The 133,845-nt window shown below is 32.9% G+C and overlaps 3 protein-coding genes and 1 long non-coding RNA gene across 4 annotated transcripts in view; 3 read left to right on the plus strand and 1 right to left on the minus strand.

The window, feature by feature from the left end:
* Positions 1-63,034: 63,034 nt before the first annotated feature.
* Positions 63,035-71,430, plus strand: LOC127730022 (uncharacterized). Its single transcript, XM_052238071.1, has 3 exons — positions 63,035-63,250; positions 67,654-67,920; positions 71,044-71,430. The coding sequence occupies exons 1-3, from the start codon at positions 63,139-63,141 to the stop codon at positions 71,322-71,324; spliced, it is 660 nt and encodes a 219-aa protein (XP_052094031.1). The 5' UTR covers positions 63,035-63,138; the 3' UTR covers positions 71,325-71,430.
* A 981-nt stretch (positions 71,431-72,411) lies between these two features.
* Positions 72,412-77,996, plus strand: LOC127730016 (uncharacterized). The gene is made up of 4 exons (XM_052238062.1): positions 72,412-72,553; positions 72,978-74,177; positions 74,855-75,017; positions 75,908-77,996. Exons 2-4 carry the CDS (start codon positions 73,194-73,196, stop codon positions 76,213-76,215), a joined length of 1,455 nt encoding a protein of 484 aa, XP_052094022.1. The 5' UTR covers positions 72,412-72,553; positions 72,978-73,193; the 3' UTR covers positions 76,216-77,996.
* A 2,872-nt stretch (positions 77,997-80,868) lies between these two features.
* On the plus strand, positions 80,869-121,608 carry LOC127730031 (uncharacterized). Its single transcript, XR_007994937.1, has 3 exons — positions 80,869-81,138; positions 88,184-88,532; positions 120,621-121,608. It is a non-coding gene; the product is annotated as an uncharacterized LOC127730031 (long non-coding RNA).
* Positions 121,609-130,725: 9,117 nt separating this feature from the next.
* LOC127730002 (outer dynein arm-docking complex subunit 4-like) overlaps positions 130,726-133,845 on the minus strand; it is a 22,596-nt gene continuing 19,476 nt past the window's right edge. The window contains exons 10-11 of the mRNA XM_052238008.1: positions 133,679-133,747; positions 130,726-132,247 (exon numbers count right to left, since the gene is read on the minus strand). Of these exons, the coding sequence (XP_052093968.1) occupies positions 131,844-132,247; positions 133,679-133,747 (473 nt within the window). The 3' untranslated portion in view covers positions 130,726-131,843. The remainder of the gene's footprint in view (positions 132,248-133,678; positions 133,748-133,845) is intronic.

A 133,845-nucleotide genomic window follows, 5' to 3' on the forward strand; every position in this document is an offset into this window, starting at 1 on the left:
AACTCTCCACCAGAGACCAAAAGAGATAGAAGTTAACAACAATGAACAACTTAGTTAAGCTATTAAGTAGTTAGTTAACGCCACTGCCGGATCACTATCCCTATGTCTCAGTTTCTGCGACAGAAGTCGCAGGCTCGACAAAAACTTTTGCCATGGAAACATGTGCATCAGTAATGTCTCAGATTCTAAATTCTCCAAAAGAATATACTTGTATTCTGTGAATTTTTGTTTCATCTGTAAAATTGTAAATATTAATTTTCGAAGCAATAAAATGATTTAAAGAAATGAATTTATATATAATACGTATATTTATACGTCTTCGTACCTACTTATTCATATAGCTGGCAGATACTCTAAATTTCCTACAATACATTTTCACAACATAAACAATGCAGTGCCTGGATTCTTCTTAAATTACACAGAATGAAGCTCTTCAAATGAGACTACCGGCCATTTGTGTAATTTTTTGAAATGCCTCACATTGTGTCATGCACAGGTCTTTTTTAGCTGACTTTACATTATGAACATTGCTAATCGTTGAAGGTCTAAGGGTGACCTGTAGTTTATAACCTCATTGTTCTTTGGTCACAGGTGTATAGTTTAAAGTAAACAGGTAAAAAAAAGAAAATTTTCAACACTTCTTACATTTTTAAAAGAGAACATGGCAGATATTTAGGTGAACTCATCGAGATATTTAAGTCCAATTGTCAGATATTTCAGTCGACATGTCATATTATAAATATACTTTAAAAAAAGAAATTGGTATGATCTCATTTCTTTTATATGGAGAATTGAGATATCAGTTTTTCTATTGTTTAATATACAATAGAAAACATTAATCTATCAAAATAGAATGATACTTGTATGTTGTGTTCCATACTGTTTGTTTTTGCTAAATTAGTAACATTATTAATGGATCCTACATTATGCAGATCCGTTGTGCATGTATGTCTGATGGCATATATATATATATATATATATATATATATATATGCATTTTAATGTAGAAATAGAACACACTTTCACTTCCCATTTTAAATATATTGTCAACATTTTTATGAATTCTGTATTTTGGCCTTTATTGACTGGTTTACTACATAATATCTCAGTTGCTACATGCTCAAATTGGCTATTTTTTATGTTAAAAGTAAATTCATTGTGTGATGAAATAATTGTACCAAATTACATTTTGCCATTTAGGGTAAAAATATAACTTTGATTGTAAAAGAACTTTTTGTCAATCTGAACTGTTTTAGCATACTAGCCTGATTTGAATTAATCTTCTTTGTAGACTTTTTAATTCTGCCCATGAAAAGAGTCTAGTAAAACACACTGGTATAACTTTATTATAATGATTCTGCAAAGTGAATAAAATTTCAATCAATAATTACACCTTATGTAAGAATGCTGCATTTTGATTGGTTGATAACCAGTGTATTTTTTGCATATTCTAACCTTTTTTCTTCATTTCAAAAGAATTTGCCTTTTTTCACCACTGCCGGTGAATTTGTCGCAAATACCATGGTATTTGCCATTTTAGATATTCCTTTTTTACCCTCGCGAGCCTCTTCCCGCCAAATTATTCGGAACGTTTCTCTCTTTATACCGATTATTAAGGCAACGTGATTAAGCAATATTGATTGATAGAGATAATCCGAATACTGTAAACAAAAATGTCAGCTCACACGGCTGCAGGCGGTCGTGAGTTAGAAAGATTTGGTACTGATGAAGATGACGATATCGATGATTTGATGAATGATGTGTTGGCAAAAAAACACTAAAAAATCAACCAAGTTTGCATTAAAACTAGTTTATGACTACTGTGTGTCTAAAGGGTTAGACGCAAACATCGAGGACAGAAGCCCAGCCAGTCTGAATAATTTGTTAAAGGAATTTTATGTAAACATAGCAAATGAAGATTACTATTCCAGGAGTAGCTTTTGTGTCATTCGACAGTCCATCAGTAGACATTTAAAGCAGCCGCCACACAACAAACCCTTTGATATTATAACTGATACTGCATTTACTACGGCAAACAACGTCTTCAATGTGCAAGAAAATTAGGAAGGAAGGAAAGGGACAAATTAAACATAAAAAGTCCGTTGCCAAAGGTGATATTAAGAAACTGTATGAACATCCACGTGCATTCAATGTTAATTCACCTTCTGGACTATTAAATAAAGTGTGGTTTGAGGTTCTTTTATATTTTTACCGCTGGGGGCAAGAAAATCTCCGTGAAATGAAGCCACAAGACTTTCAAATTTCTGAAGATGATGAAGGGAAAGAATACGTACACAAGATTTCATCTGAAATGACAAAAAACCGCCAGGGAGTAGAAGAAGAAGACTTTGAGCCGGAAGTGGGCAGAATGTATGCCACAGGAACCCCAATGTGTCCAGTTTTGTCTTTCAAAAAGTATCTAGGTAAATTTAACCCAAACCAAACTGCATTTTGGCAGAGACCAAGATATTCTTTTAATGAAGAGGATGAAATATGGTACGAAAATAAACCCCTTGGGAAGAACACTTTAGGAAGTATGATGAAAAACATTTCTGAATCTGCAAAATTATGCAAAACATATACTAATCACTGTGTGCGAGCAACGTGTATAACTGTTCTTAGTGATTCTGGATTTGAAGCTAGACAAATCGTAACTATTTCAGGCCATAGGAATGAGCAGAGTGTACAGAACTATGTTCGTGACACATCCACAGCGCAGAAGCGTGACATGTCTGCTTCAATTTCGTCGTATTCAGCTGCAAATTCAACTGCAAATTTAGATCAAAACAATAACAATGAAAATATAAATAATTCTGTATTTGATGTCAATGAATCAGATTTAAGTGAAGATCATCAGTGTGATAACATTTTTGAAAGTATTCCACAGGGAGAAGCTGAACTACACCCTCTTTCCGACTTAACCAACAGAAATCCAACAGCACAGACTACTGGAATGAATAAGCACCCTATCGTGTTTAATAACTGTAATGTTACCATTCACAATATTTCATAAAATTCATGTTTTGAACATTTATAGTTGACACTGTTATTTTTCATGTTTCTGTTTGTATTACACATGGAATATTCATTTTACATAGTGTTTTATTAAACAAAATTAAAGTTTATCCATCTTGCACTCAATTTATTCACATAAAATATTTGTTGTGGTATAATTCCTAATGAGATCATGTAATTATTCACAAATGCAAATTATGCATAAACATGTTTATGGATTACAGCTTACTACTTCTGGTAACAAAAAGATTTCCTTTGACCTGTACAGACAGTTATAATCAAAATAGATTCGGTGTAATTAAACAGATATATCATGTTATGGAGGGGTATTTGCGAAAAATACCAGTTTGGGACCAAATTTCCCGAGCCGAAATTTTACAGTCCCTCGACTGGTATTTTTCGCAAATACCCCTCCATAACATGATATATCTGTTCAATAGTGAATTGTAACTGTTTAAAATGTATTGTTCAATATGAAACTTCAACCTTTATCATATTATTCTACACAGCTTGATACATGTATGTGTCTAGTTTTAAACGACCAATCATAATTAACAATTATTTATACTTATTTCCCAGGGTTATAACCAAATGCTGACCGGTCAGTAGCAATTTCACGAAAATAGGCCTAAAAACCATACAAATTTAAAGACATTTTACGACAAGACAGGTGTTCCTGCTTGGCAGTAAACAGTTTTGTTTTTTCCTGAAGATTCTGCAGGATCAAATTGGAGGGTCTGGATGGGTTTCAAAGAATAGAGAATAATGTGCACAATACATGTAGATAAAGTAAATAGAAAAATAGACAAAACAATAAAGAATAATGGTGTGTTTAATTATAAGAAATACAATAAAATGATATGAAAAAATACAGAAAAAAGAAATGAAGGACCCTCCATCCAGACCCTCAGGTAGGAAGGTAATTTTGTGAAATGATTTATTTTTAGAAATAATTTGTACAGCCTATATAGGGATACGTTCTAAACTTTAACGGTGTGCACACTTAACTAAAAATGGCTGGACTAAACGGTGCTTCCATAAAATGTGTTTTAACAAGTTCATGTTCTTGCCCAAATAACATATACATTTATAATTTCATTATATGAAATTTCTGTGGAATGACCCAGTACTTAGGAATCGGTGCGAAAAAAAACATAGTAATACAAATCCTTGATAAAACTAACTAAATGATTCTTATTGTTCGGAAACAGATGATTTGTCAAGAACAATCAACAATTCTAAAAGATGATAAGAAATTCTTAAGAGTAAAGAATGTTCTGGATAGGTCTTTAAACATTTTGATAATAAACCACGACTCCATTATGCTGTTTATATGATCAATTGAAACAATCCTGATATCTATCTCTAGATCATATTATTAGGTACAAACCAGTGATTATATTACAAAAGTATGCAATCCACATTTCTATCCAATCCATTTGTAGTTTAACTATAAACAAAGAACATCAGTTTCCAAAGTGTGTAACGATTTTTCTTTTTTCAATTGAACATATTTTACTTTAAAATGTTTTAAAGTATTTTTTTTCAGATTTTATCCTTGAGCTGTCTTTTTATTTCAAAAAAGACGTTGAAGAGGGAAATGTTAGTTTGTTTTTTTTTGTTTAATAGTTGTTTCTTAGTATAATTTACATATGTAATCTTTCAAATAATATAATGTATATTGAGTATATAAAGTATATTAAAGTAACCCTGTCAATTGGAACGTCACTTTCCAGTGCCTTCATTGGAATTTTCTTAATGTATAATTACCTTTATAGCATGACCGTATATCAAAACACCGAAGATAACAATGATTTTCATCAGAGCCTGTTTCATCATAACCGTAATTTAAATCGCGACAAATTATAATATCGTGGAAGAATTTGAAACGATGCTCAAGTATCGTAATCATTTCGGTAAGGAAATGTAATCGAAAAGACGCATGCAAGGTGCGTTTTCAATTCAATTGATTGAAATATTAGAACAAATATTAAAAATAAACCCCTACAAATTGCTTTAAAAAATCCATCATAATAATCAGTACTTGAGAGATAAAAAGTGTATAAACATTTTCTCTAATCCTTAGCCGATTTATACTTTTTTAATTATCAACGAGTGGTTCGTTTAATTTCGGCTCATCATTGGTTTAAAATCAAATTATGAAGCAAACATATTTTTTCTTTCTTCTAAATTAACTATCTTGACGTAACGGGAAAAGGCGACCATGCTTGATGACGACACATAGAAAGAACACATCTTTCTGCATACCATTGAAAAAGGAAAGATAAAGTTTGAAAACAAATTGTCTTTAAATCATTAGAGAAACAGAATCCACCACCAAATTTCGTGCAATACTATATTTCTGCACTCTCGACCGTTAAATTTTAAATATCTAAAACGCTCGGCAGGCCTTGCGTTTTAGATTGCAAAATTTTACTGTTTGTAGAGGAGAAATATCGTATCATACTCAATGCAGAAGTAGAATCTATGTAAAGCCGCTTTTACAAAATTGCTGATCAATATTCCAATTACAAACAAAATGTGAACTTTGCGGAATTTTGGGTCCTCAATGCTCTTCAACTTCGTTCTTTGTTTGACCGTTTTAATTTTTTTGATTCGAGCGTCACTGATGAGTCTTTTGCAGTCGAAACGCGTGTCCGACGTACAAAATATTAATCCTGTAATCTTCGATGAATTTATGTAAACAAACAGATTCTTTATACAATATGAATGATAGAATAACTTTTATATGAACAGCTTTTTATGTATTACAAATGCTCTTAGGTAGCTTATTCACAATTTTACAAAAAAAAAAACAACATATTTATGAAAATTTGATATTTCTGACCTTGAAAGATAAATTTGTGTTTGTAAAAAGCGAAATATTTATATAAATTTGAAATTCCTGATCATGAAAGATTATAAGATACCGCTTTTCAGTCATCGTAAAAATAATGAGATTTCAGGTACCGCTTGCTTTTTTAAAATTTTGTGCAGTGTTTACATCAAGGGTTTTCTACTCTCAGATATAGATTCTCCTCGCCTTAATTGACACATTTTATTTTATTTGAGTTGATATTCGAACGGCTTTCATTCGAGCGTCACGGATGAGTCTTATGTTGACGAAACACGCGTCTGGCATACACAATTATGAGCCTGATATCTGTGATGATTTTTTAAAATATTTAAACGTTTTCCAAGTGTCGCGAAAGTTACTGTTTTGTAGTAAGCGTTTTGATGCAATGGTCACACAGGAACATGCTAAAAATTTAAGTGATTGGTTTTTTTCCTCCACATTGCACAATCCAAACTTTCTAAAACTCTTTTACATTGACTTATATATACCGCGTATAAACAATATCAAAAACGTTTCTAGCCAAATGCCTTTAGTCTTTTTTTTTTATGGAGAACACCGTCATATTCATTAAACAACGTACCAAAAGCTACCAACATGTGTAGCAGATGGGGAAAATATGTAATTCGAATACCCATAATTATGAACTCCCATCTTTTTTTTTATGGAGAACACCGTCATATTCATTAAACAACGTACCAAAAGCTACCAACATGTGTAGCAGATGGGGAAAATATGTAATTCGAATACCCATAATTATGAACTCCCATCTTTTTTTTTATGGAGAACAAATTGTGGTATTGTTATTGATTAAGCCGTTAGATTTATTGTTTGAATTGTTTCACGTTTCAGGGCCTTTTATAGCCTACTATATGGTATGGGTTTTTCTCATTGTTGAAGACCGTATGGTGACCTATAATTTCTTATATATCTTTCTCCTTTGAACTCTGGTGGATAGTTGTTTCACTGGCAATTAATGCCACATCCCCTATTTTAAATAGAACTTAAAACCAATAAGTACAAAAGTACTCCAATAACCGTCAGAGTTTCATTAACTTCGATACCAATCAAAATAAAATATACATCATTCAACATGCACAGAAAATAAAACGTATGTTGGTCTCATGTTTTATTCTTGCTATTTCAAATTTATAGGTTTTCACTAGCAGGGAATTTTGAATATTTTAAGGAGTCATTAATTTCAGAGACATATATGGTATATGTCTGTTAGTTCATGTCAGTTTATATATTAAAAATTTCAACCAAATACTGAGTTCATTTGTTCTGCAGACTTCAAAATAGTGTAAATAGTTCTGTTAGTACTTCACCGGTTGTCATTTTCACCATGGGAAAAATTACAAAAACCATGCAAGAATTTGAAGACATATCAGGGTGAAACACAACCAATAAAAGTGCTGCCGTGGTGCACTTTACATGTAGCATGTGATTATTTCCTAGATTCGAAGACCATGATAAACGAATAAATGATCATCACAAAAATTATTTTCAATAAACCTGTATCATTTCGTTCGTTTTTGTGCATTGAAAATTCTGTACAGGTTTCTGCTGGCCATCGAACAAGGTCTTGTCTCCCTTCTGGTATGACGCTAAAGCTTTTGTCACAGTTAGGTACAGCAACCAATATTAGAGTACGATGGCATGGAAAAATATAGGCAGATTATGTTTTTGAATTGACTTTCTGGAAACTTGTCAGTGGTTGTCTTATGTGATAACTTCACGTGGTTCGTATTCAGTATCGCACAAACAGAGAGAAAAGAAAAAAGTATCTTCGGACCTTACATATTGTAAGGACATATATATATTGTTTGAGACCAAATGTCGACCTCCAGATGACTTATAATTTTGTTGTATTGTTGGCTTGCTGTGTCATTAACATATTAATAGCTCATATTCATCTCCTTTTATTCGCAATGAATTTAAGATCTTGGAAGTTCACTGAAAGGATTCGATTTGAAAAAGGGATGAAAGTTTTTGAGAACATCTATGTACTATTATTCATCTGAACATTAAAAATGACGTATGTACCAGTTATCAACTGATAAATCTATAGTATAACTTAGTGTAAGGCATATTAACATTATTATGATGAAATATATTTAAACAACTACTATCATTTTTAGTACATTTTTCTTGTTCAAATTGCAAAACCTCTCTAGCTGCGCCCACGAGACCCCCTGCCTCGGTAGTAACAGAGGGCATGCTACGCCACTGTTCACACTCTAGTAATTTCATGCACTCTGTTAATTTTGTTTTTAAGCTTTATTGTATATTTAATGTGTGCAATGATTATAGAGCTACTAGATTTTGTTTTGTTTCCTTCTTTCGAAAGTATTATATAAACAACAAACAAATTGAAATTTAACTGATTATTTGTAATTGCATTTTTTTAACATTATATATATTTTATCCAACGCAATCATAGGTTTGAACGTTGTTTTCAATTTAGACTTGTTTATATTATTTCGTTTGGGCTTGTATTATATTTGCCTTCGGGTTTATATGATCCGTTCATCCTATTTTGACTCTTTCAAAATTCAAGAGTCTATCCTTTTAAATTATATGGCCTTCCAAATACCGTTTAGATTTCTAACATCACTGAAGAGACATTAATTGTCAAAATCCGGATATGGTGTACAAATTTTTGCCCTCATGTTTGCGGTATACCATCTTTTCCGCAAGTTTATTGTTTTCTGTTTGGTAATAAATTAACAATAAGATCTATTTTGTTACATCTTGTGATCCGTTTATTTGGCAATCGCCAATGGCAATCAGCAGGGTTTAAGGACATCAGTTGTTCGACCTGCTAGTCAAATGCGTTTTGTTAAAATATACTTTTTCACTCATTTGGTCTTTTGGAAAATGTTGTTTGTGCTGTATTTAGACCCCTCTACCAAGAAATTTGTTTTGCATGCACACGTATAAAAATTGCGGTTTTTATCCAACGCAATCATAGGTTTGAACGTTGTTTTCAATTTAGACTTGTATATATATATATATATATATGAGGGTCTGGATGGTCGGGTCCTTCAGTTCTGTATTCTTTAATTTTTTAAGCAACTTATGTCTATTTTTTATAAATTTTGCTCATTATTCTCTATTCTCTATATTTCAGCACCTCATTATTCTCTAATTTGTTTTTTGGCCTATTTTTCTCAATTCTTTAAATTTTTAGTCTTTTATTCTGCACATTTTGTACATTATTCGCTATTCTGTAAACCCCATCCAGACCCTCATATATTGAAATACAAGCACCATCAAGTGATAAGTATAACAGCTCAAAGAACATAAATTGGGAAAAAAATACTGCCAATTGAATTGCATGTATGTTATTGTCGATATTCAATACTTATAGAACTGAATGCCATGATGATAGACATATCTTTAAGCACCAATTTCTGGAAAGTCCATGTTTACATGAACCCGACTTAAAGTACAATGTTCTTTTCTAATCTATTCAATGAACCCTTAAGATCGTCTGGTGTCATCATAATTATCTGAGGCCTCATTATTATCAGAGGAATACACATTATCTGTTCATCATGCAAACTGAAAAATAAAATAGAGAAGCAAAAATTTGATTATGAGAAGGTGTAATGGCCTGACCATCAAGTTTAACCGACGATTGGGCTCAAACAAAAAAGACTATCAGGTGCTGATACTTTATTCCTAAACCAATCTAACAAATGGTAAAAAGCTGAAAATACAAAATAAAATACAATTTTACAATGTGTTGAATTGATGTTATAATGTATGAATGTCAAATGTAGATAATAGCACAGTCCGTAGAACGCGAAATAAAGCTGCAATTATAAAGGTGAAATTTCCTGTATATCACGGATAAAGAGTTCAATTATGTGAAGAACGATTTGAAGGCATCAAATACAAAGTTATAAATGTAACTCACTCTGTGGTTAGCCATGAATTGTGTCCTAGATGACGTTTGTCCTCAGAATGTTCTCCAGTACTGAGATGACCTTGCAGTATTCAGTTAGAGGTACGTGTAGGAAAGGGAATGGTAACGATGATACGATGTTTTGACATTCTATACGGTTTAAAGATGAATAATCCTCCTAGACGGGAACACATAAACAGATTAAGAATATAATCAAACGAACTATATAAATTGAGGAAAGGCGTAACAGAATACTCCCCGTCTGATGTCTATCTGATATTACTATTCCATAAACTAATCGCATATGAATACAAGATAAATAAATAAGTCCCAACATAAATTGAATATGTACAGGTGAAATGTCCACTATTGGTCGTGTGAGAAATATCAGGTCTCAACTTACGACTTTTCACTATAAAGTTTCCTGAATAAATTCATTCCACGGGAAACTGGGTTTGGCACAGTTTCGTGTCCTATAGAAGAATGATGTCTCGGATGAGATTGTTGTGTTCTGTAGAATGTTCCATTACTGCTGTATCGATAATAGGAACTGTTTTCTCCAACGTTGTAAGACGGCGATATCCTCCGGTAAATATGACGGGAGTTAGTACTTTGTCCTCGTCTGATTTGGCGAAATGTCACATCTTTGCGAGTCTCAGACGAAATTAAGCGTTTCGTCCTAACGTTCCATCCTGCGGATCTAGTCGCTCTATCTGTAAAGTGGCGTCCTCGATGTTTGATTTTGTCGTAGTAATGTCCAACAAAAGGTGTTACTTTGTGATGATGTCCAAATAAGACCACCGGTTCCTTTTCACTAATATTCAAGTCAGACTTGACGATACTGCTTCCTACTCGGAGTAGAAGTTGATTGTTCAAAGGCAGATTGAGATTGGCAATCGGTCCTTCTTTCGGAGGTTTGTGAATGCGACTGATTTCCTCTCCATGAACTTCAGGTCTTGTTGATTTCGGAATGACATTTTCTTTATCCATAGAATTTTCTATAGAAGTCACAGATTTTGCTTTTAGTGACACAAGTGCTGTCCCTTTAGAGAAATTCGTGAGTTTACCAGGTTTGGTACTAGGTCCAGTACACTCAAGGAATTGTATGGAATGAGATTTTGCAACCTTGGTATTCGAATTAAAGTATTGGTCGTTATCCTGAACAACAATTGGATTCTTGTCCTTGAAGGCTATTTCCGGTCTTGAGGCAACACGTTGTTCTGGTTCCGTGATTGACTTCAAGCGGAACAGTTTGCTTGTCAATGTATGTATTTCCAATTATGACCCAACCAAGTTTCAACTTTTGGGCAAATGGAGTTCTGGATGGTCCTAGGCGTTGTTGAAGGACGTGGTGTGCCTCTATAAGGTCTATTCCTATTAAGAGAAGAATTTGACAATGTTCCTCTATTGGTGGAATGCTTCCTCTGAGTTCTTTTAGATGAAGATGATGCATTGCGACTTCAGTAGTAGGAATTTCGTCTCGATTATTGGGAATATTATTACATTCAATTAATGTAGGCAGATCAAATTGTACGTCACCATGTACAGATTTTAAGACGAAATCTTTTCCTCTTTTCCCGGAAGTAGCTACTCTGCCGGAGCATGTTGTAAGAGAGTAGTTTTCAGGTTTTTCCCGAACGTTGAACAGACTGAAGAATTCAGGAGAGGCAAGAGAGCGGTTGCTTTGGTCGTCAATGATGGCGTACATCCGGATAATTTTGTCTGTCCTGTCCTTGTGGTACACATCCACAGGTACTATCTTGGCACACTCTTAGGATCCTTGTGGATCTCTGTGCAGGTTGAACTCACAGAGGTTAACTTGATTTCAGCCGATTCTTTTGGCTCCCCGCCGTAGATTGTTCCAGGCGAATTATCTTGAGAAATGGTGTGTGGATGCACCCTTGTTATGTGTAGTGCGGTGGTGTGTCGTTGACTTCCACACTCGTTACAACTGATGCTCGCGTTGCAATCACGACTTATGTGTGTGGTTGACTCACAGCACTTGTAGCAAACATCGTTCTGTCTTAACAGTTCCTTGCGTTCCTCGATAGATTTGACCCGGAACGCTCGGCATTCGTTTAAAGGATGCTTTGTATTATGCAAAAAGACTTTGTTGTTCACGGCTGTCTCTAGGTTGTTGTTCAACTGCTGTCTTAAGGACGTTGACTTTAGAATACGTCTGAGGTGTGAACTTTGGCGCAGCACCTTTTGTATTTGGTGTGACTTTTGACCCAAAGATGAACCCAGGATCGTTCTTAATTCATATTCATATTTAGACTTCTATCTTGAAGCCCTTGTTATCCACTTTTCTTGGAGTCCGTATTGCAGTTTTTCCACAATAGGATTTATCCCTGACGAAGAGTCGAAATAAGCTAGCAAACATCCCAGCTTGGGATTTTCCTTGTGATACACTATTTCTGATACTAAGCATATCAGACAAGTCGTAAAGAAGTGCGCTGTCTTTGTTCGTCAGTGTTGGAAAGTTGACAAGTTTGTTGACGAGAGACGCCTCCAACATTTCTGGAGCACCATATCGGTCGTCAAGTCTCTCCCATAGTCTCTGTAGGCCTCTTGTTGGGTTGTTGGCATGTGATGCCCTTATACTCATGGCATGTTTGGCAGACTCTGGTCCAATCCATTTAATAAGAAGGTCTATCTTTTCTGAGTCCGAAACTTGTAATTCGTCTATGACGTTTTTAAAGCTGGCTTTCCATGGATGGAAGGATTCTGCCCGGTCGTTAAAGCTTGTTTGCCGGGAGAACAGTAGGTCCTTACGTAGGAGAAAACTAGTTATCTCTGATGTAGGATTGATTTGTTGCAGGTGTGCAGCAGGGGTCTCTTCTATAACGCCTTGTTTTTGGTATGCAACAGGGATCTCTTCTGAAACGCCCTGTTTCCCTATGCCAGTTATTGTTCCCAGATCTGGGAATACATTAACTTCTAGTGACTTAGCATGTGAAGGCAAGACCGCAGGTGTCTGTGATGGCAAGTTCAATGCCACGGATGGCACGAACTCAGGCGCTTCTTGATTAAGCTCAATCTTAACCGGAGTTTGTTTTATCTTTTGAGGGGCTGTCACTTCCTGTATGGCAGTTGGTACATGATGTTTATTGACGAAATCTTGCACACGCTGGAGCGGGTTTTCCGTTTCGTCGGGGAGATCGCTTTATTCTTGGCTGCCGTCGTATTCCAGGATACGAGCCTTGGCTTCTTCGGCTGCAGCTTCTCTCTGTGCTTCGAGAAGGTTCAAGTTGGCCTTTAGTTCAGCCTTTTCCCGGCTTACACGTGCAGCCTCTTGTTCTAGTCGAGCTTTTCTGCGTATTACCTCTTGTTCTAGTTGAGCTTTCCTTTGTGCTGCCTCCTGTTCCATTTGAACTTTTCTTTTTGCAGCCTCTTGTTCCATTTGAACTTTTTTACGTAAGGCTTCTTGTTCAATTTGAACTTTTTTACATAAGGCTTCTTGTTTAATTTGAACTTTTTAACGTAAGGCTTCTTGTTCTGCTTTAATGGCTTGTTGCTCAATTTCGGCTTTGATTTCAGTTTGTCTAAACAGAGCCTGTTCCTCTAATAATGCCTCCTGTTTAATGATCAAGGCATGTTTTTCGGCAAAGGCTATTTTTGACTTAGCAGCCTCTGCTTTGGCATGCTTCCTCCGTGCTAGGCTTGACATGTCTGATACATTGAAGCTTCCGCTGTGTGAGGTGTTCTTACCCTTGGAAGTCCTCGTTTTAGTGGATTTAGCCGTTGTCAGAGCGAGGCGATGCTCGTGTAATGTTTCCATGACCAGGTCCACTTTGGACAGACGAATATCTGTTGAAAGGTTACATGTATCAATGTCTTTAAGACTATCCAACGTTTTTGTATTCTTCAGAAATATCAGGTACTCGTCTATCAGCCTGTGATAATTAGTACAGGCTTGTACGATTTTGTCCTGTGCTTTTAGCAATTGCTGCAGCTCGCTAGGAGGCGTGGCCACTTCCAATAACTGGAATTCAATACTTGACCAGAGGGCCTCTAGTTCTTGATATAACTTGTCACGTTTTTCTGTGTATGCTCCTCTATCTTTATCCATGAGTTCACGTACTCGCCTAGTCTCGGGAAATTCCTCTAAGTGTGCAACGTCAGACGGAGTATCGACAGGCTGTCCGGCATTTATAGGCAATTTCGCTCTTTTTTGGAGTTCTGTTTCTTGATGCTCAGAGTCGTCTTGGCGTTCGTCGTGTTCAGGATCCATGTTTTTTTTAATCAAGGTTACTAACGGATAGTAAGATTAAAACAAACTGTTTCCAACGTTGGTGGTTTGCTGCCTGGTACACACAAGCTGTGTTGCGTACTGTCGATGTAACAGCTACGAGCGATGCTACGTTGTCGTTCCTTGTCTGGATATGTATAGACAGGTTGTCGTCAATTTACTGTACGTCAAGGGATGACGCGTTCTTGCAGGCAGGTTGTAGATGTAGAACTGACGTGGAGTGGCGGTATCTGTGAGACACAACAGGCAAGTTGTAGACTTTTTACTGTAATGGCCTGACCATTAAGTTTAACCGACGATTGGGCTCAAGCAAGAAAGACTATCAGGTGCTGATACTTTATTCCTAAACCAATCTAACAAATGGTAAAAAGCTGAAAATACAAAATAAAATACAATTTTACAATGTGTTGAATTAATGTTATAATGTATGAATGTCAAATGTAGATAATAGCACAGTCCGTAGAACGCGAAATAAAGCTGTAATTATAAAGGTGAAATTTCCAGTATATCACGGATAAAGAGTTCAATTATGTGAAGAACGATTTGAAGGCATCAAATACAAAGTTATAAATGTAACTCACTCTGTGGTTAGCCACGAATTGTGTCCTAGATGACGTTTGTCCTCAGAATGTTCTCCAGTACTGAGATGACCTTGCAGTATTCAGTTAGAGGTACGTGTAGGAAAGAGAATGGTAACGATGATACGATGTTTTGACATTCTATACGGTTTAAAGATGAATAATCCTCCTAGACGGGAACACATAAACAGATTAAGAATATAATCAAACGAACTATATAAATTGAGGAAAGGCGTAACAGAATAGAGGGGGTTGTAAATTTGAAGTGGAATGAAAACTGAGTGGGGACACATTTGTATATGTTTGACCTAATTAATTCCATGAGGAGCTTATAATCATAAAATCAATCAAATATTTCTTTACAGTGCTTCATCTACAAATAAAAAGGAGCAAGACACTTTTTTTAAAAGGGGGGGGGGGAGATTATATTTCTTTTCTTGTTGTCTAAATTTTTGTGTGTATCTATTTGGGCCTAGTAACTTTATCTAATGGTACCAGATTAAAAAAAATATAATGGAATTCTCACAGACTTCCGTAGTTCGACATTTTTCTATCGAATATATGGGTGTTACAAACTCTTCTTCGACAGGCGGCTTGTTACTTGAGAATGTCATGCGATGAATTGTCACCTGCGGTTAAATTTCAGCCCAGGAATTTTCACAGAAGGAAGGTGGCTGTCGTCATTCCTGTGACCAAGAGGAAAACAGAATTGGGAAGTTCACGGCGATCTTTGAAATTCAGTTCGTCAAAAATTCGAAAAGAAAAAACTTAACTGCAACTGAATTTCCACTCGCCAATCAACTTGAAACAGGCTAGTTGATTGCCAACCTGCTATCGTAGTTATCCGTGACCTTAACTTACATGACTTACGTTTTTAAATTCCGAAAAAAAATATTATTCATAATTAATCTCGGGTATTTTGTAGTAATGTTTACAATATGTACGAGATTAACGCGTTTTCATTGATTGAAATAAATATCAGCCCTCTAAATTTTCTATGGATTGAACTAAGATACTGTCTCGTGTAGATTTGTTTTGATTTTTACTTACGCGCACAGCATCCGCGAATAGGCTGTGTGATACCATTTTCACAATGAAATTGAATTCAATTGAAGTGTCTGTAAACATTCATTCCATTTTCATTTAAGCTGTAAGATTATCAAACAAGTAGAAACTCAAAATTTAAGAAGCATCTTACTTAAATTAGTATTCAAACATTAGTACTACATTATCTAGTAGTAGAACACACATCCTAAAAGAATCTAATCTGGCTACTTCCGGTTCAGGAAGCCGATGCCATAGGAAAGTGTTGCTATGGCAAACTTTCCAAAAAAACAAAAAAGACTGAAACCCTGATGTGAAGAAAACATGATTTATTTCGCTGGTATGTATTACGACTACCGAGAAACATATAATTTATAGAACAGATCAAAAGGTATAAACATAGACTTATCAATGTACCTTGAAATTACTCTTATCTGCTTGCGCAATGTTCTTATCGTAGCTGCAAAACTGACTATCAGTTTTCAGGAAAAATCCATTTCAGATATATAAAAAAACAAAACTTAGAGACAAAAATTGACAGAACCGCAAAAAAATACGCATTTCAATTGTCACGATTTGAAATAAACTACAATTGCTGAGGGAACCCATCACATACAATACTCGACGCAAGTACTAGTATGCGGGTAGTGAAACCACAGAGTTGGATACTTTTTTTCACGTATATCATTGTTCGTAAAAAAGATGCTCTGTCAATCTTCTTTTTCACAGCAACCGAACATAAAGCGTTTCTTTTCTATACAAGAGTCAATGATACAAAACATATATTCTATGGGATGTCCTGTCTAGTTAAAAGGCGAAAGAATGAATAACAGATGCCACGATTGTTTGAAACAGAAAGCTATTTTTCAAAACTGTCTTTCACGTTTCCGTCTTTGGCATTTTCAGATCGCCAACGACCATGAACTTTGAAAAGCCTATTTGAGACACAATTGCTTGATGCTTGACTTGTAAACTATGCACCCCAAATTGCTTTTTGTCTAAAACTATTGCACTTAAAGCTTTAAGCAGAATTTCTGTAGCTCTAGTATAAGATAGAGGCATATTTACTTTACTCAATATCAAAGTATCTCATTTGAGCTGAAAGGAACGACAAATGTTCTCTGATGAATTAATCTTAAGCCTTGCAAATCACAACAGTGTTTTGAAAAATTAACAGGACAAGTCGGCATATCCGTACATTTTGTACTTTCTATCATAACTATGCTACCTTGTCTTTAAATATCGGTCTTGCTATTGTGAATACTTATTTCATCGTGTGTATTATGAAAGTTGATATAACTCATTCTTATATGCGATAGTTCTTTGAATTCAAAAAACTCAAGCATAAGCTAATATTAACATACAAAGTAACCTACAGTTATACAAGTTAGAATTATCTTGATACAGGTCAAATTGTTTAATAATAATGTCCGATGCAATTGGTTTTTTTTTTTTCCTACTGGTTTCGCCAGAATTCTTTTACCCCCTTCTAAGACAACGTTAGGAAGTGACCTGCAACAAGGGTTTGGATATACAAACATTTTGTGATACCACTTAACTGAGTTAGAGTAATGCATGGACACTGAACACACTGGTTGGATTAAATCTGTGAGATACAAGGAAACCGTACACACACTCGCAGGCAAAAATTTTAAATCATTTGTGGAATCTTAATTACTCTTTTTAGCCATATCAAAACTGCAAAAGCGGTATTATGTAAACCAGATTTGCGCCAGAGTTTGTAGAAATATGTTGAAAAAAATTAAAGGGGTTTCATACTCAACAAAATTATTCACTAAAACTAGCAAACTTTCCGGTGTCAACGGATACCAGCATCGGCCAGAAAGCTGCAGATTTCCACTTCGGGATAACCAATATACCTATGGCTTTAATAATTGAATATAATTAGCAGTATGAACTATGAGCTATTAAAGATACAGGTGGTATAAGCACATTATTATCGCTTGACCAATCAAACGTGAAGGCATCGATACTGTTGGTTAAAGGATCACAGAAGATTGAATTATTCCTTGTAAGTTTAGTATTGTTACTATCAGCAAATCGATCTATGCTAAAAGATCCCCATAATTCATTAAAGTAATGGTAAACTCTGTCCGACACCGACCAATCATCAAAATCAAAGAATTTACTATACTGATCCGCGGAAGTATTCAAAGTTCTTGGTATCCATTCGATTTTCAAACAACTCGAGTTTTCTAAACAAAAATTTAAAAAAATTTCCATAGCAAGATTGTTTCATAATACCAACTTTGATATGTGAGCTACATTTTGGTTATCATTGAATAGTTTAACATATTTATTTTTATAATGATCGGGAAAAATCACTGCCTTAAGCTCTCTTCACGTTGACATTTTGAACTTTTCTTCATATGTCCACATCTGATGCACAATTTGATCAGAAAAAATGCATAATGTAGCCAGCACCCGTATATGAACTTGTACTTATAAAATAACCTCTCGGATGTCTCTGAATTGGTGATAACACACAATTAGGCAAAGATGCTAGGGAAGAATGCAAAAGTTATAGAGTCCCAAGAGGTTCGCTCGTTTACTAAGTGATGTACATGTCAATTCTTCATATATCACCTAGTGCGGGGGATATTGCAACTTTCCTTGCGGTCATATTACTAGGAAGCAATAAAATTCAAAATATTCAACATGTTCCATTCGGGTACGCTTTAAATACCCTTATGTAGATCAAATACAAAACCAAGCCCAACTTTGTTTTGGCTTCCACATACTTTTTTCATAATTTGGCAAAAAAATCCAGCAAACAATAAATCTGACAAGACCTCCTTAGACATAATTCTTCAGTATCTTCAAATCCGAGTCCATCATCTAGATATACTATAATTTGGAATCCTTTACTACGCCAAAATTTTACTAAGAGGCGTACCATTTTAGTGAAAATATAACCAGCTGGGCTTAACCCAAAGGGTGAAGCTGTAAAAGTTTAATATTTAACCTTACTTTCACTTTTCAATGAAAACCAAAGAAACTTTAGTTATTCAGTAAAACTGTATGCATATCTATATGATGGTACCCGTGTCTCAAATCAAACTTAAATTCAAAATTTGTTTTTGCTGCATACGTTTTGGCCTCTTTTAAACCCTCATACTTACATTTAGATAACACTTTGTATTATTTGACATGTCTAAGGTCATAAATCAGTCTTTCCTTGCTAGACGACTTTACCGACAACAGAATTAACAACAAAAGGGACAGTGCTATCTTCCTTACTCTCGGTTTACAAAATCTTTGTTTTCAAAAGCAGATCTATCTTTATTCAAAAATACAGAAGGAGGTGCATCGGTTAATTTAAAAAAAAAATAACAAGATTTAATTATAGGTAAAACAATTTTTTTTTATTTAAACTATCGGCAAATAAAAGTTTTTCTTTCAAAAGTTGTAAACTATTGTATAATCGACCGTTTACATGATAAACTTTTTAATACTTGTATGTGTCTAAACATATTAATGTCTATCAAAGTTTATACCACATTTGGAACTACTGGTGTTTTTTGACTTGTTGGCTTTTTTCGCGGCAGTTGTCCTGTGTCACCACAGTAGTAGCAGATGTCTTTGAGAGATGACTGACCCCTTCTTTGCTCTAAAGGTTGAGGTGCTGGATCGTGAGTCATTGTATTTTGGTGTTGGTATAAATTCTTTTTTCATGTGTTTCGCTAAATCAACGAAAAAGTTTGCAAATGTTTTCGACATATCTTTAGGTGCGACTGACTTTCTTTTACGCATAGCCCTGGTTTCGGCTTGTCGTAGTCGGCGCTTTTCATCAGAATTATCAGCAAAAGGGTTACCTTCATACTCGCTGACGGTGTCCCAACCATGCTTGTCACCAATCTTGATAATTTTGTCGTCAGCAGCATCATCTTCTTGAACGTTTTCAACAGTTATTAGGGCAAAGTCACGATTATCAGTAAGACTTTTCCTGATCTTTCAAAGTCAATAAAATTGGTTTACAGTTACACTAGGCGGCATATATATTAATACTATCAAACGAATATTTTTGAAAATCATTTTTGACATGTACGAGGGGTGTAAAGTGTCACTTTACTGTCAAAAATTAACAATAATCAACGGCAAAGGTCGGGTGCGTTAAATAAACCAGAGTAAGGTAATATGTAAATTGGTCACAGTTAGACTAGGAATGGATATAAAATAGAATATTATTTAAAAAGTGTATCTATGACAAATTTCATTTTCGATAGGTACTGGGGATTTGAAGTGTCACTTTAATATCGAAAATCAACATTAATCAATGGCAAAAGGCCAAAGGCCGGATGCGTTATATACAATTTCCGGATATTTCAATCAACAGGAAATTAAGCACAGAGTAAATTAATATGTAAATACAGATATTATTATTTAGAAGAATCTGTGGAAACTTTTTTGTCTTCAATATGTACGGAGGGTTCAAGATAACAGTTTGATATTCAAAATATATATAGCAAAAGACTACCGCGGGCCGCATAAATAACAATAAAACTTGTCTGATCTTTCAAAGTCTATAAAATTTGGGTTACAGTTAGGCTAGGAATGGACATTAATGCAATCAAAAACATCTCTGGAAAATTTCCTTTTCGATTTGTGATTGGGACTTAAAGTGTCACTTTACTATCAAATATCTACGAAAAATTACGGAAAAGAACCGGTTACGTTATAAAGACCTTCATTATCTTTCAGAGTAAGTTTATATAAAATACAGATATAATTAATTGGAATTTGAGAAATTTTTTGTCTTCAATATTTACGGAGGGCTCAAAATGCAAATTTGATACTCAAAATATATTCAAAAGACTAACGGGACCTAAAATGACAATAATCGAGACTTGCTAATCTTTTGAAATCTATGAAATTTGGGTTACAGTTAGGCTAGGCATAGATATAAATACTGTCAAAAGAATACCTTTGAAAGATTTCATTTATGGTATGTATAGTTGGGACTTAAGGAGGTAGACCTGGGGTATGGGAGACAACTCTTCCAAATGTATTGGAAGTCATTTGTGCGTTATAAACTACCACTTATTGAAACAATGATAACGCATTTATGTTATTTACATTAGATTATGAGAATTACGCAGCAGCATCTAAAAAAATTGGACAAGTTTGACTCCACCAAGCATTTAGGTATTCAATTTTAATAGATTCAAAAAGCAAAAGCTGAAAATGTAGAAAAATAACATTTTAACATGAAATGCTTCTGAAAACTTTGTCTTTGAGAATTCTGGGAATGACTCATGACATCATTTAGATAAATCTTGGAAGGTTTAAGAAAAATTGAACTGGAACAAAATGAATTGAATAAAATAGTTATTTTTTTCAGTGCTAAACAATAGGCTGTACTAAATTTTATGTCTCTGGTTTGCAAATACAAACGGCAATATTCTAGGAGATATGATCTGAAAAAACATCCTAGTACAAGCTAAAGCTAACAGATAACCTACATAAGCACAAGATAGTCAGAACGTATGTTTATGTGCAATAGGCTACATTGAACTTGTAAATTCGTCCGAAAGCTACTCGTTTCATACTGAATAATACTGTTTTTCCTTATAAACTTGACTACAGTTATTATTGAGATCATACAATTTTCACTTAAGCACACAAAAATAATGAACAAACAGAGACTAAAGAAGGTTTTTCCAAAAAAAAAAATGAAATGTGTCCACAAAATTATTTTGTTTTCCTTATGTCTGTAAACTAAATTGTTTGTAATTTTTGTATTTTTCTTGTAAATTTCAAACGGTCAAATTCTATAAAAGTTTGATATTTGCAAGTGTGTAAACAATTATTTTTTCATCAACTTTTGCAAGTATTAAACCATAATTTTTCTGACCAAAATTTGAAAATTAGATGTGTGTCTAAGAGTGCCAGAATTTTTTACTTATTCTATAATTTTAAACCATTAATTCAGATTCAGGCTATAAATATTACCACGACATTTCAGAATTACTTCAATTTATGTTTCCAATACTTAACAGTTAGGGATATTCCTATTGAGAACATAAAATACACAATAATATATGCTTACTCGTGTTTTCGACTACTTTTTGTGACACCCCAATACAAGTCATATTCATTATACCCTTACCATAAAATGGAACGGTGAGTTTCAAAAAGACTTTAACAGATGATGCATGGACCTCTTTCTTTCAATGGTTTAAAAATAAGAAACATTAAAAAAAATGTCTTTTGAAAAAAATATTTGTTATATGTACGTAGGATTTAAAGTGTCACTTTACCATTAAAATTTAACCGTCGAGCGCATTTAATAGACCTTCCTGATCTAGTTCATATAAAAATACAAATATTGTTTACATGAATGTTTGGAAACTGGTTGTCTTCAATATGTACAGCAAATGCCACTTTGATATTCAAAATATCATATCAAACTAAGTAAGAAATTACATGATACTGATGGTTTGGTTGTTCGCTATCTTTAATCAAGTTGTCTCGTAGAATTTGCATAGGCCCTTCAATAAACATTAATGTTTCCGTTAATCTGACACATCTTCTACCTTCGCAACTAAACCTTGGTTTTCGAACACAATTCTTTCTACAATGTTGATCCTGACAGTTAAAATTTAGTTTAAATTACGTCTGTGATCAATGTGAATATCGTTCTTTCTCTGTCGTTAGCCAGGGACTAGATTGTAAAATTGGCAACCTCACCTCTTCTTATACACGAATTTCAAAAATTCCTGAAATAAAAGTAACAATTTTCAACTATATCGCGATGCATGAGACATATATATATAACTTTCTTGCTGTTTTAAACAGTTTACGTCAAGTTCAAATATCGTTCCTAAATGATTAGAAAATTAGATTCGTTTTGTGTTGATGTCGTTATCATGTTTATATCTCAGATAATGTTTTCTATTTTCATTATTTAGATAGCGAATTTTTGACGATTGCACGTTTTGACCATGTTCATTTTATAGCAGCTGTTTATGACTTTTTATAACGGTTTACTACTGATCTGGCTGTGTATGATCTCAAAAGACTACAGGGTAGTGCTTATATGACAGTGTGACCTTCCTGGTCTTTCAATGTCTTTAACAATTGAGTTACAGTTAGCCTAGGCAAAATTTTAGGTACTGTTTGGCTAGGAATTATTAACACTTTTATCAAACGGATTTCGTTGAATTTTTCACTTTTGACATGATCGGAGGCTTTAATGTGTCACTTTACTATAAAAAAAAAAAGAAGAAAAGAAACGGAAATCAAACAGATAAGAGATGATGCGCTTTAATGACCGAGTCTCGCTGATTTTTCAATCGTCATAAAATTTCTCTTTGATGTTATTCATAGATATAGGAAGATGTGGTATGAGTGCCAATGAGACAACTCTCCATCCAAGTAACAATTTATAAAAGTAAACCATTGTAGGTCAAGGTACGGCCTTCAACACGGAACATTGGCTCAGACCGAACAGCAAGCTATAAAGGGCCCCAGAAATTACTAAATAAATGTAAAACCATTCAAACGGAAAAACCAACGGTCTAATCTATATAAAAACGAGAAACGAGAAACACGTATGAACTACATAAACAGACGACAACTACTGTACATCAGATTCCTGACTTAGGACAGGTGCAAACATTTGCAGCGGGATTAAACGTTTTAATGGTACCAAACCTTCTCCCTTTTCTGAAACAATAGTATAACATCACAACATAGAAAGACACACTATAAAATATCAATTGGAAGGCTTAACTCAATCAAAAAACGTAAATTAACACCCAATGAACGAATAAATTTGATCTGTGATACCTGAATGCAAATACATAGTTCATAAAAATTATAAGGGATAAATAATTATGGTCAAAGGTAGATAAACAGGTTTAAACAAAGTTAAAGTATGATACCACTGTGAAATGTTAAACAATTTTTAGAAAATCATCACTTTTGAAAAAACCTGCGTCATATTATACACAGGTAAATGAAAATAATTTTGTTGTTAAGTATACTTCTTCTTCTGTGTGTATAAAATCTTCCGTTTAGGAATACCAAGAAATTTCTTTAATATCATTAAAACTAATCTAACACTTGGTACATATGGGGTGAATATCAACAATAAAACTATACAATTAGTGCTAGATAAAACTTCCTGTACAGGTGCAAGAACAGTATTTAAGGAGAAATGAAATAATTTTGATGTTCATAGTACAAAGAAGTGAAAATTTGTAGTAATTCCAAATAATCAAAGCTGGTATATAGACAAGATCCATGTTAACATTAAATAACAAAAAATCATTACAAATAGTATCAACAGGTCAAATTAAAGAAAGTACGATTTGAGAGTACTCGCAGTTACTGACAGCTAGTTAAAAGCCAAAACAATTAATAATAAAAAATCATGCATCAGAGACTGAAATCAACTAAAACACATCCCAGGGATTTAGTAACAGTCAAAGAAGACATGACTTGTGCAATGCCAAAAATAAATGTATCGACAGGTAGTAGGATCACGGCCGACACTCGGTTAACCGAGAGAATTGTCGGTTAATCTATATTGAGTATGCGGCTATATGGGCGGTTGGTCTGTTAATCGGGTCGGTTATACGTCTGTTAAGAGTAAAACGCACAATTTAAATGTTCAACTCTGTTGAATATACAGATTTTTGGCATATTATAAGAACCAAATAAAAAAAAGAAAAGTGTCTGACAAAATGATATCTATCATAGAACATTTTCCACCTGTTAAAACATTTCATAGTCTGCGCAAACTTCAGTAAAACTAAAATGCGTCGCGCAAGTATGTGGTATTTATGCTTATACGCAAATTAATTGTTTTAATAAAAGGCGAAACAAACAATTTTAGATATCATTTAAAGGACACAAAATAGTACTTTGGTTCTAAAAAATAAATTGACATTAGTAAATATTTCATGATTGTAATATAACGTGAGTAATACCACGTTTTAGTGACTATTAGGGGAATAAAGTCTGTTAATGAGTTGGACAATTAAGATTGTGTCAGTTAAGAGTTATTTAACCACGACAATAGTTTTGCTACCTTTATAATTTCCCATTAAAAAAGTTAAGAATGAGATGTACTTGAGTAAAAAAAAATTACAATACGGTGCAACAGTATCCTTGTAGTAAGAGCATTTTTATTTTGACTTTCTTTGCATTTTATTGAAAGGTGTGTCACTGAAATATAGCGTGATATGGATTGGCCGCTGGAATATGCATGAATTTATTATTAATGTTTTCAATCAGCCTTGATTTTTGTGTCTTTTCAAAGAAGCACGTTCAAAAATCCGACTGAAAGTGTCTGTCTTATACAACACCGGGTACATATAACGTGTTGTCGTTCTCATATGGACATGATATTTGCCACTGGACGTTAAACCCTAATTCGTCAGCATCATCCTATTGGTTCTTTTGTTTTATTACTTAATCGTATGTTGTTTACAAAACATTCTAAAGAAGTAAATGGAAAGAAGCGAATGCAGCTACATTTTTGTCACCAATTTGAGTAGATTGCAATCCGTTACTGTTTCAACCACCCCCTACCCCTGAAATTTTGTTTTGTTTGCACTTTACAATATTTACTGAGCTATCAGATTCAGCGGTTGACAGGAGGCCAATGTTTATCGGACTCCAGTCTCAAATAACATAAAGTGATATACAGTAAAAAGTTTGCAAAGCATCTATATAGATATCGTTGTCTATACTATTAGTTTAAAAATAAGGAGATGTGGAATAAATGCCAAAATTGTTTTAACAATCATCTTGGAGGGTCTAAATAGTAACAAGGGGTGTTTCATGTCTGTATTCTTAAACAATTGTTATTTTTCTCTCTTTTTTAGCAATGCATCAATCTCTACTGTCCTTATCTATTATTCTATATTCTGCGTCTCCATCCAGATTCTCGTGTGTACCATGAGGGTCCGGATTGGGGGTGTTGTTTATTTCTGTATTCTTTAAATTGTTATGTCACTTTTCTCTACATTTTATTTATTTTTCTCATTATTCTTTCTCTATTCTTTATATATATTTTAGCATCCCAATATTTACTGGTGTTTAGTTACATTACGACGTTTATCTCTGATATAAAAAAGCAGATGTGGTATGATTGCCAATGAGACAACTCTCCACAAGAGACCAAAATGACACAGAAATTAACAATTATAGGTCACCGTACGGCCTTCAACAATGAGCAAAGCCCAGACCGCATAGTCAGCTATAAAAGGCCCCGAAATGACAATGTAAAACAATTCAAACGAGAAAACTAACGGACTTATTCATATATAAAAAAATGAACGAAAAACAAATATGTAACACATAAACAAACGACAACCACTAATTTACAGGCGCCTCACTTGGGATAGGCACATACATACATAATGTGGCGGGGTTAAACATGTTAGCGGGATCCCAACCTCCCCTTACCTGGGACAGTTGTATAACAGTACAACATAAGAACGAACTATAAAAATGATGTATATACTGGTTACCAATGTAGATGACAAATTGGTGTCATTCATAACAACGAAACAGAATTCACATGATATATGCGACCATTCTTGAATGAAATTGATATTACTTTAATTTTACACTTTTTGAAACCATTTTTATCAATTTCCAATTTCCATTGTCTAAATTTATGTTTCATTGTTCATGTGTTGTTTCCGTATATTTTAGCCACTCGTCTTGAGCCTACCCATTTGATCCGATAACTCCCCATAAAGCAATCAAATTATATTTTCATTACCATTCGTAACTCTTAACAGACCAAATAACAGACCGGGTTTTATACATCCGACCCATTAACAGACCAGGTTTTTAATAAAAATTGATTAATATCACCAAAATACAGATTTTCGTGTAGATTTTTCACACAATGATATTAATATGGTTAACAAACATAATGCCTGTCTTTTTTCGATGTTCAAAATATTGCATGCAAGTAAATTCAGCCAAGTTGTCATTTTGTGTACATTTTGTGTGTGTAAAATGTGTATAAATTTATTGATGAGTAACCCGCCTTTTCATTTTATTGATTGTTTATCGAAGCTAGAAAAAAAATAATTACACCACTGGATTCAGTACATTGAATTGTTTTGTCAGACATGAATAATTTTATGATAAAAAATATATTTAAAAAGTTATACAATGAAACATACTGAACTTGCAAGTATTTTCTCGATAACACCTGATTAACAGACTTTAGCCAACCCAATTAACAGACCAACCGCCGATATAGCCGCATACTCAATATAGATTAACCGACCAATCTCTCGGTTAGCCGAGTGACGGCCGTGAGGATAGTTAGGAGTGACTTCTTTATAGATAAAAATGAACGTGTGTGTGTCTCTATACATCCCGTTTGAAAAGAAAATACAAATTTAGTTATGTTTTAATTTGCTAATGACAAAATCGATATTAGTGCCAATGTAAACTATATTCAGAGATCTAATTACAACATTGGTACGATAACCCTTACTAATAAGTTTGTTTAAAGGTTCAATGAGTTTACACGGATCATATAGTGATTTCCGCACTTTAAGTACAATATTACCATAAAATTTAGGATGTGAAATACCATTTTTAATAAGTTTTCTACAGGTACAGCCAAATTTACTAATCAAATGAAAGAATTTAGTAAAAGTTTTAAGTAATTTATGGTAACGAAATCCCTGACTTAATAATTTACCAGTGATGCATTGATTACGTTCGTTAAAATCTATGACATCACTACACACACGGGCATACCGAACGAGTTGGGATATATAAACACTGTATGATGGAGCCAAAGGCACATCGCCGTCTAAAAAAGGAAAATTAACAATAGGGAATGAAAAATAGTCTCTTTTGTCTTAAATTTTAGTATGGAGTTTCCCTTTAGAAATTGAAATGTCTAAATCTAGAAAGGGACAACTGCTGCTGTTTATGTTAGATTTTGTTAAAGTAAGTTCTTTTGGGTAAATTTCGGTAGTATATTTAGAGAACTCTGGATTATTTAACGAACAAATATCATCCAGATAACGGTAGGTATTGTTGAATGTATCAACCAAATGTAACAATGATGTGTCTTTACTGAGTTTGGTCATAAACTGAGATTCATAGCAATACAGGAATAAATCTGCTATTAAAGGGGCGCAGTTAGTGCCCATAGGAATACCTACTACCTGACGATATACTTTATCGCCGAAACGCACATATATGTTATCTAGGAGAAAATTTAAAGCTTCAATCATATCCTCACATTTCCAGTAAGTGTATCTAGCATACTTTCCTTTCGTTACAGAAAAAGGCTTTAAACGAGTTACAGCAAATAAATTTACAATGAGATTTTTCGAAAGACCATTTTATTAAAAATGAAAACTTTTTCTTTATTAGATTGTGTGGAAGTGTAGTGTAGAGAGTAGAAAAATCATAGATGTCAACAGAATTAAAAGGACCATCAAAAGCATGTATTTTATCTAAAACCTCTAAAGAATTTTTAACACTCCAAAAATAATTAATACCATTATTTTCATAAGCTTTATTACAAAAGTTAATAACCAGTTCTTTGATAGTAGTAAGGGAGGTAGTAAGAAGCACTGATAGATTAGTAGTAGAACACTTACTAGATGCGTAGATGAAACGGAATTTAAATGGTTTTTTGTGTAAATTCAGTAACCAGTACATGGTAGGGACTTTCAAATGTTCGGAAGAGGCTTTAAGCTGGGTAGTGGCAGTGATATGCTTGTTAACGATTTGACTCTCAGTGGTGCGTCCGGACCTGAATGTAGAGGAATTGATAATTTCGTTTTGAAGAACTTCCGTGTAGTATATGCGTCATACCACCACTACATTATTGGCTGCCTTGTCTGCCGGTACGAACACAAACCGCACTGCGAGTACTTGGAGTTTATTTTTTATTCTAGAAATGGGAATATCATGGACCCTATTATTAATTTCAGAATTGTTTTCAAAATGAGATATTCGAATATTAACAGTATTCATAATTTTATTCAAATAACTGTCTAGAGATTTTTTATCAGATTTTTTACGTTTGCACCAATTTTTACAGTAGGCAGACAGAGCGTCTTTAATTACCTGACGACACTGTTTCCAATCTATTATAGATGGAGGACGGTATTTCGGTCCTTTCTTTAGAAAAGTTTTGACCTCACGTCTTCGACGATGTTGAGGTCTCCTGTAATAACATGACCATAGGGAACATATCTAAAACTAGATATACATATGTTTGCTAACTTTATGCATAATTTTATGAAGATTGAGTAATCAGGACGGTGAAAGACCTGGGCCCTTTTACCTGAATTTTCGACGATTCTTAATTGCAATGTGACTCTTTAAACCCTCCTTACATATCGAAGAGGAAAGGATTGAGGACAATCTTTTAAACAGTATCTGTATCTATACTTAAGTTTAATTAAGCCAAATTTTATTTACATTGAATGACCAGGAGTGTCTCATGGTAATTTATTCAGTAGACATTAGCAATATATTTTTAATATCAAACTGGCACTTTGAGTCCTTCGTGCATATCGAAGAAAAAAGTTTGGATAAATCCCTCTTGATTTCATTAGTACATATATGTTATCTATATGCCTAATTTTATGACGATTCAGTAATCAGGAAGGTCTACACAATCCATTGGCCTTATTACCTGAATTTGTAACGATTTTTAATTGCAAAGTGACGCTTTAACTGGATATAAGAAGATGTGGTCACAGTACGGTCTTCAACACGGAGCCTTGGCTCACACCGAACAGTAAGCTATAAAGGGCCCCCAAAATTACTAGTGTAAAACCATTCCTTCTTTTCATATTGAAGATGAAATGTTTCTAGGACTTTTTTTAATCATTTCTGTATCTATACCTAGTCTAATTGTAAGCCACATATTATTAATATTGATTGACAATGAGGGCCCCACGGTCAGTGTATCCAATATCATTTTTCATTTTTTAAGAAGCATCAAAATATATGTTTATTTGTATGCTGTATGTTAATATCGAGATACAATGAAATTTTATAATATTGTATCAATTTATACAAAGCGATCTTGATCTTACGTTAATTTATCTTGGAACAGACCGACCAAAATGTTAACTTAAGAACAGGTCTAGTTCAATCGAGGCAGTCCAGGTCGACGTGAACTTGTATGCAGGACTGCTTTCAAAGTAAATATCACAAACTAGTTAATCTTAGTAGCGGACCTGTCAAATATAAAAAAAGAAGATATGGTATGATTGCCAATGAGACAACTCTCCACAAGAGACTAAATGACACAGAAATTAACAACTATAGGGCACCGTACGGCCTTCAACAATTAGCAAAGCCCATACCGCACAGTCAGCTATAAAAATCCCCGAAATGACAATGTAAAACAATTCAAACGAGAAAATTAACGGCCTAATTTATGTACAAAAAATGAACGAAAAACAAATGTGTAACACATAAACAAACGACAACCACTGAATTACAGGCTCTTGACTTGGGACAGGCACATACATAAAGAATGTGGCGGGGTTAAACATGTTAGCGGGATCCCAACCCTCCCCCTAACCAGGGACAGTGGTGTAACAGTACAACATAAGAACGAACTATAAAAATCAGTTGAAAGAGGCTTAACTCATCAGATGGATAAAAATACAAATACTACTAAGTTTTTTTTTCTGGAGTCAGAAGACAGTCCTATGACCTGGTCTGCTTTTACGATTAACTTGACCATGGTTCTATGACTAGTCTGAGCAGTCATAAAACCTCTTGCAAGTTAACTTTAACCAGTCAAAATGTCGTGTCATCAAGTAAATTTCTGTACAGGTTTGACCGCACTCATCTAATTATATTCAAAATAGGCTATTTTCTCGCTGTGTTGAAGACCCATTACTGTTTTCTGCTCTTTGGTCTGGTTGTTTTCTGCTCTTTGGTCTGGTTGTTTTCTGCTCTTTGGTCTGGTTGTTTTCTCTTGGACACAATTCCCGTTTCCATTCTCAATTGTATTATACATTTGAATGCATTTCACATATATAAACGTATGAATTAAACAACAAAAACTCACGAATATGTTGCAGAACATTTCATTTTTAACTATTTGTTTTATTTTATTACATTTTTCAACACTGTATAGATAACGTTTGTACACTAGTATTCATGTCAGATTGTTGTGATTTTGTCAATTTGTAAATGTATATATTTATTTGTCTTTTTTTAATGCTTCATAGAATCAATAAGTGCCAGAGCTCCTGTCATGGAAACGTAACGAATAAGGATAAACAACTTGTTTGAGTACCTCCTGATGATAACCTAGCCATGGAGCGTTTCGGATGGTTTCCAAAATTTAGTCCCAGATATGCAGACAAGTACTTACTTTTCAAAGAACAAGAATTAAGATCGATTATGTAGAATGTATTTGACATTTTGCCTCCTTGATATATTCTCCTGCTGATTGTTTTCTACATTTAAAATAAAAAACCTAAAAGGCCACTGTGATATATCATCTTCATTTCATAATCATAAAAAACTACACTGAAATCGCCAAGCCATTTTAAGCCAAAGTAAGAACCCTTTTCAGTATGCCTGTTATGAAGAATGTGATTTTTGTTGCCTTCTTATAAGACTAAATGCCTGATTTTTTTTAACCAATTTTAGCGTTTTGTGTCCAATTATTTCGTATATTAAAACATCATGATACGATCTACAAAAAGTCTGCATGACAACAAAAAAACACATTTTATAAATTTCATGCGTCCGAAGCGCTTTCCTGGATTAACCTTCACTAAAAACGCTCAAAACAGAAATTGATAATTGACTCATTGACTTCCCTAAACACTGTAATAGACCTTTTAGAAGAACTTTAAACAGCAAAACCACCTACAAGAAAATGTCGAAAAAAAATCGAGTGGCGGAAATCGTCAAATAAATCTTTATAGGAGTAATTGTCCTTAAACATCTCAACCTTATTTTAAATGGATCTAATTCAAACGCAGTTGAAATATTACTTAGTTTATAAAAGAGACCTACCACTAACTAAAGGATAAAGATCATAATGTTGCATGTTTTGCCCATGCAAGTGATTAGAGCCTTAAAGTTTGTGAGATTCTATTTTATAACCAAACACTTAAATAATTTTACAACTTCGTTAACACATCAATTTCGTCAGCAAGTTATGAAGGACAATCCCTCTCATCTATTTACCAATTATGATAAATTTCTCCTCTTCTATATACCCTTTGTTACTTGACTGCTGTTCTATGTTGCATATAAAGATAAATAACGTCTCTAAAACTAGTTATCTCGTCAAATTTTAATGGGCATTAGTCAGGGACCCTGTCGGTAATTGTCTTTATTAGTCCATGCCGGCAAAGCCGAAACGGACTTTAGGTTTGCACTCCATCCGTCTGTCCGTCCGTCCATCCATCTGTCCGTCAGTCCGGCAAATCAGTTATCCTCACTTTTTTTCTTCGGGCTTGAAGATATTGATTTGATATTTGATATATAGTTTTACCATGACCAGTTACAGATCAAGTTTGAATTTTGTTTCGGTCTGATGATTTTGTGCAGAGTTATGGTTCTTTGACTTAGAAAATTCACGCAAGAAATCAGTTTTTCGCACTTTTTTCATCATGCTTAAAGATATTGATTTGATATTTGGTATATAGTTTAACCATGACAAGTTACAGATCAAGTTCTAATTTTGTTCCGGTCTGATTATTTTATGCAGAGTTATGGTCCTTTGACTTATAAATTTCACACAAGTAATCAGATTTTCACACTTTTTCCCTCATGCTTGAAAATATTGAGTTGATATTTTGTATATAGTTTTACCAAGACAAGTTACAGATCAAGTTTAATTTTGTTCGGTATAGATAAATTTTTCCACACTTTTTTTTGTCATGCTTGAAGATATTGGTTTGGTATTTGTTATATATTAGAAAAACAAAGGATATGGGGTAACAACTCATGACACAAAATCAGTACATGCACAGCAAAAACACACAAAAAGCAAAGGAACAACGCTTTTATTGCTGTTCTTCATCTCAAGGTCACAGTGAGTCATTCAACACGGAGCAAAAAAAAAACTCTCACCCCACTGCAAGTTTCAGACGGCCCCTAGCACCGGTTTGAGCTGTATTCTTTGCAAAATGATTCGGACTTAGTTTTTTTGTTAATATAGAAAATATCCTAAATTACCGATTAAGTTAGCATTTTGTAAAAGTACAATAATATTTTAACCGGTAGGGGACTATGTTTTGCCATGTTATACTCTCAGAATGCTTGTTTATATCGTTATTTTCTTTATTGCTTAAGTTTTCTTTACTTGGTGCGTTTTAGTGCTTGACACAATATTAAATACCTCATGTTTTCCAGTAAATGTCTTTTGGGTTTTAGGGTCATTTGATTACTGTGTCATTGTCGTATGCCACAAACATGTTGTGCATAAAAACAATAAACTACTATTTATTTCTTACTTGACTTCCATTCTATATGCTGTAATTTATCTGTTGTCTTTAACTTAAATTTACATTCGCCAAATATTCAGTTAATATGCAGTTTGAATTTTTCAAATATCTGTTGTCACTTAGCTATTTGATATATCGATATAAATATTTATGTTGTAGACCAGAGAAAACTGATTTTTCAAGGTCATCACCGTCGGTTTTGTTCGCTCCAGTAAGGTTGGCTCAAGGACTTTTTTCTGGTACACAAAGTCAAGATGATACGATATTGAAGAACGAAAAAAAGGATGTTTCGTTAATTAATAATATTATGAGGTGAGTGATTTAGGCAACTGAATGTCTATACATGTAGATTATAACAAATCACTTATACAATTTTAAAACTTCGACAACACACCAATTTCGTCTGAAACGCCTCATCTCTTGACAAATTGCAAAAATGTCTCCTCTTCTATATATCCTTTGTTATTCCACTGCTGGTCTAGGTTGAGAGGGAGAGAATTAACATCTCAAAAACTAGTTTTCTCGCATAATGTTTATGTGTCCGTCTAAAATAAAATGGAAACAACACGTTATAAATTTAATGCATCCGAAGCCGCTTTTCTAGATTTACCTTCATCAGGTACCCTCAAAGCCGAATATTTGAAAGCCAAGGATGTACAAGATCCAAAACAGTTATAGAGCTGTATGACCAAAAGTACATAAAAATAGCCAAATTCATATTAGGTCAACTTTGCCCGAGGGAGTTGAAACCTCAGTTATTTTTTATAATTTCCAAATTTATAAACGGACAATTTTAGAAATGATTGTTATAAATCATGTCAGTACCAAAGTTCTGACTATTTAGCTGATGATACCCTCGGGGACTAATAGTCCACCAGCAGAGGTATCGACCCAGTGCTGTAACAAATGAAAAATCAGGTATTGTATTTAAGGGAAAAGGGTAATCGTAAATCTGTTTTTCTTAAATTACTGCTACGTATACATTTTTTCATAAATTTAGTTATCTTGGAGAGTTTTATAGCATGACATAATGCTGAAAACCTGATGTTTTTCCACTGGATGTTTTCGTTTTTAATGTTGTTGGGTTGCTGTCTCATTGAAATAATGTTCACATTCCTTATTTTGTAGACAAAGTACCGAAAATGTTGTTTTGACATCAGAGCCAGATGAAGCGCGTGAACGCACTCCTCCAAGGTCGGTTCCAGAACTTTTTTTTCTATCACACGTGATTATGAAAATACGATGTTCAAGTATTAACAAAATAATATTCCTTTAGTTATCATCTGGCCAGAAGCGTGATTTAGGCCTCTGTTTATCTCTAGAGCGAATAAAAAAAAGTCGACATGATTTTAAAACTTCATCAAACCTTTAATTTCTTATGCAAGAGAGGGACGACGGATACCAGAGGGACAGTCAAACTCAAAGATCGAAAACAAACTGACAACGCCATGGCCAAAAATAAAAAGACAAACAGACAAATAATAGTACAGATGACACAACATAGAAAACTAAAGACTAAGCAACACGAACCCTACCAAAAACTGGGGTGATCTTAGGTGCTCCGGAAGGGAAGCAGATCCCAAGTTAGTAGGGACATTCGCTCTATTCTATTAACCAATTATAAAAATATCTCCTCTTCTATATACTCTTAGTTATTTCACTGTTAAAATCAAACCCCGTTTGTGGTTTCCTTTATTTATACTGTTATTTGTTTTGTCTTGTATGGAATACGGTGCTGATCACAGATCTTTTTGTAAAGAACTTGTACATTTTTGATAAAATAACATAATATATCATTGAAGACCTGGTGTTTTCTTCTGGATGTGTTTTGGTTTTTAGTGTTGTTTGGTTGTTGTCTTATTGACGTATGCCACATATATTTTATTTTGTAGACGAAGAAGCGGAAATAATAATTTGACTTCAGAGCCAGTGTCTCAAAGCATTCCTCCATTGTCGCCTCTAGCACGTTCTTCTAGCTGCTTTGGTTTTGATGAGTGAGTGATTTCGTCATCTGAACATCTCAAGTTCATTAAAAATCACATAATTGATTTTAAAACTTCGTCAAAACATCAATTTCGCCTTAATTTTAGCAGAGACATGATATATTCCCTCTCTTTAATTAACCCATTATAAAAAATATCTCCTCTTCTTCATATCTTTTGTTACTAAGTCTTCACTGCTGTTCTAGGTTGAGAGGGAGAGAGAATTAACATCTCAAAAACTAGTTATCTCGCACAATGTTCATGTGTTTGTCTAAAACCAGGTACCACATTTTAGGAAATAAGGCGTTGATCACAGATCTTTTTTTTTAACTACTTGTACATTTTTCATATTTGTTCTTACCTCGGCGCGTTTTAGAGCATGCCAAATTGTTGAAGACCTGCTGTTTTCCTCTAGATGTGTTTTTGGGTGCATTGTAGTTTTGTTGCAGTCTCATTGACGTATTCCACTAATATCTTATTTTGTAGACCCAAAAGCGATAATGTGAAGCCAGTGTTTTGTTTCCCACGAAGATTGCTTTCACCACGTTTATTGAACAGACGTTATCGAGATAGAAATAAGATTTTAGAGAACCAACAAAATAACGTTCCTTTAATTTATAATTTTGCCAGGTGAGTGATTTATTTCTCTTAACATCTCTATTTTATAACAAAACACTGAAATGAGTTTAAAACGTAGGCAACACATTAATCTCGTCTTAATTGTAGTATGGACATTACATATTCCTTCTCATCAATTAAACCATTATAAAAAAATATATCCTCTTCTATATATCTTATTGACAACATATATGTTGAAATTGGAAGTAGACTTTTTCCAACAAATTGTCGGCATTCCTATGGGAACGAACTGTGCGCCTCTACTTGCCGACCATTTCTTATTTTCGTATGAGTCGGAGTACCTTCAGACACTTGTCAAAAACAAGAAGATCAAAGAACCCAGATCATTTAATTTCACATTCAGATATATTGATGATGTTCTTTCCATTAACAATCCAAACTTTTCTGATTGGGTTCCATTAATATATCCTCAAGAACTAGAAATTAAAGAAACAACAGACACGGCTTCCTCCGCCTCATTTTTAGACTTATACCTCGAGTTTGACATAAGCGGTCATCTTAGTAGCAGAATCTATGACAAACGAGACGATTTTGATTTTGAAATTATCAATTTCCCCTACCTTAGTAGCAATATACCAACTTCACCTGCATATGGGATAAACATTTCCCAACTCATTCGGTATTCAAGAGCTTGCAGCTGCTATTCAGACTTTAAAAAACGTCACCAGTGTCTGAGCAGAAAGTTGATTAACCAGGGTTATGTCAAAGAACGTCTCGTCCTTTTTTTTAAAAAAAATCGTCGGAAGATACCAAGACCTTGTTGATAAATATTCCGTATCAACTTCACAAATAATACATGATGTTCTTGAAGTATAGATTCTAGGTACTGACGTTGTTTATCATCTTAATTACGTGTTATGGTGTTCTTTTATATGTCTTTGTAAATTATTAACCTTTACTGTTTAGTCCATTTTTGGTAATATCCTTTTGGCGTGGCTCGGTACTTTTGCATCCCGCCAATGTGTTGTTGTGCTGTGGTCATTTTTTGTATTCTTGTCTCTCATTTTTGCGTGTGTGCTTTGTCTATATGCCTTTTTGTTTTTCTTAGTTGACATATTTGTTTGTTTTTATAGTGATTAAGATTATAACACAATGTGCCCCCAAGGGTGACTGGGGAATAGAAGTATGGTCACCATTGGTCTTCCTCCGACCGGCAGTAAAACCCGTGCTAAAGTGGGGCGTCCGTTTGGCTGTGCGGAATGTACAAATTTGCAGCCACGTCCGGTCAGAATGGGGACGTTAAATCCGATGCCTCGTGTAAAGAGAGTGCCACGCTCTTTGCACGTTAAGAACCCTTGCAACAACTCTTTGAGGGGTCCGTAGGTGACCTGTTGCAAGGCTAAATTTCTGTCCCTATCCAATATACCCTCATTTCCCGTGGCAGTCTAAATTTCTCCGACCTTAATCCCTTAATCTATTACAGTACCTACCTATTGTATTTATTGTGAACTTGTTCTCGTCCTGAATATGCATGCAATATTTGCCACTGGACGTTAAGCAACCAACAATCAATCAATCATATAACACAATGTTGCCTGCTGTACCCGTATTCTTGACATTTTTACCAATTATGTCTGTTTGTTTTGTTCACACATTGTTGTCAATATGATGGAATTTTATGCGACAGCCATACAAGTGAGAGGTTTAGCTAGCTATAAAACCAGGTTTAATCCACCATTTTCTACACGAGGAAATGCCTGTACCAAGTCAGGAATATGACAGTTGTTTTCCATTCGTTTGATGTGTTTGAGCTTTTGATTTTGCCATTTGATAAGGGACTTTCCGATTTGAATTTTTCTTGGAGTTCGGTATTTTTATTATTTTACTTTTTGTTATTCCACTGCTGTTCTAGGTTGAAAGGGAGAGAGAATAAAAATCTCAAAAACTAGTTATCTCGCACAATTTTCATGTGTCTGTCTAAATTCAGGTTCCCCGTTTGTGATTGTCATTATTTATACTGTTATTTGTTTTGTCTTGTAAGGAATAAGGTGTCGATCACAGATCTTTTTGTAAAGAACTTGTACATTTTTGATAAAATAGCATAATATATCACTGAAGACCTGGTGTTTTCCTCTGGATGTGTTTTGGTTTTTAGTGTTGTTTGGTTGTTGTCATATTGACGTATGCCACATATATTTTATGTTGTAGACGAAGAAGCGGAAATGATAATTTGACATCAGTGTCTCAACGCATTCCTCCATTGTCGCCTCCAGCTCGTTCTTCTAGCTGCTATGGTTTTGATGAGTGAGTGATTTCGTATTCTGAACATCTCAAGTTCATTAAAAAACACTTAATTGATTTTAAAACTTCGTCAAAACATCAATTTCGCCTTAATTTTAGCAGAGACATGATATATTCCCTCTCATTAATTAGCCCATTATAAAAAATATCTCCTCTTCTTCATATCTTTTGTTACTTCACTGCTGTTCTAGGTTGAGAGGGAGAGAGAATTAACATCTCAAAAACTAGTTATCTCGCACAATTTTCATGTGCCTGTTTAAATTCAAATACCACGTTTCTGATTGCCATTATTTTAACAGTTATTTTGTTTTGCATTTTAGACAACAAGGCGTTGATCACAGATCTTTTTATAAATTACTTGTACATGTTTTCATAACTCTTCTTACCTCAGGGCGTTTAGGAGCATGATATACCTGATGTTTACCTCTAGATGTGTTTGGTTTTTAGTGTTTGGTTGCTGTCTCATTGACGTTCGTCACACATATTTTGTTTTGTAGACTGAGATGCAGAAATGTGAAGCCAGGGTCTCATCCCCCTGCTGTAATGTTATCTTCACGATGTATTAGCACGCGTGATTATGATACAGTGTAATACGATTTTAGAGAACCAACAAAATAATGTTCCTTTAAGTTATAATCTGGCCAGGTAAGCGATTTATGCCCCTGTACAAATAAATAAGAAGATGTGGTATGAGTGCAAATGAGACAACTATCAATCCAAGTCACAATGTGTAAAAAGTAAACAATTATAGGTCAAAGTACGGCCTTCAACACGGAGCCTTGGCTCACACCGAACAGCAAGCTATAAAGGGCCCCAAAAAGACTAGTGTAAACTATTTCAAACAGGAAAACCAACAGTCTAATCTATATAAAAAACGAGAAACGAGAAACTCTTATGAACCAAACCAACAAACGACAACCACTGAACAACAGGCTCCTGACTTAGGACAGGTGCATAAAAATGCAGCGGGTTTAAACGTTTTAACAGGCGCCAACCTTCACCCTAACCTGAAACAGTGGCATAACATTACAACATAAAAAGACACACAATAAAACTCTAGTTTATAACAAAACACTTACTTGACCGTTATTGAATATCCTTTTCACAGATGACAACGGATATGTTCCAATTGTCGTAAATACAATCCCGTCCCCTTTTCGCCGAATGTGACCTACCGAATTAGACTTATCACCGGGTTTGTACTAACATGAGCAATACGACGGGTGTCACATGTGGAGCAGGATCTGCCTACCCTTCCAGAGCACCTGAGATCACCCCAGTTTATGGTGGGTTTCGTGTTTTTCAGTCTTTGGTTTTCTATGTTGTGTTTTGTGTACTGTTGTTTGTCTGTTTGTCTGTTTCTTTTTAGCCATGGCGTTGTCAGTTTATTTTCGATTTATGAGTTTGAATGTCCTTTTGGTATCTTTGGCCTCTCATCTTTTTAAATGATTTTACATTGTAAAACTTAGTCAACACATTAATTTTCTGCTTAAATTTAGTTTGGACATTATATATTCCCCCTCATAAATTAACCCATAATGAAAATATCTCCTCTTCTACATATTCTTTTTTTTTATTCCACTGCTTTCTGGGTTGGAAGGGATAGAGAATTAACATCTCAAAAACTAGTTATATCGCACAATTTTAATGTGCCGGTCTTTAATCAGGTACCCCGTTTGTAATTTCCTTTCTTTACACTGTTATTTTGCGTTGTCTTTTATTTAGTTAGTGCTACATTTTTTCATAACTTTTCTTAATTTGAAGCGTTTTGGAGCATGACATATTGTTGGAACCTCAATTTTACTTGTAGATGTGTTTTTTTTTTTTGTTTTTTTTGTGTTGTTTTGTTGCTGTCTAATTGATGTGTGTCGCGCTATTTTGTTTTGTAGACGGAGAAGCGGAGATGTGAATTTGACATCAGAGCCAGTGTGTCAACACACTCCTCAAATTTCGGCCCAAGCATGTTTTTCTAGAACACATAAAAATGATCAAATACAACATATTCAGCAATACAATGATGAGGTAAGCGTTTTACGTCGATGCAATATCCGGAATTAAAATAAAGAATATTTAAAACTCTAGCCCGAAATTCTCTATTTGACAAATAATTTGTCAAATTTTATGTTGTTTTTTTTTACAATTTCTCATGTACTAAAGTCACAGAGGGGGAACGGAACTATCCGATTTTTTTATACTTCACGTTAAAATGCCAGATTTTTATTGGCTAACACGAGGGAGACAATTTACTCTATCCCATGGCTGAGTGGGAGACAACTTTTTTGAATGTCACCCTCTCGTCCAGACCAATCAAAAATCGATAATTTAAAGGACAATGAATTGAGTTAACATTAAGTAATTAAAGACAATGCTTAAGTTCTACCTTTTTGATCAGATTTCATTATAATTATTTGACTGTCAAAATGAAAAAAAGAATAAAACATCTTGCTTCACTTCTGTTGATTTTTCTAATACCCGTAACGTTGTTATGTACGTTACGTCATAGAAAATCCTTTTAAATAAAATTCATCTGTAAAAGACAATAATGATAGGACATTCAGTATAATAAATTAAATAACACATAGCTGAGAGGCTGATAGAGCAGATTGGTACCCCTCGAAAAAGCATTGTCAACCTTGGCTTCGCCGCGGTTGACAATGTTTTCTCGGGGTAACAATCTGCTCTATCACCCTCTCAGCTATGTGTTATTTATATATTCTTATATTTAGGTAATTCAGGAGACAGACAAGAGGGGCTCGTCACTTTTTGTTTATTTGCAAAAATATTACTTTATAAGTTGTAGCTTCAAGACATGGTAACGAAAACATTCTACTAGTACATATACGCCAAACAAATAATAAAATTCCATATGTATCCAAACGTTTTCCTTATAATGGCTGAGTTCCGAGTTGACCTGTCAAAATTATCAGACGACAGCGAATAAAAGTGCTTAAAAAATTAATAAAAAAGAAAACTTGTTGCTTCGACAATTTTTACATCTCCTTTTTCTGATATAAAGTCTTTGCTTTCTGGAATTTTAGAAGTCATTGACGAGTGGAAAATTTGATAAAATCATTATTTTGAGTATCGGAAAGTTTCATTGACTTTACAATCACTTCCGAGTTAATTGTTAAATCGCTTGGCCCAAATCATAAAATCTTTCACATGTGTTTTTCACGGTTTGTTCATTGTTTGTAATATAATATTAATTCAGATGAATTGAAGCATGAACAGTGAACAGAAATTCAGTCAATATTAGGAAATAAAGTTTCTATCAAGTACACCTTTCTAAGGCAGACGTAGAGTACCAATATCAGATGTGGTATTTAAAGTCAAGACACACTAAAAAAACAACACAACTGTGAATAAATAGAATAATAAATACTAATAGATAGATGAATAAATAAATAAATAGATGGATGGATAAATGAATTAAAAGATGAAAGCATAAATAATACAGTAGGAACTTCCAAACCAAAACCGAATATTAGACCATTTTCTCCAGCAGATTGTGGTTATAAGAAGCCACCTGGAGTGTTTTCAAAACATATGAAGTATGAAACCAATTGTTTGTTTTATTCCGTCGACCTTTTTAGACTGTCTTGCTCACATGCAATAATTTTAAAAGTATAGTATGTTTCGTTTTACAGTTTTGTGAGCCGAAACAAACTTAATTTTAAAAATATTATAGTTTGTTTCGGTTTCCAGTTTTGTGAGCCGAAACAAACTTAAAACGATGCCGGCCGATATTACCAATCGTTCTATAACAGATCTGATGACTGAAGTGTGTTTATTTGAAAAAGTGTTGTTTTACGCAAAATAAATTAACACTAGGTTTACATTGTTTCTTCATAATAAAAAAAAACTTTGATGTACTATGAGTGTGAACAGATCTCTTGGAGCTCCGAAGAGTCGCAGTTTCTCTCCTGTATGAGAGGAATGTAGCTAGCATTCACATTTTCATTTAGTACTTTAAATTATAAATATAATATATGGCCTAAAAGATAAAAGAAACATTTCCATATATAAGGAACAGTCGAACGATAATTGATATCAAGTCATTGATTGCAATATTTTAATACTGTTGTTTATCGGTTTACTGATAATACATGTTTAATAAAAGTTTAAATTCCTCATTTATTCTCAAGTCCCCCCTTTTCTCTTCGTATTTTGAACCTTGACCGTGTCTATGACGTTTCCGCTTTGTGACATCACTTGTCTACGTCACTTTTAGATTTTTTAACGTTCGATCGGGAAGCTTGTTCATCGTTTTTCGATAATCCAGTTCCATCTCCAACACTGATGAAAACTCAAAAGAGAAATAGGCAACCGCCTAATAGTTGATGGTTTCGTTTAGGAAAAAGGCAACTCCGAAGCGAAAGACTAATTGTTGATAGTAATAGACTTGTTCATTTTGATCCAACTAGACACGTGGAACCTCGCGAGAATCAGAACATTGATGTGGTTGCTACTTCTTCTACCGAAGGTAAATATTGAATACAAGCAGAGAAGAATGTATCATTGCTTCCAATCAAAAATATTATTCATGTGTAGTTGGACCCAGTGACAGAAGCCATTCCTGGACAGAAGGCATTGCGAGATCCGATGACGAGGATAGTTTCTCAGCGCACAGATTTCAAAGATGTCACCACAGTGATTCAGCGGTTGATAGCGATAAAAGAATAGTTACTCAATACGAGATGGTCCCGCTGATTCAGCAAAATAATGGTATGTATACACATCCAGGGGATCAAAATTCACCCCTCTTGAAGGGAACGTGCAATATTTATCAGGCAGGCGGGATCGGTGCAAAACACAGTTGGACAAACACATTTTTCATCCACTTCAGACATAGGGTCTCCACTTTTTTCACTATTAGTGACCATAGGACATGAAGATTTTTTCAAACTATTGCTATCAAACAAAATTTTTTATTAAGGTTTATGACCCTGCTGTGGCCTGTCAAATACGAAATTTTCAAACTTCAATAGTATAAAAACAGCAAAGATAATGAATGAAAGAGATGGACCATTTTATACATATATCAAGGGGAAACTTCATGCAACGCATTATTATTTATAGTTTAATTGCATTTAGTAGGAAAAGAGAATTTGGTGAAAACAAAACCAAGATTTTTGTAGAAAATCCACAGACTTTAATACAGAGATTTTTGTTATAAAATTTTAAACATAGATACTCACTTGTATTTCTATGATCAGCTAGCGTTTATTGTTTACAAAAAGTCATAAACAACCTTTAAATTCCAAAACACCTCGTGCTGAGTCACTAAAGTCGAGCGCACCCTAAAAGGTGTACTTGAATTGGTCCATTTTTATATTTGTTTTAACCAATATCTAAATTTATAAACTTGTTTTAAGGAAATCATTGCTAGCACGGCATGCAATAATCATCTATCTATCAAGTATTAAATTTCCAAATATGAGAGTACAAGGGTAAAGGCCGTGGATTTTCTATAAAATTTCCATATGTTTAGCATTGAGCCAACACAAGGGTACATAATCCTTAACTAAATATCCAAACAAGAAACATTTGTACAACAATAAAATAGTTTATATTATAACAAAAAAAACAGTGTTAACTTATATTTATTTGTTATTTTAAAAAGTATTTAAAAGTATAGTTTGTTTGTTAAAATATATTAAAATAAAAACAAATGTTGCTAAACTTTTTTTTCTAAGTATACATGTGCTTTATAATAGGAAACCAGTTAAATGATATTTACTATAGTAATTATTGATTGGATAATTTCATTAATGTTCAATAAAATTGAGAATGGAAATGGAGAATGTGTCAAAGAGACAATAACCCGACCAAAGAGCAGAAAACAGCCCAAGGCTACCAATCAATGGGTCTTCAACACAGCGAGAAAATCCCGCCTAACCCTTACCCTAACCCTAACCTAACCCTAACCCTAACCATTACCTCAAGTATGACATATCGACTCTTTATTTTTTTTGCTTAAATCATCATCTTTGATATATTATCATGGAAATACATGATATTTTCATATTCATATGAATTAACTCATTTTTACATCGCGATGACCTTGAGGTCATTCCTATGTATTGCTATCGCCTAGATTTCCATTATGTAAATTAGTTTTGGGTTTGTAACCGATCTATAAACATGATAAATATGCGCACATAAACGAGTGCAAAATAACATTCCTTATCGTTTGATATAAATACATCTCTTCAATGAATACTGATAAAAATATTTTTGTTTACAATATAAATTAATAATATGAAAATGTTTTGTAGTTAGATATATATATATATAAGTAAAAAATCATTGATAATATCAATGCACACGTACCGAAAAATTATGTCAAAGCATGCGGAAGAATATCTCAAAGAACGTTTTGCGACAATACCGGCAAAACCGGTAACTCTGTAATTGTTTTTGCGGGAAAATATGAATGCCTACTCGTATCCAATCTTAGAAAAAGTTGAATTTCCTGTCATTTATTCATCATCCACGCACGAATTTGTCTCAGAAAAAAATATATCTCTGTACATTAACCTCAATTTCAGGTAAAGAGATATGTTGTTTAATTTTTTTCTGAGACAAGTGCTTTTGACCATCCTCAAGAACTTGTGGTCATCCGATGTTCAGTACTTCAGTACTTTGATTAACAATTTGCAGACAAAATAAACATGGACATTAAAAAGCAAGTGATAATCATCAAATGAACAAATTAAATGAAGAAACCTCTTAAAAGGTAATTAGGCAAAGTTGAACAACTTATACACATATCTTATTAGATGTAATGTTCATACCCTATTAAACTTTCCACTTTAATATTTCATAAATGTAAGAACCGTTCTTGCATGTTTTTACATGTATATAGCTTCATAATTAACAAATGAAATCAAATATTCTTAACAATAAATTTCAACAAAAAGAGGCAAATATAATTGGAGTACATACAAAATTCAAACTCTTCTATTCTTCAAATTTAGCATGTGTAAAAGAGTATATTTCTTTAAAGGGAGCTAATACATGTTTTCTTCAATTTGTATTTTTTCAAGTTTAACATCACATCTACAATAGATATACTTTTATTTTTTTTTTGAAGGTCTACATTAAAATAAATATATTAAGATCAAATTTGTATTTGAAACTTTTCTTTTCATAGAAGACTTCAAGAAGTCATAAAAGTCATTTGACAGAATTAAAGCAGATTCTAGATTTCCTTTCATACGATTTGAAGCCCAAATAATGTCAATGCTAAATATAAGGTAAACGTCCATCAAATATCTCGAAAAGGAGTTCCATATCCTATCAATATTTTTAGCTTATCTGTCTGTTCCTTATAAACTTATGCTGTTCTGATTTATAGTATCAATTCTAAATTCCAGATTTTTTATATTTCACTTAAGTACAATCTTAAATGTCTGCTTTATTGTATTATTGATCATGTACATACTTTAAGTTAAACAACAATATTCAAAAACAGTTTTCATTTATTACTTCATCACTAAGGACATTCTATCACTTAGTGCCAGATTAATTCAGATAAAGTTAATAGGACACATACTTTTTTCTACATGCAAGTCATAGGACATTGAGTTTTTACATCCCAAATCAGTATAGGACATTCACCTTTTTTTTGTCATAACAAGAATTTGCGCCGGTCCCACCTGCCTGATAAATCCTGGTTTTATTTGATCCAATTGGGGCTCAAATTCCGGTAAATTTTAAGGGAAAAACTTGGCGTGGTGACTTTATTCATTTAAGAGTATTGTTAAAATCAGCAAAAGATATGGCCTCTGATTCCTCCTTGGATGGTGATTTTGTTTGAAAAGGAGGTACTCTTACAGTGATAAATTCTTTAAGCTACATGTATATAGAAACAAGGACCTCTGCCTTTATAGTTTGCATGAAAATTGAATTCGAAAAATGGCCGTCAAAAGCCTTAGAGTATTTAAAATATATGCAAAGCATTCGATTGGCGGCTTCTAGAGGTACTATTAATGGTTGGGCGGTGTATGATGCCCAGTACCGACTCAAATAAGAGCGCTATCCATCATCTTCCTGGTGTGTCATACATCAGGAGTTGTGGGTTTTGTGTGTAGTCACAGGAAACGTCAATCAGTCAGCGTATGTAGTCATATCAATAATTTTCGCCCCTTCTTGAATTATCAAGATTGTCAGGTCTCGGATTTCGTTCCATGCCGAATTCAAGATGACAGTCCTCCTAATGGCCTCTAGAGTGGAGTCAGATGAGTGTTTTGAGGGACATCACGTTTTTGGAGCCGTCTTTGCTTTCAGCTGTGGTTTTTTAAGAAAAGAAAAAAGTTATGGTTTAAAATTGACAACCAGTCGGTTACGTCAATTTTGAATAAATCCTGTTACTTTAGAAATTTTGCACAAGATTATACAATCACTGCTGGTCGTTTGCTCTTCTTTTATGAATCTTCTACGTTTGCCTCAGCATTTAGTCTTGTATTTCATGCGTTATCAAGAATAGATGAGCTTACGCACGATACTTATGTGATATTTGAGTCCACACAATTTTTATTAACGATTTGTCATTGAAATTTTCACATATATGAAATATGAATTGTAGATTCGCAGTTCGAAAGCTGTTCAAAGAGGTATCTCTACGAATTTATAATTCCTGAACGGGAGACAGATCTTTGTCCTGTGTGCATTTTACGTGCCTTTTTGAAAATAAAATACCCTTTTACAGAAGACAAACCCTTGTTTTTTATTTAAAGGGTCTTCTTTGACTCGTTTCTAGTTCATTTCTGTACTTAAGACCCCCCCCCCTTTTTTTACGTTAAAACCCACACCTGATTACATTCGTTTAGAATAGATGGAGCATCGCATTTGAGCAGAATGGGGGTTTCGGATACAGAAATTAAAGTGGAGGACGATGGGTGTCTGATGCATACACGAGCTGTATTCGTATTTGGTAGATTATAATAGATATGAAGAGCATGGGAATATATATGTTTTGTATAAAATTTAAGCAAAAACACACTTTTTACATTTTTTGTCATTGTAGAACCCTGTCAAGTTTGGGTCATGGGAGCATCTATTGTTTATTTGGCGACCAGAAGTGCCAAGAGAGGATTAGGGGGTCAAAACTTGGATTTCAGTCGAAAGGTTATGTTGTTCATTGGTTAGCCAGCAAGGGATGAATTTGGAAAATTTGGTACCTTTAGTCTAAAAGAATCTAAGATATTATTCGCCTTCTCAAATCTTGATTATACATTTGGGTTCAAACGATTTTGGTCTAATCAAAGGAAAAGAGCTTATTGAGCAAATATGGTTGGATATTATTCGTTTGCACGTGTTGATGGCAAACTTCTCTTTGGTTTGGAGAGAAATTTTGCTCCGTAGATATTGGCACTTGGCAGATAATCAGGTGGCTATCAATTTGACTCGTAAAAGAGTTAATTTAGCTGATCGTAATATCTTCAAAGACGAAATAAATTATGGCCTTGTAATCTGCCATCCTAATATAACAGCTCAAGAAAGATATTTGTTCAGGCATGACGGAGTGCACTTGTCAGACGAAGGCAATGGTGCTTTCTTTAATAATGTACAAGGAGCTTTAGAGTTGTTTGCAAATTCTGGTCGTCGATTATTTCCTAATTGTTTTCCTAAGCTTTATTGTATTTCAGTACCGTATAGTAATATCGTTTTGATGGGGATGAGAGTGTATAGACCTACTCATTTTGGCGGAATCTGGCAAGATGACAGGGCGGTCATGACCCTATAATTCTACGTTACACCATATGCTACAATATTTTCCTGCGGTACCACAGCGAAGTTGGGTTTTTATAAATGGTTTTCTCTTGTTTACCAGAGCGGCCGGTTTCATTGCTGGTACCAGTTTTGAATTATTTTATCCTCCGACGAATATCGGGGAAGCTGTATTCAAGTTATGGCCTAGCGTCAGTGTGGGGTCGTGTTCCTCGTTAACTCTCATTTCATTAGAGGAACTTTTGTTACTTCTGTTACCAGAAGAGCACCTACTTGCCAATATAACAAGTGCCAGCGGTTTGCATCGTCTTGCCAGACCTCGTTTACTGTTTTTCCCTGCGGCCGATTTTATTCCACACAGTATTTCTCGAATTATTTAAATCTTTAATCAGTAATGATTATCGGTTTACGTATTTATTCTGGAGTTCCCCCTTTTTCTCCTTGTATTTTGAACCTTGACCGTGTCTCTGACGTTTTCGCTTTGTGATGTCACTTGCCTACGTCACTTTTAGAACTTTCTAACTTTCGATCGGAAAGCTAGCTCAATCCCACCCACCTTTCGCCTTTTTTATTATTTTCCTGCTGTTGTTTTTAATGTTTTTCAGGTATATGATTAGTGGTGATCCAAAAGACTTGGAAAACAGATTCAGCAAGAGAAAATAATTTGTTCAGAAAGAATGGAGTATCATTTATTGTAGAGGATGAATTTTCTCCTTGTCAAAAATTATATCAGTATTGCAGTATGTAGTTGTGTCCAGTCTATAAGTTTAACTGTTATTGCGATTACAAGATTTCCCGGATTGCTTTCGAGGATGAAACTTTTAAACGGATCGTTTTATTTGAATGCTTGATATTGATTAGACTCAGACAGACTGAGTGCTCGTTTTTATCGCATTCTATGGTCAGTGGATGTTTAATAATTTAGAATAGTGAAAACTTCAATATTTAGAATTTCATTTTTCAAACACGTTTTCAAAGAAGGACACTTTTAATGCATTTTGATATCTATGATTGTTTTTCGTATCATTTTTACAGATGTCGCAGTGTTCATGCAGAAGCGGTATCTGGCAAGATGTAAGGAAGGTCATGGCCTATAATTCTACGTTAGACCATACGCTATAATATTTTCCTGTGGTACCACAGGGAAGTTGGGTTTTTAAATAAAATTGAGAATGGAAATGGGGAATGTGTCAAAGAGACAACTACCCGACCATAGAGCAGACAACAGCCGAAGGCCACCAATAAGGCTTCAATGCAGCGAGAAACTCCCGCACCCGGAGGCGTCCTTCAGCTGGCCCCTAAACAAATATGTATACTAGTTCAGTGATAATGGACGTCATACTAAACTCCAAAATATACACAAGAAACTAAAATTAAAAATGATACAAGACTAACAAAGGCCAGAGGCTCCTGACTTGGGACAGGCGCAAAAATGCGGATGGGTTAAACATGTTTTTTGATTTCTCAACCCTCCCACTATACCTCTAGCCAATGTAGAAAAAAACAAACGTACAATAGTACGCACAGTAAAACTCAGTTTAAGAGAAGTCCGAGTCCGATGTCAGAATAGGAAACAAAAGAAAATAAACAAAATGACAATAATACATAAATAACAACAGACTACTAGCAGTTACTGACATGCCAGCTCCAGACCTCAATTAAACTGATTGAAAGATTATGTCTTCATCATATGAATATCAGGCACAATCCCTCCTGTTAGGGGTTTAGTATTATACCATCATAAAATATATGCCAACAACTGGTTTTAAAATAAATATGTTTAATTCCAATGCAAAGACCATATAAGTGAATCAATATTAAAGCCTAAATATGCAATCTTTAATGACCTGACAACAGTATCGTAACTATATCCCTTCTTTATAAGTCTGTTTAAAGGTTTTGTAAGCTTTTGAGGTGAATACTGACATTTTTGTGCTTTGTAAAGAATATTACCATAAAAGATTGGATGTGAAATACCCGAACGTATAAGATGTCTGCATGTTGAGTTATATTTACGAATGATATCCTTATACCGATGATAAAATTTAGTTAAATGCATGGTTTTCTCTTGTTTACCAGAGCGGCCGGTTCATTACTGGTACCAGTTTCGAAATATTTTATCCTCCGAATATCGGGGAAGCTGTATTCAGGTTATGGCCTAGCGTCAGTGTGGGGTTGTTGTCCTCGTTCACTCTCATCAGAGGAACTTTTGTTACTTATGTTACCAGAAGAACACCTACTTGCCAATATTACAAATGCCGGCGGTTTGTATCGTCTTGCTAGACCTCGTTTACTGTGTTTTTCCTGCGGCCGATTTCATTCCATACAGTATTTCTTGAATTATTCAAATCTTTAATTAAATGGATTATATGAATAAATATATCTATGTACTTATTGACGATTGTTATTTTTTTTTCAATGTTATAAAGAAGACGTCACAACAATCCAAACTGGCTATGCAAATAAGACTAATCTGCTTGACAATGATCTCAAATAATTTTATTTTAGCAGATACAGTTTACAGTTTAAGGAATTGTTATCACTGTAGACAACAAGTTATTATAAAAAAATGTAATGACTCGAAGTGTTGGTAGACATTGAGCCTGTAGTTGTCGTTGGTTCGTGTCTGTCATATTTGTTTTTTGTAAATTGTTTTGTTATAAATTAGGCCGTTAGTTTTCACAATTGAATTGTTTCATATTTTTCATGTCGGGACCTTTTATAGCCGACTATACAGTATGGGTTTTTCTCATTGTTGAAGGCCGTACAGTTGCCTATAATTGCTTACATCCACTTCATTTGAACTTCGGTGGATAGTTGTCTCATTGGCAATCATACCACATCTCCTTATTTTTGGATTTAGAAATATCAATCCATAAGGTTTTTTCTAATTGTTTGCAACAATCCTCGGGATGACAGTTCCCGACCTGTATCGATAGTGCGGATAGTAATAAGCAAATACACATAGCTATAATGTTTTAAATATAATACTTGCATATGAATATAAGGAGATGCTGATTAATAATCAATCGGACACAACCAAACGATATAAACAGCTAAGACATCTAGCGGACGACTTACTATATATTTTACAGTTTTCAACAATAGACATATGTCTATTGATATCATTAGTAGTTCAGTTGCTTACATTTTGTACTGATTGACAAATTATTGTACACATCGGTATTATTTCAAACGTTAAAACTATAATATATTGAGCCAATTTTCAGACCTTTTACATTTTTCGGGCTTATACATGTATTCAACGCAGTTTTATTAGGATAAACTCGTGGTTTTCCTGTTTTTATTGTGAAAACATCGGATTTTATACAATTAAACAATAGCGATCTATCAAGGCAGTATAGCCGTCGCTTTACATAGAACCCTGCTTTTCAAAATCAACTGGTATAAATGTTTTAAAAACAACTATTCAAAGCTATTATAGCTGTTTTAAAAATGTTGCATGTGACCCCCATATTCCTCCATTGCGCTACGGCCCTGGTAGAGATCATTTATAATCTTTATCTGTATCTATATTTTTGCAGCTTATTGTACACTGAATGAGAGACACGAAACACCGTTTTATCCTGAACAAAAGGAATAAATCTTGAACTTCATACAATGTAAATAATACTTTATTGGAAATCACTTTATAAAATAAGATGCGAAAATATGTTTCAAAGTAATGTACGATAAGCTGCACAAATTTCTTACCAACAGCCAATTTCACCTGGATGGCTGCACGCGCCTGACGCAGCTAGTTTGTCTATCGAAATATTGCGTGAATATATAAAGATTATTACACTCATAAGCGTGTTAAAAGTTACATTCGTAGGCATTTATATCCCGCTGTGGCAAGAACAAAACTTTGCTAACGCAAATTTGCAGATCTAACATTGCGGGGCTTAAATTTGAGACGAACTATATATATGGTGTTAGCCCTCAGCTGTATAACTACAGGTTATCCAATGGAGAATGTCTAACCTAAAGTGGCCACATATTTAGACGTATATATATATATATATAGATTCTACCACTGCATCAAGTGTGATACGATATTTATCCACTCGAGACAGATAAATTTTCAAATTTAAAACGCGAGACTCGCCGAGCGTTTTAAATATTCAAAATTTAACTGTTGAGAGAGTGGATTAATATCATATTGCACGAAATTTTCATTTCGAATGATCTTCAAAAAGATGTACTTTCTATGAGACGTCATCAGGCAAGGTCGACTTTTTTCGTGACGTCACAATAGGAAATAGGAAAACCAATATTAAAAAAAGATAACAATTAATGTAAGTATATATAAACATTTCGGATAACAGATATCCTTCATCAGTATCATTATGATGATGTAAAATGAATGATATCAATCAATTCTGATTTAACTAAATAATCTTGAGCATTATACAAATAAAAAACCGATCCACATTTGTATAATTTTTAAATTTCAAAGTTGACGCATGTAAAGTATTTACAACAGAGACTACATCGATATGCATCCAAAGAGAATAGTAATGTGCGATATGAGCTGGTACAATTCTAAAATTTCACGGATGACGAAAGTTGATTTATTACAACAAAGACACAGCTGAAGATATACATCCCCAATAAATAGCACTGTCCGATTTGAACTGTTATATTTCTAAAATTTCAAAGTTGACGAAAGTTAAGTAATTACAACAGAGGCTGTGTATTTATACATCCAAAATTAGTAGCTCTGTTCCATTTGTACTGGTATAATTTTAAAAATTCATAGCTGACGAAGGTTTAGTGATTACACAGAGGCTGCGTATTTATACATTCCAAATGAATAGTATGCGATTTAAAGTAGTATATTTCTAGAATTTCAGAGTTGACGAAGGCAAAGGAATTACAACAGTTACTGCGTAGTTATACAACACAAATGAATAGCACTGCGCGATTAGAACTATAACTTGGTGCCAAAGTTTTTAATGTTCTTATCCAAACATTTTTCCGAATGGGTCTCTCCTCCCTAGACCAAGCAGTGGTGTGGCCTATGATGGTAATAGTCAGTCGATTGAGATCTGCCTTAGTGTGGCCAGGGGATCTTAAATGTCGACTGGGAGAAAGGTCTGGCTTGAAATTTATAATGGCCGTTTATACATTTGTTATATATAAAAAAACGTTAAGATATTTATCAACGAAATTCTTTTGAGGGCGCTGAATCGGTATGAAAAACAAAACGATACTAAACACAACAGAAAAATAATATTAACGCCTGAAAAAGTATACAAAACAACATTAATTATAAAAGGAGACAGTAAATACAAGTATCAATAAATATTTCGGATAACAGATATCCTTCATCAGTATGATGTAAAATGAATCTGATGAATTTAATCTGATATTACTGAAAACAATCTTGAAAGTAATAAAAATTAAAAACGGAACCACGTTTGGATAATTCTAAAATATAAAAATCAAAGTTTACGCAAGTTAAGTATTTACAACAGAGACTGCATAGAAATGCATCCAAAAAGAATAGTAATGTGCGATATGAACTGGTACAATTCGAAAATTTCACAGGGGACGAATGTTAAGTTATTACAACAGAGATTGCGTAGACATACATCTTCAATGAATATCACTGTTTGATTTGAACTGGTATAATTCTAAAATTTCAAAGTTGACAAAGGTAAGGTGATTACAACAGAGGCTGTGTATTGAAACATCCTAATGAATAACACTGTTGGATTTGAAATTGGGATTTATTAATATTTACTGTCTCATTTTTAAGTATTGGTGTTGTTTTGTACACTTTTTTAGGCGTATATATATACCGAGTGGTATAAACAGACCAACTACTACATCACTAGCCTGTCAACACTGCCGCATGTGGCAGGTGCACTTGACTCAAATATTAATTGACTAGGATTGTTAGTTTTCCTGCCTGGTTCCTACGGACATTCCGTCTTCCTCCACCAATCAAAACTGACTGCCAAGAAATAGCCAATAGTGCTGTAAGTGGCGATAAACACCAATCAATCAATCGATCAGTAAATATAGGTAGAGGGCTTTATAATTTAAAGGTAATACTATGATGAATATTCTTAAATAATAGAAACTATACACTTTCTCGACATTTTTATACATTAATTATGACTCTATGAAATACGTTTAATGTACACATATTGTATTGTCTTAGTAAACAATATTTATAATTAATTAATAGTTTATTGTGCAGACTTTAATATTAATTTACTATTATCAGTGTTTGCTATTTTCAAATAACGATTTCTATAATTTATGTAGAGTGGACATTCTTAGAAAAAATGGATCGAATCTTCTTATTGACACCCACAAGCACAGCTAAAATCCTTTACCAAAATATCTCTGAATATATCAGCTTTTACGGTGTTATGCACGTTTATTTATACTTTGATAGTTTTGTTTGGCCGAAAATATTGTTCCCTGTAAATTTTTCTTGTTTTGCGTAACAAATTCCGCCAATTCGTTGCATTCAAATGACAAATGTTGTTTTCACGCTTGTTATTCTTCATACATTTCATTAGTAACTGCATTTACCTGCTTTAAATTCCTGAATCGGTTTTTAGACGGATGAAATCGTGCATACTTTCTATAAAATCCAATGTTTATGTACTCGCTAACTTCAATACACATAATTAACCTTGACCGTTAGCGACCTATTTTCTTACACGAAAGGATAAGTGTGCTAGGTCATCTAAAAAGGGGATTTTGAACTGAGCATCACGGATACATGTACCTATAAGTAAATATTTGACATACAAACACTTTTAGAGAAAACTGTTAAAAACATATTTATTGTACTTTCATTCAGTGCAACGATTTAATAATAATATAATTTCTATTTCTTGAAGATTGTTTAGTTATTATTTTGTAAGAAAATACTGGCAAAGGTATTTATATATTGATTAGATATATATAAAAACTATTGTTGTCTTAAGTATAAGGCAACAATTATAACATTGTTGGCAGCGGTGGGATAATCCGATATGGTGCATCAACCAACATTTGCGGTATACATAGAATCATGTGCAAAACAGTGTAGGCGAGACCATTGATTGGCGCGCTAAAATATCCCATTGACTGGGTCAGATTAGGTGAACGTTCGTCTGTAACGCCCACAACTCACGACGTATTTATTATAAACATTTAAACTGTGGGGTTGCCAAAGGGTTTCAGTATATATACGAACTACAGTGCACAGTATATTATATACATATTTTATTTGCGATCATAAAATGTACGAAGTCGTCCATTACTATGTAAATTGGGTCGATTAAAAAAAAAGCTGAAAATGTTTCTGTTGCCAAGGGTTTTTCACAAGTATAGTAGTTAGCAGAAAAGTTCACCAAACTATACATTTTACCTATTCAAAAACGTAAATGCAAATTCCACAAGGCTTGATCAAAATAGCCTTTTTATTGTCTAATAACTTGCAAGTACGAAAAAGACAGGACAGAAGTATATTTTGTCTATATGTTTTGTGTACGCACACTTTTTAAAGTTGATCATGCATTCGTTCTAAAATAAAATTTTGACCAGATAAAAGTTAAAAGATGACATAATTGGACATGCAACCGCAATTGTTAAATCGCTTTGATGTCCGAAAAAAAAGATAATAATCAACACATGCATTGTAACTTTTAAAGCCAGTTAAATCCTTTTTTTTTGTTGAAAGAACGTGCGATGTCATAAAAATTGATTATCAAAACATAACGAAAACACAAGTAAAGAACGTTTACACTGAAATGCAGTCAAGTTTAGCGATTGATAATTCATTGATAACATTCTGGCGTATCACAAACAAACAACTTGTAACGTCTCACTTCATTGGCCGAAAGATTTAAATACAAAAACAATTGTTGTGTGCACGTGAATTGACACAGGTGACCGAAAATGGAATTTACTACGTTACTACGAACGTAAAAACAATGATTTTTGGTCGAGATAATTAAATAAGTATTTTGTGAATTTCAAATAGTTGGGTCGAAATATTATACTAATAATTTGTGTTAAGGAATATTCTTTATGCATGCAGCACTTGTACCGCACTATGAAAAATATAAGGATAAAATAAAATACATGTGCCGCTTTTATACGGATGAATGTATGAACCACTTTAATTTCTTTCATATTGACGCTAGGTTATTATCCTGACAATGTCGTAGTTACTTATAATAAGGATCTCATAATACTGATCCATTTCAAATTTATGATGGCTATTATATCTATGGTTTGACTGATTATGTTGCACGACCTTTCGCTAAGCTTGACCGCAGTTCAGTGTAAGTATTCAATATAAATCAAAACACAAAGGTTATTCCTGATTAGTTTTTCGAATTATTTTATTTAGGCGTTGAGACCCTTTGGTGACCTCACAGTTTAAATGTCTATAATAAATACGTCGTGAGTTTTGGGCGTTACAGACGAACGTTCACCTAATCTGACCCAGTCAATGGGATATTTTTGCGCGCCAATCAATGGTCTCGGCTACACTGTTATGCACATGATTCTAGTAGAGCAGTGTAATTCTGCAAGATTTTTTGACAGATCAAGAAAATAAGGAAGGAGTTAAAATTCCAGAGTCATGGGCTCAAAGCTCAGAAATACGGAAGATCAGTGGTGCAGAAAATGATGGTAACCAGATGAATAAGGCCGACATTCAAATGATGCCAGAATTTTTACAAGATCTGTATGAAAGAAGCTCAAAGAATCTCACAGATGAAGTTCACCAACAGAAATTAAGAAATCTATTGCTGACAAATAAAACAGAATTAGGTATCCTTGTCAAGCATAAAATTGATACTGCTGGGGCAGCACCAATAAGACAGCCATTACGACGTACTCCCATTAGATTTGAGGGTGACGAGATGAAAAATCTGAAATGTCGTCCTGTTAAGGAAGAAAGACCAAACTGTTCGGTGGTGTCTAGATTACAGATTTTTAAACGACCTAACAATCAAATGTGCCTACCCCATTCCAAGAATAAATATGTGCATCGATTGTCTCCACTCAGCTTCTGTATTCTTCTATTTTGATTTACAAAGCGGTCACTGGCAGCTGCAGATTGAAGAAAATGATATCCCAAAAACGGCATTCATCACCAAATATGGGTTGTTTGAGTATACAAAGATGTCATTTGGATTATATAACGCACCATCTACATTCCAACGGTGTATGGAACTTATTTTCAGCGGATTACAATGGCAAAACTTATTGATTTATCTTGACATCATTATTTTTAGTTCAGATATAGATGAACATTTTCAACACCTTGGGGAAGTCCTTACTAGGTTGAAGAAAGCAGGACTCCAGTTAAAACCATCCAAATGCGATTTGATAAAAGAAGAAAGTTTGTATTTAGGCCATATAGTTGGCAAGCATGGAGTTAACCCTAACCCTAAGATTATAGAAAGAATACAAACCTGGAAAACACCAAGCAACACCAAAGAGACCCAACAATTCCTGGGACTCTGTAATTATTATAGACAATTTATCAAAGGATTCAGTAATATTTCAGCCCCATTGAGTCATCCGACTAGAAAAAATACAATTTTTGAATGGACAGATCCAGTACAAAACAGTTTTGACCTACTGAAGACAGCACTATGCACAACACCTGTACTTGCATATCCTAAGCCAGATGGAAATATCATGTTAGATACGGACGCTTCAAACATTGGTATAGGCGGTGTCCTCCAGCAGATATAAGATGGAAAAGAAAAAGTCATTGCTTATGCCTCCAAAAAATTTGACAAAACCCAACAGAGATATAGTGTGACAAGGAGAGAGCCTTTGACAATGGCGACTTTTATACATCACTTCAAACACTACTTGTTATGAAACAAGTTTACCATCAGAGCTGACCATGCTGCATTGAAATGGTTGTATTCCTTTAAAGACCCTCAACGTCAATTAGCAAGGTGGATTGAATCATTGGCACAGTATGACTTTGATATTGCTGTCCGCCCTGGCATTACACATTACAACGCTGATGCAATGTCAAGACTGGATTACAATAAACAGCTATGTGAACACCAACAGAAAGGAAGAATTTAATGAAGACTGCAAATGTTGCATAGGCCTAATGAATGACTGGTAGAAATTTAAGTCAGAAATTGACAATATCAAAGAGTTGAGTAGTAAGATTGGTCATAGTAAAGATACAGAGAGCAAAATAAGAGTAATGACAAGGCAGCAACTTGACAAAATAACAAAAATCACTGGTTGGCAAAGTATACTAATGAAGAGAAAGCGACGTTTAAAAAAGAGGATAGAGATATTAAAATCATTCATCTTTGACTGAACAATGGATCCAGACCAGATAGAGATAACGTAGCAAGTTTGAACCCTGCTGTACGCCGATACTGGTTGAACTGGGTAAACATTGTACGTATAGATGGGGTTATCTACCAAAAATGAATAACAGGACATGACACAAAAGACAACCTTCAACTTATAGTACCAGCTGTAGTACAAAAAGAAGTATTGATAAGTTGCCATGATACACCATATGCTGGACATAGATATAATGAGACCACTGCCTATGAGCAGGAAAAAAGAACAAATATCTTCTAGTGATTAGAGATTATTTCACTAGATGGATGGTGGTATATCCAATTCCCGATCAACAGATTTGGAACACCTCTAGAAATTCACACAGACGATGGGAAAAACTTTGAGAGCAAAATGTTCTCAAAAGTTTGCAAACTCCTAGAAGTCACTAAAACGAGGACCACAGCTTATCATCAATACATTTCCTAACACAGATAAATATATTGTGCAGTTACAAATGTAAGGGCACAATTGGAAGAAGTGTATAGTTTTGCGAAAGAACATTTGAGAGTGTATGCGGAGAGACAAAAATATGACCATGACTCCAGAATTTTTCATTGTCAATATAAAGTTGGTTCCTAAGTCTATAAATTAAACAAAACTATCAAAGTATAATTAAACGTTCATAACATACGGGACTACATCCGTGTTGTTATTTAGGAGAGATCATTCATCTCGTTTTACCGTTTAACCATTAATTAATTAAAAATAATGGAGATTTAATTTATTTTAATTATTACGTTTTTGCTATATATAGTAAATTCTTGGATATTACCTTTTCACACCCGCCCCTAACAATATTTTGTGCTTCGAAGAGGATTATACCCAGGTTTGTTGGATTAATTTTGTTGCATGACTGTAAAACAATAATTTTTTTTTATATATAAATGCTGAGAATAATGCAGTGAACTGTCAAATGCACCAATACACTACATAATATGGTAAATACAAAAATTGTTGATTGAATTTATTATAATTGTGATTGTTAAACAATGAACATTAATGTGAGAAAAGTAATTGCAGTTTAAAGACAAGCAGCGTTAAAATATTGCTATCAAAATTTAAAATCGGAGTTTTTATTTTTGCGAAACTATTCGTAACAATTCTCACAAATTTAACAATAATCAAAACATTCAAAAATTTCCTTAATTTGCAAGTATCAAGTATTGAAGTTCAAACCATAACAAGAATGTGTCCATACGACACCATGCCCCGATCACACTATCACATTTCCATGTTCATGGAACTTTGAATTTTTTTCTATAATCCCTTATTTGGTATATATACGATATCATAGGTATTAACGTCATCATATCGAGGAGCGTTTAGTACATTGATTTCATGACTTGATGAAGTTGGGCATGCTTGAGTTAGGCCACATCCCCGTACGAGTGCTTTAGTTCTCTACAAATAAGCATACACATAGTAAGAAGGTGTTTGATTCAATATTTTCCGTCAAACTATTAATATTGAAATAGTGGTTGTTGAAATTTAACGCACGTAAAGAATAATCTTGAAAATTGACATGGTTTAGTTGAGCAATTGACATTGGTCAGTTAAGTGTTCGAAGACTTATTATGGTTTTTATCACATTTGTTAAAAAAAAATAAAAAAATGATACATATTAGTTTCATGTAAATATCAATAGTTTGTTTGCCGCGTCGAAAAATACACACAATCACACAATGTACCAAATGACTAATAATAAAAAATGTAATGGGTGTGAACCGTACATGAAACACTCTTACTTATAATCTAATTCTGTGAAGAATAACACTGATTCCAACCAGAAATACACCGAAGTTGATATCATTTAATGCTGTTTTTTTTATTGATAACATCTTTGTATGTTTAGTGAATCGAAATTTCAGCAGAAAGTCGGTATTCCAATGAGTACATGTAGGAGTAATGATTAATGAATATTCCGAACAGCTCTAAATAGCATTTTGAGTTTATGGAACTATTTCAAATTACTACAAAATATTTTAAGTAGATGATATGGACTATTTAACATTCAATTGCCAGTAGGATTGGAGAACTTTTCGATTTTGAGTGAAAATAAAATCAGCAAAAAAAAGGGCCTCCTTTAAATTAACGTGGACAAAAGGTTTTAAACACTTTTTTTTCTGAAATAAAGTAAGTAGAAATAAAGAAAGCTACGCAAGAATTTGAAAAAAAAATTGAAGGTCGTCACTTACGAAAATAGTTCCTTATTAGTGGTATATGTAGACTCAGGCCGATAAAATCTAAAAGTCTTAGAACTCCTTTATTTTTCAGAGTTGTGTTGATTTTTGAAGGACTGTTGATAAATAAGTCAAAGTTCCTTTGCTAAGAACGACAAAATTAAATTTTTAATCATCCAGATCAAAACGCTCTGGTTGTGCAATTTTATCCTTTCATCCAAGTTCTGATTTCAAAAACCTCCCATGAAGCTTACAATTTCATTGTGGAATAATCGGAATCAAATTTGCCAAAATTTTTTTACATCTGTCACTAAAAGGCATAGCTAAGACACTCGACTCCGAATACCAACGGACAACATATAAAAATAACAAAGCCAAGCTCCGCATATACAAAAATTATATTGTAATGTTAGATGCAAGTTATTAAGTAGGCCCCTGTTGTTTGGAATTTAATCAAGAACCGTTGCTGAGTCTATATAATAAGGTTGGTTGATTTCTTCTTTACAATCCCGATCTTTACCTAAATGTATTTATTTCTCAAACCATCATTGGTTGAATAAAAATGTTCGTCGGAGGTTTCTTCTGAACAGATTTCTGTAAGCATTTTTGGCTCTCTTTGGCATATCCATTATTTTTCTTTTTCTAACAGTTATTAAGATAAATGAAGTGATGTGATGATGCTGTATGGTTTTGTTTTCTCATTGTTGAAGGCCGTACGGTGACTTATAATTGCTTTTATCTTCTATTTGAACTCTGGTGTCTAATTGGCAATCATACCACATCTGCTAATTTTATATTACTGTGGTACGTTTCCAGTCTTGTCGTGTTTTTGTTGATTGAATTGTTTCTCTCTTTTTTTTTCTTGTCTTGTTTTTCTTGTGCTATTTTGATAGTTTATTGTTTTAAAGAGATAAATTGGTCTCCATGGTTACATGTAAGTTAGGTGTGTCAGAATTGAAAATAAATCTGCATTTTTAGCTCAAAATATTGGCAGCAGAGCACAATTCTGAAATGAAATTTGTAACATTACTATATGTAATTGCATTTTAGAATATTTAAAAACAATTGTACGTTATAACGAATAAAGTGCTGATACATGCAGAAAGAGAACATTTTTATGCTTGAAAAAACAAGTGTCAATATTATTACCTATGAAATACATAATTTGCAATTATTAACATAATAGCTTTAAATAAAGCTACTTAGTTTTGATATTGTATCATTGTTTGTCATTCAGAAACACTGAATCAAATCATGTCCCACTACCAGAAATCATGACAAAATTACTATACCAAACGATTCTCGATATGACGACGTTACCACTTGTAAAAATAATATACAGTTAATGTGAACTTATCTTAAACCAAAACGGTAACACCTTAAACATATCTCATTTCCCTAATTTGGTATATGAATATATATACATATATATTCAACATGTCACTTCAGGACGAACATATGTACAAATACGATGTGACTACAAACTAACCTAAACCAAAAACGGATACAGGACAGAGAGACAGACATACGCACAGACCATAAAAAACATTGTGCGCTCTACTATTTAATGCGTGCCATGCTAATATGTAAAATACAAGGATAAAATTCTAGTTCAAAATATTACCGCTGGCTGTTTAAACTGATCCACAGAAAAATGCTTGTGTATATAGTTGAATAATTTTTACCTTTCTTTACTAGGATACTATGGTAATTTCACAACGACGGAAAATATTTAACTGCATTCGCACGGATTTCGGACATATAAAAGAGACAACGCATTGACAAAAAAGAAAAGACCAAAACACAAACAACAGTATATAAACCACAACATAGAAAACTAAAGACTGAGCAACACGACACCCCTCCCCCCAAAAAAAAACGGGGGTGATCTCAGGTGCTCCAGAAGGGTTCACAGATCCTGCTCCACATGTGGCACCCGTCGTGTTGCTCCTGTTAGACGTTTTAAACCGTGGTAATGTTTTATTGAAAAAAAGAATCGTTCATACACGTTGACCCAGTGGCCAGTGGTTAGAATATTAAATTAATTGATAAATACTAAATTCTCACGGATAATGTCAAAATTTGTTAAATTTGGTTACAAATTATGAATAGAATATACATTTGATAATTTTAGTTTTGTGTTATAAATTTTAATGAACAGATATATCCATCATAAACAGCTATTTTCTAAAACCTGTAGTTTTTACCCTGCTTTCGTGTATCTATTGTGATTCTTACATAAATTTTTGTTGACAAGTACAATTTTCTGGGTTGAAGAAGTTGAGATAATAAATAATCAGGTCCAGAACTTCATGAAACTACCATTCAACATTTGGAATGTTTAAAGTTAGTATAGCACGACCTTCTTTTGACACTTACGTCCCTTGTATGTTTATCCAGGCTTCGGACGCATACAATTTATAAAGTGTGTTTTTCGTCTGTCAATCAAATGTTAGTCGTGAATGACAAGAGTGATGGATATTTGAAAGTAATGCAAATTTGTTGTTTACAATAACATTAACTACACCTCATGCGCATTCGACTGATAAAACAAAAGATCAAAAGTTTTGCTAATCCTAGACAAGAAAATAGAGATATGCATATGGAACATACAAGTGACAACTGACAACTGACACTGAAACTAAAGCAAAAACAAACCCCCTAAAATGAAAACTAGGGGTAAACTTATTATAGTTGATACGACAGGGTAAGCTGTTACTGCTTTCCTTGTGGCACCCGTCGTGTTACCACTTGCACGTAAAAATTAAGTGATAATTTGTCTTTGGTGATGTCAAAATCGAGTAAAAAAAGACATTATTGCGGCTACGACAAGAGAAACATATCCATACATAACGAAACTAAAGGTTAAGTTACATATTTAAGCAGTTTTTTTATGACATTACAGTTAATATTTTTTTTACAGTTATCACCACCAGGGTCTACAAATACTATGCATAGATCATTCAATGCTGCTTCAACTGCTGTTACTGTTGCCAATTTTGCAGGTACATTTGTTTTATGGGCCTGCACTTACAGTTTAATGTAATCACTAGGTTTTGTTTGATAGAAAAACAAAGGATATGGGGTATCCATCCATAACACTTTGTTTTTTTTTTGTAAATTGTATTCTCTGTTATTAAAAGAAGTCATGTTAATTTCTGAAAAGAACCTGTTTTTCTTCCTGTGTGTAATCATTATTATGGTCTGTGGCAAACGAAAGTGTGAAGACAGTATTTCTAATCTTATATTATTAGATACATGTACAAACAAGCTGAGTCAACACTGTGCGGGACAAATTTGCCATTCCGGAACTAGCAAATCCCACTTTTTACTGGTGAAAGATATTGTAAAAATTCTTTCGACAACAGCAAGGGAATAAATAGCAGAAAAAAATTGTATGACACATGTACATTTAGAAATAAATTTCTCATTGGAATATTCAATATTCCCGTGGGAAAATTAATCTCACATGGGTACAATTCTAAAAGCTTTTAAATTGAAATGACCCACGTGATGCCAACTCTTATTTCTTAAAGGGTGATATCTTTCAATTCTAAATACGAGAAAAGGCCTATAGTTACCAAAACACCCCAGGTAAACTGGCCTTGGGGCAATCTAACAGTGGATAAATTTGATCAGTCCAGCAGTTCCAACAGTATTCCGAGAGTTACAAGATGTTGAAGACCAAACTGTGGTACCTGTCTTTACATTGAAGAAGGAACAACATTTAAATTCAAAAATGGAGTGACATTCACCATAAAATATGATATTGATTGTTCTTGTCCAGAAATAATATACGTAATCACATGCAATAGCTGTAAGGAGAATTACATTGGACAAACTGGCGATTTTAGGAAAAGAGTTACAGTACCCAAACAAAAGATCCGTCAGCCAGAATACTCCAAAATATATTTGAGCTGGCAAATTTTAAACTGCACCAAAGATCACATTCCACAATTCCATTTCTTCAAGCGTCAACTGAGACCAAAGGAATAGTTAAAGAAAATAATTTCATAAACTAGTTCAATCCCACACTAAACCCGGAATAAACAACCAATGTAACCTCCTACAAGAACAATCAAATGTCGTCCATAACGACGTCGTTAAAGGGGCATTAGCTACGAGATATGAAAAAAATTAAATTTGATTTTTTTTTGTTCAATCATTAATGAAAGTGAAATAGTGAAATAATAATTCGCTTTTAGCAGCCAGTTTAGTTCAATTGTATCAAAATAAGCTAAGAAATATCGCCGATGAATTATTCTACCTCATTAAATCCGTATTCATGTGACCTTCAATTTAACCCTTTAGCTAGAGATTAATTACGCATGTATTAGGCGTGTTCTGTCATTAAAAGGAAAAGAATGTCAACATTGAAAGTGAAACAAAGGTGAACCATTTCGTTGACTGATTCGATCCACAAAAAATCATTCTTACACAGGTAAAAACGATTATTAACTTATTTTTTTAACCTATAACATGAAATCAAACAGACCTAGAAAAGTCCAATTGCACGAGGTCGCTATCTATTTATATTTATGATTATGTTTATATCGGGTTATGTGACCGTCGGCAGTCTTCATTTAATTTATATATACGTTTTAGTATGTTATAAATCAAATATGAGAACTTGAGTCAAATCGGTGAACATGAATTTGACAGCTAATGCCCCTTTAAGGACAATCTCATTATCCCTGATAAATAAAGGTGAAACCGGAAGGATAATGGACGTTATTGTTACATTTTGTGAAATTTAATTCTGTAACTCAGAAATAAAGAATAACGGCATTTTTGTTTTTGATACTGACTTTATCAGCAATAATATCAAGCGAGCCCGATAGGTCGAGTTGATGAAGTCAGTATCAAAAAATAAAATGCCATTATTCTTAATATCGACAATATTTACTAATAAAATGTGTTTTTTATTTTCCGGTTGAGAATATGAAATAAAATGAATTTGTAAGTACGCGTAAAACGTTGTGATAGTTGTTCGGTTGTATGAATGAAGTCGCTTGCATTTCATTGATGAATTGACGCGGATGGACATGAACACGTGACGTTGTTGCACTGTAATGTGACGTCATTGCCTAATATTCCTGTTCATGACATAGAAATATATTAGGCAGTTAGATCAAAGGGAAAATGTACAAATTGCCGATAATATCAAATATCGACATTTTTAAAAATTTAAATTTTCATATTTATATATACATGTTTTTATAAAGCGTCTATATATATTAATCAACGAATTTCCTCATGAGGGCGCTGGATTGATGGATATTCACAACAAAACGATAATGTGCGCAATAGTCTAAAATGTTTATGAAGAAATAACATCAAAAATGTGGTGCATACTGAATAACCCGCGTAACGATTTTTTTTAAAAGTGTGCATCACATTTTTGAGGTTATTTCGAATAGACAGATAAAGTTAAATATTACAGTCATTCCTTATAATTTAATTCTAAATTCCATTTTTAAGGAGTAAATCATTAAAATCGTGGTAGACGTCACGGTCACATGACAAAATTATGTCCAAAAAAAATTTCAGCCAATCAGAAGACGTACTACATCCAAAATTAAATTATATACGCTTAAAAGTGTACAAAACAACACCAATAAAAAAAAGGAAACAGTACATGTAATTTTAAATAAATTTTTTCGGATAACAGATATCCTTCATCAGTATGAGTATAATGATGATAAATGAACCATATCAATCTTTTCTGATTGAACTAAAACAATCTTTAGCGGTATACAAATTAAAAACCGAACCACGCTTATATCATTCTAAAATTTCAAAGTTGACTGAAGTTAAGTATTTAAAACAGAGACTGAATAGATATGCATTCCTAAGGAATAGTAATATGCGGTATGATCTTGTGCAATTCTAAAATTTCACAGGGGACGAAAGTTATTACAACAGAGACTGCATAGACATACATCCGTAATGAATAGCACTGTACGATTTGAGCTTGCATAATTACAAAGTTTCAAAGTTGACGAAGGTTAAGTTATTACAACAGAGGCTGCGTATTTATACATCCCAAATGAATAGCAGTCTGATTTGAACTGGTTGATTCTTAAATTATTCATTCGGGATGTATAAATACGCAGCCTTTGTTTTGATTACTTAACCTTCATCAACTTTGAAATTTTACAATTATACCAGACTTTTTTTGCAAAAAGAAATCATTGAAATATACTTCACAAAGTACTTATAAGGAAATGGTGAAAAAGAAATATACAAACTTATTGTTGCTAATCAATATGTGACACTGAAATAATTTATTATTATTATTATTATTATTAATATTATTATTATATGTACATGTGTTGCCGTTCTGATTAAATGAAAACAAACCAATAAGCACAGATCATAAAATTAAATCAACAGCACAGAAAATTCTCTCGCAGAGCAACCTTACTCATTGTGATTAATCATCTTTAAACCCAGCATTAACTATTGTACACCTATCATTGATTATTAATACATATAATAGCTGTATTTTTATCTAGCATTAATTTCTTTTATTTCAGTTAAGGAAAAAAAATGCTATCTTGGCAAAATCAATTTTACTGGTCTTAGATTAAAAGTGTGGATAAAGATTAGTGTTGATAGTAATTTTAGGATTAATTTAGTAATTTGAGTCATACATCATTGTGACTTTCATGCTGACTGTATTCGGCATGATATAAATAGTAGTATTATGGAGGTACAAATCCCTAATTGTGTTCCCCTTTAGAGCAGAACTAAAATGTATTTTATGAAAATTGAATGCGTGGGCTGAACTACAATGTATATTTGCTATGTGTTCATATTTTGCATGATTTTGTTTAAATTTGTGCGATCTCATATGGCATTGAGTGTCTTTCTCATACTGTCCTATCATTAATTTTTTCCAATCATAGATTTAAGATCGACATAAAAAAACTAAAAAAGTATAGGATCACTCAATAATCATTTGTTCAAGATTTGGTTAAAAGGTTTGAGACATCTTCTGAGAAGAAGCTATTTGTATGCATTTTCAGTATGATTACGTCTTAAACTAAAATTCACAGTGGCGTTCATCTTTGATTTTGGATAGACACCAAAAGCACAGAATTAGTAGAGGAAAACACTATGGTATGCAATACGATATTCCATATGACACATTTAATCTATATGTATAAATCTATAAATTGCTGATCTCGCCGTATCTGGAATATTTCAAAAAGGAGTTGGAGCTTAAAGGGTGTTGTTAAGCCACTTTGATAAGTCTAACTTTAATTATTGTGAACACATGAGGTTCACAAAGATATGTCTATTTTATGCTTTAAAATTTAACAGGCAGTAGATACGTATATGTTATTTTTAAAACATCAGTGTATTCTAATACTATCTATTGTGACCGATTTATTATTTATAGCACCCAAAAGTCCATTAATACCAGATGAAATACTTAGAATGGACAAAAAGTCTATCGATCTTTACCTAAGGATATTGGAAACAGGAACAGAGACGAGACGTGACATCAGAGTAATTGTGGTAGGGAAACAGGGAGTTGGAAAAACTTCTTTAATTCGTCGATTGTTATGCGAAGATGTATCAAATGTTCAAAGTACAAATGGGATAGATATATATGTAAAGAAATGTAAAATTAGAATCAGAGACGGCAAATGGATGCTTGAAAAAGGTATTATCATATCAGTCTTTGTCACTTCATTTTGCAACTTCTGGATGAATTTAGCATTTCTTAGAAGGTTAAAGGTAAATAAGTATAAATGAACCAATAAATCACGTTTCTAATTGTAAAAAAGATAATACAAAGTAAACCAATAAAATATAAGCATAGTGTCTCTCAATGATTTAATCTTAAGTAATTACAGCTTCATATAAAACTAAGGAGATGTGGTATGATTGCCAATGAGACAACTATTCATCAAAGTTCAAATGAGGGGAATGTAAGCAATTATAAGCAACCATACGGTCTTCAACAATGAAAAAAACCCATAAAAGGCCCCGACATGAAAAAATATGAAACATTTCAATAGAGAAAACTAACAGCTTTATTTATAACAAAACAATTTATGAAAAACAAATATGACAGACATGAACCAACGACAACCACTGAACTACAGGCTCCTGACTTGGGAGGCACATCAAGAATGTGGCGGGGTTAAACATGTTTGTGGGCGCTCAACACTCCCCTAACCTGGGACACAGGTGTTACAGCACAACATAAGAAAAGACTATCAAAATTAGTTGAAAAGGGCTTAACTCATCAGATCAATACAAAGCAGAAAAACATCTAACAAAAACACAGACCGGAAGTGCAGCCAATTCATTGTTTGCGATTTTGGCTCAATATTATCCTTGAATAAATATAGAAAAAAACCGAAGCGACACATTTATATAGTATCGAAATCTAAAATCCAGAAAGAAAAAAAAAAGACGCTACAAATCATAGAATTAAATATTACGACCTCACGACTTTCCGACTCTAATCTTAAGTAAAGCTGATAATCGTTGATATAAACACCTCTTGTTATGATTTTTTTATCTAATAAAATGAATGCAGTTTCCAATATAAATGGAACAGGAGCGCAAGTATTTACCATATTAGTTCATTGCAATTTTATCATAATTGAAGGCCAGATTTTTTATTTCCATTATTTTACTGCCAAATGTCAAACTTGTAGCCCCCTTCATGCGAAAACTCTTGAAGGGTCATAACCAGCATTTAAGAGAGCAATACTGTTTTGAGTATTAATAGGGTCGTTTTACTCACTTACAGGTTAAAATCGAAAATGCAGTCAGACAAGTATACACCATATACATACCAGAATTACACAAAATTCCATAGAAGTTGAAAGTTTGACATATACCCTTTGCATATAATAAATAAGTGAATATACATAATTTTCACTTTAGTACAAAGCCCATTGAAAAGAATGTAGATTTATTAAGGGTTGTCTTTCGTGGGTACGGAACAGATATATGTAACTCAGATCCTGCTCCTGTCAGACAAGATGACCATCTAAAAAAATTCTGTTCGTGTTATTTACTGAAAGAAGTCAGCTATCGTCAATAAAATCAGCAAATTTATAGTGTATGTCTTTAATTTGTGATTATCACCAGAAACAAGAGCCTGAGATTTGATTTTGACAAAAGAAATCTTTAAATAGTTTTTTCCATCTCTCCATTCATATTTTTAGTTTCAAAGAAATTTTTGATGAAGGAAATGTCTTTTTCTTTGTATCATGTGCGCCACAAACTTAATTCTAAATTCAGAGATATGCAAATATAATTCAATTTATATGTAAAATAAGATGCCTTTGATGTATGTTTACAGTGGCTTAAATCTCTACTTTTCTGCAATTTCAACCAAAGAAAAAGAAAATTACGCATAGATATTAAAGATTTTTGTTCTTAAATGCTTCAAATCTACATACCATTGTAAGACCTGATGACCATCTCAAAAAATTTATTTTCATTTTATTTGCTGAAAGAAATCATTTATCTTCAATAAAATCAGACAGTTTTATGTCTATGTCTGCTGTTTTGTATGTTTTAAAATTGTGTGTCGGGATATACGTGTGTAACATCCATGTTAGTGAGTGAATTTTTTATTTGTCCATTCAGTTTGTGATGTAAATGTAGTAGACGTAGTTATAAGTAAGGCTTTAGTCGGTTAGTCAATCGTTGTCGTGGGTGACAATTTTTTATGCATAGAATTATTTCATGCTGAATTTTAAGTAAAACATCATGACTCACAAAATTAATGAACTGTTATTGAAGCTTATTTCAAGCATTGTTAGGCAAATTGAATGTACACGACAAAACAGTTTTTGACGTTCAAACTATTTTAAAAACTTTTTTGGCAAATAATAAAAAATACAGAAATAAATTGAGGCGATCCTCCTTTCTTGATTGTCTGTCTTGTATGAAATATCACATATCTGTTATGATTCAGTGCTTTGCCTAACAATACAAAATGTTTCCCACCTTATTAATTTTAGGCACTGTACATGTATTTCGGAATTTGTGACATCAACACAAATTTGTTGGAAATAAATATACAATATATGCACATTGTCGGAAAATATAAGATTTATTTGTACGAGCTTTAGAAACACGATGAAAACCGAGGCTCGCCGAGCTTGTCTCCTGTTTCGTAGCGAGTACAAATAAATTTGATATTTCCGACAATGTATATATATTTTGTTTTTATCCCGTAATTTACACTCAGCACTTTCAGGTTTAGTTGTTTATATCCAAATAATTGTCTCTGATTTTTCAAAGAAATCGATATATTTTAACCGCACAATGAACTGTCTCATAAAAAGAAATATTCACATTACCGTTTGCTCAATATGACAGCTGAGTATAAACAAGAGACTTTATTTATACAAGTACAAATAAGGCTAAAATTTATTTGTATACCAGTTATTTGTACAATAGTTGGCTGATTGCAGGATAAAACGGATGGTAAAGATAAGTTGAAGATAATTTGCATATGGCAAAATTTTAAGTACTTTGCTAATTTGCCTCGAAGATAGCGGCCATATTGCCTTATCATGACGACAGCCTTTACAAAATGTATCCGCCAAAGGAAGTTTTCAAAAACACGTTTGTTTAGATCTAAGACGGAAAAAGACTTGATTATCCGCAAATTTCATATATTCTGTACTTTTCAATCTACACCTAAGGGAATTAATTTAATCAAAAGGGCCGAATTCACGTGGTGCAAATAATTCGTTTATCTATGAATGAAATAAATATTAAAGGCTTTATACTGTTTGTTCGTGTATTATAGGTTCTTGCAATACGAAACAGCAGACAAATGCACGACTACTAAACTCAGTATTACTTCATATCAACAGAACATCAACAACAGGTATTACACATGTTAACAATGACATTGATCTATCAGTCCCAACAACTGACTCATTCCAACAAGAGGTGATTCCGAAAGAAGAATCATCCCATCAATTTGACAAACATAGTTCATATGATTCAGCCTTTCGGGATCTACGTGACGTTGTTGCTGCAGAACCTGACCTTGACAACGAAGATTATGCCACATTGACTCTTTGAGATTTTGCGGGTGATAGAGAATTTTATAACACGCATCAGACTTTCCTATCACACGACGCTATATATTTAGTCGTCACTAGCCTGATTGACAAGAATCATATTGAAAATATTGGTAAGTACAGAAATTGAGCATTGCTGGTACGACCAAGTAGTATCCTTTGCAAAACAACTTGGATATGGCTATTCATTGGCTGGGTTAAATAAGGTAATCATTCGTTTGTTACACCCACTAACTTGGTTTTATTTACAATCGACAGGTTTCTGCACGCCTACGGTGTGTCTAAAGTACCCCGGCAAAAAAATTGGTCACGATAATATCTAATATCCGGTACGATGACTGCATGACCACTAACCTGTTTACAGGTATATTTATACTTTATTTGTATGAAATTGGTGAATAGAAAGTACACATATAACTATTTCGATTGTGAGATGTAATATTTTCTACATCCGTTCTAGATGAATGGAGACATAAATAAATCTTAATATCTTTTTCTGTATTGTTGTTTTCTTGTCATGGAATCTGTTTATTATTTGTATCGTTTGGATAAACAAAACAACTAAAAATCTTAAGACGAAATGTCTTTATAGGTTACTATTAAATGTTCATACCGTATAAAAATATTTTTCTCGTAATGTTTTTTTAATGAGCCTCGTAGCTTGGTTATGTGCACAAACGATCTTAAGAACATATTCAGGCTATTGGCAGATTGTGTAAGAAATGGGTGGAAAAAAACCATACCCATCAACAAAATAGCTGACAATCGATGATTTTGTTTATTTTGAACCCATGAACAGTAATACGCTCATTCCCGCTAATATTTGCATATGATCTTTCAGTATACATGACAACACCAGATGAAAATGAAAGTGGAAAATGTAAACAAAACAGCATCTTATAACACAAAGTTGCAAAACAATACAGACCTCTCACTGGAAAAAAAATCAAATGGTGATACCCACTTTCTTTCTTTGTGCAATGAAATGAAAATTCAAAGTGTTGGTCACTTAAAAGATTGGTTACAAGGCCCACTAGGTTGCAAAATAAAAGCACATCATTTTAAATATCTCTGATATCTCGGAGTATATTATGTTCATGTTTATTTTTTATAGACGTTTTAAAATTTTGGTTTGACTCTATCCATTGTTATGGCACAAACATGAATTGTGATGCCGAACTGTTAGACCCACCAATACTGGCAGTTGGCACACACAAAGATTTATTCAAAGTAAGTAGGTCTCTTTATAATTAAGGCTTTCTTTAAATTTCAATTTCAAGCGTTTTTAAACTGTTTCAACATAGTGCGATTTTGTGTTACTTGGCGACTTTATACATGTATACAAATTTCTAAATGTTGATTTGACATTTTTTACTCTGTTTGCGCAGTGGATTAGCACATCTTTTATTAACTTATTTCATACACCTGGACTGTATAAAGTAACCTGGCGTTTAAACAGACTCCATTAGTTACTGAATTCACAAGTTCATGAAAACCAAGCTTTTAGATTTTCAAAAAGTCAAAGACCAAGGAATTAATTCGGACCAAATCACAGAATCACTTGAAAATAAATCAAATACATTTAGGTCCATTATGAACAAGTTTATATTAAAAACTTAACTTTTAATTTTACATTATATGTTTCTCTTTCAAGGGTGACTGCGGAGCTCGTTTAACAGAACAAGTTCAAAGGGTTATTCTGGATTCAAGACGACATTTACGTTCTTGCTTTGCATTATCAAATACAAAGGGTGATGATGGCGTAATCAATGATATTAAGCATGCAATATTTGATCAAATGAAAGGCAAGACAAACTTCGGAAAAGAATTTCCATAGAAATTTATTCAATTAGAAAAGTCACTAAACAAAATGCAAAATGAGGGAACCGTGATCATATCCTTTTCCAAAATATTGGATATGGCTGCACGTACTTTGAAACCGATTCGTAAGACAGAAGAAATAGATTTATTTCTGAGATATCAACATGAAATAGGAAATCTTATTTACTTTAGTGATATTCCTGATTATATTATTCTTGATCCCCAGTGGCTTGCTAATGCATTTAGTGCAATAGTTACTGCAAAGAAGTTTCAACTAGAACTGCTTGGATACGATGAATGGGATGCTTTTCAGAGAACAGGAATGTTAAAAACAGGACTACTGAATGCCATTTTTACCAAACAACCTAAAAATATACAATATTACAAAGATCATGTTATTATGGTAATGGAAAAATTTGACATTATTATCCGACCAAAAACTGCAACAGGAGAGGACCGGAGCAAAGAAGAACGCCATTATTTTGTTCCTTGTATGATAAAGACAGCTGCTTTAAGTAATATTGATGTTTTGTGTAAAGTTCCTATCGGAGGGAAGACGTCTTGTTTGTGTTTTGTATTCAATTTTTTGCCACGGGCATTTATAAACCATTTAATAGTATCTTACATCAGAACCTTCACGACTTCTAAAGTCAGAGACACAATGGACAATAGAAAACAACCTTCTCTCTTTCATGAACTTGGTGTTTTTGATATATCTAACACCGGTTGTGAAAAGCTTCTTGTGGCTGTCTATCAAAATACAGTACAAATACAGATCTGGAAATATGGAAAAATTAAACACAGAGTTTATTCGGACGTAGAAAATTTCATAAGTGGTGAAATAAAGAGAATACAATGTGAAAAATACAGAATGGTGAATATGACTCATAGTAAGCAATTTAAATGTCATGATACGAAGTATGACAATTTTGAAGGCTTAAAGAACTGTCATATTTACCAAAACGGACAGGAGTATCAATGCGAGGAACATGATGCGGTGCATGAATTTATAGACGACTGGTTTGAAGTCCAGGTAAGCATGGAATTTCAAACAATTGTGAAATAGCAGAATTCTTTCCAAGTCAAAGCTGATATCGTACATGTATACTATGCATGTCCCTGTCCCAAGTCAGAAGCCTGTAATTCAGTGGTTGTCGTTTGTTGTTCTATATCATTATTTGTTTGTTTGTTGTTTTGTACATAAGTCAGGCCGTTGGTTTTCTCGTTTGAATTTTTATACATTTTGTCATGCCAGGGCCTTTTATAGCTTGCTATGCGGTATGAGTTTTGCTCGTTGTTTGAGATCGTACTGTGACCTATAGTTACTAATATCTACGTTATTTGGTCTCTGGTGGATAGTTTTCTCATTGGAAATCATACCACATCTCCTTATTTTATATTACGAACGACGATTAAATTTAAAGAAAACAAATCTTCATTTTTTTAGCTTTCCTGATAAAATTAATCCAGAAAACCGCTTCGGACGCAACAAATTATTTTCATTGTTCGTGATAAATTTCGAAGGTACCACACTTATTGCGTTATAATACTATTTTCAGATAAAACCCTGAAATGTTTTGCTTTATCTGCTTTTGAAATGAGTATTAAATTTACCTCAATTAGAACCTATCAAAAGTGATCAGGGCCTTATATTCCATCAAAAGAAAAACCAGGATTTGAAAATGACAAAAAGAGTTTTATATATTTTAGCAAATCAGTGATGGCCAGAAAAGAAAGGAATCTGGCGTTACAAAAGAAGAAAAACAACGGAATGAGCTTGCATCCAGGCGCTTATTTGAATGTTTAGAAGATAATAAAACAAAAAGGAGAAAAGAAAAACGCGGTGATGTTATGAAACTAAAAGACACAGAAGGTTAGTCCATATATTGCGTCTTAATCTTAACGTAGACTTATGTACCACCCAGTTTAATTAATATTTAAGTAGTCACTGTAACTAGTAATTTAAAGACAGACAACACTATCAGCTGTCTATGCTGTATGGGTTTTATTCATTGTTGAAGGCCGTACGGTGACCTATAGCTGTTAAATTCTGTGTCATTTGGTCTCTTGTGGAGAGTTGTCTCATTGGCAATCATACCACATCTTCTTATTTACATATTGATACGTGAAGCAAACACAGATACTTGTCTCTGTAAAAAAAAATCCTTATATTAAGGTATATAGGAAATTGTTTTTCAGAGACAAGCGCCTGTGGAAGCAAATTACAGTTAAGTCGTCATTCTTTGTCAAATCATATTTGTATACGACATACTATTAGTAATAAATGCCCCTAATATTTACAAATTGACAAGATATTACTGTTTGTCTCCTCCTTCGTCATAGCCAAGTAATAAATGATGCCTTTAATTCACTTTCTTACTTTTATCTATAATTAATTCATTCCAAGCAGATCGCATTTGAACTCTTAAGTTAGGTAGAAATGGTCCAGCAAACAAATATGTTAATTAGAAATATAATGGTTTCCGCTTCTCAAAAAAAGTGCGTGGCACTTATGAGTAACAGCAAATACGATTTGTTTCGGATAGAAAATAATGTGTCTGAGTAGGATGATATGTCGTTCCTCGGACTGTTTCCTTGTAAGCAAGCATGTATACAATATAAGTCAAGGTGTCGGTCTAGTACAGATCAAGGTATATGCATATCTCATTAACATTAATAGTCCTGAATTAGCATCTAATAATTTCCTCAGGATGTTAATCAATCGAAAAACAATTTAATATTAACCTTTTTTTTCAATTTCAGAACTACATGCACAGTCACAACACAAACAACCAGCATACAAATTTCGCCTGCAAAAGAACTTCAAAAATATTGTTTCTACAATTACACATGAAACAATTATAGATCACCTCATATCAGAAGAGGTATTTTCGTTTGATGATTATCAAATTATTGACTCTTGTCCTGGGCAAACACAGAAAAACCGGAGGTTGGATCATCTTTTGCTATCACGGGGAGACCGAGGCTACAGTGAATTCATAAAAGCTTTGCGTTTGGATTCTGCTTATATGGATTTAGCAGATATAATTGAAGACACCAGAGTAGTGTAAACTATCGTAATAGTTAGTATTTCTATACAGCAATGAACATTTACGGTACAAATTCTGTCGATACTTATATTTTGGCATTGCTCAAGATATTATTTTTCTCTTACTGTTTATGACGTCTTTACGCTAAATCCCTTAGATGTGAACTGATTTTATTTTAATCTTAATTACAAGATTTTATTTCTAGTTGTTATTGGCTTCGAACTAGGTTTCAGTAACTGCGAGTACTCTCAGATCTGTGTCTTAAATCTTTTTGTTAGTTGTATTTTGTCGATTTGATGGGTTAAGCTTTTTAAAGTGATTTTCATAGTTTATTCTTATGTTGTACAGTTACACCATTGTCCCAGGTTATGTGGAAGGTTGGGCGTTCGCAAAAATGTCTAACCCCGTCGCATTCTGTATGTGTGGGCTGTCCCAATGCAGGAGCCTGTAATTCAGTGGTTGTCGTTTGTTGCTATTTATCATATAAGTTTTTTGTTTATTTATTTTTTTTTTCTCGTTTGTATTGTTTTACATTTTATGATTTCTTTTATAGCTTGTTATGCGATATGAGTTTTACTCATTGTTGAAGTCCGTACGGTGACCTATATAGTTGCTAACTTCTACGTCATTTGGTTTCGGATGGAAAGTTGTCTCATTGGCGATCGTGCCACATCTTCTTATTTTTATATCATTTAGAAACAACGCATTTTTCCATATCTGTCTGCATTAGTAATGAAACGACAACACGGAACTAAACTGGCAATCAAATTGGAAAAAGCTTCATAATCTGCCTGTATAAACCAATATTTTCTAAATCCAATGGAAATAATTACATAATATACATTATACTGAATTTGATTTGTACCAAATGCGAAAGTCCAATGGCCTATGTAACATTTAAACCCAGGAGCATCTATCTATTTTATTATTGTTATAAAATTCAAAACACTATTAAAGAAATAAAATGATTGCTATCGCTGTGCATAGATATAACGCATAATTTCAATGCCCAAAATATGAATATTGATATAACCGAGACCTTGATAAAACAAAGTAAAACCTGTACAAATGGTTTGAAAGTTATATTTCAAATAGGAAACAAAGAGTTTTTGTTTCAAGTTCATATTCGCCTTTAGAGAACACTAATGCAGGAGTTCCGCAACGCTCTGTATTAGGACCCTTACTATTCCTGATTTATGTAAACGACATAGCTGATAATTTGATAAGCCTAACTCGATTGTTTGCTAATGACACAACACTTTCTTACTCCAGTAATAGCCCTTACACAATAGAGGACGTCTTAAACAGCGATCTAGAACTAATCTTAACATGGTCTAAAGATTGGCTAATTAATTTTAATCCTAATAAGACAAAGGCTATGCTATTCTCCTGTAATAAACCCCCAGATGATATTGAAATTCAATTCTTTGTGTCTTCATTCATTGGATAAATTTGTGTAGCTTCTCGCAACTCTTATTCCAGCCAGTGCCTGTTAAACAACTTGAAAAAAAACTGAAAGGTCATAATCACTTCTTGATTTTTTCATGTATCAGCGGTTACTTTCTTAATCATGTCTGTCAAAGTAAGTCGTCCACATCAACAGGGAGTGACAAATGCACTAAACTCTAAGGTAATCAGTATACATATACTTGGCAATAACCGGAAAAATCTGTTTGAAAGCGTTTTGATAGAAATAACGGTCAATTGCATGTAATACTTTGTATAGATTCTATATACCACATGAGTAAATCTACTTTCATATTGTTGTAATGTTTTATATATTAAATATTCCCACTATGCGATTAATGTTTTGATGCCTTTCTTGCTGTTTCATTAGCATATTAGTTTCCGGATAGACATTTTACTAAATGGTTCGTGTGGACCTCAAAATGATTAGAGCTTGACCAGGACTTCAGAACTTAACTGCACTCAATGCTGAGCCAAGTCAAGAATACGATACATTTTACACTTACTCTGGTAGTTTTTTATTTCATTAAAGTTGGAGTTAAAGATTTTAGTTTCGCCTGTGGTGGAATTGTCATTTTCCCTTTTTATACTGCAACTAGTTGTGTTTATTTCCTAAATATAGTAACAAAGCTATATTTTGTGCAATGTCAATTTCATCATGGATTACTTTTTCCACAATCAGGGGTTTATTAAGGGATGAAGATAAGTTTGAAATTTGTGTTATAATTTAAATAGCTATCAATGTATTAATTTAAGTTGCAGTATAAAAACAATATTAGGTCAATGTCAGAAAAATATAAACTTTTTTGTATTCGGCACAAAACTTGGGAAGGGCTCGTTACAACCTCGCCCTTCCCCAGTTTCTGAGCCTCATTCAAACAAGTTTATATTTTTCTGACATTGATCTAATATTGTATATATATTAGTAGCAAGATAAATGTAGGTTATTTCTGTAGATGATGTATCGAAGCAGTGTGGTGTACCTAATACCAGTAGTCTGTTTAATTAATAAACAACAACAAAATACAATGGCATGAGTTAAAAATCTTAAATTCGTTAACGAAAAAACCTTCACTTATAACTGTTCTAGATTGCTGTGAGTGATGACTTCATACTTATTTTTTTTTTTATTTTTTTTAACAATACACTTTTTATTTGTACAGATGAAAGTGTTTATGGGTCGTTAATTAGTTAGCACAACTTATCTTCACCCTTTTTGTATAACTGAAGGGATATCAATTCCATCAAATACGTTTTAATTAATCAACTTGCGCTTCGTAAGCGACTCATCATTTAGTTATACAAATGTAGTGTTCCAATGCTTTGTTAATGTCTCATTTTGTTAAACAAAAAATCAAAATGAAAATAATCTGAAATGCATTAACACCAAACGAAGCGAGATCACGTGTGTCTACACAGAAAGTGTCTCCTGCTCTATAAAAATAATGAGATGTGGTATAATTGCCAATGAGACAACTACATGTAGCCAACAAATACGAGAGGACGCCAATGTAAACAATACAGCTCGCCGTACCGCCTGCTATATTGGGCAGAACCGATACCGTATTGTACTCTATTCAAAAATGCTCCTGAAATAAAACGCAAAACAATTAAAAAAACAGAGGAGAAAACAAACAGATTGATTTTCGCTATTGTTTTTTTTGTTTTTTTTTTTTTTTGCTATATGTTAAGTTTTTTTGTTAAGCTTCTGTCCGATCTAATGTGTCAAGCCATTTCCATAATCCAACTGATTATTTCAATCTGTTTTATGTTGTGGTCTCTAGACCTTCTTGGCGGTCAATTTAATCCCATTTATCAATTATCCCCGATGACAGAATGGCAACCCAGTCATATAATAAGGAGTGGTTGTGTGCCCAAAATCATGTTTATCTCCACCAATTCTGTATGTACTTGTGTCAGAATCCTGCCATTTTGATGTTGTCGTTAGTTTTTGTTTGTCATCTTTCTTTTTCTTGTTTTTTTTTATTGTTTTAGCATAAATCGGGACGATTGTTTTTCTCTTTTTGATTGTTTTAACATTTAGTAATCCTGGGACCCTTTATAGCATATTTTTTTCTAAATTTAAGCAGATTTATACCTTCCTCGACCAGTTTATTATTTTTTTTTTATATAATCAACGTGTGGATCGTTTGATATTAGTTCCTGATTGGTCAAATTTCAATTGTGACTTCACATTTTCTTGCTTTCCTCTGAATTTGCTATTATGGCGTCAGCGCTCGACAAGCCTCACTTCTTGAATTTGAAATTTAACTGTCTCGATGGGATAAATATCCAAACTCACTCGATACAGTGTTTAAATCTATATATATCTGAGTACGTGGCATGGATTTTGCTCAATGTTAAGGGTCGTACGGTATATTCTAGTTGTCTACATGCTCGTCCTTTTGACTCTGATGGATATTTCTCCTTAGCAATCAAACTACATTTCCTTATTTTACATGGTTATCGACACAACGTCACCTAAAACCATGGAAAAAACTACGTCAAACATCCAGTGAGAACTTAGTTAAGGGCGATTGATTTTGCTTACATCTTTTATTAAGGTACTACAATCCGCAACAAAACCGTCCCTAAAACTTGTCACCATACTAACAGCATGAATGATGATCACATTAATTAATTAAAATGTTACAATTGCATGGAGTTTTACTTCTCCGTTCTCACATTAATTCTCTCTTACATCCATATTTTATGAACTTCTCGTTCACGGCTTCGTACGGAATGAGATTCTAAATCGATCTTCAATTTCTCTTAGGTGACCAGCAATTATAGACAAAATGAAATAACGAATTTGATCGGTGAAATGTTTGGATTTTTACAACATTATTAGTTTTTTGGAATATAAGTTATCCCTACGCTTAAACCGGAAATTAAAGGAAAAATATATACCGAACTGGTTGCTTAATTTTCAGGAATGTTTATATATAATACCAGAAAAGAAAACATTAGATCTCATCTTTTCTTATGAAACAAATCTTCCTTCAGCCTTTTGTACTTAGTCTGCTATTGAAGCCTTTTTGTTTTACGAATGAGTTTGATAGATAAGAATATCATCATGATTAAATTATGGCGAAAAATATCCTATACAAAATTGTTTTAACATTTAATGATTCGTCAGTGATCTGATTCTTATGAAAAGTGGCTTTGAAAATTATTATGGATATTAACTTTAAGGCATGCTAAAAGTCCTTGTACATTGCTTATGATCGTGTATATGTTTAAGGAGAATGGATTTAATGTGCTTATACTGGAAACTTCTTATTCAAAGCAGAAGTGTTATTAACTTTTTGATCTACCATGTTATATATTTCAATCTATCTGTTTACAATTTGAGATCGTGTTTCGAAAGCTTTTAAACTTTATTGCGTTGAGCATCATTAAAACATTTCCGCATACAATAGTATACAGAATGAATCGTTTAATTTAGACAGCCATTGTCGGAATAGATTTCAAAACGTAAGTACTTCTTTTTTATTTAATTTATGTAATAAGACACTATATGCGTTTCTAAAATCAATGTGAAGAATCAGACTGCTGTTTTTTCATTGATTGATTACTAGATATTTAACGTCAAGTGACGCATATTTCAGAAATAATTTGAGTCAACGAACTGTATTGTTCTAACGACAATTAATGCGCATTCAGTTCATCCACATATTAGTTGTTAGCAGATGTTCTTAGTTTTCTTCTTTTTTTTTTGTTTCTCTTTATTCCAACTATTTTGTTCTAATTCTTTTGTTCATACCAACCTTATTTTGTTTTTGTGTTGAATTTTTTTGGTTATTAAAATGACAGATATTGAATTATGAAGTATACATCTTCTTATATCTATATATGTACCATAGGAGCCTGTTGTTCAGTGGTTGTCACGCGTTTGTACACGTGTAGTTCATAGGTGTTTCTCGTTTCTCGTTTTTTATATAGATTAGACCGTTGGTTTTCCTGTTTGAATTGTTTTGCACTAGTCATTTTGGGGCCCTTTATAGCCTGCTGTTCGGTGTGAGCCAAGGCTCCGTGTTGAAGGCTGTACTTTGACCATGTTGACCTATAATTGTTAACTTTTTATACATTGTGACTTGGATGGAGAGTTGTCTCATTGGCACTCATACCACATCTTCTTATTTATACAAATTGGATGTAAAAAGTTTAAATTCATTTTACTCAGACGATAACTTAATACATGCTCATCAGTAATAAAATCAAAGTTTACACAATGTTATTGGTTGTCGATTTGAAAACTCCGAGAGGAAGTAACAAACCCTTCAAAATAATAAGTGTTACAATAATATATATACAAGTTTAATACTTACCTCGTTCTTCCCCATAACTCTTTTGGAGAAGTTTTTGTGTAATGTGCACGTCCCTTCCTATTATGAAGTCTATATATGTGAACATGTACGAACGCCACGTATCAATTGAGATATCTAAACGCCATACGATGGAGCAAGTGGTACGTTACTGCTAATGAAATGGGAAGTTTACAATTGGAAAGTTGAAAGCATCACGTTTGTCATTAATGATAGTGTGATGTAGTCCATCCTTGTCAACATCAAGTTTACTTGGATCAATATGAGATGCATGCACTCGCTGAAATGTGGGTTAAAGGGGTTTGAGATTGTTTGGCCGCACAGTATGTGTGTATACGCATTCATGTCAACTTAAGAGAATCCCAAGCTACTAGTAACTGAATTAACTTAAAAGAATCCGAGCATCAAATCTTCATAAGACGCCATTTATTGTAATTTGAAAAGATTTAATGATTTTGTAACTGGAGAGCACCATTTGCCTTCCAAAGTTATTTACTGTTCCAGCCGGGATTCGATCTCGGGACCTTTTGCACAGTAAGACACCGCACTATCAACTGGCTAAAGGAGTACTCCACTAGCGCAGCTAATGAAGGCGGTTAAACATTATCTCCTAGGTAAAAGGAAGCACCGCTACAATTTCAAACCAATTATTTAGCTTCTTGCTTTGACCATCCAGTTCTACACCTGTGAACTTGAAAAGTACATTTGAACGTAGATTAAATTTCATGATAGTACGCCTTGTAGTTTTATTTGTATATGGAATTATGCCTAGGAGGCATCGATGAATTAAAACTGACAATATTTTTTCATACATAGAGGGCACATTACAAAAGCTAGTTCAATCTACCGTATACATTACTTTAATATCATTACCTAGCCAAGACCAAAATTGAAATCATTTAAAGATAGCTTTTCCTGTAAAGTATCCAGTGTAAATATATATATGAAATGATTTTTTTTTATTATACCATTGAGTTGACCACCTCCCCAACCCTTTTCCCTCATTTTTATTGCATATTCCTTACACTACCACATCCCGAATAACTCGTTTGCTATGATAAAAACTGAAATAAAGATTTTTTTTCAAGAATTCTTTTTATAATTTTATTGGGTGTAAATTTAAAGCGTTGACCGAAGCACATTTTGTATGAAGCGCGGAAGCGCTTCAAATTAAAAATGTGCGCACGATCACCGCTTTTACAACCATATAGAATTATAATTACATTACATGTATGTTTCAGAAGAATCCGTTATTTTGATTGGATACCAACGCTTGCGCGTCATACTAAAATTAACCTTCATATCACAATGAAGTGTAACATTCATGATGACACGTGCCATCACAATAAAGTGCACATGTTAATTAAAGAAATAAATGATAGAAATCGATTTTTCGTGCGCACATTTCTATAATGAAGCGCTTCATACAAAATGTGCTTCGATCAACGCTTTTACACCCCAATAAAATTACGAAAAAAAAGCATTCAATTCTTAAATAAAAAAAACCATTCAATTCTTATAACTGCATTTGTATACTACAACCATCAAATTAAGTTTCAATGCATTATTTTAACATTGTCACGGATAGCTCGTGCAGTCATAGCTGTTGAATTTTATTTAAGATTTGAATGCTTCTTTTTATAATTCTATTGGGGTGTAAAAACGTTGATCGAAGCACATTTTTTATGAAGTGCGAAAGCGCTTCATATTAAAAATGTGCCCACGATCAACGCTTTTACAACCCTATAAGATTATAAGTTTTTCGTTTGTATTGCAATGCATTATTTTTAAAATAACACGGATAGCACGTGCAGTCATAGCTGTTATATTTTATACCAAAATAGAATATGATATTGGAGTACCTCGCGATTGTAGTCAGCCAATCAAAACTACGGATTGTAATGAAACATGATACATGTAATGTAATTATACGGAAATAAAATATGACATTGGACTGTCTCACGATTGTTGTCTCCCAATCAAAATTACGGATTCAAATGAAACATACATGTAATGTAATTATATATGAATAACAGGAGAGTTTTTTCGACTCTTGAATTCCTATCCCTATAAAATTCCTTTTCGGCCTCAAATACATATAATAAATGATAAAAAAGGTAATAAAGATATTAAAGGTAGCTTAAATTTCTAATGCAAGATAATAATAAGTACATGTAGTATGCCTGAACATGATACCAACCATTGCTTCGGGCTGACGATACTGAAATAGTGCATGTACGTCAATAAATATAGTACTACATATTCTTTCTCGCATAGATATTCCATAACGGTAATAAAATCAGGGTTGCGTTTGTAGAACTTTTAGAGTAAGAATCAGCTTCCTAGTGAGAAGAAATCATTTATCAAATAACATATCAAAGATACAAGGCTTATAATTTTGTGCGCCAGACGCGCGTTTCGTCTGCAAAAGACTCACCAGTGACGCTTGAATCAAACTAGTTTATAAGGTCAAATACAGTACGAATTGAAGAGCATTGAGGACCCAAAACTCCGAAAGATTTTGCTAAACATAGCTACTGTAATCTTATGTAAATTTTGGTAACAGTTTATTTATAATTATCAAGAGTACGCTAGCTGATTTGAAATACAAGCGCTGATAAATCGTATCAACTTGGAGATAACTATTCCATTAGCAGGTGCTGCCGGAATGTTTACGATCCAGATTTGAAGCAGACGTAACTGTATCTAACATAATTACCAAACTTTGAAACATTACTTTGGAATTATATGCATAGCAATGCTTAAAACTAAAGGCAAGCTTAAATATGAGGCGGAAGATATCATAGGAACTTTCAAAACTCATAAGTCGAAGAAAAAATGACAACGCCATGGCAAAAAACGAACAAGTTCACAAAACATAGAAAATAAAAACCGAGTAACACAAACCCCACCGAAAACTGGGTGTGAACTCAGATACTCCGATGTGGCACCCATCGTGTTGCTCAAGCAAGTGCAAATCCGGATATGAGTCTCATTCGTTGATGTCACAATCGGGGAAAAGAGGACGGGTTTATTAATTCAATTAATTAGTCTGCCTTAAAGGAATAAACGAACAAGAGAAGCACAATTGGTTTCCACAGTAATGCCAACTGTATGTTCAAAACACTCCCACCGTGTGTCTTTACGATGTAAAATCTTTCTGTTACAATCAAGATTTCCATTTTTTAACCAATTATATATGACTTTTTAGGAAGATCCTAAAACCATGTATTGGTTTTTTTTTTTATATATATTTTGATAATTCATGTTTTCGAAACATAGTGTGACGATTCCTTTCAATCGGTTTAGAATGAGGAATTTATTAGGTTGAGGGTGGGTCAGTCAAATTTTGAAAATAACTGGCTTAACATGTCTCAGACTGTTGACTTTAGCTTTGTCCAAGATGACACAAGACGTAATTTTACCAGAAACAAATTTAACAATTAAACAAAACAAAAAAGTCCGACAATTTTCCTTTTTCATTAAAAATGTTTTTGGATAGCTGAGGTTTTCAATGTTTTTGTGTTGTTGCAAAATAAATTGTTTATTGACTTTTCCCTCAATTACTTAATTTTCAGACCACCTTTTCTTTAAATTTAACCAAACGAGTATTTCAAAAACGGTTTGTGTGCAGTATAGTATCATGTTCATTTTATCAATTTACAAAGCCATATTATATTACAAATCCATTTTAAGCCTAGGAACAAACGTCACATTTTTCCTATTATTAAATTTCATGGTTATGTCAATCTTATGTTTACTAACTTAAGCAAAATACAACAAAATAAGACGTTATTCTATTTTCCACAGAGGCTCAAATTGCACGCTGTGTCAATCTTATAGTTACTAACTTTAGCGAAAAAACAACAAAATTAGCCGTTATTCTATTTTCAACTGAGGCTAATGATAGTAAGCCAGATATAATTGACGTGTTGATATTCACGCATGTCTAATTTATTGCAGAATTATCTTAGAAGTGATTTAAATCTTTAGCAGAAGTAAAGTATTATCAAACACCTTCATTATAAAAAACAGATATGCAGCTAAATTGGAAGAGTTGAATCAAATTAACCACTGTGTGCCTGTGTTAATTATAAGTTCTTTTCTTCATACTACAGCTTAAAGTTTCAAGGTCTAATTAATTCAAAGATGACCTTTGAGATTTAAAACAGGAAACATACGTATTTGAAACATTAAGTTAAGTATAGGATACACCCACGAGGGCGTTAGAAAGAAAACAGCCGAAACCATGATAAGAAGAAAAACAACGAAAGTCAAATAGCAGTCAACAGTTACCAAAACATTATTTTTAATCATCTTAAGGTGGTACCTAACACTACAGGGAGATAACTCTGTAAAAATCAGCTAAACGTTTTAATCACGTTGTATTGTTAAGGAAATATTAAGCTTCTCAATGATCAAAATTAGTGTTTGTCAAACTGCTATATAACCAATGAAATTTTTCTGATAAAGTGGTTGGTTCAAATTTTTTGAAATTTTTATATTTTTGTCAAAGGGTCAAAGTAAACATTTTGTCAAAATTTTATGAAAATTAAACGAGCCAAATTAATATTAGTCAAGGTGTTGGGTACCACCTTAAGGGTATCATCAGCTCTGTGGTCAGTATTTCGGTACTGATAAGAGTTATAACAAAACTTCTTAAATTGTCCGTTTATAAATTTATAAATTATTTAGAAACTAAGGTTTCAACTTCCACAGGCAAAGTTGACACTAGATTTATTTGACTCATATTTGTATGTCCTTTTTTGGTCATATAGTTCTTCAAGTGTTTCGGTTCTTATACATCCTTGGCTTTCAAATATTAGGCTTTGAGCGTTCCTGATGAAGGTAAATCTAGAAAAGTTCTTATGGTATTTATAAAGTGTTGTTTTACTTTTTTTTGTCTGTTTTATCCAGTTCAAATAGCTCTTTGAAGTGAAGCTTCAAAAATTAAAGATCAGAAGAAACAAAAAAAAATAAAAACTGAACGAAAAAGAATTATTAATATCCAATAAACTACAACTACAATAGTGGGTGCAATATAATTACTTTGTAATCCTCTTTTCCATCTCTCTATATTGTAGTTTAATGACAAACTCAACACGACAATAAACATTATACAATCATTAAACCTTCAAACACAGATGAAGTCATGAAATATTTAACGCATTGCAAATACCAGGATATATTAATCACGTGATATTAATTGTTAAGTAGAAAGTAGACTGTAGGCAACTATTTAACACCAACAATCTATTAATATTTACTTCTGCGTTATTATAAAATTAGGAGATGTGGTATGAGGACATGTTCATTTTCATCTTTGAGCTATCTATGAGTATTTGAATATTTGCTTTAATTGTATTGAAGAGTGTGTTATTCCTGGGTCCTTTGTATAAACGAACGGACGTTATTCTGTTTTCTTACCCCCCCCCCCCCCTATATATCTTAGCCAAAAATAAAAGTAGCAACCAACAACAGATAACTAGCAAATGGAATTGACACAACCTCAGTTAAGTAAAGTATAGAAATCGAAAGTGTATGGTATATGAGTCGAATTTGCATTACTAAGCACAAAAAGATCGATTTCATAGGGTATTTGAAAAATGTATAGTTTTTGCTTTTGAAACTCAGTCTATTTGTTAGCTGTATACATTTAACTACATGATGGTAATAATATCATATCAGAGTTGTCACTTAGTCTTATTCGTGTATAATGTAGACATTGTGGAATGGATTGTTGGTTGTACACATTTGTTTTCTATATGTTCGCATTTGAGACTATACTTTTAGCTGCAACTTTTTTTCTACCTCGCAGGGGCCTCGGTTGCTGAGTGGTCTAAGTAGTCCAACTACTGTATCATTAGCTAGTCAACACTGAGGTTGTCAGTTCGAATCACGAACGGGGCAAGTGCATTCGACTCCAATCTTAATTGACTAGGATTGTCAGTTTTCCTACCGAAGGTCGGTGGTTCTCTCCGGGCACTCCGGCTTCCTCTACCAATAAAAACTGACCGCAACGAAATAGCACAATAGTGCTGAAAGTGGCGTTAAACACCAATCAATCAATCAATCAATCAATCAATGTTCTACCTTGCATTGTTTTCAGTGGTTAAGAAAATACTTTCTGTTAGTTAGTTATATCCTTTGTTTTTTTATTATATGTATTTTATAATTCTTATTATATTTTACAGTATTACATATCGTGAACTACATTAATAAAGGATGATCATGACAATTAAACATTTGGAAGCTTGTGTAATATGATGAACTATGATCACGTGACATATACTCCTTCAGAAGATGTGACAACAGAATCCACTGACGATTTAGACGAAATTGAGATTATTTCTACACAAATTATTCGTTTAGAACCACCAAAATTTCCTGTCAGAATAACTTCTACGGTTGAATCGAGAGAAGAAGAAATTCGACGAAAGAGAATCAACAGAATAGTTGGTTTCTTCGCAACACTTATTTTTCTCACTTGCATTGCATTAGTTTGTTCCACTTTGATGATGTCGAAAGATATAGATGATCTTGGTATGTATAATAAGTTTAATCAAATTATCGGTACATCTGCTAAAGAAGGAATGCACTTTTGTCAGTCTATGAATCCATCGATGCTTTGTGTAAATTGAATTGAGTTATATGTAAACAGTCATAACGTATTTGACCATGCAACATGCATTGTTGATAAGTGGCCTTACATATATTAGGCTTCTTTTTTCGAAAAAATGGCTTGAACATAGATTTGACGAGAACGGCTTGCCATAGATACCCGCTGTATTCTATTTTTATTTCTTTATAATTAGTGGCGTAATTTATAATAGTGTAATATGACGCAAATGCGACTCTCAAACAACAATCCAAGATTGAAACTTTTAGAATTAGAATTAACAACAACTACGACAACAATAACATCAACAATACTTTATTTTAAGAGGGTTACACAGTTAGCTATACTTATATTAGTAACTAATCTTCCCTGAGGCTCAATAAAGGCAACAGTAGTATACCGCTGTTCAATAGTCATAAATCGAGTAAGCGAAAACAAATCCGGGTCACAAACCAAAACCGAGGGAAACACATCAACTATAAGAGGAAAACAACGGAACAACAGAAACACTGAACTGCAACAAAAACAAACGCCAACATACATAGAAACGGACTATTTGACAACAACTGCCATATTCTTGACTAATCATATTGAATTTCCTGACCAAATCACAGAAAAGCATAAATAAAATGGTAAACATATACATGGCATACATTAGTATTAAAGTCAAGTATAATGATAATGTTCAATACTATTGCATCAAATTATATGAAAAAAATAAACATGATGAAATAATTAATACAATTTGTTGATTTCAATAAATGATATATTATTTTGTATGTGAAAGAATTAACATTTGTAATATTTCGTAACAATATAGGCAAATTATTTCACAAGAATGGTTCAGAATACATAAAAGATTTCTTTAACAATTCGATTTTTGGTTGAGGGAGTTGAGGTTTCCTTGAACAGCATTTCTCAAGGGGTATGGATTTCTGTCTTAAACAAAATGAAACTTGCTAGTAAGAAATGATGGAGCATAATTTTTGATGCACTTGAATGTCATCACAATCTTGTGATATATTATTCTCTGTTCAACTGTCATTCAGTATAAATGTTTGAATGAGGGTTCAGAATGAGCAAAATGGTCTGTTTCTAGTATTATTCTAGCAGCTCTCTTTTGTAATTTTAATATCCTATTTAAACCCTCACTTCTACAACTACTCCACACTATACAAAAATAATCAATTAGTGGTAAGATATAACCATTATGAAATAATTTTCTGCAGTCTACATTTAGAAATTTCTTAATCTTTAATAGTAGAGATAGACTAGATGAAATTTTTGAGCAGATCAAATCAATTGATTTGTCCATGTGAGAGAAGGGTCAATTTTAATGCCTAATAGACTTTCGCATGTGGAAGATTGTATCACTTGATTGTTAATAGTTAAACAACTTTCATTGTAATGTAGTATTGCTTAAAAAAGTTTCCGTTATCAATGAAGCAAATATTTCAAATAATCCCTTAAATAAAGTCATCTTAGACTAATAAAAAAAACCAGTAAAATTAATATATGACAAGTAAGGTCTGAGTTATGCCGCTTTGTCCTGCTATACTAAAACCGATGAAAAACAGAAAATCACACAATTTAAAAATTTTCTTTGTCTCAATATGCCTCAACAAATTCTTACAAAACTAAAAATATTGCTAAAACACGATACAAGATTTGATATAAAAATTGCTTCTTTTTGCGAGCAACATAGGTTTAAAGTAAGATACAATTTTCTATTTTAATGTTTACAAAGTCTTTTTAAAAGATAATTACCATAATATATGGCCCATTTTTATATGAAATTCAAAACAAAAATTAGGCAAGCTTATGAGAAATACATCAAACAATTTAGAGACTCGTTTACCGACACATAATCTCATCATAGTTACCAGGATTTAAAATTGTGTACGCCAGACGCGGGTTTTGATCAATGGCGAATCCAAAAAAGTACAAGATGTCAAAATAAAGTACGAAGTTGAAGAATATTGAGAACCCAAATTAACGAAAGATTTTGTCAAATACAGCTAAGGTGATCTATTCCTGGAATAGAAAATCTAAGTATTTCGAAATATTAAACGTTTTGTAAGCAGTTTTTTTTATAATTTTCACCATATCAATGATACATTGTAATGCATGTCAACACAGAAGTGATGACTACTGACTGGGTTGGTGAAACCCTCCTGTAGAAGGCATCGACCCGGTCGATGTAAATAAACTCATCATAGATACCAGAATTAAAATTGTGTACGATAGCCTTTGGTCTACAAAAGAATAAAAAAAAAATTGAAAAGCCGAATAAAGTACAATTGAGATCCCAAAATTCCGGAGATACATCAAACACGAGAAAAGTTATAAAAGCGAAGTATCACCGTTAAAAAATGAAAAATTAGAAACTGATGCCATAAATAAGGCAGAATTACTAAATGATCAATACACAACTGTCATCTTTGCTGCATGTCCTAATTATACAGGAAAAAACTCGTGACAGATTAACCAGAAGAATACCTCGACAACAAATCGACAAGGCATCCACTCAACGGTGAGACTGTTTAATGACTATACCGTGAAGTCTTTTTGACAATTTCCTCTGACAACGACTGTCATAACCTCCAGAAAGACCTTGACAAACTGTCAAAATGGGGAAAACTTTGGAAAATGGGGTTCCACTCTGAAAAAAATGCAGCGTTCTCACATTTACAAAATGATTAAACCAAATCAAAAGGTATTACAAGTTTCACAGCCACACTCTAGAGCATAAAACATCAACTAGATATATTTGCTGCACCATTGCAAGTGATTTAGATCGGAGAGAACATATAAACTAAAACACAGGAAACGCCATCCGAAGCCTTGGTTTCCTAAATGGAAACCTCCATATGGGCTTTTTATCCATCAAAAAGAATCCTTGCAAGACAATACTAGTAATAAGACCACTAATTGAATTTACCACGACAGTATGTAACCCCTATTAGAGAAAATCATAGAGGTAAAATCGAAAAGTTTCAAAGGCAAGCTGCACGATATGTCACCAACAGATATAGAAGAAAGTTCTAACTAAGTGTCAGCAACATGATAAGTGAGCTTAGGTGAAAATTCTATAAACATGGTGTTAAGTAGATAAAAAACCTTTTAGCTATAGACAAGAACAAACACACACAAATGTCACATAGAGGTATCATACCTACCTATTAAAGCCAGCCACAAAATATTGCCAGAAGTGGTCATTCCTCGTAAATACTCGTCAAGGACTGGAACAAATGTATCCGGATATCTCCAAAACTTAAGTTATTCAAATTTCAACTGATCAACCCGCTAACTGTCAATATCAACAATTCTTTTATCAGTTTTCGATAGTGAGCAACTTGACAGAATATTCAACCTGTGAAATGTGGCCAGTATGAAAGAATATTTGTTTTGTAGACGCTGAATATTTCGCTACTCAGATTCAAACTATTTTTTTATATCAAGATATTATAGTCGCTCTCTGACTATTTAGTTTATTTAGTAAGACCTGTGTGACGCATTTTAAGTCTGAAAATCATTTGCAAGTTTTAGAAATGCTCTTCTACTTTATACTTGTTTGGCTTTCTAACTTTTTTTATCTGAGCGTCACTGATGAGTCTTATGTAGACGAAACGCGCGTCTGGCGTTACAAATTATAAGCCTGGTACCTTTGATAACTAATTAGAATCGATGACAAAAATATCCATAAAGGCAATACCAAGATGGCTCAAACACAAAATAAGTGAAAGTAAACTAGAAGCATCAAAAATCGTCATCGACAGTAACAATTTTTAAAGGGGGAAAAAGAAACCTGGGAGGCAATTGAAAACCCCTCGGGGAGAAAAAGCAGACGACACAAAAACTAAATGAAAAAAAAAGACGAAAATATAAACAATCAATTAAAATCACTACACAGAAAACTAAAGATTGAGAAACACGGAACTCACCAAAAGAACCCGGGTTGAACTTATGTTACTCCACTAGTGCCACCCTTGTTTTGTTTCTCATGGCAGGCACATGTCGTTATTAGTCGAATTCAATAATGTCAGAATCCAGGAAAACAGGACGTATAGTGACTATATGTAAAATGGAACACTTCCGTAGCAATCTGTGCCATAGATATTCAATAACGGTTAACCAAATCATTATGGGGTCCTTGATTTAAAGAGATCCAAGCTCTACAAATATCAGGAGCGATACTATATTTGAATTATTTCATGCTTCGAATCGGAAACCGAAATTATTTGTGAATTTTTTATTGTTGTTGTTGTTAATGTTGTTGTTTCTTTCTTGTTTTTATATTAGAATAGGTAGTTGAATCTTGTATACAATGTGACGAAAAGGCAAATGTAAATTTGACGTCATGACGATACTGTACATAAATATCTATCATAAATCTTTTTTTTTCTCGATTTTTAGTCAATTTTTTTAATTCTAAAAAACCTAATTAGAATGTGGCATTTAATTGTGTCATTGACATGGGCCCAGATTTTGAGAAATGCAAAATTTAAAGTCAAATTATTAAACTTTTGCGATATTCTAAACATTTGTAAATCCATCTGCAGGATATTTAAAGGAGCATTAGTTGAATGATTTTACAGCAAATTGGACGACCGACTAAAAGATTCGTTTACATTATCTTCATACCATTTTAATGACATTTAAGACATGGGCCATGTCAACAAAACTGATCGATGACTAGGACATACTTAAGGATGGTCTGAGAACATATCTTAGGCTTAAATCAGGTTAATGAAATAATTATAAGAAAAGATATGTCCTAAAGTTAGGATACCACCTATATATGTGTTTTTGTATGCCGGTATAAAAGTAAGGATACCAAAGTACAAATATTAATAAAATAAGTCATCAGCAGAGTTTGAATTTCAGTATTCGAAAAAAGTAGAACGAATTTTCTCTAAATAGATTTGACGCATGGGCCATTTTATAAAGGTATGAACAATTTCATAAATTCACAGTACAACAGATTGAGGCGTGTATTTTTAGGTTCTAACAGTATTACGGCATATTGTTAAAACCAAATTTTGATAACCTATACACAAGTTGAAATGTAAAAGAAGGACTTTCCTAACCAAAACTAAAATTGTTTTTGGATTTTGGAGTACAGCTATATATTGCCTGTCATGCACAAATCGATTAGTTTTGGATAGAGGCATCCTTCAATGTATTTTTTGAAATGACGTGTAAAACAATTTTGTTTAGAAATGCCTTCAAAATCAGAATGTGGCATTTAATAGTGTTTTTATTTCATGAATATACATGCATGTAAAAGTGTTGAAAAAGAGTTTAAAGTATATGATATAGACTCTTGTATATTCCAATTCCAGTGGTTTTCGGAACTATTACTTTTACGACCTTCTGACTTAAGATCAAATATTGTATTTATTTTAATTACATCACAATTATATCTTCTTATAATTTCTGTACAGTTGAGTTTTTTAGTTGAGTTTTTTGTGTTATTTTAATTATTAACAGTATTATAATTATTTGTCGTATTGTTATTTTTACAAGTTATTTTTAAGTCAGGAAAACAACACTACGATACTACCCCCTTTTTATCTGTATTCTTAAAAATATTATAAATATATGTCGTATTCTTCCTTAAAGATATTCATTCTTAAGATATGGTCTTATGACAACGAGCTGGGTAAGGACCATATTTAGATATCTTAGGATACTTTCATTGACATGGGCCCAGATTATGAGAAATGCAAATTTAAAGTCAAATTATTAAACTTTTGCGATATTCTAAACATTTGTAAATCCATCTGCAGGATATTTAAAGGAGCATTAGCTGTCAAATTCATGTTCACCGATTTGACTCAAATTTTCACATTTGATTTATAACATACTAAAAAGTATATCCAAATTTAAAAAAAGTCTGAAATAAACAATTAGCAATGCATAGACTCGATAATATGTATAAGCATTTCGTGTGTATTTTTGTCTAGACGTCATCTAATTGACCATCGAGATGACCTCCGAAAACTGCCGACGGTCATATAACCCGATATAAACATAAATATAAGTATAAATATATAGCGACCACGGGCAATTGGACTTTTCTGGGTATGTTTGATATCATTTTGTAGGTTAAAAAGAATGTTGATGGTCGTTTTTACATGTATAAAAATGATTTGTTTGTGGATCGAATAAGTCAACTAAATGATTCATCCTTGTTTCATTTTCAATGTTGACATTTTTTTTCCCTTTAAATAGCTGAATTGATGCGTTACCCATCTCCAGCTAAGGAGGACATATGAATACGGATTCAATGAGGTCGAATTATTCAATTGCAAGTGAATAGTTCATCTCAATGTTTCTTAGCCTATTTTGACAAAATTGAACCAAACTGTATGCTAAAAGTGAATAATTATTTAACATTTTCACTTTCATTATTGATTGAACAAAAGAAAATTATATTTTTTTAATTTTTTTTCATATCTCGTAACTCATGCCCCTTTAATACGATTTATCTTAGAATGAGTAAACATTGCATACATTTCAATGTTCATATCCAGTTCTACATGTTTTGTTACTGGCTGAACTTCATAAAATCCTTGCGATCGCCCATTTACGTATCGGTTACCTAAATGCAATTTCAAAACATGGCTCATTCACATACAACAGTTGAATGACAGCATCACACATTTTACCTGTTTTTAAGTCACAACAAAAATATCATGTTTTATAAGCACCAGTTTTATAAAATAAATTCGTTTTGAACAGTATAAAGAGCATTAAGTACATATGGGTCACTTGTGGTGCAATTTAAAAAAAATGATAGTCGCGAAAAAAGAATGTTCGCGAGGAGTAACACGAAATCTTTACTATTATTTATTTAGTTTTAGGTGCAAATTAATGAAACGTGTTTCTTCTGATACAAGGGTCCCTTTCTTTTTGCCGACAATCTGTTTTAATGACGCCATCTTTGATGAAATATTTACCTTTCTATCTATAACATACCATAATACACAAACAAATAGTTCGTTCAAAGATGATAAGATTATACTTTTGTGCTTAAAAATAAGATTGTTTACTGTTGAACAGTTTATGATTTCTTTTGAAGTTCGAAATAACATCTATTATCAGCATAAGAATTTTATATTAGATTTTGTATAAAATTGATTGAATATGCATATACATGTCCAATGCACAATTTAATGAGTTATTGAGACGCCAAAATTTTGTGCTGAAAGGGCACTACCTATGATATAGACAAACAATTAAAATATATCTTTTGTTTCAAAAATTTATAAAAGCGGAATATTGAAATAACAAATTGCGATTAGGGCTTTCTTACATTTTGACGAAAGGTACGAACGAACGTAAAGGGAGCATGTTTTTTCATTTCCACGATAACACGTAGAGTCTTTGTTTTAAATTCAGCATTCTTTTCTGAATCAAACGTATCTTTAAAAATTTAAGCATATCGCAAATGAAACACGCGTTTAATATCTGAAAATAAAGAAAAATAGTTTCAAATACAATTACGTCCGGTACGTTACTTATGCTTACCACGATTGCATACATTTGCGCGTGAATTGTTCAAGCATGCGTTTCACCATAAACATTTAAATAAAATTATTGAAGTATGATACTCTAAATTTAACGACAAGATTCACATTATTTTTATTTTTAATGAGTTTACTATCATCAAATTGTCAACGTAGATCATCGAGATTTGCAAGACAAACATTCTGTTATGTTTTGAAAAAGTAATGTGAAATAAATCTGGGGAAAAGAATTTTGCGATGAAGATTTTTTTCTATTAGTGTTAAGGTTAAATGTGATAATAAAGCAATGTGACTCTTGCGATCGCAGGAAACAAATGTGAAACGGAACAAATACTATAGCACCCCCCCCCCACTAATCCCACCACAATACCCCCCCCCCCCCCCAAAAAAAAATCCCGAAAGTTAATGGTCGTTGCCTTAGTATTCCACTGATGATTTTCATGGTGTAACATCTTCAGGTTATGCTATGTATGCAATTGATAATTCTTTTACACGTCGTTAATTTTTTTTAATCAACTAATAAGTGTGGACCAATCAGTGGTGCATTTAGCATTTACAGAAGATGTTAACATGAGCGAACATGTGAAATCCAGTTCCAATTCCATGGGAGGGGGACAATTAACACACACACACACACCCACCCTCACAAACAGTTAACTACTATTAGTTAGATATAGTTTAAATGTCCACCAGACAACATCCAACCAACAAATAGATGATCATCAACATCAATGCAAATAAACTTTAATATGAAAGCTGCATAGTTCACACTGTGTAACAAGCATTAAATGGTAAAAAAAGAAGATAAACAAACAAGTTACACTCAAAGAAAAAACGGAAAACTTGTGTGTTTTGGAAAATTAAACCGTCCCTGTCTCTGACTTAGCTGTATATAATAGACCAAGGCGAAGATTTAGAATCGGAGACTAGGAAAGTGTTTGCTGAGTAGAGGCACTCGGATGCACCTCACTCCTAAATCCGCTCTTGAGCTCTAATTATAGATCAACTAATTATCATTGGTCGCTTAATGTCCAGTGGCAAGTATTTCATGATGTTCAGGACGAAAACGCAATTATACGCTGAAAGAACGGTTCCATTGGCAGTCTTCACGCTTAACCACAAGTCCTACGGCATTGGCTTGTAAAATTGCTTTCAGGCTTGTAAAATTCTTCTCTACAAGCCAACAGAATCCAACTAAAGATTTCTAAAAATTGAGATTCTGGCTTGTGGACTCAAAAGTTAAGCGTGAAGGCTGCATAGGTGAGCCTAACTCGGGTGTATGGACACATCACAAGGCGACAATGGGTATTACCCAGGGAGAGGCGGGGAATCACTGCAATATATTAAATGAGGCCCGGCATAATATGTTTTGGAAGTCATTTTTTTTCATTTTATTATTTTTTGGGGTTGCAAATTTTTGAATTTAGGAAGTATTTGTTTTTTTTATTTTATCTTATTTTTGTGTGAGGGGGGACCAATGTTTTTGCCTTGGTATTTTGTTAGATTAAATAATGCAAAGTTGTAATTTTCTTTTGGTGGTGGTGGTGGTGGTGGTGGTGGTGGTGGTGTGTGTGTGTGGGGGGGGGGGGGGGGGGAGCACAATTTTAGAGTTATCTCCTTCCCCCTGGTGGTATTATATTTTCACCTTTCCTAGGTCCCGAGATTCCTATATCTCACGAAACATCCAGTTAAACACGGGTAATTGCATGCAGTGCAATGGTCCTTAATAGGCTAACATTAAGGTGAAACGCCATCGAAGTTCCATGACGCTTCGATTAAGATTACATAAATATGTCAAAATAAAGGATCCCTAAAACGAACCTTACGTATGATTCGTCAAGTGTACGTACCTTTCGTCAAATTGTAAGAAAGCTCTATTAGAACGAATACAACTATGTTTTCTCTATTTACGGTTTTGATTTACTAATTGAGATACAAAATATTAACCAGTTTTGATTATGTAAGTTGTAGAAGCGGTCAATGATTTATATTTTCGTTTATATACGCCCACAAACAATGGATGTATGGTATATTATTGACCGTAGTTGACTGTTCATAAGTATAACCATTCGTCCTTCAAGGAATTCCTGTCTCCGGTCGAGCATGTTTCATAATAATACAAGTGCGATTTAACAGGTTTTAAGTTGGTCGATTTTTGGATGTTTTTATCTAAAGTTATGGGAACTTAATTGTTCAAAAATCAACAATTTGGATCAATGTTCTTTTATAGCTCATAACATTTTCAGATCTTTTCAAATTTTTGTACAGAACGTTTTGTTCCCTAAAATCAAGGTTATAGTACATAAATCAATCCATTGGTAGTTTTCTCGTTTGTATTGTACTACAGTTGTCATTTCGGGGCCTTTAAAAGTTTAGTTTGCGGTATGGGTTTTACTCATTGTTGAAGGCCGTACGGTGACCTATAGTTGTTAACTTCTACGCCATTTGGTCTTTGGTTTAGCGTTGGCTCAGTCATTTGCAATCATACCACATCTTCTTATTTATTTTATATATTCGATTTTATGATTTATTTTATCTCTTCTATTTAAGAAACAACTCATGACCATGTGTGTCGTTGTATCTGATACTCGTTACAGTTATCGGATATAGTTTAAGCAAATGAACGCTTTCTTCCCGTTTTTGGTAAAGATAATGGTATTTTGTTTATCTAAATATTATAAAAGAACCAATGTCAGAAAATGACGAAGATGCACTGTCTGCGAATGGAGATAGAGAGGTAATCAAATTCCAATTACACGTACCAAATGTGCATATTCCAGTTTACTTTAACTGAAATGGGTTTTTCAAAATATAAATACAGTTTCTAATATATTAAAAATTAGGTTATTGTTTTTAAACCATTTTTCCCCCAAATTTAGTTGAGAAATAATACGATTATGATTTTTATTGTATTTCATTGGTGACATACTCTAACAACTCATATGTGGTATTTAATCAAATGTTACATGTTAAATGACACAGCGGCGGGTGAATTATCAATACGGCTTTAAAACTGCATCCGAACAAGTTAACGATTTTGCGATTATCAAAGGCATGACTTTAGCTGAAATATGTCTATAGCGCATTCATTAGTCTATGAATCTAAAATAGTTCTCTTTATTGTTAGCCGTTACAATGTGAAGGCATGAAGCACGATTTTTATAATTAAAAATCTCCGTATTAGTGTATGGTTGAATTGATACAGTTCTTTTTCCAATGAAAAATAATCAATGAAGCGTATCAAGAAGTGAGAATCCATGTTTCATTTCTAAAACATTTCAACAAGTAGGATTGTATAGAAATTTCAAGAAAATAATACCGACTTACTCCACTAGATAGAATAAAATGAAAGAAAAACGGAAGAATTTGATGCTTCGTGAAGTTCGTCAATGAAGCAAGAAAGAACTTGCTGATAGATTGATCATAGTTTCTTTCAGACTCATACAATTCTAATGGAATTTCTCAGCAGTACTTTGTTTGAAAACAACTCTGCCTTACTATAGTTATTCTTGGAATAAGTTATTGGCTTTTGATTAATTTGATATTAATGATAAGATTGTGTAAAAATAGATAGAAATAAATCAGTTTTGTCAGTAATAAAATGTCGGGTTTTACACCGAAAGAATAGCTTGAGTATCAGTTTTAGAATTTTTATGCATGTTAAATACACGGAAATGAGGGGAAACATGCATTAAGATGTCAAAAAAGTAATTCGAAATTCATGCACTTTTTTCTAAAATGAAATGGATTATGAAGTTGCATTCTCGTTGAATCTGAACAAAAGCTGTTCCATATACATATCTCTAGAGATGAACGGACTTATAATCTTATAATCATGAAATATTCATTCCGCAATAAATACAAAATCAATTATATCGTTGATAACATCTAAATATACGTTTTTTTGTAAACACGAATATATTTCGAGTTTTCACTCTTAATTACCAGAATCGTCATATTACACCAGACGAATGAGAATATATGTATGGCATGCCATATTCAAATAATAGTTTGGTTGCTAGATTGTGTCATTCGGAATGTTAAGTCTGAAAGGAAGGTATTTTCGTGTCACTAGAAAAATAAAAGATTGATAAACAATGTATCGGATGCTGAGAAAATAGTTTGAATTTATTCGGATAAATATTTTTTGCTATGCGCACGGATATCATGCTATAAAAGAGATCAACATTTTGATGTTGAAAAATAAATTAACGAAGTGAGTCAGTTTTATATCGAAGAAATGCAAGAAACTCCAAATTATGTTAAATTTCTTGCCATTCATGTTTCACCGGAGGGAGAGATAGATGAAAACATTGAAGTTATTTCTACTCAGTATGAGGTAATTGACACATCAAAGCCATCGCTAAGAAAACATAGAAAGTCTATTTTAGACGATTTGAAAATTTTTCATGATGAAGCTGCTAGGAAAAGACTTGCTCGCGGAATCATGCTCATTGGGAGTATTTTTATTTTGCTGAGTGGAATTTTACTGATAGTTTCATTAAATATGTCAAAGGATATCGACGAAGTAGGTAAGAAATCTTCTTTTTTTTTAGACCGATCTCAAACATCCTTGTATATATTTTGAAGGTCAAGATCACAGCATGACCTTGGAGATTTAAGTTTGTAAGTTCGAAACTATTTTAATGTAGGTACAATAAAGGTTACTACTTAATCCAATAGTCACCTAAATTTATTTTAAAAAAGAAATGAATAAGCACTACTTAATATTTAATTCAAATGTCCAGTTGAAAGATCACCTGAAAGCGCTATGGAAAAGCATATACAGTTTGGACCAGTTGTAATTTCTCTTCAGAAATGTCATAAAAATCTGTCATTGAACTGTCATGAAGTCTTTTAAATAGTTGTTCCTAGAAAAGTTCTATCCTCAAACTATTCAGAATAATTTACTATGTATGAAGCGTATTTTCGGATAACCTTCAGTAATTATGCTTATGGCCAACAGGCCCGAAAAGCGGAGAAAAACGAGAGCAGTAGCGGTATACATAAACGAAAGTACCCTAATTAGATGCAATTTCTAGAATTTATTATTGTTTTAAATCAAACTACTAGTCGTTAGGGTTGTAGTTTTCAACAACAAATTTTGATTCCAAAAAGTTTTATACTGCAGCTAGAACTTTTTCTACGAAATATGGTAACATATGGATATTTCTTTCAATGTCATTTTTATGTCACGTCACTTTTCTTCAAAATTTGGGATTTGTTTAGGGATGGAAAATAAGTTGTATTTTGTGTTAACATGTTCATGTGATGTTACACTATTGTTTCAGATAAGGGTGAAGGTTTGGTACCATTAAAATGTTTAAACCCGCTGCAATTGTTTGTACCTGTCCTAAGTCAGGAATCTGATGTTCAGTAGTTGTCGTTTGTTGATGTGGTTCATAAGTGTTTCTCGTTTCTTTTATAGATTAGACCGTTGGTTTTCCCGTTTGAATGGTTTTACACAAGTATTTTTGGGGCCCTTTATAGCTTGCTGTGCGGTGTGAGCCAAGGTTCCGTGTTGAAGACCGTACTTTGACCTATAATGGTTTACTTTTATAAATTGTGACTTGGATGAAGAATTGTCTCATTGGCACTCATACCACATCTTCTTTATCTAATCATAGATATAATAGTAACAAGTTTTAGCTCCAATATAAAAACAATATCAAGTCAATGTCAGAGAAAATATCAACTTTTATGTATTCGACACGAGAGATTTAAAGGGTACGGTTAACCTCGCCACGCCCCAGTTTCTAAGCATTAAACAAAAAAAAATATACATTTTTCTGACATATACCTAATATTATATATACATTTTATTTCCCCAAGAACTGCACGTGCTATCCGTAACACCAAATTGAGAAACAATGTTAACCTGATAGGCAAGTTGAATACGGCTATAGTTTTACTCGAGTATAACTGCAAACTCATATTTTCTCCTTTTCTGTCTAACTTATGGTGGCAATGCCCTTATATCCTTAAACATTTTTCATTTTTAATGACAGAAATTACTTTTCCAAAATCTAGTCTGCCATGGCATTGTCATTTTTTTTTTCGACCTATGAGTTTGATGATCTCTTTGGTATCTTTTGCCTCTCTTTTTAATCTAAGAACAGAAAAATATCACGCTAAATTTGGCTTGTCATTTATCACGATTCCAAGTTCTATGTCGTTATTCTGTTTACTATAAATAATTCTTGGGCACTAAAACATTAAAGAATTAAATCATCCGCATTCCATCCGCAAAAATAGATTTTAAAATGTATTCAATCATGCTAACGTGAAACATACAGACTGTTTAATCCGTATTTATTTTAGAACCTAATCTAGCTACATATTACATAATGGTAGTGCAATCATCGTTTCTGGCGTATATTTGCATAAAAAAACAAATTTTGTTCAAAATTTCAAAGTCATATAATCCTTAACATATTTTAATAAAATGGGAAAATAATTGTTTGTAGATGATCCTGCTAAATATGTCAAGCGTAGGTTGAAAATAAGGGTAGACAAATCCTAAGAAAAAACACAGATGAGATCTAAATGTTTTTACAATTATGCAAGCGTTGTTGACAAAACAGATTTGAAATGCTTTTTTGATCTTCCCAATGTCCGAAATTTTTATTGACGATTTTTTTTAAAATTAGAACTTAAAAATATATTGTGAATTGTTCATGAAGATATACAAGATATACATTCTGAATTTGCGTACAAATTTACATTCAATTTGGCTTAACACTAGAGTCTATTTTCTATGAATATTTACGATGGTGCTAAATAAAACCTTTTCTTAAGTAAAATGGACGATAATAGAATGCAACAGTGCATTTTTTGTTATCATTAGATAAAGTATTTTGAGCTTGCTTTTAGTATTACTGTTTTAAATCGTGTTGTTTTTACGCAGCTATGTTTATTTTTTCGCTAATATTGATATCATTAAGATACGTTTGGTTTCTGGGTTGATTTTTTGACTGAATTATTGTTCTTCCATTGATCTATCTTCATCTAGCATAGGGGGAGATAAAATACTCTCAGAATTTCGCCACATTGTATGTCACAAATTAAGGATCTTACAGTGATTTATGTTTTGTCTTTGTATTGCTTATTAAACCGGAGCACCTGACATCACCCTCGGTTTTTGTGGGGTTCGTGTTGCTCAGTCTTTGGTTTTCTATGTTGTGTTTTGTGTACTGTTGTTTGTCAGTTTGTTTTCGACTTATGAGTTTCAATATCCCTTTGGTATCTTTCGTCTGTCTTTTGATGCTGATGTAAAAATAATTGTCACACGTGTTGAAATCGTTCATAACTTGTCAAAACTCGGCAGATTTATCAGACCTTGTCAAATACAAGGTACTGAAGAACTGTGACACATCAACTCCTAGAGTTGGTGTATGATATTATCAGCATAGCCCTATTGCACCATTCGCCATATTTGTATAATGAAGAAATGGTACGGGATGTTAAGATAAGAACAGGATCATAATAAGTTTCGGCTTCAATATGGCACCCATTGTAATAATTATTGGTAAGACCAGTACTACGTCATTTCGTTTCTTTCATATTCATTAAGAAATGATTCATTGCTGTAACAACAGACAAAGTTTAATGCTAACGCTCTAATTGACTCGCTTGACAGAGTCAAAAAGCGAGACTAAGGTATGCTGTTTCCGGCGGCGGTGTCAACAATGTATTAGTTTGTGATTAGGTCTAGTTTGTGGTGAACCACAAGTTGTAGGTCAATCACATTTGGTATACAGTTGTATTAGCATTGGCACATCTCAATTCCATGGAGATTATTTGGCCCTGCCCCCTCAGTCATGGTCTATTGACTTTGAAACTTTTGCTTATTTTACATGTATTAGTTTGTGATTAGGTCAGTTTATGAGGAACCATTAGTGGTAGGTCAGGGACTAGATAAATGACAATACGAATATGTTTCTAAACATGAAAAAAATATGTTTGGTTTTTTTTGCTTATTTATTAATCACATAGAAAACATTGATAGTAGATTTTTTCCAAATAAACTATTAACGTCTTCGTATGTGGTGACTATGATTGTCAGAGATCGTATTGATGAAATTATTGTGTCATTTGTTGTTTTTTTACATTAGTCTGAGATCATTTTTTTGAGATTTATCTCTCATTCGGTGAAGACCAAGAATAAAAAAAAAGAATGTTTTAATTTTTCATTTGCTGGATTTACTCCGATTTGGGGTAAAAGAATTTAGAAAGTAATAGTCCAGTTTGTGTTACCAAATTATAAAAAATCTTACTATACGGCTCCAATTGAAATCTTACAAGTGAAAATATAATACGGAAATAATGTTTGCCGTATACTAAAATCAGTTGTCTTGATAAAGATTTTTTTAATTGATTTTGTTGTCTACGTTGAACTCTTTTATATTTTACTGTGTTTGTGTTTTACTCTTTTATATTTTACCGTAGTCATCTAATTGCTATTAGCAGTTATGCTAATGTGCTTTATTTGGTTTAAGATCTGTGAATATTAAATATATAATAAAACAATCATAAAGCATTATGTCAATTTAGTTAATAGAAATGCGTTTTGTTTGCGAAGATACATCTAGGATCATCAAGTATTCATGAGGGTCCGGTTGATGTTTACAGAATAGAGAATAATGGACAAAGGTGCAGACTAAATATGCTAAATGCCAAAAAAAATAAAGAATAGAGAAAATAAGCAAACTAAATAGAGAATAGAGAAACATTGTCCAAAAATTAAAGAATAAAGAAATGATTGACCCCCCCCCCCCTAACCCCTTTCCCCACCTACCCAGATCATCATGCATGCTAGATGCATAAATGTGTAACGACATAGAATTCTCTAAAGTCACAAATTGAAAACAACACGTTTAATAAACATTGCTTTATAAGTTGACAGAAAAAATCCTTCTATTAAGTTACACTGATAATCAAAAATGCCTAAAAGATTATAAAGCAGCTGACATTCTTATTGTATAAACCACCATCTCGGGTTCCATTTTCTAACTGAACAAAGTTGTCTTTGTCAATTATTTATTCATGTGCGTAAGATTTCACTTTGACAATACATTCGGTTGGTCTCCCTATAAACTTCTTTTGTTCATTATAGTAGCATCTTATATGCAAATAAAAAATTAAGTAATAATTTGAAATGTTGTTCATGAAGGTTTCCGGTTGTTGCTTATATTACTCTATTTATGAAAGTTTCTTGTAACAAAAGAGGGACGAAAGATACCAGAGAGACAGTCAAACTCATAGATCGAATACAAACTGACAACGCCATGGCCAAAAATAAAAAGACAAACAGACAAATAATAGTACAGATCACACAACATAGAAAACTAAAGACTAAGCAACACGAACCCCACCAAAAACTGGGGGTGATCTCAGGTGCTCCGGAATGGTAAGCAGATCCTGCTCCACATGTGGCACCCGTCGTGTTGCTTATGTTAATAAGGGAGTTTTGAAGTAAACATATCAATGTTTAAAGTCTTCACTAACGACATTGTGCTGTTTATTAAAAAATGACATTATCTGTTTATATAGATTCATGTCATGCAATCTCACAACTAACCATTCATTTGATTTTATAATATCAGAGTAAATGTAACGTGGTGTTCTTTGCATGTTAAAACAAATATTCCACTTAAATCAGAAGTTCTATATTAAAAATCAAAGATACCACAAAGTTATTTTAGTTCGCATTAAAAATAAATATTTTATAAAATGCAATCATGCCGTTCAACGTCTTAATCAAAGTGGTTATATTTACATGTAACAGGAAGTTAGCTTCAAATATTCAAGTTTAACAAAATCGCTTAAACGCAACAGGTTGAAATGATTTACATGTATATGTTCAAATATAATTGGTATTATTTTAAGTTGTTTATTATAAGAAAACATTATTTGCAAAATATTTTATCGAATTAGTTATTTTTGTTTCTAATGTAGTCAATTATAACATATAATTCAAAGTTATAAGTTATAATTTGATTTGTTTATAATAACACGTAAAGTATACCAAAATAATTGTAAAGGCACAAGGTAATGTCTCATAGAAAAGCACCTCTTTTACAATAAAGTACTGATAAATGTTCCATGAGATTTCAATGAGATTTGCAGAAAGTGAAAAAGCCGATCTCAACAATTTAATATCAAAATTGCACACTACAAAAAATATGTTTCCAGACACTACTTCAGATCGTAGACATCATACTTCAAGGATATATTTCTTTCAATCTGTATGAAATTATATGAAGACTTTTATAAATCTTTTTGATGCTAAAAAAATAAACAAGGTAACTGGTCATTTAAAAGAGTTCATTTCATTAAAGCTGTTCTACTTTTACTATTAAGTATCGAGACAAAAATTATGATATTCTTATTGAGAGCTACATGCTATTTTTACAAAATTAAAAAGTGCAGGGTTGCTGACATAGTTTAGGATCATACTGAAGTGTTGTACTTTTTCTGTCAGAACTGTTTTATGATACATATATTTATTGCTTAGATGTACCTCCATGGGAGGAACATAAGAAATATTGTTTACCGTGTTGACATTAGAACCAGTAGGTTTAGAGCAATCTCACATCGTCTCATCCAATGGAAAATCAGTATATTTATAGTGCATTGCTGTACTCTATACCATATATATACTGTATAAATGTATACGATGTATTGCTTTCCATGCCCTATATTATGTATTCGATGTATTGTATTCCATTCCCTATACCATAAACTTTTTAACCTAAATATGCATTTCCATACAGAGACAATATTTTCAATTCGACATTTTCGGCTGAAAACGAGAAGACAAGTGTGCTAAAAATATTTTTTTTGGATGATCATCAGTTCCCTTATTTATAGTTTAAAGCGTGACTAAGGAGTTCTGTTTGTTTTTCTGGGTTGAAATTATGTACAAGTTTGTTTTGGGCTAAATATGAGATCCTGTCTTCCTTTACTGCTTATTACGGATTAATCCGTATTTATTCTAGCATGCAAAAAAGCATGCAAAATAAGCATGCAAAAAGCTACATATTACCATATCGTAGTGCATTCCTCGTGTCTTACAACGAAGATATGCTGTTCAAAATTTCAAAGTCATATAAAATCCTAATTGTATTATAAGATAATGAAAAAATATGAGTAATGATATAAGGATAACAGTAGAAAAATCATAAGAAAAACACAGATAAGATCTAGATATTTTTACGATTGTGCAGTTTACTGTTAAAAAAACAGAAAGATTTTAAATTGCCCTTTTGATCTTTCAATTGTCCGAAATTTTATTATATTTTACAGGTTGACAGGCAAAGTTGACCTTCAATGGATTTGGCTATTATTTTTAGCTTATCTTTGGTCATGTAGTAATTTCATAAAGGTGAATTCAGACATTCGCTTCTATAAATTGTTGTTATCATTTTTTATAGTATTTTTAATAGTACTGATCCCTAATATTGATAGTTAGAACTTAAAATACTTATATAGTGAAATCTCCATGCAGATATATAAATATGCATTCTGAATTTGTGTATAGATTTACATTGACTTTACACTACATAGTTTTTTTCTAAGTAAGTAAGTAATTATTTATTATTGTGACATGTGTATCATTACATACATTTATACAAGTACATAGCAATTTGATATTTACACCCGGCCCATTGGACCTATATGTCACTTTAGCAATATTGTATAATATTCGAAAACGTAAAAATTTACAAGAGAGGATTTATGATGTTGCTTAATAAAAATTATTCTGAAGTAAAGTGGACGAAAATAGAGTGTAACAGTGCATGGTTTTACTATATATCATTAGATAAAGTATTTTGAGCTTACTTTTAGTATTACAATTCTACATCGTGTTATTTTTACGTAGCTATGTTTATGTTTTAGCTAATATTGATATCATTAGGACAAGTATTGGTTCGTGTTTAGATTTTTTGACTGAATTATTTTTCTTCCACTAATCTAAGATCATGTAGATATAAGGGGGGATACAGAAATAGCGGAGCAAATTATTTCGCCACATTATATGTTACTGTTTCATGTACAGAATCTTGACACTGATTTATGTTTTGTCTTCGTGTTGCTAATTTACCCTTCCAAAGCATCTAGGATACCCCCAGCTTTGGTGAGGTTCGTGTTGCTCAATACTGTCTTTGGTTTTCAATGTTGTGTTTTGTGTACTGTTGTTTGTCGTTTTTCGTTTTTTGAAAATGGCTATGTCAGTTTTATTTTGAATTTGAATATCCCTTTGGTTTCTTTCGTCTCTCATTTAGAATTTGATGCTGGTGTAAAAAAAATATGCTATGTATTGAAATCATTCATAACTTGTCAAAATCAATGACGTCTGCACTATAACCTAAAGACGTTTGTTATCCCCTTTTCACTGGATTTCGATCTATAAATTAGTAAAAAATGGTCCTTGTTATGTTTTATGATTTGTGCGGACCACCGATACCGCAAATTGTCAAAAACAATATCTGAAGGTCCTAAGAGCTAAGCTTCTACAGCTAGGAGGTAATATGTGATGAAAATTTCTTTCAGCATATTGAAAAATTCAGAGTATCGACAAACAGGAGTCTGACAAATCCGAGATGTGCTTACACACACGTTCCACTTCATTTCTATCATGCGGCTAACCAAACAGTATGTCATTCTGTTAATTAGTACTGGAGAAGAATTATACTTCCATTCTTAGAAAGGGTGTTCCTATTTCTGGTTTACCTCTATTGCACCATTCGCCATATCTATATAGTGACAAAATGGTCCAGGTTGTTGATACGATAGCAGGATCATGATTAGTATCTGCTTCAATATGGGACCCATTGTAATAATAAAGGGTAGGATCTGTAATACGCTATTTCCTGTCGCAGCAGACAAACTTTTATTTTAGCGCTCTACTAAATGTCGGGGATAAATATAAAAATATTGTTTCTACACATGAAAAAATTCTTGTTTGTCTATTTTGCATTTTTAAAAATCCTATATAGAAAACGGTGACGGCTGATTTTATCTAAATGAGATCTGAACGTGTTTGTTTCTGTGTTGACTTTGATTGTAATGTAAAAGTCCTATCCGAACCCTCATGCATGCTAAATACATTAATGAGTAACGTCATGGAATACTCTAAAGTCACATTAACATATATTACTTTATACCTTTTTCATGTACATGTACACATCGTTATTCTCTTTGATTATATGTAACTCACTTTTAAAATGACTGAAAAATGCTACTTTGAAGTTATACTACTTGACAGTCAAAAAAAAAAATACCAAAACAGCTGACATTCTTATTGTATAAACCACCATCCCAGATGTCATTTTCTAATTGAACGAAGTTGTTTTGTCTATTATTTATGCTCGTACGATTTCACTATGACAATACATTTGGTTCGCTCCCCAGGTGATGACAAAACCACTTTTGTTCATTATAGTACCATGTAATTAGCAAATAAAATATAAAATAATAGTTTTAAAGCTTGTTCACGAGGGTTTCTGACTTTTGTTTTAACCACAATTGTTCTATCTATGAAAGTTTCTTGTAACTTCTAATAACAAATGTTTTAAATTAGAGAATTTTCCAAGTAAATATATAAATGTTCAAAGTCTGTATTAACGACATAGTGATGTTTATGAAATAAGACATTACCTGTTGTTATTGATTCAATAACAACATGCAACATCCCAACTAAGCATTCATTTGATTTTATAATATCAGAGTAAATGTAACGTGGTGTTCTTTGCATGTTAAAGCAGATATTCCAATTAAACCAGAAGTAGTATGCAAATAATCAAAGATACCACAAAGTTATTTTAGTTCGCATTAAAAATGACTATTTTATCAAAAGCAATCCTACCGTTCAACGTCTTTATCAAAGTGGTTATATATGCATGTAACAGGAAGTCAGCTTCAAATATTAAAGTTTAATAAAATCCCTTAAATGTTTCTGCTTTTGAGTAGTGCTTATTGCTCATAAAAGCATTACGATTTTAACAGGTTGAAATGATTTACATGTATTATTCTAATCAGTCTTTAGTTTTCAATGTTGTGTTTTGTGTACTGTTGTTTGTTTGTCTTTTTCTTTTTAGCCATGGCGTTGTCAGTTTGTTGGTTATTATAAGAAAACATTATTGGCAAAATATCTTATCGGATTTTTTTTTCTCTGATTAATATCATGTAATTCAAAGTTTTAAGTTTTGATTTGTTTATATTAACTCGTAAATTATACCAAACTAATTGTAAATGCACAAGGTAATGTCTCGTGGAAAAAAACCATCCCTTTTAGAATAGAATACTGAAAAAGTTTAAAGATTGCAAGACAATGAAAAACCCAAGCTCAACAATTTTACATAGAAATTGCACACTTCAGAAAATTTGTTTCCAGACACTACTTCATCTAACTTATAAGATATCTTACTTCAATGATATTATTTTTAAATCTGTTTTAACGAATTTACATTGAAACAGTCTTCTGGTTTTCTAACAAAATTATAATAATCTTTCTAACGGCTTCAATTAATTATTTTTTAATTAGTTTTGATTGTTTGTGATTAACTCTTTTATAATTTACTGTAGTTATCAAATTGTAATGTTCAGTTATGTTAATAAGCTTTATTTGACTTAATGTCTGTAAATAGTAAAATAAATTAAGGTCAAGTTACAGTAGATGGGCTATGTCACAGATTTTTCTGAATTTTGAATACAACTTTGGCTCGTTAAACTATAACTGAAAAGCGAAAAAAAATGCCTTTATCTCTTTTATTATCTGAAATATTACTGAATGATTTTTTTTCAAGATAGGTGAACATTTGTATAGAAAGCACATAAAACCGGCGAAATTTGTTCTTAAATTTGTCTTAGAATCATCAAATCTTCAATTTCTACTACATAGATTTTTCTTTAAAAAAAACTATGTTTTTGATACATAAATTTCCGTTTTAATGATGTGAAATAATGATAGGGTCACCGACTTCGTTTTTACGGTATGCATCATTCTAAGTGGTGTTCTATGTGAAAAAATACCACAAAACGTCGAAATAATCGTAACGTCGTCAAGTTGCAGGCCGTAAAACGTCAATTTTGACGTTTTTCACTACCCACTAGGTAACAGCGGCTCTTTTCACAACATATCTTACGAGTAAAATCACTCGTAAGTCATGAGCATTTCAGTATAACTTACGATCAATTTTAATCGTAAGTTTTTTTGTGAGGTAGCACTCCACAGTTAGAAAATAAAATTAAAAATGAACCACAAAATATTTTATCATCTCCTATTCCTGGATTTCTAATACATTAACCTAACTGTTTGTGTTGTACATGTGCATATGTATGTAATCAGTATCTTCCATAGATTTGATTTTCAAAAGTTAAAAGGGTGAAATATAATTCCTTCTATGTGTATCCATGGCAACATTCTGCATTTATTTACCATAAAATATTGCAAAAAGGGGGGTGAAAATGTCACATATCCCCCCCAAAATTTGGATCAAACTAGAATTTCAATGCCAATGAGTGATACCTTTTTAGAAACTGTTGAAATTAATCTTCCTAATAATCAAATAAAAAATGGGTGTCTTTCGCCTCATTTTTTCGTAAAATTTAATTACAAAGTTCGTGCGACAAAAAGTTGGAAAAAAACATTACAATAATTGCCGGACCAATGTATGGTATGGATATGCAAATACGGACTGTCATACAGAAAACAGCCTTTATTACATACATTACATTATCTTGATGTTCATATAAACCCAATAGGCAGGCTATTTTAATCCTCAGCTATCCAAAAATGAATTTTATTGCACACTAACTCTCATATTTGAAAAATCCACAGGGGCCAAAATGCGAAACTACACACCTAACTGTGGAGTGCTACCTGAAAAGAGTCGCAGATTGATAATTAGACAAAAAAACGAAGTCGGTGATCATATGAATATTTTATATCATTAAAACGGAAATTTATGTATGAACAACACATAGTTTGTTTTTTTTTTAATCTATGTAGTAGAAATTGGAGATTTGATGATTTTAAGACAAATTTAAGAAAACATTTTGCCGGTTTTATGTGGTCCGGACAATGTTTTACAGAATAGAGAATAGTTAGCAAAAAGTGCAGAATAAATGGTGACAAAAAATATAGATTAGAGAAATATAAGCAAAAAATAAAGAATAGAGAATAATGGGGGTGTTAAATTACAAAGAATAGAGAACAATGGTCTAAAAAAATAAGAAACGAGGGACCCCTATCCGAACCCTAATGCATGGTAAATACATGAATGTGTAACGTTATGGAATACTATACAGTCTGATAATCACTGCTTCATATGTTGTTCTTATAAATATCGTTATGATCTATGATTATGTAACTCACTTTTAACATAAGGTAGCAATAAACAGTTAAGAAAAAATATTAAAATTTTCCCTCATAAATTTTACCATCCCCTTTTCATTGCCTTCTTGCAATATTAAACTTACTGTTTGTGTCATATATGTGCAAATGTATGTAATCAGAATCTTCCATAGATTTCATATCCAGTAAATAAAATAGTAAAATATAATTTCTTTTTGGTGTATCCATGGCAACAATCTGCATTTTTTGTTATAAAATATAGCAAAAAGGGGGGAAAAGATGTCACATATTTCCCCAAACTTTGACCAAAAGTAGAATTTCAATCACTTCAAGTAATACCTTTTCTGAAACTGTTTACATATATCTTTCATTAAATCCAATGAAAATCATATGTCTTTCGTCTCATTTTTTTTGTAAAATTGCGTCAAAAACTTCGTGTAGAAAAAAAGTGTTTGTAAACATTACATTAATTTCTGGACCGATGACCAGTCTAGCTATGAAAATACGTAGAGTCAAACAGAAAATAGCCCATAAAACATGTAAAAAATAATCTTGATGTTCTTATAAACCACCTTTGAAGGCTAAATTAGTACTCAGCTGTCTAAAAATGAATTTTATTACACAACAACTTTCATATTTGAAAAATCCACCGGGGCCAAAATGCGAAACCAAACTCCTAACTGTGTATTGCTACCTAAATGAAAGAATCCTTCTATGAGGTCAATTCGTAAATTTTACGGACGCCATCACGAGCTGGTTGACCGTTGTGGAACATCTGTTTCACAGATGATAGCGGATATGTTACAATTGTCGTAACTACAATCCCGTCCCCCTTTGTCCGAATGTGACCTTCCGAATTATTCTTATTACCGGGTTTGTACTAATATGAGCAACACGACGGGTCCCACATGTGGAGCAGGATCTGCTTAACCTTCCGGAGCACCTTAGATCACCCCTAGTTTTTGGTGGGGTTCGTGTTGCTCAGTCTTTATTTTTCTATGTTGTGTTTTGTGTACTGTAGTTTGTCTGTTTGTCTTTTTCTTTTTTAGCCATGGCGTTGTCAGTTTATTTTTTACTTATGAGTTTGAATGTTCCTTTGGTATCTTTCGCCTCTCTTTTACACTGACAGACGAAAAAGCCTACCTAAAACGTCGAAATTCTTATTTTATAGGATGCCATGTTCTAACTAAACGAAGTTTTCTTTATCTATTATTTATTTGCGTCAGATTTCGCTATTACAATACATTCGGTTGATCTCCCTGTTGATGACTTAACCACTTTTGTATAATATAGTATCATATTATTTGCAAATAAAATATCAAGTAATAATTTTAAAACTTGTTCATGAAGGTTTCCGACTATTGTTTTAACCATTAGTGGCCAATTATGAAAGTTTCTTGTAACTTCTAATAACAAATGTTAATTAGAAAATTGTCCAAGTAAACATATTAATATTCATTAGTCTGCATTAACGGCATAGTGCTGTTTATGTAAAACGGCATTACCTGTTAATATTGATTCATTTAAATACATGCAACATCTCAACCAACCATTCATTTGATTTTATAATATCAGAGTAAATGTAACGTGTTTTTCTTTGCATGTTAAAGCAGATATTCCACTTAAACCAGAAGTAGTATATTAGTATAGTATGTAAAAAATAAAAGATTCCACAAAGTTATTTTAGTTCGCATTAAAAAATTATCAAAAGCAATCCTACCGTTCAACGTCGTAACCAAAGTGGTTATATATGCATGTAACCGGTAGTTAGCTTCAAGTATTCAAGTTGAATAAACAAAAAACCCTTAAATGTTTATTCGTTTGGGTAGTTCTTATTGCTTATTAAAGCATTACAATTTTAACAGGTTGAAATGATTAACATGGACTGTATAAGTGCAAAGTGTTATTGAGATTATTTTTAGTTGGTTCTAAGAAAACATTATTGCCATCGTATTTTATCGATTTATTTGTTGTTTCTGATGGAGTCAATTTCAGCATTTAATTCAAAGTTGTACGTTCTAATTTGTTCATAACATGGAAATGATAACAAAATAATTGTAAATGCACAAGGTAATGTCTCATAGACTAGCACCACTTATACAATAAAATAAAAAAGTTAAATAATTGCAGAAAGTGAAAACCCCGATCTCAACAATTTAACATCAAAATTGAAAATTACAGAAAATTTGTTTCCAGACACCACTTCAGTTCGTATGAGACATCGTACTTCAAGGAGATATTTTTTTCAATTTGTATGAAATTGTATTAAGACTTTTATATATCTTTTTGTTCCTAAAAAATAATACACAGTGTAACTGGTCCTTCAATATAGTTGATTTTATTTTTAAAGCTGTTCTACCTTTACTATGAAGTATCAAGAAAAAATACCGTAACATTGAGAATGGAAACGGGGAATGCGTAAAAGAGACAACAACCCGAACAAAGAGCAGAAAACAGCCCAAGGCCACCAATGGGTCTTCAACACAGCGAGAAAATCCCGCACCCGGAGACGAGCTTCATGTATATTTTTATTTTAAAATTTTCGGTTTAAAATGAGTCGACAAGTGTGCTCGAGTATTGATAGTTTTCAGTATCAAAAATGCTTAGGACATTTAGAATTAGTATATATAAAGATCTAAATATTATAAATGTTCGTAATTTTGCCAATTTTTTTTTTTATCAATATGCAGAAAAGATAAACACCATTGATAGTTTAAAACAGTATTAAGAATAACACAGTTTATCAAAATAAATAAGAATAGTTTTTATTACTTACATAGATATAGGAAGATGTGGTATGAGTGCCAATGAGACAACTCTCCATCCAAGTTACAATTTATAAAAGTAAACCATTATAAGTCAAGGTACGGCCTTCAACACGGAATATTGGCTCACACCGGACAGCAAGCTATAAAGGGCCCCAAAAAATTACTAGTGTAAAACCATTCAAACGGAAAAACCAACGGTCTAATCTATATAAAAACGAGAAACGAGAAACACGTATGAACTACATAAACAGACGACAACTACTGTAATCAGATTCCTGACTTAGGACAGGTGCAAACATTTGCAGCGGGATTAAACGTTTTAATGGTACCAAACCTTCTCCCTTTTGTGAAACAATAGTATAACATCACAACATAGAAAAACACACTATAAAATATCAATTGGAAGGCTTAACTCAATCAAAATACGTAAATTAACACACAAATGACTGTGTTTTAATAGTTACTTTTAATCAGCTTGATTATTAAAATAAACAAACTATTGACTTATCACCTCAATAGCAAGAGACCGCCTCGGTGGTCTCGTGGTAGCGTGTTCACCTCGAGTACGGGAGGTGGTGGGTTCGAACACTGGCTGGGTCAAACCAAAGACTTTAAAATTGGTAGTTGCTGCTTCTCCGCTAAGCACGCGGCATTAAGGAGTAGGAGCAAAGACTGGTAGGTCCGGTGTCCGGGTAAGGTGATATGTCTTCTTGCGGAGTGTTATCTTTTGAAATAGCACGTTAAAAATCCGGCTCAGGATGTCTGTCTAGTACAAAGCAGGGTTAATATTCAAATTACATTAACATGTTCTCTTCCTGAATATGCATATTAATTTGCCACCGAACGTTAAGCAGCCATCCATCATCATCATCAATAGCAAGAAGAGTTACTTTTCTTGTTTTTGCCAGATAAAAAAAAATGTCTGTACTCGGTATATATAAAAGAGTGTAAGCAGTTTTTGTCGTTTTGTTCAGATGATCTTTGGTCCTTCTTCACAATAACGTTTTTCTTCTTTCGAATTTTACCTCGCATGACAGTAATTTCTCATGTAGCATTTGTAATATAAGCTTGACATTTGTTATACCTTTTATATAAGATTATTCTTATAACATGATATGAAGACACATTGACAGATCAAATGTTTTGTGGGATTTTTTTCTTCTTTGGTGATTCATTTCTTTAGACACCAGATATGATCAATCAATCTGAACAATCCGTGATCTTTCAATACTCTTAAATGGGACCACGCTTGGAATTTGCCTGATTATTTTTGCGTATTGAAAATTGATTAATGATATTGCTTATTTGCATAATATGAAAGAATCTCTTGAAAAAAATAGTGGAGTGTTCATATGATATATTCCGGTATTGTTTCCGAAAAACTTTTTTTTAATCAACATACATTGTAGATCTCAAAAACATCCTGTTTTTTGTGCGTTTTTTTTTCTTCAGACGACGTTTATGGCACAATTATAGGTTTGGCGTGAAACGACGGGTTACCTTTGTAGCTTGATTAGAATTTCTATAGAAAATTTTTTTTCTTTATGCTTTTGTCTATCGCTAGGGATGTTTAAAATTAGAATAAAGAGATGTGGTATGATTGCCAATGAGACAACTATCCAACAGAATCTATAGTAAGCGGATTTAAGCAACTATAATAGGTCACCGTTCGGCCTTCAACAATGAGCAAAACCCATAACATATAGTCAGCTATAAAGTCCCGAAATGACAAGATATTAACCAATTCAAGAGAAAAAAACAAACGGCCTGAATTATGACAAAATAATAAACGAAAAACAAATATGACATCCGTATTTATTAAAGCGCACACTTGAGCAAGCGTCTCCGTGAAGGGTAATAGAGTATTACCATAGGATAGAGTAAATTGTCTCCCTCGTATCAACCAATCAAAATCTGGCATTTTGACATGAAGTATAATAAAAAATAATATATACCGTCATAGTAAAGAAGGACTATGTTTAGTTTGTTGTGTCTTATTGGCAAATACCCAACATCTCCATTATATTAAAAATCATTCTAAGTTATAACTTGTGGTGTTTATTGTTTGACGGTGTCATATTTTTGCATGAAACAAATACACTACATTAATATTTTGTTATAATACCTCAATTTTCATAAATGTTGTACTATAAAACGTAAAGTTCATATATTTTCTGATATTATCAGTTCTATTCTGCTAAAACATTCCAAGTGAATAACTTTTGTGTTTATCTATGTTGGAGTTATTGCTTCGTTTAACGACCCTTTAATAACTTTATCAATTATATATCATACTGGCTGTTCTATGAAATGATGTTATCTCGTCTTCTCCAACAAGCATTCGAAAAATCATAATAACACTAGTATAAAATGAGAAATGAAATTTTAAATTAAAATGATATCGAACGTTCTGTAGAAGACACAGAGACTTACTGATATGTTTCCGTTTTATATGAAATTATTGAAAAGTTTCCATTTCATATGAATTGGTGCATTAATAAAATTGAGAATGGAAATGGGGAATGTGTCAAAGAGACAACAACCCGACCAAAGAGCAGAAAACAGCCGAAGGCCACCAATGGGTCTTCAACACAGCGAGAAAATCCCGCACCCGGAGGCGGGCTTCAGCTGGCCCCTAAACAAAAATGTATACTAGTTCAATGACTAACAAAGGCTTAAGCTTGGAAGGATAATATTTGTTTATATATATATACCCAAGGACGTATAACTAACATACGTCCTTGATATACCGTACCTTTCTTTCTATTCTACTGGCTTTAATGAATTGTATAAAATGGGTTTTTAAAGTATATTATAACTTGTTTGGTGTTTGGTTAAACTTACAATTTTAAGATGAGCTTCATAGAACAATTTGACATGACTTCAATGTCCCCGCAAATAAAAGTGACCACAAAATCATTATTTTCGTGCAAAAAACACATGTTTCTTGAATAAATATCATCAACAGTATAAATAAAATTTTGAAAAGTCTAAAAATATAAAACGTTTAAGAGCATACAAAAGCAATAGGCCCAAAACAGGAAAACTCGAACGTCCTAACAGGTGCTTCAGAACTGTGTCGTGCATAAGAAAAAAACATGAAATAAAAAAGACATGTATATATATATATATGGAATGAAAATTCAAACAATAATAATGAGCTGGTTGTCCTTCGATTGAAAACAGATATTTTACGATATGGCAAGTAGATCATGTGATATGTACTCAAGAGTGCAAGAAGCAAGAAACCTTCTCGTCATTTAAGACATCGAGTTAGACAATACGTAATTTAATTCAACATTCTGTATCGATTGTCAAAATCTGACTCGTAGAAAAAAAACCAATGACAAAGCTCTTGGAAACACATTACAGCTCAATTCACTGTAAACGATAAAATTAAAAAAAAACAGTGTATCTCATCTTAGAATGCGACAGACATATTCTCATACTTAACGGAACCGCCTCGATGGTCTCGTGGTAGCATACTCGCCTCGAGTGCAGGGGGTCGTGAGTTCGATCCACTGCCAGGTCAAACCAAATTTTAAATTGAAATTGGCATTTACTGCTTCTCCGCTTAGCACGTGGTATTTAGGAGTATGTGAATATAAACAGTAATAACAACAATAACATATATACAAAAACAATGAGATGAATGGAATGAAATGGTTACATATGTAGTTGTATAAAGTACATATTTTATGGAATTGCCATGTATTCTTGCAGATTTTCTGTTACCTTGTGAACTAACACATTAATCATCCGACTTAGCGTGTCAGTCTAGTACAAAGCAGGACCTATATTTATGTCACATTATCATGTTCTCGTCTTTAGTATGCATTTAATTTGCCACTGGACGTAAAACATTCAGTCATGCATCCATCATATTTAATGGTATGATGGTTTTCATATGAAGACCCCTTTCAACAGACTACAGCAAAGTTCCACATATAAGCTTACACAAATAAAGATGTAGGTGGTTTTACAAATTTAAGTGTTAATAACATAGCATTCAGTTAAAGTCTTCTTACAGTGAATAACTGTACCATTCACTTTCGAATTGTAATTCCAAAGTTTGTAAACAATGACTGTTCAGCAAAGATAAGAATTCTTCTTGCTTAATCCAGGCAGCAATAAGTTTTTTATCGACACACTATGTAATAAGTAGAAGCATTTTATTTCCGTTCTGTCAACTTTTTATCGGGTAAAAAAACAGAAATTGTCTATTTCGGGTATAAATAGTTTTGAAAATTGTAGATTAAAGAACAAAGGAAAGAGTGAATATTGCTGAAAAATGAAAACAACTGAAACGTTCCTAACAGTATTGAAGACGAATTCAATTTTATCTTAGTGTTTCCAAAATAGAAGGAACTTAGAGCAAAATACATAAAGAATTTTACTAGTGTATGGGAAGTGTTTTAAATTTATTCAACTTTTGAGTATAAATAACATCAAACAGTTAACTTATTTAGGAAAATACATTTTACTGCATTTAAAATCAGAGACAATATTATAACATGAACAGTCTCTGCCTGTTTAATTTGAAATTTTATATTGACACCGATGAACTGTAAAGTTTGGGTTGATACAAAAGTTGCTGTCTGTTTGTTATATTATACCTAGATCTCAAATTAAAAGTAAATGATTCAATTCTGAACGTGTGACCATTTGTTTGACTAAACAGATACATTTTGTTATTGTTTTAGATCTATTTTTTCATAGTTTATCACAATGAATATGTATTCTTTATTATTTCATTTCAAAACGATCTGATCAGCTTTTTTTTTCTTGGTCTTTGGTTATCCTATGTTCAGGACAGACTTTGACATGGTTTCACCAAAGACTTGAGATACACAATTTTGATAATTTAGTTGACAGTAAAGAGTGTGTTTGCCTGTAGTATTAAAATGTAAAAAAGTTACTAAATAAATAATCCGAATATTTTCCGATTCTTTATTATGATTATTAATGTATTATTTATTTACCAGGACATTGAATTAAGCTTTTAATTTTTTCATCTTGATCTATTTTTCATTATGAATTACTTATTTTGAATTAAGCTTAAACTTTTTTCATTATTTTGTTTGAAAATCAGTGATAAAATAAATACGTTTTATGATTTTGAAAGTGACTTATAGACCCAAAGGGTCAGGTGTACTTTATTGTTTTTGTAGCACATTTGTATTTAGTTAAATTGTCATTACACATGTCACTGTAATAAAAAGAAAATACTTACTTACTTCATTTACTAACTTACATAACAAGATATACTAAGATAATAAAACCATGTTTAGTTCTTTGATACTCCTCGGAGTAATTACAGGCTTTTTAAATGTTTTTTCTCTCTTTCAGTGAGAAACTCCAATGAATTCCTGCGAAATAAAATCCACAAGTCAACGCCTGGACCAAAACAGTCAATAGATATAACAGATTTCAACACGACGTTAAGTTGACAGAGGACAAAACTGTAAAGGAATGTAACTAGTCGTTTCTCAGGGGATCAAACGGCATTATTCTACGAACGATGCTATGCAAAGCGTTGCGTTGGTGATTAGTCAACCGAAAATATGATAAGAAATATAAATAATTGATAACCATGCGATGTGATTGCCAATATTTTTAGATAGGTTGAGTTTTATTAATGTGTAATAGATGGTTTTGTTTTTCGCAAACTGTTGAAGCATGATCGAAGAAAACAAAACTAATGGATACAGTTATCATAGTATTAATACTAAGTCGTAAGGTACCTTAAATATATTTAACAGATAAACCACTGTTATAGAAGCATTCAGTTCATTCAAGCTTATGACAAACTGTATTCTTACCGAACTTGATAAACCTTTTTATTTTCCTATAGATTAGACTCATAGAGTACTGTTATGTCGACTGTAAATATATCAAAAGCTGTTAAAATCAGATACACATCAATATGCATTAATCATTATCTATTGAAAAATACTTAAATAATGAGAATGTTATTGTGAATTTCAGTTCCGAACATCTAACAACGTGTATATATATATTGGCAAACTTTATGGTTTTTATATTTTTTTTACTTTTCATCTCCCTCGTTAACGAGTTTAACTCAAATATTCAGTGACCATGGTGCAAAATGTAATAAAAACAAGGAGATCAAGTATCGTGACAGAAAACAAAGCTGAGGGGTGACACGGGGGTGCTCATTTCCCGCTTTTTGTACTTTTTCACCACTTCCATTCCTTATATTTCCAAGATCCCACGTTTTTTAGTAAAATTACCTCCAATAACCCACATCCCTACTTTTAAACCCCTTATATTCCACATCCCCACTTTTTTATCCCTTATATTCAACATCCCCACTTTTTTACCCCTCATATTCCACATCCCCACTTTTATACCTCTTATATTCCACATCCCCACTTTTTTACCCCTTATATTCCACATCCCAACTTTTTTACCCCTTATATTCCACATCCCCACTTTTTTTTACCCCTTATATTCCCCATCCCCACTTTTTTACACCTTTTATTCCACATCCCAAAAGTGTGTCATCCCCATCAAAACTTCTCTATGCTTTATGTTACATGGTTTTCAACTTTTCGCCAGATTGATGACTTGTTGCATTTTCGTGTTCGCTATTTGTCCGTCCGTCTGTTATTTATTTGAAAAACAAAAATCTCCTACATGTCGTTTCTGGGAAAATTTTTAAAAATGCTTACGTTATTTTTATATTAAATTTGGAGATTAAAAAATGTGTTTTGTGTTTCCGATGACCAATACATATGGTTGACAGTACCAAAATTAACCCATAGAATAAAATAATATATTTCTAGTATAAAAATCGTTGAAATAACTGTAAATGAAAATAAACACTTTATACATTGCTTGCTGCTCCGAATCGCTGCACCAGGAACGTTCAAACCTAATCATTTGAAAGTCAAGAACTAGCTGCTAAGAAATTTTGAGCACATTACATTTGTGGCCCTTTTTTTGAATTATGACTGTCTCACATATGATACCAACCGCCATCAAATAGAAATTTTACCAAAAAATTTATAAAATTCAGATTACCAAAAATCTGTAAAGGACAAATAACATACATCATGTACTGCTAAAGCTTAAAGTTTGTACATACATTTGTGATTCCTTTTCAGCTCATTTAGCAGAAGGTCATGTGATCGTTTGTCATCAGTTTGCGGCTGTCTTCTGTCCATTGTTCTTTACTTTATCCGGGGCCAAGCAGGGTTTGATTCTCTTATCTTATTGGTTCTTCTCAAGAACCAATGATCCAATCGAAACGGAACGTATAGATCTTCTTGTGAATGTCTGTAACAAATGTTTTTAAGTTTTAAAAAATATCCAAAAAGGGTACCAGAAGAGGTCAACGTTTATATATAGAAACACTATGAGGAATTACTTTTTTTATATTATCTAAGATCCGATGAAAAGAAATTTAATGAAAGAGCCTTAGATTGATGTCTACTGGTCATAAATGTTCATGAAAATAATAAATTTGAAATACCTCTTCCTACTGAGTCAAATGTACATAGTGTATAACTATGCATGAAAGACAGATAGTTTTATCTACAGCAATAATTAATCTTTGCGCGAAAGTGGGATGTTACATCACTTTACAGATTGTTTAACCTTGTAAATTCATTTGTAACATGCAGCCAAAGAGAAAGTTGGAGAATCGAATGAACACCAAACGGTACGGGACCGGGTGAGTTATAACCGAAACAAAACTCGCACTTGGTGCTCACATTTATAAATCTTTTACGTTATATCTTTTTTTCTTCTAGTTCCAGGATGTTATATATTTTTCTTCAAAAGAAAATTTTTTCTGACTAAATATTGGATGCTCAAGTCAAATTAATAATAAATTTCAATGCTAACATCACAATTGTACTATCAGTTATTATTGATAATTGTTTGTTCTATTATTTACACATACGTTTTACTTCTGCTATTCAAAATACGTGTTTGCGTGTAAAGTTCATTAACAAATACAATTGTTTTCTCTCTTTGAAGTGTCTGTCATTGGTCAATTTACAATTGAACATTTAGCAAAGTAAACCTGATTCTAAGATAAAAAATACAGACAAGGAATTATGGAAAATCTTTAAGACGAAGAATATCAAAAATTTCTGTTATGCATTAAAGAGACAGGACAAAGACGCAACGAGACTTAAAAATATAACTTCAATTGTAAACAGAAATATTGTATCATGTATGCAAGATTATTAAGGAAAACGGTAATTATTATTATAAAATATAAAGAGATTATGTTCGTTTATAAATAGATGTTCGTGAAATGGTTTTGAAAAGGGTAGTATTACATTAATTAGTTAAATACATTTAGCAAAGTAAACCTGATTCTAAGATGAAAAATGCAGACAAGGAATTATGGAAAATTATTAAGACGAAGAATATTAAAAATCTATGTAATGCATTAAAGAGACAGGACAAAGACGCAACGAGACTTAAAACTATAACTTCAATTGTAAACAGAAATATTGTATCATGTATGCAAGATTATTAAGGAAAACGGTAATTATTATTATAAAATGTAATAAAGAGATTATCTACGTTTATAAATACATGTTCGTGAAATGGTTTTGAAAAGTGTAGTATTACACTAATTAGTTAAATACATTTTACAATGGAGGGTTTTTTCTACACATTTTGTTTTGTTTTGTAGAGTTGAGGTCTATTCTGTTATAATAATCAGTGCAATAAAAATGTAAATAAATATTTAATTTTTTTTACTTAGAATGACTCAGAGAATGTCAATACATAGTGGGATTTTTTTTACAATTATACAAAATATTCTAAAAATTGTAACCATTTTCAGAACGTTTATAGATGTATAAAAATGGCCAAGCCTTATACGAATTTCATCACAAATTGTTGACGTATGATTCCTGTTGTAATTACACCTTATGTAAGAATCCTGGGTTTTGATTGGTTGATAGCCAGTGTATTTTTCACCAATTTACTGTTATCAATTGAATATCGTTCATTTTTAACGCCGCCAGGGTATATGCAAAAAGGATATGCCTTTTTTACCCTCTCTGCCGTGGTATTTGCCAAAAAATACTCTATCCGACTGGACGCTTGTAACGTCACGATCATCAATGCGTTTTTGAACGCTAACATTCGGTGTAATTAAACAGATATAGCATGTTCTTGAGGGGTATTTGCGAAAAATACCAGTCTTGAGAATGAATTTCCCTCGCCTTACGGCTTGCGAAATTTAACATTCTCTCGACTGGTATTTTTCGCAAATACCCCTCCTTAACATGATATATCTGTTCAAAATAACTTTTAAAACATGATATTTCACATTCAGCTTTTAAAGACAATGTTATTTATAAACCAAAACCAGTTAAGAAATTGTCGTTCCAATATTTGTTTCTAGATTGAATTGATAAATTTTGTAATTTGATGTTTTTGTTAAATCATTGTGTATTTAATTATAGATTTTTAACAATTTGTTTATATATAGTTTGAGTCAAGAAAACACGTTTCTTTTTAACTTTTCCTTTATTGAAGTGCTGTACAAATTTACTTAGGACAATTGAAAGATCATGTCTTCCTGTACTGTTTTATGACGATGCTGTATGAAATTTAATCCGAAATACAGCTGTGACAGTAGCTAAGGCAACTTCAGAAGTAAGGTCGTCGCCGAATCTCCACACTTTCCCGAGGTCCTGCGTTTGCCGAGTTTTATGAGCTTCTGTCCTAGAAGTAGAACTGAGTTGGTAGCTAAGGATGTTCGAAAGCATAAAATCCATGAGGTCAACACGGTATTTAACAACAGACATGTGTTTAGACACTATAGCAAAGATAAAAAAAAAAGTATCGATTTCAGATCAACATCATTGAGTGAATTGTTTAAGAGGAGAACATTGGATTTAAAAAAAAAATATTTGGAAGATGACAAACTTAATCTTGAGGAGAACAAGAACAGAAGAGTACGCAGATCTACAAACATAAAAAATATAGCTTTTAAGTTAATAAAAGTTAAAAACTTATTGAAAGTAGGTTTGATTTCAGGTACTTCGGAATGGTTACCTAAATCTAAAACAACAGATATCATAGAACTGGTGTTTATATCTAGAACTGGTGTTTGTATCATAGAACTGGTGTTTATACAATATCTCTAGCTCTTAATTACTATGTTTCTAAAAAGAGTTACACATAACATAAACATAGACTGTCAAAGATAAGGTTTCAGTGTATAGGTTGTCATTATTGTATATTTTTCATCCTTTTTAATGGCCCTTGTGTGAGGGTCTGGATGGGGGCTCCTTTATACTTTAATTTTTATGCCATTTTTCTTTATACTTTTTGCCCATTATTCTCTATTCTTAATATTTTATCACCTCATTATTCTCTATTCTTTATTTTTTGTCCATTTTTCTCTATTCTTAATTCTTTTGGTCCATTTTTCTCTATTTTTTATATATTTTGCCCATTATTCTTTATTTTCTAAACCTCAATCCACACCCTCTTGTGTTGTCTGGCTATCTTTGACAGGTGATTTTGATTTCCCTTTGTATTGAAACCCCGCTATTTTTCTTAAGTATGATTTTCACCACTTAGCAAGTCATTAGAATAGAATTTACAGTTTTGAGGATTAGAGAAACACTCGATATAAAGTTGTTAGTGAGGAGACTTATGCAGTTGTTTTTTTATCCAATAAATGTATGGCAGGCCACAATGACTGTAAGAAATGTTAAAGAAAGACACTTTAAAAATAAGGAATAAATAATAAACTTCTGGATTAGTTTTGAATGCCAGGAGTGACTTAACTTGGGATTTTTAATCTTTTTTCTAATTTTTTTTTTAATGTTCAGAAAACTCGATATATTTTGTAATGCTTTTCTTTTTTTTCATGGAAAACGAGTCATTTCTTCAGAAAAGGCTATAATTGAAAAGGTTAATAGATATTGAATTCTACAGCTTTCATTGTGTTTGAAATTATCGTCCTGAACAATGAGTAATTGTCAATCTAATTAAAATATAGATCTCTTATTTCAATATCCTCTTATATGAGCACGCGAGTTGTGATAGATTTCAATTTTATTCAGATTGCGTTATTGATTATTACCACTTTATTGATACAAAAGTCGATTGAAAATATGATGGAAGGGTCTATCTATTTCAGAATTTAATATTCTCCGGTTATCTTTACTTTTTGTTTGATCAGCTCTTAAAAATTTCGTTTAGGTTTTGGACCTTCAAATATGTTGGCTTCGAGCAAAAGACTCGGAATTCGGAATTTTAGGTCCTCAATGCTCTTCAACTTCGTACTTTATTTGGCTTTTTTAACTTTTTTGACCCGAGCGTCACTGATGAGTCTTTTGTAGACGAAACGCGCGTCTGGCATACACAATTTTAATCCTGGTATCTATGATGAGTTATTCGAACCGTTAATGTTATTACTTACACTCGATCGAAACCTCTGTTGGTGAGCTGTTAGTCCCCGAGTGTACACCAGCCGAGTAGCCAGTTCTTCTGCACTTGCATGACATTGCGGATATTGATTTTTTTTTTAATTTGCTGTTATAAAGTTTGGGAAATCATATCAAATTAAGGAATTTATCATCCTCAGGCATAGCTCTGTTTTCCTTTCCTGCATGGTTTGGCTCTAGTTTTGGTCCTATTTAGTTTTATGAGCTCTTCATATACTCTATTCGGATTTTGATTTTCAAATAATTTAGCCTCGAACAATACTGACGAAACGTGATTCGTCGAAATACGCATCTGGTGCAGTAAATATGTTTAACTTATTAATTTAAAGATTGCCGATTTATTTTCAGTCATGATAAATTAGGCTAAGTTTACTTTTGTATTCTAATGTAGGAGATGGTTTCGCCATTTGAGAAAGAAAGCAGTACTGTATCATTTAAAGTGCAATGCTTAGGATAAAGTGTCTATATTATATGTCAACTCTAAAACGTCCGAGAGAGAACATACATTTTTAAAATGGCAATATGGAATCTTCAACATGAGACAAGTGTCTATACCATATTTCAATCTCTAAATCGTCCCCAGTCTAATAAAGTTGTGAAACAAGCATATATTGTTTATTATCTGCCACAAACACAAACAAAAAACACTTTTAAAATATATCAACAAACACAACCACGAACGAGGCTCCTTACACTGTGTTACTTGGAAAATCACTTTAACATGTGCCGGAAGTAAACAAATTTTTATGAACCCAATATTCCTCTCCGTTTTCTAACCAAAAGTTGCACATTAATTCTTAAAAGATAAAATGGCAAAATTAAGGAAAATGCAACCAATAACAAACGAAATGGAAAATATATACATATGTTTAAATTAACCAGTTATTGTACAGTATTTCTCGTCTGTTACTGTATATAACAAAGAATGTTTCCGGTTATTTCCCTTTCATAGCAATTTACTGCTGTAATTACATAGATGGCACAAATACTTTATAGTTTCATACCTTATAGTTATGTTTACTTGATACTAAATGTTAACTGTTTTATTAGACCTTATTGCTACTACCTTTCTGAAATAATTGCTTTTTGTCATATAATTCCAATGCAGACGAATACAAATGAAAACCATTTATTCACAATGTATCAATATAAGTGGTTGGGGATAATTTGACACCAAATATTGACAAATTGCTTGTCTTATCTTCATCAATATGTAATGTACTTAAACCATTGTTAAAGAGACCAAGTACTCTTAACTCTATCTGGCATTCTTCATCAGTATTCTTAGTATATTCATATGAAAATAAATCTCATCAAGAAAGGAGGAAAAACTTCTTAAAATAGACAGACAAGGCGAGGGTCTAACAACTTGAAATACATTTACTTCAAATAAAATATATCTAACGTCTTTCAATATTAAAATTTTGCATTCTTAAACTGGAAATGGTCGAGAATTTAATTAACTAGTTACACATGTCTTTATTGGATGATAGTACGACTTTGTAGCACCTAAAAGCAACAGATGATAACGGTACATTTTCAAGTTGTATTTTTGTTTGTCGCCCCTCGACAAGAACATTGGAATTGGTTAAGTAACGAGTTTCTCTTATATGTCAGTATCCAAGCAGCTATCAAAGACATTGCAAGCACAGCATAGCTTACAAATTCCATCCATTATCACTAAAATTGGTAGAGTAATCGCCATTCGGGGATGTAGTCTATATGATATCAAGGTCAAAAGTCAATGTCACTTGATATATGGTATATGTACTACCCGGCATTGTAGTCTCTTAAAAAAAATAAAAACAACACATTATTAATTTCATGCGTCCGAAGCGTTTTTCTGGATTTACCTTCACTAGGAACGATCACAGCCAAATATTTGAAAGCCAAGTATGTATAAGAACCGAAACAGTTGAAGAGCTATATAACCAAAAAGGACCTAAATAGTAGCCGAACCCATCTAAGGTCAACTTTGAGTTTTAAGTTGCGCTTGATACTAAATTACATGGAAAGAAAGACATTGTTTTTAATCAAAATATACAATAGTCGTTCCTATGCACATGAAACTGGTTAATTAACAAATATTGACCCCGTTCAGTTGTCCTATCTTAACTGAAATGAATTAAAAATCCGCTTGACGGTACATTGACTTTATTGAAGATTAGGTTCTTTTATTATAAAATGATTTCCTCGTAAAGTTTAATATCAAAATATCGATTGTGCTGTGTTTTTTTTTAATTTTCATTATTGGAATTATTTAATTGAAAAATTAGTGTTTGTTACTATATCACTGACGGAAATATAGGTTGGATTATTTTCCAGTTGCATGAAATGTAAGGTGAAAATAAGTATTGAACGTTAAACGAATATATGTTTGCCGTTAGAAAATTGTTCGATTGATAATACCATTAAAAAAAGTTCAATGGAGATGCACATATCTTGGTTTATAACAAATCATGCCTTCTTAAAACACTGATTCGAAAAAAATGTTCTCTGAAATTGACCTTATGAAGAGATTTATGATTGTTTGAATGACAATACATGTATTTCTATTAGCTTAGAGGATGTGTTTTTCAACAGATAGTCGGCATTCCTATGGGATTCATATGTACCTTTCTTCTAGCAGATCTTATCATCACATGAAAAGATTGATATAAAATTAGAAAATGTGGTGTTATTGCCAAAGAGACATCTTTCCACCAGAGACCAAATGAATTATAAGTTAGCAGTCTATAAAAACCCTAACATGGCAAATGAAAAACAATTCAAACGCGAAAACTAACGGCCTGATTTATATATACAAAACAATAAACGAAAAACAAATATGATGTACAACAAGAAACGACCACCACTGAATAATAGGCTCTTGATTTGGGACAGGAATATACCTTACATAATGAGGCCGAGTTGAATATGTTTGCGGGCGCCAGACCCTACCCCTAACGTCGGACATATGTGTAACAGCACAACATAAGAACAACATAGGAACAAACTATACAAATCAGTTGAAAAGCCTTACATCGTCAGTTTGACACAGAAACAACCAATACAAATACTTAAGACACCAATACCGAGCTGAGAGTAATAGCAGTTACTGGAAGTTAACTCAAAGCCAATAACAAATAATAAAAAAATACGAATACAAGACTAAAATATCAATCAGTACACATTCAATTGAAATGTGAAGTTTTGTTTTGGTGTGGCTAAACCGTCTCGATCCCTCCATTTTGATATTTGATACTAGTACTGCTTAAATCTAAATACTAAAAACTCCCCATTCAATGCACCTTGCATCAATCCAGTGGTTGTGGGGAAAGAGACGAAGAATATTAAACGCGAATATAACTGTTGTGTTGTTGAAAAACCTGTGTTTTTATAAGATAAAAAGATCTGGTATGATTGCCAATGAGACAACTATCAACCAGTGACCAAATGACATAGGAGCTAATAACTATATAGTTAACTACTGTATGGCATTCAACAATGAGCAAAACCCATACCGCATAGTCAGCTATAAAAGGCCCCGAAATGACAAATGTAAAACAATTCAAACGAGAAAACTAACGGCATGATTTATGTACAAAACAATGAACGAAAAACATAACGTGACATACAGCAACAAACGACAACCACAGAAATAACAGGTTCCTGACTTGGGACAGACACATGCAGAATGTGGCGGGGTTAAACATGTTTGAAGGCGCCAACACTCCCCCTTTTCTATTTTGGTTTTATTGTGTGCGGGTTGCTCACATCGACATGCACTCCAAATATCTTCTTTTTTTTAGTCGGCTCAATCATATAGTAAGAAACAGGCTAATACAACGTAGATGTAGGATATATTGCAATCTTGTAACTATTGTCCATAGTCATGCATATGCAAGTAAAGATCTAAGTTAGACAATCCATACACAAATTGACGCTTAGTATCACAACAACAAAAAAGTCACGTATTCAAATATAATAGCGGGGTATGGTTATAAATGAAAACATGCTTTAGTAATAACTTATATTTTATTGAAACAATTAAAATATAATGATACGATACAACTTCCTGTTAAGTGCAACCAATAGTCTCAGAGTATTACAAAAGTTTACCATTGTCCTTCTAGTTTGAGTTTACCCATTGAAATGTAAGGGTGTATTAAGAAATTTACTTTTGCACGCTTTAATAAATTGAGACTTGAGTATTACACATATTATCTACTTACATTTTACATAATTGAAGATGCATTATTACCAAAATTGATAAATATTGAAACAAAATCAAAATAAACAAAAGCAAGCCATTTAATGCATGTACATGCCGAATGTGTTTTGGTAAAACATGTTTAAAAAAATAGATAATGATAGAAGTGGACAACTAAAACTTTTTTTACGAAACGAAAAGTAATACAGAATCGAAACTATTGGTCAAAACTGAGATCATAAATAGTACATTTTAACCATGACGTGTATACTTTTCCTTTCTTTAACTGCAATTTATGTTAAAACACGATGATGATTACAAATGTATCTCTAGTAAGTTTAAGTGTGCGAACTTGATTTCAGCATCATAAAAATAGTCATTAGAAAGTGCTTAAAACGTAAGAATACAAAATGTTTGAACATTTTTTAAAACATATATCACAGGCATTACACATTTAACAAGTAAAAGAATATAACATAACAAATGACACAAATTGCTGCGTAATTGATAGGTACAAATATAAAAAAATCAATCATAATGGACCATGTCATTGATAACCGAAATTCGAAACGAAAGTTAATGACACTCGATAAAAGGAAATATTATAATTTATTCATCACAAATATTCTGAGGATTTTACATCTACTTTGCTATCGAAAAGTTAACAGATTCAAAGTAGAAATAAACTCAGAAATCAATATGGCGACCACTAGATTCTGCTTTTATGATATTCTTCAAAACTCCGAAACGAAAATGAGTTTTGAAATATCGAACAGGAAAAATATTGGCACAATTTAACAATGTAACAGTGAAACGATGAGCAGATCAAACAAATGTTTTACACAGTTTATATAAAACAGTGTATAATGTATAATATATATATGTATAATGTTGCGTGAAGACAAAACATATGGCCTTTTAGAATCATCCCATTGCGGTATTGCTGCGCAGAATGTTATATGCACTTGGTACAATAGATGACCTCCCCATTGTATTCAAATTCAACATGGACCCCATTTCGTTCCGAGAAGTTCTTTCTGATCTTAGATTTGCAACAGAACCAAACATAGAGGTCTCCATCTCACTTCGCATTTGGTCCAAGTCCAAATGTAAATTGTCAGTATCATATCCTGTCTCTGTAAGTGATACGTCACCATCGTCTTCCGGTATGTAAATACTGGAATAATCGGACATTTCAGCACGTGACTTTGCATAATCGGCCCTGTTTCTGGACATGAATTCCTGCTGATTTCGCTTCATTTCTTCTACAATTCGGAGGTTTACATCCTGCAACGCTTCCCTGATGGCACCTTCTGCCTTTGTGTCTCCTGAAAACAATTGTTAAAACTGTATTACAGTTACTGATCGCCGTATTTATAACTATTGATGATTATGGCTTAAAATAAACACGATAAAACTAAAAAAATTACATATGTAAAATTAGCTATAGGTAAATTCAAAATGCACTCAAATATGTTCCTTACTTCTTATATGTTAAGCCTAGTTACTTTACATAAAAAAAACTTGTCCTCTAAGATATTTATATACATTTAACAAATGTATTACACACTTTTTTTCTATTATGCATATGCCTTTCCAGTTCTCAAACATACGTATGAATATTCGACGGCAAACAAAAATTGAGGAGCAATGTATGTGTGGCATAACATGGCTCGCTGACGGTACCATCAGTATGATCCTCTTTAATGGGAATTTTCCTAGGTATGGTGTCTTGTTTTTGCTTATTTTCAATGTTTGTGTAACTATGCTGTGCAAATTTGTATTTGTACTTTAGAATTTTTCACTTTCTGATCGTTGACATTTTGAGTGAACATCTGTCGTCGCAAATATTTGCCATCCGTCTTCTATAAAATAGTTAAGTAATTTACCTTATTCAGTCCTATTGCAATTATGTTGAGAATTGTTTCAGATGACCCGATCTGGTCGTCCTATATTCACGTTAGCATTTTCAGTTCATTCTCTGAGGACCATATGTCCTGTTTAAGCTCCCTTTCAGAAAGTGGTATGTGCCAAAGTTTGTGACTTTTTGAATATAAATTAACCCATAGGGTTCAAATGATAACTTATCAAAATCACGAATTTCCCCTGACTTCTATGTTTTATTCACTCCAAATAAAAATGAGGGAATTCATAAAGGAATCGACATGCGTTTCTTCTCAAATTTTTGGTTTAAAATGAAGATAACATTAGGAATGTATGTCAAAGTGATTAATAGGAGCATATATGGTACTGAAGAAACCATGTATGACAACTGAATGGCATGCAAAGAGAAATAGTTGTATTCCAATAAAGTAGAAAATATCTGGGTAATTTGAAAAATCTAACAAACTGAGTATGATAGGAGCTCGACGTACAAATCTGGCAAAAAAGAAAAAAAACAAGAATGTGTCCATAGTACACGGATGCCCCACTCGCACTATCATTTTCTATGTTCAGTGGACCGTAAAATTGGGGTCAAAACTCTAATTTGGCATTAAAATTAGAAAGATCATATCATAGGGAACATGTGTACTATGTTTCAAGTTGATTGGACTTCAACTTCATCAAAAACTACCTTGACCAAAAACTTTAACCTGAAGTGGGACAGACGGACGGACGGACGAACGAACGGACGCACAGACCAGAAAACACAATGCCCCTACTACTATCGTAGGTGGGGCATAAAAAATGAAAAAAATCAGGCAAGAGAAAAGCAGCAATGTGAGCAATTACTAACTATTTTGTTTTTGTTCTCTTACCTTGCATGCGAGCTTGGTCCAGTGCTCTCTCAAAAGTATTGAAGGCAGAATGGTATTCGCGCAGTTTTACTGAAAATAGATTGAGTCAATATTTCAAAGATGATATATTTTAACTTATTGAAAAAAATATATTAACAACTGGTCGTGACATGCAGGTAACAATAAAC

Source organism: Mytilus californianus, unplaced genomic scaffold, assembly GCF_021869535.1.
Source record: "Mytilus californianus isolate M0D057914Y unplaced genomic scaffold, xbMytCali1.0.p SCAF_2, whole genome shotgun sequence".
NCBI lineage: Eukaryota > Metazoa > Mollusca > Bivalvia > Mytilida > Mytilidae > Mytilus > Mytilus californianus.

Coding starts and splice junctions, on each gene's coding strand:
- LOC127730022 (XM_052238071.1), top strand. CDS start 63,139: ATGACATTACAGTTAATATTTTTTTTACAGTTATCACCACCAGGGTCT. Junction 63,251..67,653: donor TACTGTTGCCAATTTTGCAG/GTACATTTGTTT, acceptor TATTATTTATAG/CACCCAAAAGTCCATTAATA. Junction 67,921..71,043: donor CAAATGGATGCTTGAAAAAG/GTATTATCATAT, acceptor CGTGTATTATAG/GTTCTTGCAATACGAAACAG.
- LOC127730016 (XM_052238062.1), top strand. CDS start 73,194: ATGCAAAATGAGGGAACCGTGATCATATCCTTTTCCAAAATATTGGAT. Junction 74,178..74,854: donor ACGACTGGTTTGAAGTCCAG/GTAAGCATGGAA, acceptor TATATATTTTAG/CAAATCAGTGATGGCCAGAA. Junction 75,018..75,907: donor GAAACTAAAAGACACAGAAG/GTTAGTCCATAT, acceptor TTTCAATTTCAG/AACTACATGCACAGTCACAA.